The sequence below is a fragment of the Vulpes lagopus genome, chromosome 3, assembly GCF_018345385.1.
Source record: "Vulpes lagopus strain Blue_001 chromosome 3, ASM1834538v1, whole genome shotgun sequence".
Lineage (NCBI taxonomy): Eukaryota > Metazoa > Chordata > Mammalia > Carnivora > Canidae > Vulpes > Vulpes lagopus.
In genome coordinates this window covers 94,628,474-94,767,892 of record NC_054826.1, presented here as the reverse complement: position 1 = coordinate 94,767,892, position 139,419 = coordinate 94,628,474, and the positions used below count along the sequence as shown (strand labels likewise).

The window sequence follows — 139,419 nt, the reverse complement described above, 5'->3', positions numbered from 1 at the left end:
CCCTCATCTCTGTGTTCCACGCAGCAGTAAGAATGAAAGGCAAGGACAAGAAGGGCACACACACTCCTGTTGGCAGTGCCTCCTGAAAAGCAGTTTTCCTGGAAATCCGAACAATCTGGGCTTGCATTTCACTGACTTCAGCACACAGCCATACTTAGGCATGAGGGGGGCTGGAAAATTCAGCCTTTTAGATGGGCCTAAATAAAAATCCGTTTCAGAGGAAGAAGGGGATGCAGGCATGGCTAGGCACCTGGCTGTGTCTGCTAAGCCTTGAGGTTACCTCGCCGGTTACTTGGGAGGAAAGGCTGTGTTCGAACATCTCCAGAGGGGTTGAAGTTACCATCTGGTTGAAGGCTCTGAAGAGCCACCCCACCCTCACCTCAGAATCTGAGGGCCACCCCCCCCAGCCCTGTGCACAGACCCTCAGGACCATCTCCAGGGTTCCTGGGGAGGCCATAGGGGCAGCCGGTTCCAGCCAGGGCCATGTGAGAAGGGCAGCTACCCGGTGGGCAGGGCTGGGAGCAGTCCTGAGAATGGGGGGCATCGGGGAGCCCTGGCTCTGAGGCCCAGAGGGGTGGCGGCTCCTGCTCACGCTCGCCCTGGTCCAGCTCCTCTCCCCTCTGTTCCTGTCCCTGTCTGTCTCTCCATCTCTCTGTCTCATGAGCTGTGGGAAGCCAGGCCCTGGCTCAGCACAGCTCCATGTTTTTCCAGGGAAGAGAACCAACAGAACTTTGCGGTGGCCCGGACCTATTCTTGTGAGTCCCTGAACGGAAGGGTCCAGAGACTGGGCTCTGGGTTGGGGGTGTCCATGTGTGTCCTCATTGTTCTGAGACTGTGGCCAGGCCTGATCTGGGCGAGTGAGGGACTGTGCTGGCAGGCTGGCTGGGGCCCAGCCAATGCCCCTTGTCCTTTGCAGTGGTCAGGCAGGCCTGGCCAGGGCCCCTGCTGGACAAAGACCCTCACGTGGCACCAACAAGGTAGGAATAAGCCCCCATCCCAGGCCTAGAGGGGTCGCAGCCCCATGGGAGGCGTTGGGAAGGAAGGCCCCGGGGTCCCCCCCTGGCCAGGCTCAGGCCAAGACCTTGCTGCCACCTCGGACCTCAGAGCCCCAGAGCTGGATTGTGAGGGCCCCACGAGGGGGCCATGGGGCTGTGGTTTGGAAACCCCAAAGCCTCTTCCCCACCGGGCCCTGCTCGGCCCCTCCCATCCCCCTCTCCTGCAGGAAGGACAAGCTGCTGCGGTTCTCCCCCAGCCTGGAGGGTGAGTGGCCCTCAGACACGGGGGTGGCGGGTGGGGGGGGTGCCAAGACGGGAACACCCGGTGGCACAGGAACTCCCCTGTGCAGGGAAGGCCTGGGGGTGCCGCGGGAGCTGGGCCAGAGGCCCCGGCAGGGCCTAGCAGGGGAAGGGATGGAGAGCAGGTGGGAAGTGGGAAGGCAGGAAACCCGGGGACCTGGAAGGCCCTTCCCTGGGGCTGGAAGGAGGGCAGGGGAGGGAGGAAGCAACAAGCGGGCCTCTCTTCCAGATTCTGAGTCTTCCAGGTACCAGAACTTCAGCAAAGGTGGGTGGGATCCCGGGAGGTGGGAGCTGCGGTGGGGCCCACAGCCCAGCGCTCAGGCCTAATTCTCGCCTCCTCCTGCAGGAAGCAGACACGGATCGGACTCAGCCTACATGTGAGTGGCCTTCTGCGGGCAGCCACCTCCTCCCCCACCTTCCCCGCCGGGCTTCCCCCTTCATGAAGGCTTTCTGCCCTAGAACCACGGGCCCAAGCAGGTGCTCGGTAGCATCACTTCCCCTCAGGTGACCATGGCTTTGTGGGGACAGGGACGATGTGGCCCTGCTCTGAGGAGGGGTTGTCTGGGGGACTCATCCTGCATCACCCAGAGATAAGGGCCTCGGGGATGTCTCTTCATCTCACAGATGGGTGAACCAAGGCCCAGGGAAGAGGGGCAGAGGGACCAGGAAAGAACCTGGAGGGTGATGGCCGGAGCAGCCCTCTCATCCCTGCCCCCCCACAATGCCCCCACCCCAACCACACACCTGTCCAGCCAGTGCTCTGTGTCTGCTTTCTTGCCAGAGACCCCATCACCACAGACTACTACAATTGGGGGCAGTTCCAAAAGCCCAGGGCAGGTGAGGAGGAAGAGGAGGAGGGGAAGAGGGAGGAGGTGGTGAGCTTCCTAAGCTACACTCCCCAGGCCAGAGGCAGTTGGGAGGCTGCGGAGGAGGAGGCTGGCTGGGCCTAGGTTTGGTTGGCTGGGGGAGCTGGAGAAACTGCGGAGGCTGGCAGGGTGGTAGGAGCCCAGGAGCAGAGCAGGGAAGGGGTGTGGGGGGCAGGGAGGGGAGAGGGCAGTGGGCCACAGAGGGGAGCTGGGGCCAGGGGCAGCAGGGGAGGCTGAGCCCCTCGTCACGCAGGCCCCCGTCAGGGCTGGGCAGCAACTGCTGAGAACATGTGGGACCTCAGAGGAAGGCCCTGGGCCCGGCAGCCTTGCTGACAGACGCTGAGCCCTGTGGGTGCTGAGGAGGCTGGGATCTTTCTTAGGCCCTTAAAACCTTTGCTTTACAGAAGAAGAAACTGAGGACCGAGGGTGGGCAGGGCCTGCTGACAGGTGCTCAGGTCTGCTCCTGCACCCTGGCTCCCACCTGGGCTACACTGAGCTGGGGGCTGGGCACATGGAGGGCAGGAAGTGGGGGGGTCCTCTTCTTCCCCCTGCCCCTCCTGACTAGGGGAAGGGCCCTCATCTCTTGGAGCCCCTTTGACACAGACGGACGCTGAGTGGGGCAGTGGTTAGAGCTTGGCTCGCAGGGGCGATATGGGGTGCCGGGCTCCCATAGGCCCATCCAGCCTCAGTTCCCCCTGCCCTGCCCAAAGGTGCTGCTTTCAGAGCAGCCGGGGCCTGGTTCCTGGCTCTCCTCTGCCTCCAGCGGCTCTCACTGGCCCTAGTTGGCCAATAAGAAGAGGCCTCTCTCCCTCCAACTATCCAACTGCCTGAGCAACCCTGTCCCCTAATCTCTGCTCCCCAGTGCATGTGGGGTGACCTCGGAAAACAATGAAGGAGGCCAGGGTGGAGGCCGCTGGAGCCAGGCCAGCATCTGCTAAGAATCTTGTCCAGGAGAATGTTTGGAAGGCCCCGTGGGGAACCCAGAGGGCTGGGGCTTGGCAGGACAGATCTCCTACTGAGGGGAAGGCAGGACAGAGGGAGGGAGGGAGAGCCGGGCCACCGGGCAGGGCCCACGAGCAACCCTCACCCCTTTGCCTGGCAGATGACGATGACGATGCCAACTCGTATGAGAACGTGCTCATCTGCAAGCAGAAGGACCCTGAGTCAGGTGAGGCCGCCCCGGGAGCCAAGCAGGGAGGCAGGCCCGCCTACACCCCGAGTCCAAAGCCCTCACGGCTCAAAGGCACCACCTGCCTGGAAGCCTGAAGGTTCACCGTGAGCTCCAGAGCCTTTGGATAAAGCGTCGCTCTAGTGCCTGGAGGAGGCCCAGGGGACCCGAGCTTTCTGAGGGGATCCCTTCTTCCCTGAGGGGCCGAGCCCGGGCGCCTTGCTGGCCTGAGGACTGGCCGTGGCGGCGCCACCTGTGCCAGCTCCTGTCCTGGTGTCTCCCTGCAGGCGACGAGGGATCCGAGGATTACCAGAACTCGGCATCCATCCGGCAGTGGCGGGAGTCCAGGAGGGTCGTGGGTACGTGGCCGGTCAGCTTCAGCAGCCGGGCCTGGCAGGTTGGGGGTGGGGAAGGGGGAGAGTCGGGGGGCTGGCCTGGGGGCGCCAGGCGGGGTGGCCTCCCCTGTGCAGCCCTTGCAGCTGACTTTACAGTGAAGCCTCTGGCCCATCAGTGGCCTCGGCAGCCTCGTGCCAAGTGAGGACCGGACACCTCAGCCGCCCCCGTGGGCAGATCTCTGGCTAACCTCAGGGCCGGGAGCGGCACCCCATTCCGTGTAGCACTTCCTGCTGGCTGTTTTGTGGCGTCTTGGGGCCGGGGCCGAGCCTCTGGCTGGGGAACAGGCGTGAGTATGTCTGCAAGAACCGACTGACCACATCTGCTCATCTGCCCGCTGGTCCGCAGAGCAAGTCCCGAGGGAAGCGCCTCTGTCCCTGGCAGGAAGCCCGGACGAGGACAACGAGGACCCCGATTACGTGAATGAGAGTGTGGCAGCCAGAGAAGCCTAGGGAGGATCTGGGAGGAAGGTACAGCTGCTTGTCTCCCAGGGGGTGGACCTCACAGGCCCGAGGGGCTCTATCCCAAGGGAAGAACAGGGCTGCAGAAGCCATGCGGGGGCCCCAACAGGGTTCAGGGGGCAGCACCTATGGGTGCTGAAATGGGTGCCTACCCACCCCCCCGGCAGACACCCAGGTCTCAGACTGCTATAGGGGGGTGTCGGGCTGGGGAGGCTGGGGAGTTGTGGGGAGAATGGGTGGGCTCCGGGTGGCTCTCTGCAACCTCGAGCGAGTGATTTAACCTTCCAGGACTATTCCTCACTTGCCAAGCGGAGCAAATGGGGCACAGTACGTGAAGGACATGGGACAGGGGTGAGACGGGGAGATAGAGGATGGTGCCCATGACAGTCATGGCTGAACTGTGTGAAGCAACCCCCCCACCCCCACCCCATGCCAGCGAGCGTGGGACTGATGCTCATGCACACTGGCTCGCAGATCCGCAAACGCAGAGCACTCAGCCACCTGCCCTGGGTCCCACTTGGAGTCAGCCACTGGAGCCCAGGCTGTGCCACTGTGTGGGAGACAGGACTGACCCCAGAGGGCCCTTGAAGGCCACCTGAAGCCCCGATCAGGGCAGGCAGGTGGCTCCTGGGCTGGGAGAGCCCCCACAGCAGGAGAGGCCACTGCAGCGTGAGCCCAGGTGCCCAGCCCACTGCTCATGCACTCCCCCGACATCTAGCAGGCACCTGCCCAGGGTGTTTACTGGGGACCCAGCAATAAACAAAATCCACCCATGGGTGCCCAGCTGGCTCAATCAGCAGAGCCTGTGACTCTTGATCTCAGGGTTGTGAGTTCGAACCCCACACTGGGTGTACAGATTACTTTAAAATCTTAAGAAAAAAATCCATTTGGATCCCCGAACGTTCGGGACTCCACTCTGGTGGGAGAGATGACACAGATGGCATGGCTGTGGCCTGAGACGACAGGAATGACAGGCGGCATGTTAGGAGGTAACAAGCCCTGTGGAGACAAACCCTCAAAGAGGCCGGGTTCCTCAGGGATGGGGTGGCCAGGGCAGCTGTGGTTGCTCCCTTCCCGCCCTGCTGGGCAGCAGAGCACATGCCCAGAGGGTCTGACAGGGGTCTGACAGGGGGCAGGGCAGAGCTCTGGGTGGGGGGGGGGGGGCACAGCCACGTGGCCACACCTGGGTTTTCTGAGACGGGAGAGAGGGGGCGCAGGAACAGGACCTCTGGCTGCCAAGGAGGGAGATGAATTCAGGGGGCAGCAGGGGACACACAGACCAGTGAGCATCCAGGTGAAAGGTGACTTCTTGGCCTGGGCTGTGGACAAACATGAATTTTAGATTTTTTTTCTAAGTTCATTTATTTTTAAGTCATCTCTACACCCAACCTGGGGCTTGAAATTCACGACCCCGAGATCAAGAGTCATGCACTCCGACTGAGCCAGCCAGGCGCCCCATTTCCATGTATTTAAATTTTTTTTTTCTTTGATGGCTTCACTGACCCTTTGGTTGTTTTAGTATCATGTTGTTTAGCCTTGCCGTGTTTGTGTTTTTCCGTTTTTCTTGTGATTTCTAGCTTTGTACCCTTGTGGTCGGAAAAGATGTATGGGGTATGACTTCAATCTTCTTACGTTTATTGAGGCTTGTTTGGTGGCCTACCATGTGGTCTGTTCAGAGGGATGTTCCGTGTGCACTTGGAAAGAATGTGTATTCTGGTGTTCAGGATGGAATGTTCTGTGTTTAACCGTCATGTCCACAACGGGAGTGGGTTTTGAAGGTTGAGCCCGCAGGACTGACTCACTGATGCACAGCGCGGGGGGGCGGGGGGAGGCAGGTAGAGAGGAGCCAAGGGCTGGAGGTTTTAGGCTGAGCAACGAGAGAATGTCACTGTCCCCAGCGGAAGTGTGAGTGGCTGTGGGCAGAGCAGGTCTCGTGGCCGGGTAGACAGCTGAGCCTGGACGGAGGGAGAGGCCAGGCTGGAGACAGAGGCGGGTGTCCTCATTGAAAGCGACAACCGTCAATCCTCAGGGGAACAAGGCAAAGAGGAGCTGGCACTGAGCTCTGGGGACCCTCAGGCCTGAGGCTGGGGGACGAAGCCGCGAAGGGCAGTGTCCTGGGGCTGAGGAAAGCACTTCAGGAGGGCGGGAGTAGGCACGAGGCAGGCGGAGATGTACCGAGCACTGGTGGGCACTGGTGGGGAGAAAGCTTGCTCGCATTCAGAATACAGGAGTCTCAAGACAGGGAGCAGAGAACATTCCAGAAGTCCCACATTGGAATGGAGCAGAGACATGGGGCAGGGGCTGGAGGGGTTATACAGGCTTCTCAGCTGGACGATCTGGAGGCAGAAACCATGCAGTGGGCTCAAGCTTGGGTTCAGCCGTGGCTAGATGGAACCTTCGCATCCTGGCTCCTGTCAGGCTCAGGGATTTGAACTGCACAGGCCAGTGTCTGCGGTGGCCCTGCTGGGGGCCAGAGTGGCCTGATTCCTGGGTTCAGAAAAGTGGAAGGGCTGCCAGGCAAGGCAGAAGCTGGGCTGAGTTACAGCTGACGCTGAGCAGGTCCCTTCTGGGTGGGAAGGGAGAGGATGCGCCTGGAAGGTGTCGGTCACCAGACTTGCGCCACGGAAGGCCACCTGCCGTTCTGCAGAGGGCATTCCGGTACTGATGAACCCCAGCCTTGGCCAGGAGCAATGAGCACAGGGATTTCAGAGAGATGGCGGCGGCCTTCCCAGCCCAGCTGCAGGAAGGAGGCTGAATGCTGACCATCCCCACCCTCTGACTCTGGCCCAGCCACTCCAGTGGCCAAGGAAGAAAGTGCTAGTCCAAGCAACCTTTTCCCTTTTAACAAACCTTTTCATCTTCATCAAGGAGCCGAGGGAACACCAGGCTATTTACTGCCTCCTTCAGGGTCGCTTCTGTCAAGCTGCCGAACCTCTACATCCCCCCAGTTACTCCTGGGAGATGCAGGAGATGTCCGGAGGACCGTCCACCAGGCTGGGGGAGACTGGCCAGGGAAAGGACCATTACACATGGAACCAGCCCCTGGCCTGGCTTCTGGCTTCTGCGGGAACCCAAGGCTGAGGGCAACGTGGCTCCTGCTGTGACCCGATGTCAGATTCAGGGCAGGCTGCATCCCCAACCCCATGTCTGAAAACATTGTGCGTCGCTGGTATTCCTGTGCCTTTTTGCTCTGGATTCTGATTCCAAATTGCTTACTAACGTCAACTGCTGGGATCTTTTCCCTGATCCATAAACTTGTACAGTTAATTTATATAGGTGGAGCCATATTTAATAATATACATCTCCAACTAGAGATTCTCGACCATCCTGCCTCCTATGAGCATTACACATAATTTTAGCAGAGTTAGGGGGGAGCCCTGGTGCTCCATTCTTCAGGCCTTAGTTTACCTGAAAGAGATGAGGCTACAGACATCTTCGTGCTCTTCAGTGGAAACGTCTGCTGTGGACAAAATGCATCATGTTTCTGGAGGAGCAGAGCAGAGTGGCTGAGTGGTGGCCCTCTGTTGCCCCCAAATCCTTCCCTGCCCCAGGACTGGACTTGGCTGAGCTGGCTAAGCAGAAACACAACTGCTTCATGGGAAGTGGGGGGAGCCCAAAGGGAGCTTCTAGGTCAGAAAAGCCATAGCTGGAGAAACAAGATGTTTCCTTTCAACTGAAACACCTCAATAAAGCATTTTAAGACTAGAGATTTTCATGTCTGCTTCCCCTGCTCCATGCAAAACCTTCCAAGGGAGTGGAAGTCAAGCCTCTTGCTTAATCGACCCTGAGGCAGAGAAAGAGAGAGAGAGAGAGATGAAGAGTGTGGGGTGGGGACAGGAACCTGGTCCTGGGGTCTAATCCTTTCCAGGATGCTGCATGATTCTTTCCAAAAGATAATGCCCTCAGGACAGTACCTTGTCCTCAGGAAGTGAGGGAAAAACAGCAGGCCAACTGCTGGCCACTTGTTACTTCACCCCCAGGGGTACTGATCTCAGTCTCAGATACAGAGTGGGGCGCAGTGGGGCTGTGGGGGCAGCTCCAGGCAGGAGTCCTGCCTCCACAGTCACTGCGTGTGAGACACAGACACACACCTCTGGGCCCTGGTCCTCCCCTGCAAACCGCAGGGATCATGAGGCTCCAGATGAATAAGACTGAGAGAAACATGTTCAAAGACTTTGTAAAACACAACTCTGCAGTTTTTGAGGACCTTAATTATTTTTTTCCCCTCTTCATTGAAGCCTTAACCCAAAGAGCCTTTCCTGTGTTGGTCTAGTGTCCCTGTGGCCTGGGCAGAGGACAGAGCCAGCCTGGGAAGGATGGCAGAGTGGGAGGCCAGCAGGCCCTGCCCCTCTCTGCTTCCTACAGCTCCAGAGCTTCAGGCTGGAGCTCTTGAGCCCTATGGCCAACCTTGGGCTGGGAGAGGATTTAAGGAGAGAAAAGCACATGGGCTTGCCTGGCTATTCCAGAACCATATGCAAATCTGTGGTGAGGACACACACAGCACCTTGCTGTGGCCCTTCCTGCAAGAGCTGAGAGGGCAGGAGCCAGCATGGCACACAACTGCTTCTAGACAGGAGGCCACCAATCACAGAAGTGGAGTCACCCCCAACCCCTGTAAAAACACCACTGTAACCTAACATCAGGGATCTGCTTCAGAGCAACCTGGGATGGGGTAGAGTGGTAGGGAACACACCAGACCCAAGAATGGCCAGGTGTTGCTAAAGCTGTGAAGGTGGGTGTAGATACAGAAAGTTCACTGTATCATTTTTTCTACCCTTTTTTTTTTTTAAGATTTACTAATTTCAGACAGCGAGCGAGCACGACAGGGAGAGGGAGAGAGAATCTCAAGCGGACTCTGCACTGAGTGCAGAGCTTGACTCGGGGCTTGATCCCCCTACCCTGAGATCATGTCCTGAGCTGAAATCAAGAGCTGGACGCTCAACCAACTATACTACCCAGGTGCCCCCATTCTTTCTACTTTTTATAATTTAAAAAAATTAGGAAAAAAAACAGTACCTTGTCTGGCAGGAACAATCATACAAAGTAAAACAAAGTTCACTGGGAAATTCCAAAGCACCATGCGCACACGATTGCACAGAAAAGGCCAGCTGACAGTTTTCCCAAGCATCTGTACTGCACCACTAGCCCCTGGGATTCCCGCAAGTCCTCTCTGAAGGGCTCACTGTCCCAGGCTCCTCTGAGATGTCTATCTCTGCCCCTGACCCCAGGGACTGCCCTCCCAGCTTCTAAAAGAACTGAGATTAGCTTGATCAGTCTATTATCTAAATCACCTATTCTACTGATAGGATGCTTGGGGCACTCAGAGACAGAATGCTGGTTTTCCTTGCCACCTGGCGATGCCATTTTAGTGCCAACAAAACTGTCCAGCTCTTTTATTAGCTAAGATGCCACACATGCCCAGATTGGGTGCCAAGCCCTGGAGGTTCTCTAGGGTCTCTCCACCCTGTCATCACACCCGTGAGTCTGAGATTGACTGCAGGCACTCAGGGAAGCAGTGTGATGGCCACGATCGTGTAAAAGGAAGGTGCCAAATCAGAAGGCGCGGACTCCTATCTCTCCCGGATGAGGACTCTCAGGACTCTCATCACTCCGATCAACCAGTTCTCCGCCCTAACTGGCCACCGGGGCCATTGTCTTCTGACACAACCTGGCCAGGAGCCCTGCCATCTGCAGGAGAGAGTTCACACCTTCTGCTATTTTCATATGAGTATATCCAATTTCCTGAAAAACAAAAGCAAATGTAAATCTGGTTAATAAATAAGGGAGGGCTTGATGTTTTTTTTTTCACTTGAACTAATAGTTTACTTAAAATTGATGCAATGAATCAAACTTCAGCTGGAACATGAACTTGAAGTTGTCATGAGTTATGCTTAAAGTTCACTTTATTTTTTTCTAAAAGGATGTTGGTATTTCCCTCTAAGGTATTGTTTAGAAAATACCAAAAGAAAGAAAAAGAAAAAAAAAGCCAGGCTTGGAGAAAATATTAAAGTACTTATAAAACACATATCTGGGCAGCACCGTGGTGCAGCGGTTTAGCGCTGCCTGCAGCCCAGGGTGTGATCCTGGAGACCCGGGATCGAGTCCCACATCGGGCTCTCTGCATGGAGCCTGCTTCTCCTTCTGCCTGTGTCTCTGCCTCTCTCTCTCTCTCTGTATCTCTCATGAATAAATAAATAAAATATTTAAAAAAAAATAAAACAAAACACATATCTGATAAAGGACTTGAAGGCAGAGTACATAAATAAGTCTCAGACCTCAATACCAAGAAAATGACCCAATCAAGAAATCAGTAGATTTGAACAGATGCTTTGTTAGAGATTACAGATGGCAGATCAGCACACGCAAATGTGCTCAACGCCATCAGTTAGTGGAAAATGCACGTTAAAGTCATGTTGAGATACTATGACACACCTATTAGAGATTAGAGTGGCTTTAAGAGAATCAACCAGCACCTGGTTGGTTTAGTTTGTTGAGCATCCAACTCTTGGTTTCTGCTTGGGTCTCTGGGTCCTGAGATCAAGCCCTGAGTCAGGCTCTGTGCTCATGCAGAGTCTACTTGAGACTCTCTCTCCCTCTGCCCTGTGGCCCCAGCCCTGCTTTCTCTCTAAAATAAAATCTTAAAAAAAAAAGAATCAACTGAACATTCCAAGGGTTGTATAGGCTGTGGATCATCTGAAGTGCTCACAGGCTGCTGGGAGAAATGCAAAATACTACAACCACTTTAGAAATCAGTTTGGCAGTTTCTTATAAAGTTAAACATACCCTGACCATCAGAACAAGCAATCCCACCTCCTGGGAAGTTTCCTAAGAAAAATAAAAACTCATGTTCACCTGCACAGTAATTCACAATTGCAAATGTTTACAGTGGCCTTACGGATGGTCACCGGAACCCACACACCCTGGTGTCCTTCAAGCGGTGAACACACACTGTGGTACACTGCTCAGCAACAAGACCACTGACAGATGCAACATGAACAAACCCGAAGTGCATTAAGCTAAGTGGAAGAAGCCAGACTCAAAAGGCTACCTTCTACTGGATTCCATGGTCATTTCCATATAACATTCTGAAAAATTCCATTCCCCCAAAGAGAGAACAGAGCGGGGGTTCCCAGCTGCTAGGGGAGGAGCTGACTGGCTACAAACGGGCACGTGTATCTGCAGGAGGAATTATAAACAACTGTTCAGACCTAGGTTGTGGCCTTTAAATGACAGAACTCTTTGGTCAACAGAAGGCACCGGAGAGGCTGCATTTTAATCTATGCAAACTATGCCTCAATTAACTGAGGGTAAACAAATTGATCTTGAATGAAGAGAGCCCCTTTAAGAAACCCAAGGCCACTGATTGGTACATCAGGCTTAAAGCAACTCCCAGTCCCAGGCATGAGCTGCCTGCCTCTGCTGTGGTTGGGACGCTCACTGAGCATTGTCCAGAGGCCAGACCTGTGCACAAACAGAACAGAGCACAGCGTGGCCCACCTTCCCCAGAAGAGCCACTGCTGTCCTCTCACTGACCTTGATAAACTCCAGTTTCAAGTACTCTGCCATTTGGAAGGTCTTACACACTCGAAAAATGTTGCCAATGATGTCTTCTGGCGAATAGCCCAGATGCCACAGGTGAGCAAGAATCTAGACAGAGAAGAACCGCTGGGTGACAAAGGGTAAGGGGGGTGGGGGGTGCGGAGGGACACACGAGGTTGAAGCCACACCAGTCTTGGGCCTATCCCATGGCAGGGAGAGGACACCATCCTCAGCAACCCAGCCATCTTTTTTTTCTTTTTTTAATATTCATTCATGGGAGACACAGAGAGGCAGAGACATAGACAGAGGGAGAAACAGACTTCCTGCGAGGAGCCCACTGTGGGACTTGATCCAGGACTCCAGGATCAGGACCTGAGCCAAAGGCAGAGGTTCAACCACTGAGCCACCCAGGTGCCCCTCAACCCGGCCAGCTGATGGAGCTGCTGGGAGGCCATGGCCTGCAGACCTCCTGGGGGTCACTGGAGCTTCCCAACAGGTAGAGACAGGATTGCAAATGTCTTATTTTTTACTTATTCAATTTTTTTAACAGTGGGCTTGAACTCAGGATCCTGAGATTAAGAGTCACATGTGCTACCAACTGAGGCGGTCAATAGACTGCACCCCAATGTCACAAATGTTTCAGAATTTATTGCTTGGTATTGCTTGGCGCCTGGGGAGGCTCAGTAGGTTAAGCATCTGACTCTTGGTTTCAGGTCAGGTCCTGACCTCAGGGCCATGGGACCAAGCCCTATGTCAGGCTCCAAGCTCAGCAGAGTCTGCTTGTCCCTCTCCCTCTGCCCCTCCCCCTGCTCACTCACGCCCTCTCTTTCTCTCTCATAAAAAATAAAATAAAATCTTTAAAATGTATTGCATGGTCTACTACGGCACCCATGTGGCATCTTAATCCAAGGCTCCTAAAAAGCTGTATTAATCATCCCAGTGAGTATGAGGGAAGAGGGAGACCATGTGTCTGCTGTGCTCTCTGAGCTGCCAGGCACAAAGCACACCTGCTGCAGGCCTAGCCTCCACCAAATCTTCACTGGGGCTGGAGCAGAGTCCTCTCAGCCCCCACCTGATTTGCCCCAGTTCCAACCCCACCCAGCCCACTCAGACTGCAGGGTATCACCTCTGCTCTGGCATCTCGGGGTGGATGCTGGGGGGCACGGAAGCTGTGTTCATAAATCTGAAGGCTGCCCTCGGGCCAGGTGCCTGGGTCTCTGCCTTGGGCTCCTTGCCCTACCTTTTGGTATCTCATTACATCTCGTCCTGCCCTAAATCCAGTCCACTTCTGGTCTAGTTTGGTGGGAGCAGGGGGGAGGAAAACCTGCTGGGATTAGACCAATGGCCTTAAATCACACCACTGCCACCCTTGTGGACTTGAGGGTCATCTGGACTGTGATGATGGCCCCTGTGATCTGCACATGGTGCCCGGCTCCACGGAGGCTGGAAGCCCTGGGTCCTGCCTCTCCTGGATGACCAGGCACCCCTGTGTCCCAGAAAGTCATTCCCACATTCCTCAGGGGGACAGAGGGCTAAGTCTCCCTCAGCAGGCAGACAGACTGTGTCTCAGAAACGTAAGGAGTTGGGCTGGTCTTTCCTCAGGTCTTGGGGGGACAGAGCTCCCTTGTGGAGGATATAATTATAGGACAGTGATGTGACTCTTAATTGCAGGTTGAGTGCTTGTCAATAGTGTGATTTAGAGTGAGGAATCCGGCTTCCCAGAATCAGCTTCCCCCCGCCCGGAATGCACCCAACTGCTAGTATCATTCTAAGAATCCAGTGGAGCAACCCTTGTGAGGGAAGCCCCAGCACAGAGACAGGCTCCTGCTGCTCTGCTACAGAAGCAAAGGCTCCTCCGGAGTCAGGGGAGGAGGGACGCAAACCTTGTAGGCTTCATCGATGTTGGCATTCACACAGTGCTGGATCATTTCTTTTACCAGCAAGGGGTGGGGCTCATCGCAGACCTGAGCAAATGGGAAAAGAAGGCCAGTGAGGGGCTTCGGGGACCCACCTGAGGAGGAGCCCCGATACACCCAAGTACCCAACTTCTCAGCGGGCTTTTCTCATCAAATTCTCCAGCAAACAGAACCAGGTTTGGAAACGTCCCAGTCACCACCAACTGAGTCACCAGAGTATGGCATCACCTTCCTTACTCCGGGGGCCATGTATGTGAGGGAAGTTCTAACATTGTGGTTACAGATTTCCCAAGCACAAGGGGAGTGAACAGGGCCAACAGGAATCCTTTGCCTTATGAAGAGCCATTAGCTACACACCTTATTAGGTCACTTGGAGGATGGTGCACCCAGAACCACTCAGAATCCACTGAAGACTGGGACCACCTGGAAGCCTCCCACCTGGAATAGAAACTATTCTTCTAGGGACAATGGTCCTCCACCTCAGCATGTCAGGGTGAAGAGGATCCTGGGGGTGTGCAGGCATCCCTGAGCATGAGGCTGCCTCCCTGCCCCTCCCTCCACTGGCCTGGAGTCCACGCTCCACCCTCTACCTCAGGACCCACATTTAAAACTTCTTCCTCTTGGGACCCCTGTGTGGCTCAGTGGTTGGGTGTCTGCCTTCAACTCAGGGCATGAACCGGGATTGAGTCCCACATCGATCGGACTTCCTGCGTGGAACCTGCTTCTCCCTCTGCCTGTGTCTCTGCCTCTCTCTGGGTCTCTCATGAATAAATAAATAAAAAATTAAAAAAAAAATAAAAATAAAACTTCTTCCTCTTCTTTTTTTTTTTAAAGTAGTCTCCATGCTGAGCTTGAACTCACAACCCTGAGATCAAGACCTAAAATCAAGAGTCAGCATTCTACTGACTGAGCCACTCAGGCACCCCCTCTCATTTACTTTTATTTTTTTAAAGATTTTATTTATTTATTCATGAGAGACCAGAGAGAGAGAGAGAGAGAGAGAGAGGAGAAAGAGAGAGAGAGAGAAAGGCAGAGACACAGGTAGAGGGAGAAGCAGGTTCCATGCAGGGAGCCTGACGTGGGACTCAATCCCGGGTCTCCAGGACCACGACCCGGGCCAAAGGCGGTGCTAAACTACTGAGCCACTCGGGCTGCCCTCATTTACTTTTAAAGGAAACCCTTTTGCTCTCTCCCATAGCCCCATGAGCCCTGGAACTTCTCTTCCTAGCTCAGTGAACTTCCCTCAGAAATCTTGCTTTCCAGAGACGCCTGCGTGGCTCAGTGGTTGGGCATCTGTCTTCAGCCCAGGGTGTGATCCTGGAGTCCTGGAATCAAGTCCCACATCGGGCTCCCTGCATGGAGCCTGTTTCTCCCTCTGCCTGTGTCTCTGCCTCTCTCTCTCTCATGAATAAATAAATAAAAATCTATATATTAAAAAAATCCTGTTTTTCATAGCCCTAGAAGGTCTGCTTCAGGATGGCTCAGAACCTGAACTGTCTAGAGACTAAGCAAGTTCCCTGAGTGTCCTTGAAAACACATTCACCACCAGGGGCTAAATGGGCTTTCAACACCTCTCTCTCTCTCTCTCTCTCTCTCTCTCTCTCTCTTTTTAAGATTTTATTTATTTATTCATGAAAGACACACACAGAGAGAGAGAGGCAAAGACACACGCAGAGAGAAAAGCAGGCTCCATGCAGGGAACCCGACACGGGACTCGATCCCGGGACTCCGGGATTACGCCCTGGGCCGAAGTCAGGCACCAAACCGCTGAGCCACCCAGGGATCCCCACAACACCACTCTCATTACCCACAAACTGGCTAAGAAACAGATAGGGTCTGAATGTGTGGACAGCCCTACCCAGTTTTTACTCTCAAAGAAGGGGGAAACTGGGACACCTGGGTGGCTCAGCAGTTTGGCACCTGCCTTTGGCCCAGGGTGTGATCCTAGAGACCCGGGATCGAGTCCCATGTCAGGCTCCCTACATGGAAGCTGGTTCTCCCTGTGCCTATGTCTCTGCCTCTCTCTCTCTCTCTGTGTGTGTCTCTCATGAATAAATAAATAAATAAAATCTTAAAAAAAAAAAGGGGGGGGGGGAACTAACTGATCTCCAAAATAGCCAAGTTGTTAGGATGGGGCAGCCAGTTGTCCACAGTATTCCCTGGAGAATAACCCTTGGGCAATGTGGGGAAAGTGGGAATCTCTGTCCCTCGGGCAACAGGAGCCTTGCACCCTCTCCAGCAGCAGGACAATCTCGGGGGTGGGGGGTGGGGCAGCGGGGTGTTGTGTCCTTGGCCACCAGATCAGAGAACATCAGGATGGGGGGCTGCTCCCGAGACCCTCCTGACTGCACAGGGCACACAAGGGTCCCAGCACAGCTGCAGGTCTGTCCAGGGGTTCCCAGTGCTGCCCACCGACCATCACTAACCCTGCTTTGCAGAACCACCTGGGGCCCATGGGCTCCTGTACCTTGAACACGTTCTCGCTGTTAATAAAGCCGAATCCTGAGAAAGTCGACTGCACGTTGTTGAGTGCCTGTGGACGAGCAAGCGTGCTTTGGGGGCAATGTTCAGTCCTGGCCTCCCCTCACCCCTGGAATCCGAGTAGAGCCTCCTCCTCCCGAGTCCCCAGTGAGCAGGGTCTCTGGTCTCTGCACCAGGACCATGCCCCACTTCCCCCCAGAACCGGGTGCCTGTGGCCTAGGGGGTACGCACCTGCCGCATGTCTCCCTGCGCCGTGAAGATGACGGCCTCCAGGCCATCATCGGTGTAGGGCACTTTTTCCTGCTCCAGGACAGTCAGCAGCCGGGCAAGAACCTGGGCGTCACTCAATTTCGTGTAGCGGAGGACTGCGCAGCGGGACTGAATGGGCTCTGATGGAGACACAAGGGTGGGGGTCCCCACAGAGGCCAGCACATCCCCAAGAGCCCTTCAGGACCCCTTTGGCAGCCCAGTGCTAGGAAGCTGGGGCACAGGACATGCTGGCCCCACGCTCCCTCCCCAGTGGGTGCTCAAGGCTGGTTTCAAAGCAGAAACAAGAGGACCCGCCCAGCACTGCCTCCAGATGGCCTTGGCTAGACACAGCTTCCAGAAGGGGAAGAGACCCTCCAGGATAGAGACACATGCCACAGCCCACAGCTGAGTCAAGGCTAGGCTTCTGCTCACTGTGTATGCTGGGTGTCAATACCCAGCGGGACCAGGATGAGCATGGGACATGTGGGTGGTTTCTGTAAGGCTACAGTCAAGGGCAGAGAGCCACTAGAGAGGCAGATGCAGAATTCTGGAAGCTGCCCCGTCCCTCACTTTAGACTATGACAACAGCTTCTCCAGGATCTCTCAGGCCCCATGTGGTCTCTCTGTGTTCCATCCTTTGTGCTCACACAGGCTTTCAAGGAATGCACTCCTGTAAGTTTATGTGCATCAAAGAAACCTGAGAGTCCTGAGAGTTAGCCCATTTCAATTTATCTGAAATCAGGAACCTCTACTGAGGAACCATAATTACATATTTGGCTTATCAGCTCAGATAAGAGGAAGAGTGATAGGTTTGTATTTAAAAGCAATTAATATTCCAGCTAAAGTAGAAGCATCCTTTAGCTCATTTTTCTCTCATGAGGAGTGTCAAAAGCTGAGTTCACAGAATTTATTATTTTTTAAGTAGTCCCTATACCCAAGGTGGGGTCTGAACTCACCACTCCAAGATCAAGAGCCACATGCTCTTCTGACTGACCCAGTCAGGCGCCCCAGAGTTCACAGAATTTAAATGCATGTCAGAATAAAGCAGCATGGCCTTCCTCAGAACAAGAGTGTCTCTCTCTTCACTGAAATGAGTCCAGGACCCAAACTGATGTTTGAGTTAAAAAATCAACTCTGGGAGCACCTGGGTGGCTCAGTCAGTTGGGTATCTGCCTTCAGCTCAGGTCATGATCCTGGGGTCCTGGGATCAAGCCCTCATCCAGCTCCCTGCTCAGTGGGGGTCTACTTCTCCCTTTCCCTCTGCCTCCCTCCCCTCCCGGTTCATGCTGTCTCACTCTCATTAATTAATTAATTAATTAATTGAAAGAAAGAAAGAAAGAAAGAAAAAGGAAGGAAGGAAGGAAGGAAGGAAGGAAGGAAGGAAGGAAGGAAGGAAGGAAGGAAGGAAGAAAAATCAACTCTACAGCAGAGTACTTGGCTGGCTCGGTCACGAGAGCATGTGACTCTTGATCTCAAGGCTGAGTTTGAGCCATGCTAGGTGTAGAGATTACTCAGAAATAAATTTCTCCAGTGATTTCATTCATATATCTATTGTATCTGTTTAGAAATTAAAAAAAAAACAAAAAAAACCAAAAACGGGATATCTGGGTGGCTCAATGATTTAGCACTTGCCTTCAGCCCAGGGTGTGATCCTGGAGTCCTGGGATCGAGTCCCACATCAGCTCCCTGCATGGAGCCTGCCTCTCTCTCTGCCTGTGTTTCTGCCAATCTTTCTATCTCTTATGAATAAATAAATAAAATTAAAAAAAAAAAAAAGTCATGGGATCCCTGGGTGGCGCAGCGGTTTGGCGCCTGCCTTTGGCCCAGGGCGCGATCCTGGAGACCCGGGATCGAATCCCACGTCGGGCTCCCGGTGCGTGGAGCCTGCTTCTCCCTCTGCCTGTGTCTCTGCCTCTCTCTCTCTCTCTCTCTCTCTGTGTGTGACTATCATAAATAAAAATTAAAAAGAATTAAAGAAAAAGAATTATTAAAAAAAAAAAAAAGTCAGGATGCTGTTTGTATCAGCAAAATTGACAAGGGAGGGCCAGGGCTTTCTCTGCCCACAGCAGTAGGCAGTGTCAAATCAATAACCAAACTTGTGGATGCACAGCCCTATGCGAAATGCATTTGGGGAGGTCTCTAAATATGATGCTACTCCTGGCCTCAGAGTTGTTACCACCCTGGTAGTATCCTGAGGGTCGAGCATGTTCTCCTTCAATGCTGTATGTTCCCCACTAGCACCATACAGAACAGACTAAATGTTTGCTCAATGATGACTGAACAGGTTAATGAAGAGATGATGAGCATCTGACGCAGGTGGAAGGACACCAAAGGAATCCTGGTGACATGGCAAGCCTGCTGAGGCTGGGAATCAGGACCGTGCAGTGTCGCATGGCTAATCACAGGCTTAACTGAAGCTGTGCAGTGGCCTGGGTGAAGGGTAAGTCCGGGGGCTGAGCTTTAGCAGGGCGGGGTGATGTGAGAGAGCGGTGAGAAATGGTGAGGGAAATAAAGCAGACTGGGTTCGCAGTGCGTATCACAAAGGGAAGAAAGTGCAACCAGCAGGAAGCTGAGACGGGTGGGGGACAAATGGGTGAGGAAGCAGAGAGACTTCCAGGAAGGGAGGGACAGGCGCCAGGTCAGAGCAGATTGATGGGGAAGCCTTCACTGGTGAGGCAGTCCCTGGTGATGACAACACACCATGTGCTGATGGGAGTGTGTGCTAAGTGCTCAGAACACACCGGAAGTGCAAGAGCACGTCTGGAGCAAGTGACCATGACAGGATATCGAAATGTCATGTGTGCCTGTGATGGTGCAAAGGTCAGACAGACCTGGGGTTCCAGGCCCAGCCCTTCCACTTGCTTGTGTGACTATGGGCAAACTACTCAACCTCTCTGGGCTCCAGTTTTCTCATCTTGAACATGGAGCCAGTAACACCTTCATGTAGAATAATATAAGATTAAATGAAAGAGTTGATTCTGTAGTGCTCAGCCCATGGGAGGCAATCAAAAAGCCCCTACTCAAAAAAAAAAAAAAAGCCCCTACTCTTCTGTTGCCAAAGGGCCCATGTGAGCACCATGAGGGGACCCCAAGCCACCCAGAGGTGACCCTTACCTATGATTTTATCCGAAGCATTACAAGCAAGAGCAAAGCGAGTCGTTTTGGAGTAGATTTCCATGGTTCTCCTCAAGGCTTGCTGGGCTCCATCAGTCATGCTGAGAAGAAAACAACAGGGGGGCATTTTGCATCTGGGACACAGGGTACACTGGAAACAAATCCCACCCTAGAGAGCCTGGGCACCCTGAAGTCCAGACTGAGCATGCTTAGCTGCTCTCCAGGACCCCAGGTGGGTCTTCCACAGGCAGGCTGCATGCAGGTGGAGCAGAGGGCAGAGACCCTGCAGTCAGGCTGCCCCAGTTCGTCTCACAGAAACTCAACTTGTGAGATCTCAGGAAACTATCTGAGCTTGGAGGTATGGAGGGTGGGCGGGGTGTAGATGGCAAAATGGGTAAAGGGGAGTGGGAAATAGAGGCTTCCAGCTTTGGAATCAATAAGTCACAGGTATGAGAGGTACAGCATAGGGATGCCTGGGTGGCTCAGTCAGTTAAGCATCTGACTTGCTTTCAGCTCACATCATGATCTCCAAGCATCAGGCTCAGCACAGAGTCTGCTTGAGATTCTCCCTCTCCCTCTGCCTCTCCCCCAACTTGTGCATGTGCATTCTCTCTCTCTAAAACAAACAAGTAAAAATCTAAGAAATAAATGTTAGCTGCATAAATGTTAGCTGCAACATCACTATTATGTTCCAGTAAAACACAGTGGGCATACGGATGCCCATAGTGGTTAGTGGGCATCCACACTATAAAATATAATATAGCAATCAAAGACTGTTTGCAACAAGACTATAGTAACTTGGAATGCTTTTTTACATTAAAAGAAAAAATAAGGATACAAAAATTATGTTATGATCTCAAGTATATGAAAATGCAAAGGGTAGAAAACAAGGAGACTAAACCAAGATATGAACAAAATTTTGTGTTTTCTTTTTTTTTTAAGATATCTATTTATTCATTTGTTCATTCATTCATTCATTCATTCATTCATGAGACACACACACAGAGTGAGAAGCAGAGACACACAGGCAGAGGGAGAAGCAGGCTCCTCGCAGCGAGCTGATGTGGGACTCAATCCCAGGACCTCAGGATCATGCCCTGGGCCGAAGGCGGATGCTCAACCACTCAGCCACCCAGGTGTCCCAAGCCACCCAGGCATCCCTGTATTTTCTTCATTTAACATCATCTCAAACTTCTCATTTATACCAGTGATGGTTGTACAACATTGTGGATGTACTAAATACCACCAAACTGAACACTTTGTTATTTAGAGAGAGCTAGCACGACTCGGGGCAGGGGCAGAGGGAGAGTCTTAAGCAGGCTCCACTCCCAGTGTGAAGCTTGGAGGCTGATGGGGGGCTCGCTCTCACAACCCTGAGATCACTTCCTGAGCAGAAATCAAGAGTCGGATGCTTAACCAGTTCTCTGCCACCCGGGTGCCCCTGAACTATACACTTTAAAATGGTTAAAATGGGGGTTGAGGAGTGCGCCTGGGTGGCACAGTCAGTTAAGCGTCAGCCTTTGGCTCAGGTAATCAGAATCCTGGGATCAAGCCCCATGTCCAGGTCCCTGCTCAGTAGGGAGTCTGCTCTTCCTCTGCCCCTCCCCACACTTGTACACATTCTCTCTCTCAAAAAAATAAAATCTTTTTAAAAAAATGGGTTAAGGGCAGCCCCGGTGGCTCAGCGGTTTGGTGCCGCCTTCAGCCCAGGGTGTAATCCTGGAGACCCAGGATCAAGTCCCACATCGGGCTCCTTGCATGGAGCCTGCTTCTGCCTCTGCCTGTGTCTCTGGCCTCTGCCTCTCTCTCTCTCTCTGGTCTCTCATGAATAAATAAATAAAATCTTAAAAAAAAAAAAAGGGTTAAAATGATAAATTTCATGTCATGCGTATTTTGCCAGAGTAAAAAATATATATAATTGAAATTATTCACACGATACTGGAATAGACACAGTAACCAACGTTGTCAGTCATCTTAGACAAATGCTTGTAAATTACTAGGTAAAGATAAGGTTTAAGGCTCAGGTGCTGTTAAATTGCTTTTTGAAGATGTGATAAGCCAGTCTGCCACCAAAGTACAAAGGTGAGAGAGCTTTTCCCTCCTGCTTTAATAAAGCCTGATAAGAGACAGAAATAAAGGTCAGTATGTACTTGGCAAAGCACTCTACCTGTCTGCCTCGTCCAGGATGATGATCTTGTGCCGCCCTTTGGGAAGGGTGACTTTCTGCTGGGCAAACATCTTGATTTTGTTCCTCACAACATCGATGCCCCTGAAACAACAAGGCATAATTGTATGGTCACCTTCTGAGATCCAGGTACCTTCAGGGGGTCTTCTCACCCCCAGGACACCACCACAGATACAATTTTAGTGTTTAAGTTTTCTGGGCAACTCTCACTATTTATAAGGATTAACGTTTCAGGGATCCCTGGGTGGCTCAGCGGTTTAGTGCCTGCCTTTGGCCCAGGGTATGATCCTGGAGACCTGGGATCGAGTCCCACAACAGGCTCCCTGCATGAAGCCTGATTCTCCTTCTCCCTGTGTCTCTGCCTCTCTCTCTCTCTCTCTCTCTGTGTCTCTCATGAATAAATAAATAAAATCTTTAAAAAAAAATGATTAACATTTCATTACTTTTATTCCTTCTTGGAGGTCTTCCAAAACACAAAGATAAAATTTACTTATTCCTTCTGATAGCATGAAAGTTCACCAGATCCCTTTCTGAGATACATCACAGGGTCTCAGTGACCTTATTCTTCCTGTATCTTGAAACAAAATAGCAATGTCATCATCCTAGTGACTATTTCCTTGTTTCTTATCAATTCCTTATCAATTATTCACAACTATGCTAAAAAAATAAGATGAAAGTCATAAGAATACACAACATTGCTGCGCTTGCCTAGGATGGTGTGGTAGAGGGAAAACTGTCCCTATTGCCCCATCCTCCAATGTTTTGTGTCACTAGGGGTCTGCATTCTCTTTCTAGAAGACATAAAAGAAGTTCAAATACACCATCTTTGTTATTTTTTAAAGCATTCACTAACCGCAGCTGAAAATTCAAAACTTTTTCATTTTCCACCCACAAAAGATGGAAACAAATGACAGAAAACATTCCACATTATTGGACACATCAAAAAATAACCATAGAGAGACAAAGAGCAGCACTCTGGACGCTAACAAGGACAGTGAAACTGACCACAGTCAGCCTCAGACTATGTGCTTCTCCAATGCCAAAATCACGGGTGAATTTTCTCAAACTTTAGCATCAAGAAGTGAATAAGACAGATCTAAGGACAAAGAATAAATATGTTTTTATCCAGTTAGTCACTCAACAGGAAGGACTTCATTCCCCAATATATCTTCTGACATGAATGTGGACCATCCTGTTTTGCTAATGCATGTGACTATTCTCTCATCTTTTAAGATGCTTGCTTGCCCACCAACATTTATAGGGTAGCTGGCAGTGATCAAAAGCTAAAGGCAGGTATGTATACAAATGGGATTAGAAGTAAAGAGATGGGGATCCCTGGGTGGCGCAGCGGTTTGGCGCCTGCCTTTGGCCCGGGGCGCGATCCTGGAGACCCAGGATCGAATCCCACGTCAGGCTCCCGGTGCATGGAGCCTGCTTCTCCCTCTGCCTATGTCTCTGCTTCTCTCTCTCTCACTGTGTGCCTATCATAAATAAATAAAATTAAAAAAAAAAAAAAAAAAAGGAAGTAAAGAGATGGAAAAACAAAATTATTGTATTGATCATTATAATGGGTGTTCATCAAATTAAGTTGGAACTATTTTACCATTATGGGCCATTCTCTCAAAATTATGAGCCACTGGTTCTTAGAAGTAGTGAGTTTGGGGGCACTTCGGTGGCTCAGTCAGTTAAGAACTCTGACTCTTGGGACATCTGGGTAGCCCAGTGGTTACCATCTGCCTTCGGCTCAGGGCATGATCCTGGAGTCCCAGGATCAAGTCCCACATCAGGCTCCCACAGGGAGCCTGCTTCTCCCTCTGCCTGTGTCTCTGCCTCTCTCTGTGCCTCTCATGAATAAATAAATAAATCTTTAAAGAAAAAAAAAAAAAACGGAAGAGATTAAAGCACTGAGAACCACATCCTCAAGGAATAATCAAAGGCAGATTGCAGACATTTTATTCAACAGTTCCTTGTTTTCTAATCCTCTACTGTTGTTTTGTGTGTGTGTTTTTTTAAAGATTTTATTTATTTATTCATGAGAGACAAAGAGAGGAGGGGGGCAGAGACACAAGCAGAGGGAGAAGCAGGCTCCATGCAGGGAGCCCGACGTGGGACTTGATCTCGGGTCTCCAGGATCACGTCCTGGGCTAAAGGCGCCACTAAACTGCTGGGCCACCGGGGCTGCCCCCTCTACTGGTTTGTATCTGAAGAGTGAACAGCACACGCCCATCGGGATGACCACCACCACCAGCAACAACAGAAAACAAATGTTGGTGCAGATGTGGGGAAATCACATACTGTCAGGGAGCATGGCAACTGACACAGCTGCCACAGAAAACAGTGTGGCACTTCCACAGAAAATGAAACAGAATTGCCAAAAATAACTCAGCAGTCCCCTTCCTGAGTATGTGTCTGAGATATATGAAGCAGGGTCTCACAGACCTGTCTGTACACCCCTGTTCATGTGAGCATTATTCAGTATTCACAGCAGCCAAAAAATGAAAGCAGTGTCCAAGACACATGAACAGATAAGTAAAATGTGGTGTTCTCTCTACACAGTGGGATACTAGTCAGCCTTAAAAAGGAAGGGAATTCATTTTTTTTTTTTTTTAAGATTTTATTTATTTGAAAGCCAGTGAGCATGAACTGGGGGAGGGTGGGGAAAGGGAGAGGGAGAAGCAGGCTCTCCTTTGAGCAGGGAGCCTGATGTGGGGCTCAATCCCAGGACCTTGAGATCATGACCTGAGCCAAAGGTAGACATTTAACCAACTGAGCCACTGAGGTGCTCCAAAAAGGAAGGGCATTCTGACACCTGCTCCATCATGAAGAACCTTGAGGCCATTATGCAGAATGAAGTAGGCCAGTTACAAAAAGACAAATACTGTATGATTCCACTTAGATGAAGTCCCTAAAAGAGTTAAGTTCATAGAAACAGAAACAAGGATGGTGGTTGCTAGGGCTAGAGAGAGGGGGAAACAGAAAGTTATTTGTTTCATGGATATACAGTTTCAGTTCTGCAAATGGAATGAGTTCTGGAGATGGTTGCACAACAGTGTGAAAGTATGCAACACTGCTGAACTGGGCATTTAAAAATGCTGACGTTTGGGCAGCCCGGAAGGCCCAGCGGTTTAGCGCCACCTTCAGCCCAGGGTGGGATCTTGGAGACCCAGGTTCGAGTCCCACATTGGGCTCCCTGCATGGAGGCTGCTTCTCCCTCTACCCCTCGCCCCCATCTCTCATGAATAAATAAATAAAATAATTTTTTTTAAATGCTGACATTTAATGGAATGTGTATTTTACTCCAATTAAAAATAATTTTTAAAACTTTCATTAAAGGAGCACCTGGGTGGTATAGTCAGTAAGCATCCGACTCTTGGTTTCCACTTACGCTACGGGATTGAGCCCCAAGTTGCCCTCTGTGCTTGATGGGAAGTCAGCTTGAGATTCCCTCTCCCTTCGCCCGTCTCCCACAGGTGTATACGTACACACTCTCTCTCAAATAAATAAGTAAATCTTAAAAAACAAAAAAACTTCATTAAAAAACAAAGTAAACCAGTAACAGTGCTCAGGATGCCACGTGGATAGGCAAGTGATGGCCATTCTTGTTCACAGGGAAGGATCAAAGGAAAACACAAAGCTGGGAAGTAAACCCCAAGGAATAGGTGGTTTCTATGACAACTCAAGACTTCAAACGCTTGCCACGCTTCATGCAGCCCTAACTCCTAGGCATACCTGTCATTTGAGGCATTGAGCTCCAAAACAGCATCCTTGAGCGCTGGGCCCAACAGGGCACGGGCCAAACACAGGATGCTGGTAGTTTTGCCGGTCCCCGGGGGGCCCTAGGGAGGAGATCGAAAGGGCTATAGGCCAGCAGAATGAGCTTGCCTTAGCTCGCCTTAGCTCCCAAGTTACTGCTCCCCAATCTGTTGGGTGTTCACCTTCCCTTCGAACCTCCACCCCAACCCACAGCACACTTCAAATCGACACAGACACCAACCCACAGGCCTCCCGATCCAACAGAGCACAATGCTTCCCTCTGCCAAGGGGAATGGCAAGGGCTCTGGGGGCCAGGGGCCTCTCTGACGAGGAAGCTCTGTGCACTTAAGCTCTTGGAGGGAAAGTGAAACTCTAAGATCACCAACAGGGCCCCAAGGGGGTACTTACAGCGATGATAATATTGGGCACATTCCCTTCCTTTGCAAAGACCTGAAGGAAGAAATATGCATCAGAAGTGGTTAATCTGCGGGGCACCTGGGAAGCTCAGTGGATAAGCATCTGCCTTTGGCTCAGGGTGTAATCCCAGATTTCTGGGTTAGAGTTCCACATCGGGCTCCCCACAGGAAACCTGCTTTTCCCTCTGCCTCTCTCTCAAGAGTAAATAAATAAAAATATATATTTTTAAAAAGTGGTTAATCTGCAGACCTGAGGTGCCAAGCCTCCTCGGCCACACAGACGAGTTTAGGGACATGGCCACAGGGTTCTCCATGTGGATACCCCACAGAACTCTCTCCTCTGCATATTCAGAACCAACGTCCTCATTCCCCCTCATGCCCGAGGCCCTACCCATGCTTCCCCTCACCTAGGCTGTCCATGCCATCAACTCTACTGCCTACACCAGGAACCTAGAGGTCATGGTCATCCTTGACTGGGGCCTCCTCCACTCCCCATGCCCCAAACAGCACCTCAGTTACAGAGGCTTGGCCATTTCCTTTCCTCTATCTCCATGTCCTTTTCTTCAGCCCCACTGCTACTTACTTCACCAATTACCTCTCATCTGGATGGCTTTGAACTGGCCCTTAATTGGTCTCCTGGCTTCTAATCCTGCCCCACGCCCATACACTTTCCCTACTATAAACACAACCAATTTCCTAGGATACCCATCTATTAAAACATTTGCACCTGACTGAAGCCCCTGGCGGATTCCTTCCTGCCCTGTGAGGCCCAACCCTTAAACAGGGCTCAGGAGACCATGCCCACCTCACCAGCTCATTTCTTACACACCCCAATACATAAATTCTACAGCCTTGTTATTCTGTGGGCTCCATGGACCCAGAGCACCCGGATCCCCCAGGAGCCTGTTAGAAAAATGCAGACTCTCTGGCCCCGCTCCAGAAATTTGGGTCCGGATCTGCATTTTTAACAAGATCCCGCAGGCAAATTCATATACCCATTAATGTCTAGAAAGCACTACTCTGTATTCCAATCAGATGGTACCACCCTCCCATAGCTCCCACCCACTGCCAACAAGCTAAGCCCTCTCACCTCTGGGCCTTTGCATATGCTATTCCTGCTGCCTTCCCTCCCTCTGCTCCTGACCCCCAAGTCTGATTAACTTTCACTTACTTAGCTCTGCTGTCCCTTTTTCCATTTGAGAACTAAGACACTGTGAGCAGATCAACTCTTCCCATGTGCATCCAGAGCACCCCGTACCTCCTCTGGCAGAGTGCTCATCACAGTACCTCTTGACTTTAGCCTCTATGAGACTAAATCACACTGGCAGGGGTTGTGTCTATTTTGTTCACTGTTATATCAACAGCTCCTAACGTCATACCATACCTGGCCAGGAAATACTTGTAAAATGAATACATTTGTAGAATAAATATCTTGGCAGCTGTTAAAGTCTAAGGCCCAATTACTGCAGAGACTGCTTCCATCATGTCTCAATTAGCTGGGCTTCTAGATTCTGACTAAAGACCTCTAGTGCTAGGATTTCAAAGCTTGCTATATTGTGAATACTCCTACTTGTTCCTGTCATCCTGAAGTAGGCTGTGTCCTGTCACTTAGGCCTTCTAGGCAGGGGTTGGCAAACTATAATGAAGGAGTGTTGGGGCGAAGTGAGAGGTAATCCAGCCTGAGGTCTGGTTGTTTCTTTAAGATTTATTTACTTGATAATAGTGAAAGGGAATATAAGGGAAGGGAGAAGAAATGTGTGGGAAATATCAGAAAGGGAGACAGAACATAAAGACTCCTAACTCTGAAAAAAAAAAATTAATAAAAAAAAAAAAAAAAAAAAGACTCCTAACTCTGGGAAACGAACTAGGGGTGGTGGAAGGGGAGGAGGGCGGGGGGTGGGGGTGAATGGGTGACGGGCACTGAGGGGGGCACTTGACGGGATGAGCACTGGGTGTTATTCTGTATGTTGGCAAATTGAACACCAATGAAAAATAAACTTATTATTAAAAAAAAAATTTATTTACTTGAGAGAGAAAGAGAAAGAGCACGAGCAGGGTGGGGCAAAGGGAGAGAGAGAGAGAAAATCCCAAGCAAAATTCCCATGACCCGGAGATCATGACCTGAGCCGAAACTAAGAGTCCAACGCTGAACTGACTGTGCCACCCAGGGGCCCCTGGACCTGTTTTTATAAGCCTCCTAGCTAGGAATGATTTTTGTTTCTTTCTGTTTTGTTTTGTTTTTTTAAGATTTTACTTATTTATTTGAGAGAGAACACAAGCAGCGAAGGGGGAAGGGCAGAGGGAGAGGGAGAGCAGATTCCCCGTTGAGCAAGGAGCCAGATGCAGGGCTCAATCCCAGGACCGAGATCGTGACCTGAGCTGAAAGCAGATGCTTAACTGACTGAGCCACCCGGGCGGCCCAATTTTTATGTTTTTAAAGGGTTGTTTAAAAAATTAAGATTATTGGACAAAGGCATTATACAGTTTACAAAGTCTCAGATATCTACCAGTTGGCCTTTACAGAAAAGGTTTGCCATCCCGGCTCTAGAACCATAGGTCAGAGAACCCACCCCAATAACCTAGTGCTTGAAAAATGTGAAGTTAGACACCATGGTTTCCAGTCTTCTCCAAACAGACTATCTCTCAATCCCTCAATCCGGATTCATGGTTCACCCCACCCCACTATCTTGGCAGCCTTCCTCCAAATGCCTCAAGCTTGTCAAAACCATGATGTGACATAAGATCATCTCTTAAAAAAATCACTCACCTCCAGCCTGCTCACTGTGTCTTCATTCCCAACAATTTCATTCAACTTTACTGGCCTGTATTTTTCAACCCTGTTTTTAAGAAAATGCATAAAGATGTTGACATGACTATTTTTACTCTGCGCAAGAACAAGCACTAAAGGGCAATCCTGAGATCTTTGTCAGAAGACTGTATACATTCAATTTAAATACAGTAAATGTTGTAGGTTTTACATTTAAAGAGGTACCCAAGTTGGGATCCCTGGGTGGCGCAGCGGTTTGGCGCCTGCCTTTGGCCCAGGGCGCGATCCTGGAGACCCGGGATCGAATCCCACATCAGGCTCCCGGTGCATGGAGCCTGCTTCTCCTCTGCCTGTGTCTCTGCCTCTCTCTCTCTCTCTCACTGTGTGCCTATCATAAATAAATAAAATAAAATTTAAAAAAAAATAAAAAATAAAGAGGTACCCAAGTGCCCTTTGAAAAGTGCCTAAGGATTGTACACCACAGGGTTCAAACCCGCCACGGCAGAGACACACCTGTTGTTGCTGGAGAAGGGCCAGAGTGGGCCATCTGGAGCAAAGGGACACTGCAGCAGTCCGGTCTGCCCGTCACAACAGAAGCTTAGTACATGCGGCGCTGATATCATCTAATCTGACAGACATGGTGCAACCCAGCCCCCTTCTCATCCCTTACCTGCCAGTTCCTGCACACTTGTGCCAGGTGCACAGCAGGGCTGGCTAGACAAAAATCATAAGCCTATCCTGTGATCCTATGAGGCTATGTGGACAGGCTAGTGGCTTTCTCAGATCAATATTTCTTTCTTTTTAAAGATTTATTTATTTGAAAACACATGCACACAAACAGGCATACGTGCACATGAGTTGGGGGAGGGGCAAAGGGAGAGAATTCCATGCAGACTCCCTGGAGCCCAGAGCCCAAGAAGGGCTGGATCTCATGACCCTGAGATCAGGACCTGAGCAGAAATCAAGAGTCAGATGCTGAACCGACTGCGCCACCCAGGCACCTCAACACTTATCTCTTTTCAAATAAAGCAAGCTATGTTATGACTTTCTCTAGTCTGAGAACAGAAGTGGCATAGATTTGCAATGATTTGACCATCAGCACTTCCGCTGCCCTTTACTGTACTCTCTGATTTACCCTCAGCTTGCAGTCCCTGCAGGTATTGGTTCTGCTCCAGAAGCAGCTAAGTGCAAAGAAGCTTGTTTGTCACATACTATAGTAAATAAAGAGCTCTCCTCCAAGACCAGCAGAAGGAGCATGCTTGTTCCTACTCATTTCTTGTTTATACTCAGTCCTTTCCAGGTGTTGAGCACCATATAAGGAATTTGAGACCTTAAGGGGAGAAAAGAGGAAGGTAGAGAAACAAGCAAGACATCGTTCTTGCTCTAAAGGCTTTTCCTGGGTGCCTGGGTTGCTCAGGTTGGTTAAGTGTCTGCCTTAGGCTCAGGTCATGATTCCTGGGATCAACCCCCACGTCAGGCTCTCTGCTCAGCGGGGAGCCTACTTCTCCCTCTCTTGCCTGCCACTCCCCCTGCTTGTGCTCTGTCAAATAAATAAATAAATAAATAAATAAATAAATAAATAAATGTTTATCTTTAAAATAGACAAAGAAATGAATGAATGAATAAAGGCTTTTCCTATCAGCAAGCACACAGAGCTTAGCAAATCTTACTATAGTGCTAAACCGGTTATATAAACCAAGGGCTGTGGAAGCTCAGAAGAGGGAGAGAGGCAACACTTGGGAATGTCAGGCACTGAAATTTGAACTGGACTATGAACATGGCAAACATGCTCCTCCTTCAGGGCCTTCACAGGGGCTTCTCCTGCCTGAAAGCTTTCTCCACATCACCACATGGCTCACTCCTGAGTTCAGGTCTTTGCTGAAATTAGCTCATTAAAGGCCGTCACTGACCACCACAGTCATTTTACTTTATGCCACCTATCATCATCAAATATACTGCATATCTATTGGGTTTATTCTTTATTCTTTCCCCATGAAATGGAAGCTCATGGCAGCAGTGTTTTGTTTTTTAAAGATTTTATTTATTTATTCATGAGAGACACACAGAGAGAGACAGAGACACAGGCAGAGGGAGAAGCAGGCTCCATGTAGGGAGCCTGATGCAGGACTCGATCCCAGGACCCCAGGATCATGACCTGAGCAGAAGGCAGATGCTCAACCACTGAGCCACCCAGATGCTCCAGCAGAGTGTTTTGTATAATGAAATATCCTAAGCATCTAAAGTAGTGTTGTGCATAAAAAAATATAACTCAAGCCACATGTGTAATTTTACACTTTCTGTGGCCACATTAAAAACTAAAATGAGGGCAGCCCGGGGGGCTCAACGGTTTAGCGCCGCTTTCAGCCCAGGGCCTGATCCTGGGGCCCAGAATCAAGTCTGACATCAGTCTCCCTGCGTGGCGCCTGCTTCTCCCTCTGCCTGTGTCTCTGTCTCTCTGTGTCTCTCATGAATAAATGAAATCTTAGGAAAAAAAAAAAAAAGAAGTAAAATGAGGGGCAGTTGGGTGGCTCAGTTGGTTAGGCCTATGCCTTTGGCTCAGGTCATGATCTTCTGGTCCTGGGATAGAACTTTGCATCCAGGCTCTGGGATCAGTGGGGAGTCTGCTTCTCACCCCCACCTGCGCACTCTCTCTCTCCCTTCCTGAAATAAATTTAAAAAACTGGTTTTGTTTTTAAGTAAAAATGGGTGAAAATTAATTTTATTAACAATTTACTGACCCTAATATATTCAAAAGATTATCATTTTCAACATGTAATCAATGTAATAATTACGAATGAGATTTTTTTTTTATACTAAGTTCTGGAAATCGGGTGTATTTTGTACACCATCAGCCCATCCCCATTCGGACCAGCCTCATTTCCATTGCTCTCAACGGCCTCAAGGGGCCAGTGGCTGGGGGACTGGACAGTGCAGCCGTGGATGGATGGGCCAGTAAGGTGTACTGCTCTCCATTTAGGTATCCGGTCAGGAGAGGGGTGGGTTGGCGGGATGGGCACTCAAGGAGGATGGAGGAGTGGGCCCGAGGGGGATGGCCCACACCACACCTGCGCCCGGGGCAGGTGGCTGTCCAGGTCACCTGCTGCTCCCGGGTGCCCAGGACGCGCCTGCAGCACACCACCCCGAGTTCCGACCCACCCCGCACCCGACGCTTCCCGCCAGGCGCTGAGTGGGCGGCGACGATCACAATCAGCACAATTAGAACCCGCTTCCAGAGTTCAGACCGCCCACCGTGCAGCCCAGGCGGGGCCGAGGACGCGCGTCGCTGGCCTTCTCCAAATCCGCAGCTACTCGGGGCCACCCCGCGGCCTCCCGCCCGGAGTTCCCGCAGGACACGGCCAGCCAACGCGCCCACCCACGCCCAGAGCACCCATCACTTATGGCGGGGCCCTCACCACGGCAGTTCGTAGTGGCCGGTGCTGCCCGGGGCCTTGCTGGAGGCGGGCGGAGGGTCCTGGGGCCCGCGCTCCGCCGCGCCACCGCCGCTCTCCTGCACCTCCATTCTTCCCGCGCCGGAGGACCCGCCCCATGACGCCATCACGTAGGCCCCGCCCCCAGCCCCCGAGGGCCGCCGGGCCGCCGCGGAAGCGGGGGCCAGCGCCTCTCGCGCCTGCGCAGAGCGCCCGGGCCGCGGCCCGGGGTTGGGGGTGCCGGTGGCTATGGGAGGGCCGGCGTCCAGACGGCTAATGAAAGGAAGGTTAGACCCGGTCGCGTCGACTTCCGAGAAGGCAGGTCGCTCCAGGAGGGGACGTTCGGCGGTTTGCGTCTCTGTGCGATTTGTGTGGGAGGCCCCGTCGGCGCTGTGGGTCTGGGGCGGCGGCGGCGCCCGGGCAGCCCGGGGGGCGGGGCGGGGCCCACGCGGACTCGGACCGGGACCCCGACTGACGTGCGGACCGTGCCCTGCGGGCCCCATCGCTCGGGTGTCCCGGTGGAAGCGGCGGTTCCTGTGCGGTGGGCCCCCGCGCCCTGGCGCTTGGCCTTTGTGGTCGGGGCGTTCTCACGGTGCTGCGAGCTGGGACTTGCCCCCGATTGGCGGAGGAGACAGCTGTCCCCTCTGTGGGATGCGACCGCGTTTCCTTCCAGAAACATGGGTACTCCGTATGCCCGAATGCTTTGAGCATTGTTTGCGCCGGGGTTTCGCCCTATTGAAGTAATCTTCGATCGCAAAGCCCAGATCTCCTAATAATGATGAATAATAGGGATCCCTGGGTGGCGCAGCGGTTCAGCGCCTGCCTTCGGCCCAGGGCGCGATCCTGGAGACCCGGGATCCCGTCGGGCTCCCCGCAGGGAGCCTGCTTCTCCCTCTGCCTGTGTCTCTGCCCCTCTCTCTCTCTCTCTGTGACTATCATGAATAAATAAATAAAAATCTTTTTTAAAAATGATGAATAATAAAGATAATGAACAATGACTGTCGTTTACTACGCACTCGCTGTGCACCAGACCCGAGGTGGATACTCCTAATTATCCACAGAAGCAGGCTGGAGAATGATTGGATCATTTGTCCCATGTCATTTAGGCTGTAGGTGGTCCAGCCAGGATTCACTCCCCACCATGCTGCCAAAACAATTGGTATAATATTGTATTGTTTGGATTAGAAAAAAAATGTTTTAAAGATTTTCTTTATTCATGAAAGAGAGAGAGGCAGAGACACAGGCAGAGGGAGAAGCAGAGTCCCTACTGAGCAGGGAGCCCGATTTGGGACTTGATCCCAGGACCCCAGGATCACGACCTGAGCCAAAGGCAGAGGCTCAACCGCTGAGCCACCCAGGCGCCCCTCGTGTAAAATTCTGTTGTATTGATGGGGGTGGCTCAGCGGTTGAGCACCTGCCTTTCATGCCCAGGGCGTGATCCTGGAGTCCTGGGATCCAGTCCCACATCAGGCTCCCTGCATGGAGCCAGGTTCTCTCTCTACCTGTGCCCCTGCCTCTCTCTCATGAATAAATAAATAAAATTTTTAAAAATTCTATTGTGTTGCGTTTACCATATTTCACCATAATTTCGGGTTAAAAACTGGCTTTCATGGCCAAATCGAAGAGAAGAATTGGGACCCATTTATCTCTATCCCTATTTGCTTAGTACAAGGACTGGCACTCGGTAATTGTTCGATTTGAAGGTCTTTAATGAACAGTGAGGATCCATGTTTTCACAACAGTTTGGGTCAGCTGTGAGGAACTGGTTTGCTTTCACCAGAAGGCGATCAGAACTCCATTGGCTGTTTTCCTGCCATCACCAGTTAAAATCTCTATACGTTTTGGTAGAAGACCTTGTCTTCTAGGTGATTGATAAGTCATTCAAATCATCATGGGCTCCAAAATCTAGATCACGTGATTTTGTCCAATTTTTATCCTTACCTTTCAGTTTTCTTTCCCCAATTACAGACATTTATTGGAGAACACAATATTGCTTTTTATATTCATTTTTCACATGTGAATTCTCTGCTCCCTCTTTCTAACCTGAGTGGTCAGCTCCATGAGAAGAAAAGTGCCTGCAGCCTAATGCCTGGTTCCTTCCTTTGCACATAGTAAATGCCGAGTTTCTCTCCGCTAACTGCTCATTCCGGTTCTGCACCCAGGCTAGCGAGTTAGAAGCAGTGGGCACAATTTACAATTGTGTTCTGTGAGATGGATGGGAACACATGATTTCTCATTCTGTTTAACTTCTTGCCAGTTGGGCAGGAACCACAAATGACTCAAATCCTGAAGCAGTTTGTTCTCCTTGGTGGTAATTACTAAAGTTTCCAGGTTCAGAACTTAGTGTTTTTCTTTTTCCCTTTTATATGATTTGGGGGCAGGGGAAGCTTGAAGTTGGCTCTCCTTCTTCCATTCTCCTTTGAACCATCTTGCCTGTTTCAGAAATTGCTGTTCAAAGATCCTTTATTTCTCCAGAGAAGATACAAATTTTCTTGAAATAGAAACTCTTCTTGAAATGTCTTTTTCATGGTTTTCCCTGGGGTGATTTCCACGTGATGAAATTAATATTTTCCTTACTGTCAGCTATTGCACACACACACACACACACACACACCCCTTCCACATATACACAGCTTACAAATAAATCATTTTCAATAAATACAGAAAACGGTATATAATTCTTAACTCTCTCATGGTTCTTTTCCAAAAATCCCACTCTACAGGAGGCCTGTTGGCACCCACAGAACTCTGCATTTGCTGATACACTTAGGATGCCAGGAGAATCAGAGAAGGAGGTGACCTTTGGGGCAGAACTGTATAACGGCTTCTTTATATTGAGCCTTCTGTGACTTGTTGGACTTGATCCCAAATAGAGCTCAGAGCTTAAAAACTCCAGCTATTTCTGTAGGCCATACAGCAGCCACACTGGGGGGGGGGGGGGGGGGGGGCGGGGCAGGGCATGTTGGGGAAACCACAGGTCAAGCAACAAACCAAAGGAAAGGTCAAGGGCAAGCCCAAGTGAATTCCTCCTCTTCTCTCCTAACAAATCTGCAAAATCCCAGGAAATTGAATCTGCACCTAGGCTAAGCTCCCTGACTCTTAACCTCACCAGGGCAGTTAGTTATACAAAAGACGAAGGGCATGGAAAGGAGAAAAAAAGACAGAAAACAAAATTCTTGGTGTGCCTGGGTGGCTCAGCTGGGTAAGCCTCTGAGTCTTGATTTCACCTCAGGTCATGATCTGAGGGTCGTGACATCAAGCCCTGCATCAGGCTCTGTGTTCAGTGTGGAGTCTGCTTGGGATTCTCTCTCTCCCTCTACTCCTCCCGCTGTTCATTCTCTCTCTCCCTCTGTAAAAAAAAAAATCTCCCTCTGTAAAAAAAAAAAAAAAAGAAAGAACAACTCATTTACTGAAAGCCAGAGCATTCTCATAAATTGTTAGATGGGACAGGCAACAAATCTTGGTTAAAATGACACCATGACTTTGATCACTAGAGTATAGCCCAATTCCCCAATGATGACACAGGTCATGGAGTTGAAAATCGGGTGGCATCTCAAGACCAGGACTACCCTATACACCTGCTTTCCACCCACTGGTACCCTCCACTGCCCCAGAATATCGAGCCTACTTGATGCCATTTGCCTTGCTTATCCTGAATTTTTTTTTTTAAATCATGTTTTGTTTTCCACTGGGTTTCTTGATGAATTGTAGCTGGTTTGTTTGTTTTTTAAGTGGTGATGCTGCCACTGAAATAATTGTTAACTCTCAGATGCTGCAGTGTTCCATCATCCTTAGAATTTTTCTAACATTCTCATTACCATTTTCAGTATTAAAAGGCTCATCATGTAGTGAAAAGGTATATATCCTAAACATACCTACAGTGCAAGGATTTGTTGTTTGGGTAACATTTGTCCTCAGGAGTTGCTCTGATTATATTTGTGGAATTTGGAAACCAGTAGAAATCATTTAGCCTCATTCCTGGTTTCTGTCTTTCACAAATATTGACTGAGTGCCTACAGCCACTTGCATGGAGAGGACAAGCTTCCACCCTCAAAGAGCTGACTTTGTACGGAGGGAAACACCAAGCAGCCAAGCAGACGTTTATTTACTTATAATTCTGGTTAAATGTTAGAATAAGGACCTGATTGCAGTGATAGGGTACCACCCCACGTGAGGAGTCCAGAAGGCCTTTGCTGGGAAGGGGGCATTTGACTTGAGATCTGAACTCTGAATCTGAGAGCTGAGTGCCTGTTGGCTTTGCTCTCCTGAGACCCTGTTTATTTCTGTATTGTACTCACAATTATCTGGATTTATTGCTTTGTTTAGTATTTGTTTCCTCCCTAAAATGGCAGCTGTTTGAGAACAGGAGCTCTCTCCATCCTGGTCACCGCCATATTCCCATGGCCTAACAAGACCTGACGGACATAATGACCACACAATGGCTGGAGGATCCAGGGTAAGTACGAATCAGTGTTGGAGAGAGAAGAGGCTTACAGGAGCCAGATTGTGCAGGACGAGAGAAAGGTTAGGTAAAAGAAACAAGGCCCAGTTTTTGTTTTGTTTAAGATTTATTTACTGTAGGGGCACTTGGGTGGCTCAGTGGTTGAGTGTCTGCCTTCGGCTCAGGTCGTGATCCTGGGATCGCGTCTGGCATCGGGCTCCCTGTGGGAATTTGCTTCTCCCTCTGCCTAGGTCTCTGCCACTTTCTCTGTGTCTCTCATGAATAAATAAATAGAATCTTTATTTTTTTTTAAAAAAATGGTTTATTGTAGAGACAGAGTACTAGGAGGGGGAGGGGCAGACAAGGGAGAGAATCTCAAGCAGACTCTTCATTGAGCCCAGAGCCCAATGCAGGGCTCGATCCCAGGACCTTGAGATCATGACCTAAGCCAAAACCAAGAATTGGACAGTCAACCGACCAAGCCATCCAGGTGCCCCAAGAAGGCCCAGTTTATGTTTTAAGTCTCTGGTTGCAATGTGGTAAGTGGCATGAAAGGAGGCAAGGGTGCTTGTAGAGAAAACTATATGTCGCTTTTCATGATGAGTACTGAGTAATGTACAAAATTGTTGAATCACAATATTGTACATGTGACACTAATGTAACACTGTATGTTAACAACATTGTAATTAAAACTAAAAAAGAAAAGTGTACGATGTGTTTGTTTGGTTTTGTGATCTTTTTTAAAAAAAAAAAAATTTTATTTAGGGGCACTTGGGTGGCTCAATGGTTGAACATCTGCCTTCAGCTCACGTCGTGATTCCAGGGTCTTGAGATCAAGTCCTGCATCAGGCTCCCCACAAGGAGCCTGCTTCTCCCTCTGCCTGTGTCTCTGCCTCTGTGTGTCTCTCATGAATAAATAAATAAAATCTTCAAAAAATAATAAAATCATATTTTTTTTAATTTATTTGAGATTGAGAGAGAGAGAGCACGACCAGGGGTAGGGGCAGAGGAGAAACAGACTCCACTGAGCAGGGAGCCTGACTTGGAGCTCAATCCCAGGATCCTGGGATCGTGACCTTAGCCTATGGCAGACACTTAGCCAGTTGAGCCACCCAGGGCCCCTGTTTTGTGATCTTTTTCTTTTTCTTTTTTTTTTTTAAGATTTTATTTATTTATTCATGAGAAACACAGGGAGAGAGAGAGAGAGAGAGGCAGAGACACAGGCAGAGGGAGAAGCAGGCTCCATGCAAGGAGCCCAACATGGGGCTCGATCCTGGGTCTCCAGGATCAGGCCCTGGGCCAAAGGTGGCGCTAAACTGCTGAGCCACCCGGATTGCCCTGTTTTGTGATCTTTTAACCTCTAAATTTAAAACTATAAAACATATGAAATAAATGTACTGAAAATAGTTATCAACATTCATATACTTATTCACCAAGACAGATGTTAAAATATTCCTCTTTTTTTAAAAGAGAAATAAAACATTAGGATACTGCTAAAGTTCTCCACCCCATTCTTTTGTCTTCTCTCTTCTACCTCCACTTTACAGAAGAGGAACCCAAGGCACAGACGGGTCAAGCTTTGTTCCTAAGGTCTCTTGGCAAGTAGCGGGGAGCCTGGATCTACACTGGGTGGTCTGAGCCCTGGAGGGGGAGGGGTAGAAGGAGAGGGAGAGAAAGAATTTTAAGTAGGCTCGGTGCCTGGCACAGGTCTTGATCTCACAACGATCATGACCTGAGCAGAAATCAAGAGTCAGACACTTAACTGACTGAGTCACCCAGGTGCCCCTCCATTGTGCTTCTTAGATAATTTCTCTAGCATAGACAGAAATAGAATTGCTAGGTCCTAAGCAAGAGCATCTTCAATTTAATAAGGGCCATTAGAATATCTTTCTGGGGCAGCCCAGGTGGCTCAGTGGTTTAGCGCTGCCTTGAGCCCAGGGCCTGATCCTGAAGACCTGGGATCGAGTCCCATGTTGGGCTCCATGCATGGAGCCTGCTTCTCCCTCTGCGTTTGTCGCTGCCTCTCTCTCTGTGTCTCCCATGAATAAAAATAAATAAAATATTTTTAAAAACAAATTTCCTATCTTTTTTTTTTTTAGTGTAGTAGTTGATGCACAATGTTACATTAGCTTCAGGTGTCATTGGTAAATATATATATATATTTTTAAGGATTTTATTTATTCATGAGAAACACAGAGAGGAGAGAGAGAGGAGAGAGGCAGAGACACAGGCAGAGGGGGAAGCAGGCTCCATGCAGGGAGCCCAACGTGGGACTCGATCCCAGGTCTCTGGGATCACGTCCTGGGCTGAAGGCGGCGCTAAACTGCTGAGCCACCGGGCTGCCTGGTAAATATTTTTTTTTAATAAATGAATAATCCCAGGGAGTTTCAGAAATACAAACATGGTGACCTAAGTAAAAATTTTGCATTAGTAATTTTCTGTAGCATTCATGTATGATCGTTATATATTTAGTATTTTAAGGATTTGAAATGCTAAAGAGAAGTTGGCATACTAGTGTCTACCAAGGGAACTTTATAATTCTAACTTAAAATGTAAAATTGAAGGGTGCCTGAGTGGCTCAGTTGATTAAACGTCGGACTCTTGGTTTTGGCTCAGGTTGAGATCTCAGGGTTGTGGAATGGAGCCCTGCGTTGGGCTCCATGCTCATCCAATAGTTCTGCTTGTTCCTATCCCTCTGCACTCCCCCACTCTCTCTCTCTCCCTCTTGAATAAGTAAATAAATTTTTTTTACTGAAAATAAATTTTTTTTACTGAAAATGAAATAAAATGTAGGGGCGCCTGGGTGGCTCAGTCAGTTAAATGTTTGCCTTTGGCTCAAGTCATGATCCCAGGGTCCTGGGATCAAGCCCCACATGGGGCTCCCCACTCAGTGGAGAGTCTACTTCTCCTCCTCCCTCTGCCCTTCCCCCTGCTTCTGCTCTCTCTCTCAAATAAATAAATAAAATATTTTTTAAAAATAAAATGTAAAACTGAATTAAATTAAACTTGTGGGAGAGCACCAGGGTGGCTCAGCGGTTGGGCACCTGCCATCAGCTCAGGGCGTGATCCCAGAGTCCCGAGATTGGGTCTCTCATCGGGCTCCCCGCGTGGAGCCTGCTTCTCCCTCTGCCTATGTCTCTGCCTCTCTCTGTGTCTCTCATGAATAAATAAGACCTTTAAAAAAAAAATAAACTTGTGATTTTAGGTTAAAATCTTATTAAATTATAAATAGTATTACAATATTTATTATTTTTTGTATTACAATATTTAAGGGAACTTGAGATTCAACATATTATGTTTAATAAATTTATAGGATATATTTAAGAACTTAGGTTTGTCAGAAAACTAAGAAACTTAAAGGAAATTGAACAATTAAATTTATAAATGTAGTTTAAAACGTTTGAGAGAGGGTAAATTTTTTTTAAAGATTTTATTTATTCATGAGAAACACAGGAGAGAGAGAGAGGCAGAGACACAGGCAGAGGGGGAAGCAGGCTTCAGTAGTTTCTATTCTACTATTCTAATAGTAGAGTTTTAGTTTAGTTAGTTTAGTTTTCTACTAAATAGTAGAGTATTCTAATAGAATAGTTTCTATTCTACTATTTCTAAAATAGTTTCTAAAACTATTTCAGTAGTTTTAAAATATATTCACAAAATTGAGCAGTCATCCACACAAATTCCAAAGTACCTCATCGCTTCAAAAAGCAACCCTAAACCCATCAACGGTCATCATCTGCCCCTTCCTCCAGCCTCTCCAGTAATCTGCTTTCCAACTCTATGGATTTGCCTATTCTGGACATTTTATATAAACAGAATCCAAGGGGGATCCCTGGGTGGGAGAAGCGGGAGCCTGCTTCTCCCTCTGCCTGTGTCTCTGCCTCTTTCTCTCTGTCTCTCATGAATAAATAAATAAAATCTTAGAAAAAAAATAAAATGTTTGAGAGATTTTAATTATGCTATATCTAAAAAGCCTTTAAAAATATCAATCATCAAAAGGCGCCTGGCTCGCTCAGTTGTAAGAGCATGCAACTCTTGATCTCCAGTTTCTTTTTTTTTTTTTTTTAAAGGTATTTTTTATTTATTTATGATAGTCACAGAGAGAGAGAGGCAGAGACACAGGCAGAGGGAGAAGCAGGCTCCATGCACAGGGAGCCCAATGTGGGACTCGATCCCGGGTCTCCAGGATCGCGCCCTGGGCCAAAGGCAGGCGCCAAACCGCTGCGCCACCCAGGGATCCCTTGCTCTCCAGTTTCTAAGTTTGAGCCCCACATTAGGGATAGAGATTAAAATAATAATGCCAATAATGTACAAGTCAATAAATGTCAAAATTCACTAGAGTTATGAAAAGAAAAATAAGATTTGTTGTTTGTTTTTTTAAATATTTATTTATTCATGAGAGACACACACAGAGAGAGGCAGAGACACAGGCAGAGGGAGAAGCAGGCTCGATGCAGGGAAAAGCAGGCTCGATGCAGGGAACCCGACATGGGACTCAATCCCGGGTCTCCAGGATCATGCCCTGGGCTGAAGGTGGCACTAAGCCGCTGAGCCACCCAGGCTGCCCATGTTATTTGTTTTAAGCAGGCTTCACACCCAGCATGGAGCCCAATGCAGGGCTTGAACTCATGACCCTGAGATCAAGACCTGATCTGAGATCAAGAGTCAGATGCTTCACCGACTAAGCCACCGAGGCACTTCAAGAAAAGTAAGATTTGTAAAGTGAACTTGAAAGCATGAATAAGGTTTCTCAAATTTGTAACTTTCTAAATTTTTAAATGCACAAAAGTTGTCTCAGGGCTCACTGGCAAACCCACATCTGTATGAATTGTCACTTGTTGGGACGCCTGGGTGGCTCAGTGGTTGAGCATCTGCCTTTGGCCCAGGGTGTGATCCTGGGGTCAGGATGGAGTCTCACATCAGGCTCCCTGCATGGAGCCTGCTTCTCCCTCTCTCTGTGTCTCTGCCTCTCTCTCTGTGTGTCTAACATGAATAAATAAATAAAATATTTTTAAAAAATGAATTGTCACTTGTTTCCCAATGGGCTATACTAGTGTACAGTAGTATACTACTGTACCAGCAGTACCAGGAGGTAATATTTTAACGTGCTACTCCGGGGGTACCTGGGTACTCAGGGGGTTAAGCGTCTGCATTTGGCTTAGGTCGTGATCCCAGGATCTTGGGGTCGAGGCCTCTTTGTTGGTCTCCCTGCTCAGCGGGGAGTCTGCTTGTCCCTCTCCCTCTGTCCCCCACCTTGCACTCTTTTTATCTCCCTCAAATAAAAAATATTTAAAAGAAGAATAGAGGGGAATCCCTGGGTGGCTCAGCAGTTTAGCGCCTGCCTTCGGCCCAGGGAGTAATCCTGGGGTCCCAGGATCGAGTCCCACGTCGGGCTCCCTGCATGGAGTCTGGTTCTCCCTCTGCCTCTCTCTCTCTCTCTCTCTCTGTCTCTCATAAATAAATAAAAATCTTTAAAAATAAATAGAAGAAAAGAATAGAGAAGAAAGTGCTGCTGCATTGTCAAGTACTATTATTATTACAGAAGGGAAAACCCTGGGCCACTGAGATTCTGTGAGGCTGGCGCACAAATGTACCCTGTGGTGCATTCAACGGTCCCACTCCCCACCGTGGGCCTGCTCCTTCCACCTTGGACAGCTGCCTCTCTGCCGACTGTCTCTGTAGTCCCCGCAGTGAGTGTGGGGCTGGTGACAGCCTTCAGGCCCCACTGAGGTTTACTAACGTAACTAGCAATTGGCCTGGGTAAAGGCCTTTACACTGACTCCCTCTGTGAGGTTGTTGTCATCCCCATTACAGATGTGGAAACTGAGGCATCTGGTACCCCAGATGCCTGTCTCTGCCTCTCCTGGAGTCTCTCCCCAAGTCTGGTGGGTATCTCTGAGCATGTGACTTGCCCTGTCATTCTGGTTAATGAGGTCACAGGGTAATCTCTGGCTGGGCTCTTTTCACAGGCATCCCAGAGAAGGCTGCCCATTTGACAATGACAGTCCTCACTGTGGAGCTGTGATGTGACTCTCGCAAGGCAAGCCCACACAGGACCAGCCCCTTGTAAGCACTGTTCTAGGAACTCTGTTCTGACCATAGCAGGTGATGCCAAGCTAGTTTAACAGGAGCGTCATGGTCCAAGCATCATGGCAGGTGTACAGGTGTCCCACACACTACAAGTGACACCTGGAGAGCACTTCAGCAGAGTGGCCCAGGCCCCACAGGGAGATGCCCTGTGAACTAAATCTTAAAAGGAAGCTTGCTCAAGCTTAAATCCGACACACCTGAGCATACGTGTCCAGAGAGAACTCTTGATTTTTAAATGTTTACACCCCTCAGCAGCAAAGCACTGATCTGATACCCTGGGCTTTGAGGGGCAAGGGGAGATGCCTACACATGACCCTGAGATGCATCTTTTAAGAGACCTTTACTGTTCCTCACAAGAGGGCATTTTAGGGTGGGTAAGGCTGGTGATTTCAAGGAGAGCCTGCCCTGCTTTAAGCAAATTCTAAATAGCAGTGGTTTAATAACCCTCTCAGTAGACAAGCTGTTCTAGGTAAGTACACGTTCTGGTTAAGTGCCCTCTGTATGCAAAGTTTTTCATTTTGACTATTTTGTTAAATTTTAACAGTTGAGAAACTGAAAACTGCTTCACACACTTCCTTGCCTTCTTAGGGGAAAAAAAAGGTACAGAATTTTCCCCAGTGCTTTAGGGTGATCAGTACAGTGGGTGTGGGATTTGTGTGCTGCGATGTGGGCACTACCCCGTGGCTACAGGCAGCATGTGGTGGACTATTTGCCCCACACTGTAGAACCTGGGCCACAAAGAGGTTTGGATTCCTTACTTCTAATTTTGTTCCATTTATTTATTCGTCCAAGCTGTCCCTTCTTCCTGTACTCAGTGTGTCTGCCCTGGCCTTCCTGGGCTGCTTCTCAATCTGCTGAGGGATGGGGGACCAGCACACCACACTCATTCCAGTTCTGTCCAGTTATCCCTCCTCCATCACTGGCTGATGCAGTATAGGAGTGCTGATTTGAAGCAGGCTGCCCACGAGGAGCCGGATGTGGGACTCGATCCTGGATCCCAGGACCAGGACCTGAGCCAAAGCAGACACCCAACTGCTGAGCCATCCAGGCATCCCTCTTTTTTTTTTTTTTAATATTTTTTTTTATTTATTCAAGAGAAACAGAGAGGCAAAGACAGGCAGAGGAGAAGCAGGCTTCCGGCGGGGAGCCCGATGCGGGACTCAATCCCAGGACCCTGGGATCACCATCTGAGGCAAAGGCAGACGCCTAACCACTGAGCTACCCAGGTGTCCCTCTTTTTTTTTTTTTTTTTTTAAGATTTTTTATCATTTTTAAATAATCTCTACACCCAACATGGGGCTCGAACTCACAACCCCAAGATCAAAAGTTGCACGCTCCACCAACTGACCCAGCCAGGCTCCCCAGGAGTATTTCTGTTTGGTTGTTAATGTGGTGTGCAAATGTATATACACATATGCATGTTACATGTAACATACATAGTGTAACATATAACATGCATGTATATATATATCATTGCCACTTTAATTTTTACTTTCTTTTGAAGTTATTTTAAAGATCTTATTTATTTGAGAAAGAGGTAGAGAGCATGAGTGGGGGGAAGGGTCAGAGGGTGAAGGAGAAAGAATCTCCTGCAGACTCCAACCTGAGCTCAGAGCCCAAAGCAGGGCTGACGTCATGACTACGAGACCATGATCTGACCCCAAATCAAGAGTCAGGTGCTCAGGGCACCTGGGTGGCTCAGTGATTGAGCGTCTGCCTTTGGCTCAGGGTGTGATCCCAGGGTCCTAGTATCAAGCCCCACATCGGGCTCCCTGCATGGAGCCTGCTTCTCCCTCTGCCTGTGTCTCTGCCTCTCTCTCTGTGTGTCTCTTGAATAAATACAATCTTTTTTTTTTTTTAAAGGAAGACGCTCAACCAACTGAGCTCCCCAGGTGCCCCTCTAGCAATGCTTTAGAAGGTGTACGTTCTTGGGAGCCTGGGGGGCCCAGTCAATTGAGCATCTGCCTTTGGCTAAGGTCATGGTCTCAGGAGTCCTGCATGGGGCTCCCTGCAGCTAGGAGTCTGCTTCTCCCTATACCTTCCCGCCCCTGAGTTATGATCTCTCTCTCTCTCTTTCTCTCAAATAAATAAATCTTAAAACAAAGAAGAAGTGTATATTGTAGGACCCAGAATTTCCTTCTGGAAACTCATCTTACAGAAATGCTTACACATGCACAGATACATGTCTGACGATATTCACTGTGGTAATTTAGAACAAGGGAGAGCAGGAAATGATAGAGAAATCCATCTGTAGGTGGAAGGGGGAGGTAAATTGTGCTATATTCATACTACATAGTCATTAAAAAATAAAGGTCCTGGGCAGCCCTAGTGGTGTAGCAGTTTAGCGCCGCCTGCAGCTCAGGGTATGATCCTGGAGACCCGGGATCGATTCCCATGTCAGGTTCCCTGCATGGAGCCTGCTTCTCCCTCTGCCTGTGTCTCTGCCCCTCTCTCTCTGTCTCTCATGAATAAATAAAATCTTTAAAAAAAATAAAAATGAAAAAAATAAAGGTCCTTCATGTATGCCGACTAGAAAAAGTCTCCAGGAAAAAAAGTAATAATTCAATGTTGTTGGTTTTTTCCAGATCATTTGTTTATTTGTTTATTTATTTATTTAGTGCAAGCAGTGAGAGGCAGAGGGAGAAAGAGAGAGAGAGAATCTTAAGCAGGCTCCACACCCAGCACAGAGTCCAGCACAGGGCTTGATCTTAGGACCCTGAGATCATGACTCAAGCCAAAGTCAAGAATCAGATGCTTAAAAAAAAAAAAAAAAGAATCAGGTGCTTAACTGAGCCACCCAGGTGCCCCTCAGATTTTAAGTGATCTCTACACCCACCATAGGGCCCGAACTCACAACGCCGAGATCAAGAGTCACACGCTCCACTGACTGAGCCAGCCAGGTGCCCCTGAAGTAAACAATAATTCTATGTAAAAGTCTTGCTACATCAGGTGTGGTACAGTGACATACTAGCTGGGAGCAGGACACAGATGCGGTCTCGGGAAGCTCCAGTCAAGGCTTCTCAAGTGTAGCTGCATAGAATCACCGAGATGGTTTGACACAAATGCCGAGGCCAGGAGGCCACCGTAGAGGTTCTGATGGGGTAGGTCTGGGGGCCTGGGCACACAGCAGGAATGAACTTCTGCTCCAAGAGCTCAATGAACACAGAAAGGCAGGGACCCCTGTGGGAATGGGGGTGTGGAGATTCTCCCAGAAGAAACGTGAGTGCCAGGACAGGCCCTTTAGGCTGCTCCTGTGGGACCTTCTCTTTTCTTTTTCTTTTCTTTTCTTCCTTTCTTTCTTCCCTTTCTTTCCTCCCTTCCTTTCTTTTTTTTCTTTTCTTTCTTTCACTTCCTGTTGGGTTCTCTGTGTGGTGGAATATTCAGACAGCTAGATAGTGAGCCCACTTTAAGCTAAGAAGTCCTATAATTGAGAAAAAACACATGTCTACACAGATCAATTTGGGGTTGACTAACTGCATTTTTAAAACCTCACCTAGGCAGCTTGTTGTTTCTTTCTGCACCAATCTCCCCGGAACATTATTCTCAGCGTGAGGTCACACCCACCATTTCAATACCACCTCCATTGCCAAAGGGGTGCTTCTCTTGGGTCCAGTCTGACCTGCTGGTACTCCAGTTTGGGGTGTATTTTGTTTTTCCTAATCCCAGAAATAGCCAAGCACTGGTCTCATTGCCTGAAGGAGTCACGAAGTGAAGCATAGCCTGAGCATGCCCACTCCTGCGTGCTTGAGCACACACCACATTCTTCAGGAAGCCCCAAGGGCCCCAATTCCAAGAAGGTGCATCTCACAGAAAGAATGTTTGCATCTTGCCAGAGGTTGTGGGGTGCAGGGTATAACTTTGGAAATCCTCGATACCCTGCAAGATTCTACCAAGATTGCAGCTTGTTATGCCCCAGGAAGTGCCCTAGGTGCAGGGACACTGTACACAGGCTGTGGGGTGGGGTGGGGGGAACACATGCTAGAGACAAGCTGGTGCGGTGTGAAAGGCCCCCAAAGAGAAGCTTCGCCATCCATGGTGCAGATGCGCCAGCTGGGGATAGCGGCAAGTCAGAGATGGCCACAGACACAGGCGGTAATTGGACCATGTCTTTATGGGTCCGCCCATCCATCCACCTGTTCATTTATTCAACAAATATTTATTTAGTGAACAGGACGGAAGTCAGGGCCCTGTCCCCAGTATGGGATACAGATGAGGAAGGGCTTGCGCTCAGCACGGCAGATGCCACGGGTGGAGGAGAGCGACTCTGAGCTCAGAGCTGGTGGAGAAGCCTTAGGGACAGTTTCTTCCAGGAAGTGATGCTCAGGCCAGGCCCTGAGAACCGAGCAGGAGTCATTCTCCCGGGAGAGCCCGAGAGGCGGGGCGGCCCGGGTTCCAGAAGAGGGCGTAGTCCGTGCAAACTCGGGGAGGGGGTCTTGGGGACAAGTCGAAGCTCACAGAGGTAAGTTCAGTCCAGGCGAAACAAGCGGTGGAAGCAAGCGAGGGGCAATACCTGTACAGCCTGGGGATGGCGGGAACTCCGCGCAGCCGAGACAAAGGGTGTCCAGGTGCAGGAAGGGCAGGTGAGGCTGGGGAGCTGGCCACGCACCTCGCCGGCGCCAGAAGGCCAGTGCGAAGTCTCAGCAAGGCGGATGGAGGAACCCTGCAGATTAAGAGAATGGGGCGGGGCGGGGGGTGATCAGAAGGTTAGGGGACTCCGTCGGAGGGTACTGGAGTCCCAAACCCGGGCCCCAGTCAGGGGTACAGCCTGCACATGCCCCCCACACCCACCCTATAGAGGGGATGGAGGTGGGCGGGCCCGAGTAAGCGGCGTCCGGAGGTCCCCTGCTTAGGACAGCCCCAGCTCAAAAACCACCTCTCCCCCACCGCCCGCAAATATTTACATCCTGTTTAGGCCGAGGCCTCCCAGGGCCTCAGATTTTCATGAATAAAATATGAGTTTCTAGGCCGAGCCTAGGAGGGAAGAAACCCCCGCCTGCTGGTAGGGACCGGAGGCAGTTTAGAGTTTCGGTTGCTGCCGCCTCCCGCGTGGTATTTGGAGGAAATTTGAATTGGCCGATCAAGGTGACCCGGGGCGGGAGATTTGGCATTTTCTATACCTTCTGGGGATTCTAGGAACTAAACCAGTGGCAGCGCACATCCCCCGAATTTTACTCATAGGGCTGTTTCCTGAGACACTCAGACTTTGACTCTTTTATCTTTCTGAAATGTGGTTATACTAAAGCCCAGGCTTTCATAGGCAGAGGGGGACTTTCGAAGATAATCCAGCCCAATGCCTTCCTTTAAAAAAAAAAAAAAGAAGAAAAAATATTTTTTATTTTATTTATTTAAGAGACAGAGAACAAGGGGATCTCTGGGTGGCTCAGCAGTTTAGCACTGCCTTCTGCCCAGGGCGTGATCCTGGAGACCCGGGATCGAGTCCCACATCAGGCTTCCTGCATGGAGCCTGCTTCTCCCTCTGCCTGTGTCTCTACCTCTCTCTGTGTCTCTCATGAATAAATAAATAAAGTCTTTAAAAAAAATAGTAGGAGCCACTGATGTGCCCCCATTTATTACAATTAATGAGCCAGTATCAACACATTAATTAGGGGCACCTGGGTGGCTCAATTGGTTGAGTATCTGCCTTCAGCTCAGGTCATGATCCCAGGGTCCTGGGACTGAATCCCATGCTGGGCTCCCTCCTCAGTAGGGAAGGTGCTTCTCCCTCTCCCTCTGCCCTCCATCGGCTCATGCTCTCTCGCTCCCTTGTGTGCTCCCTTTCACCATCAAATAAAAAATTTTTTAAATGCTCATAAAAAACTTAGTATTAATTAAAGTTCATAGTTTGCATAAATATTCTCCCTTTATGTTCAAACAGTTTTATGGGACTTGACAAATGAATAATGTCATGTATCCTCTATTTCAATATCTTATAGAATACTTTCACCTTCCTAAAAATCACCTACACTCCACACTACATCCTCCTACCTCCTCCTCCTCCCCATGCAGCCCCAAGCAACCACTAATCTTTGTATGTTCTCCATGGTTTTGTCTTTTCCAGAATGTCATATGGTTAGAATTACCAGTATATGGCCTTTTCAGACTGGCTTCTTTCAACTAGCAATATATATTAAACATTTCTTTCAAGGACCCATAGAAACTTCCATCATGAGTAATGGAGACCTTACAGGTTGGTTGAATATTTCACATTCTTTGTCCAGTCGCACTCCTTCCAAAGATGTGGAAATTCTTTGAAAATGACACAAATTTCTTTTTAATTATAATTAGAGAAGGATTCGGGTTGATGCCTGGACCTGCTTCTTGGACCTTCAGAGAATTTTTCCCCTAGTCCTTCTGATGCTTTCTCCTCAAAAAATTTCTTCACCAACCATTTTTCTCATGAATTTTTGCCTCTCATTTGGTCTTATTTTCTCTTCTGACCACTCTGTAAAACCTCGATTGGAGACAATGTTGGACCAGGTGATGGGGAACCCTTATAGATGCTCACTGATGATTAGCTGAGTGGCCCTGGGTCAGAGAGAGACTTTTGTCTCTCTGGACACTGTTTTTCCTCCGCCGGGCATGTGCTAGAATCCATTTCCTCTGACATTTTATTTAATCTCTACAAGTCATTAGTGAAGAAATCCTTATTCCTTTGTTCAATGCACGAGAGAAACACAGTGAGGCCATGAACCATTTGCTCAAAGCCAGGTGGCCAGCAAGTGCCTGGGGTGGGATGGATTTGAACCCAGGTCACCAGACCAGGCTTTAAACCTCCACTTCTTCCTTGGGCAGGCCTTAATTTTCATTTTGATCCAAATTTTTTAAAATGTCTCAAATTTCCCTGGTTTTCACAGTGGCATAACAGTGTCAGTAACCTGAAGAAATACTTTTCCTGGGAAAGAAAGTTCTGGTTTAGGAACTGCTGACCTAAAACCAAACAGGAAGTTGAGCATTCCTGGCTTAAATGGACCATCTGGGACTCTACTAGAATCAGTCCAGAGTGGGGGTGGGGGGAGTGGCTGGCAGTTCCCTTCAGCCCAGGCTCAGAGGAGAGAGGAGGAGGACTCAAGACTACAAACAGTCATGGGGCCTGCTGCCCTTCTAGGAGCTGGAAATCGAGAGGTGGGGGTGGGGAGCAGTAACTGGAGCACAGAGCACACAAGAGGGAGAAGCTAGGGAGGCAAATGCTGAGGACCCAGCCACTGTGCTAATGGGGAATAGTGCTCTGGGTGGGGGCTGACATCAGGCAAGGGGTGGGTGAATCACCCACGGGGCGTTTGGACAGCCTCCCAGGCTGGGGCTAGTAGGTTCTTGCAATGCGTAATGCAATACTCTGTCTCAGGGAGCCCTGCCCCTTCGTTCCTGGCCTCTGGTGGAAATCCCTGGCAATTCCGAACTCTGAGAGAGCACAGTTACTGCTCCTACAGAGTGCTCACTGCATGCCCTGTGCCCTGTGAACTCTGGAGAAACTGCTACCTCATTTTGCAGCCCCAGAGAGAGAAACTGCCCAGAGCAGCAAAGACTGTTGCCCAAGGTCACAAAGACAGTAAGTGGCACCAGGATTATTCTTCTTTTTTTTAAAAGATTTTTTTAAAAAGATTTTTGTTTATTTATTCACAAGAGACACAGAAAGAGGCAGAGACATAGGCAGAGGGAGAAGCAGGCTCCCTGCAAGAAAGCCCAATCTGAGACTCGATCCCAGGACCCCAGGTTCATGACCTGAGCCAGTCAAGCCCTCAACCACTGAGCCACCAGGGTGCTACATGGCACCAGGATTCTAAGGGTGGCTGATGGTCCCCAGAGGCTGCACAACCCCACACTATGGCTTGTGTCTTGGGAAAGACCCCCTAGACCCCATCTGTATCTGCTTTCCCAGGGAACACCCTAGGACCTGGGCCTGGGGTGTCATCTCTGATGTAGGAAAAGATGTTAGGGTTCAAAGCTAACAGCCAAGAAAAAATTCTTGAGACGTCTTTGGTGCAAAAAAGGTGATTTTATTAAAACATGGGGACAGGACCCATGGGTAGAGAGAGCTGCCCTGGGGTCATGAAAAGTGGCTCATTATGTACTTTCAAGTTGGGAGGGTGTTAGGGAGAGCTTAATTCTCCAAGGAGTTTTGGAAGCAAGGTTCCCAGGACCTTGAGGGGGCTAGCTATTGTTGGGAAAAGGTCATCTATTACTGTCTAATAAAACCTTAGTCATGAGACCCTTCAGATGTATATCGGTGAGCCATATGCTTGGAGAATGATCGCCAATGTGGAAGTAGAGATAAAGGAGATTTCTTTTTTTTTTTTTAAGATTTTATTTATTTATTTATTTATTTATTTATTTATTTATGAGAGACAGAGAGAGAGGCAAAGACATAGAGGGAGAAGCAGGCTCCCTGCAGGGAGCCTGATGTGGAACTTGATCCCTGGACCCTGGGATCACACCTGAGCTAAAGGCAGACGCTCAGCCACTCAACCATCCAGGGGCCCAGAGATAAAGGAAATTTCTAAAGGAATTTTTATATGTTAAAGTAGACTTACAGGGTCCTGGGGGGTCAGGCTAAGATTATCTTTGCCCTTAGCAAAGTGTCAACATCGAGACAGCTGAGTCCCTAGAGGAATGTCACTCTGCCTGTTTCAAGGACTTGTCAGTGGGCTGTAGGTAATAGGAAATTTAATTTTTCCTCTGCCTTTGTTTCCCACATCAATCTCCTCTTCTACCTGAGGCAAAAATGGGGCACCAAGGATGAGGCTTCTCAAATGTCTGGAGCATTTGAGTCCGGTTGGACTCTAGGAAGGAGTACTCTGGGGAACCGGCAGCAGCCATGGGAGGCCAACCTCTGGGAAAACAGGATTCACTGATTTTTTTTTTTTTTTTTAAGATCTTATTTATTTACTCATGAGAGACACAGAGAGGCAGAGGACATAGGCAGAGGGAGAAGCAGACTCCCTGTTGGGAGCCCCGTGTGGGACTCGATCCCAGGACCCAGGATCACGTCTGAACCAAAGGCAGACGCTCAACCACTGAGCCATCCAGGCGTCCCAGGTTCACAGATTTCTGCCCAGGGGTGGCTCCCTGAGCTGGGGCTTCAAGGCTGAAAAGCTGATGGGGCCCAGTGGACCGTGCCCCCGTCCAACTCCCCACCCCCTGGCAAACAGTGCACCGAGACTGAGTCATCCAGCAGGAAGACAAATGGCCAGACCCATGTTTTAGCAGAGAGCTGGAGTGTGACCAGGTGGAAGGATAGTCTAGGCTGGGCTGGCAGGGACCCTCACCTTCCTGCAAGGCGTGGGCCAAAGAGGTGGGGGAGATCAGGCCCAAAGCGCACTTGGCACAGGGGAGGAAGGCAGGCCCCTGCAGGCACTGGCCCCCGGACACAGGCTCCCAGCTGAACTAGCTGCTCCCCTCAAGCAAGGCTGGGGTCTGGTTTTGTTTGTGTTTTTTTTGAGAGGGAGGTCAGTTTTGCAGCCGGCCAACATATGGCCCACGTCTGAGGATCCCATCCAAGTCGAGGGACTTCACTTTTTACCAACGCACCCCCCTTACTTCCAGGCAACTCTTTTTCTTTTTCTTTTTCTTTTTTTAAGTTTTTTAAGTTTTTAAATTTATTTTTTAGTTATCTCTACACCCAACATGAGGCTCAAACTCACAACCCTGACATCAGGAATCACATGCTCTTCTGACTGAGACAATCAGGCACCCCCCAGGCAACTCTTCATCGAGGTTTCTGACCTTTCAAGATCTTCAGAAGATGAATTTTAGTCCCCAGTTTCTTTCTTTCTTTCTTTCTTTCTTTTTTTTTTTAAAGATTTTATTTATTCATTCATGAGAGACACAGAGAGAAGCAGAGGGAGAAGCAGGCTCCACACAGGAAGCCTGATGCCAGACTCGATCCTGGGAGCCCAGGATTACGCCCTGGGCCGAAGGCAGGCACTAAACTGCTGAGCCACCCAGGATCCCCCCAGTTTCATAAAATAAGGAAATCAGTTCAAAATATTCCAAGGTCTTAGAACATTCCCAAAGAGTATGATTTTGTGTCATTTATACGTTTGTCATTTTTTAAATAAGGATTATAGAGTCTTTCTTTTCTTTTTTTTTTTTTTAAGATTTTATCTATTTATAGAGACACAGAGAGAGAGAGGCAGAGACACAGGCAGAGGGAGAAGCAGGTTCCACACAGGGAGCCCGACATGAGACTTGGTCCAGGGTCTCCAGGATCATGCCCTGGGCTGCAGGCAGCACCAAACCGCTGCGCCAACATGGGCTGCCCACGTTTGTCATTTAAAAGCAAGTGCTAAGAGGCTCCTGGGTGATTCCGTTTGTTGAGCACCTGATTTCAGCTTGGGTCATGATCCCCGGGTCCTGGGATGAGCCCCTCTTCAGGAATCCCTGCTCAGCGGGGAGCCTGCTTCTCCCTTTCCCCCTGCTGTTGCCCTTCCTGTGCTCTCTCGTTCTCTCTGTCAAAAAAAATAAAATCTTAAAAAAAAAAAAAATAGGGTCGCCTGGGTGGCTTAGTGGTTGAGCGTCTGCCTTCAGCTCAGGGAGTGATCCTGGGATCCAGGGATTGAGTCCAGCATCAGGTTCCCTACAGGGAGCCTGCTTCTCCTTCTGCCTGTGTCTCTGCCTCTCTCTCTCTCTCTCTCTCTCTCTCTGTGTGTGTGTGTGTGTGTCTCTCTCATAAATAAATAAAATCTTTTTTTAAATTTTTTTTTAATTTTTTATTTATTTATGATAGTCACAGAGAGAGAGAGAGAGGCAGAGACACAGGCAGAGGGAGAAGCAGGCTCCATGCACCGGGAGCCTGATGTGGGATTCGATTCCGGGTGTCCAGGATCGCGCCCTGGGCCAAGGCAGGCGCTAAACCGCTGCGCCACCCAGGGATCCCAATAAATAAAATCTTAAAAAAAAAAAAAAACACCTGAAAATAATTTACCCCCCATATCCTGCCCTCCATCTTAGGAACCAAAGACCAGGATGATGGGGTGAGAAACCTGCTCAAAGTCACACAGAGATTTGGGGGGAGAGCCCAGGATTCTCCCTCCAGCCCCATCCTCATCTAAAGACCCCCTCATACTACCACTACCCTGATCTAAAGACTGTCACCTCATACCCACCCTGATCTAGGGACCCCCACCCCGCCCCCACGCTGACCTACAGATTCCCAGCCCCACCCTGATCTAGGGACCCCCACCCTGCCCCCACGCTGACCTACAGATTCCCAGCCCCACCCTGACCTAGGGACCCCCAACCCTAGCTGCACCCTGACTTAGGGACCCCCCACTTCATCCCTATCCTGATGGAGGAGGGACTCTACCCCACCGCTACCCTGATCTAGAGGCTCCACTGTGACTCTGGTCTCAAATGTTTCCAGGAGGCTCCAGTGAGGAGACCAGGGTCAATGCGCTGACCCCAAACCCAGGGTGAAAAGGCCAGAGGGCAAATCAGACTCTAGCTGATGAACCGTCCCTTACTTGTGGCTATTGTTGGGCACAACAGCAGGGGGAGGCCACCTGGCTTTCTTCTCTGGGCCTCAGGTAGAGATCCCGGTGGACAAGAAACCTGGCTGCAGGTTGGGGGTGGGCAGGCAGGCACCCCATGACCCAATAGGTGGGGGTCCTTTGGTAGATAAGGTTGGATGGCCTGGGTGGGTAATACCCTCCAGATTGATGGCAGCCCCTCTGACTTGCTCCAGGGCCTCTGGAAATTTCAGTTCAGCGTCGGTTGGCCAGAGGGGAGGTCTAAGGTACAGAGAAGAAGAGGGGTGTGTGGGGGAGCTGTGGGTCCTTGACCCCACATCAGCATCCCTTCCCCCTGCACAAGGCTGAAGCCCCCTGGGCCATACAGGTCACCAGCCCTGGGATCCTATGGAGCTTGACAGGAAAGAGGAAAAGGAGACACAGTGCCTCAATGGGGAAACTGAGGCAGGGGCAGTTTTGTGTCTTGCATAGAGCCCCAGGGAAGCTTCATGCAGGGGCTGCTCCCAGCTTCCCAGGCTGGGGAGGCAAGGAGGCAGCTTGCTGATGACATACACACCCTCCCTCCTGCCGAAGACCAGGAGGTGGGTTTTGGCCTCTTCCCTTCCCCTTCCCCTGGCCTCTTTCCTTGCCCTTGCCCTGATCAGAGCTGACGGCTTCAGACTATCATCTCTGCTCCTGCTGCCCCAGCCCCACCAACATGAAAGGACAGGAGTGACTGCTCGGCAGGGAAACAACCCCTTTCCCTGCCTTTCCCAACCCCTTTCACTGCCCCTCCTGGCACCTATGGGGTGGAGGGTCAGGCCCAAGCACTGGGCTGTGTCTCCATCAGAGCCCTCATGATTTGGGACTGTCTGTCTGTCTGCATGGAGGAGGAGCCAGTCATTCCCATTTTGCAGACAAGGAGACTGAGCCTGGGCCATGTGTGCCTCGTCTAGGGTCACCCAGCTAGTGCACTGCCCGAAGTTCAAGGTGGCTCAGGTCCTGCTGATTCCTGATTCCCCACCTGGTCTCTGCCCTCCACCGCACACCCCGCCCCAGTGCTGCCTCTCAAAGTGAAGGATGTATCGGCATCGCTGTTATCACAACCCCAGAGGGACACCCAGCCAGGTGCTCCCCACCCTGATCACCCTGATCGGGACCCCCTGGAAGTGTCCCTGTTTGGGGCACCACTTTTCCTCAGGTCCAACTCTGGTTCTGAGGCCACAGGGAGCTCTGTCCCTGGAGAGTGGGATTCAACACAATGTCCCTTCAGGAGCTGGCAAGAATGCAGATTGTCACGGCAGGGCAGCAGGCTTGGAAAACAAGCGTGCCTTGTCCCTGCCCTGCCAGGCTGGACTAATTAGTGTCCAGGCCACCAGGAGCTTTGTTAGGCAGGCCCTGGGGCCCACCCTGCACCCCACTGCAGGAAACAAAACCCTCCCCTGCTCAGAGGCATCAGGGGCTGGGGAGCCTCCTCTGGCTGGGAGGAGCCAGGAGCCCAGAGTATGGGGGTCCCATCCTTGATGATGTGCTTCCTCAGCCCAGTCCCAGCCAGAGCTTGAGGCCCTGGGTTGCTGAGAGGCCATGCCTTTCTGTCTACACAGCTGGGGCCCACCCCTTGTCCCTGACTGCCCTGCTTCTCCTCCCTGTCTGTCACTGCACTAGCCCTGTGTGGTCTAGGGAGTCAGGCTTCAGGTCTAAAATTCATGCCCCTGGGGCAGCCCTGGTGGCTCAGCACCACCTTCAGCCCAGGGCCTGATCCTGGAGACCAGAATAGAATCCCATGATGGGCTCCCTGCAGGGAACCTGCTTCTCCCTCTGCCTGTGTCTCTGCGCCTCTCTCTCTCATGAATAAAACTTTAAAAAATATTTAAAATTCATGTCCTTCCCCTGCTTAGAACCCTTCAGGACTCCCTGTTGTCGTTAGGAAAAAACCCACCTCCACAGCCCTGCCCTGTGAGACAGGAGGCACTCGCTGACCAGGCCAGCCACCTCCTCCACCCTCACCTAAGTGAGCCCTAGTTCCCTTATGTTCCTGCCACATGAGCTCAGGACCCCTCCCCACATCCCCTGCAGGCTGCTCCCTCAGCCTGCCACACACTTATCCTTCAAGATGCCTCTGGGCTATCACCTCCTCTAGGAAGCTGCTATTAAGAATTAGATGTGGTCCAAAGCATGCTTCCCTACCTCCATCAGAGCTCTTCTTGGTTTATACTATGTATGCACTAGCAAAGCAATTTTGTAGCCACACACTGGGCAGAAGAGGGGCTGAAGGATTGAAAGCAGTAAAAGGGGTTTTGTTGCTAGGACAACAGTAGTTTGAATATGAGCTCTAGCTTTCTTTTTTTTTAAGTTTTTTTTTTTTTTTTAAAGATCTTATTAATTCATGAGAGACACAGAGAGAGGAAGAGGCAGAGATACAGGCAGAGGGAGAAGCAGGCTCCATGAAGGGAGCCCGATGTGGGACTCGATCCTGGGTCTCCAGAATCAGGCCCTGGGCTGCAGGCGGCACTAAACCACTGAGCCACCCGGCCTGCCCTTAAGATTTTATTTATTGATGAGAGACACACAGAGAGGCAGAGACATAGGCAGAGGGACAAGCAGCCTCCCTGCGGGGAGCCCAAAGTGGGACTCGACCCCAGGACCTGGGATCACAACCTGAGCCAAAGGCAGTTGCTCAACCACTGAGCCACCAAGGCATCCCTAGCTTTTGTATATTATGCACACGTGGACCACATCTGTGGGATGCAGGGGCGGTTTATGAAATTTGAAACCACAGGGTAAGCTGTAGAGAAAGAGACTGCCAGTTTTAGAGGGCTGGTAGTTCTCCTGATGGTGCTGTGCCTCGTGGCACTTTATCTTTGTTGCTGAAAAGCAACAGGGTTTGGACAAATGACCTCTCTCCAAACATCTGGCTCACAGACCCTGGGAACATGATGACATTGAGGGTTCAGAGGGCCCCAGAAGGCAGGGGGGAACGGAAGGATGTGTGAGCTGGTCCAAGAAAAGCCAGACTGGGCAGTGTAACTCTTAAGAAACCAAGGTGGCTTTAGGACACCAGGACTGGGGTGGGACCAGGAAAGTCACTGCCCTGGGCCTCAAAGCCAGAGTGAGCCTCCACAAGACACTGGTCCCAAAGGTTCCAGGAACAGCTGCCAACACTGACCAATGTTTCCCCATCAGCGGGAAAGTGAACAAAGCAAGAGCTTTACAGAAAGCCAGAGGCACTTAATTTAAAGGGCTGGTCATTGACTCCAAGGGAGGCGCTTACCTTTTCCTGGTGCCAAAACATCCTTTCTCATAGGAATCGGTGAAGGCACAGTTGTTTTTTTCCAGCAACTTTTCATGATAAAATAACAGACTGGGAATGTATCTGCCAGCCTCTAGTTGTGTTTCTGGTGGGAGCACTGGGTGACCTGTATGATATCTCCGAAGAACTCGAGATGTCCCTGTGGACTCAGGCCACCTATGCAGGGAGTGGGCAGCCCTAGAGGAGGAATGGCCAGTGGGTGGTGTCCCTGGCAGTCTGTCTCCCTGGGCAAGAGGCTCGCAGACACACAGAACAGCCATGCTCGCCAGGGTGTGTCTCCACTCTGGCCCGAGTGACTCAATGCACAGATGTGCAAACTGGGGTACGAGGAGAGAGGAATATGGAATAGTAGCTGTGAAGGTCGGAAGCCAAGGGACAGCCTGGGAGGAGGCCCTGCAGCTGGCACCTTCTAGAGACTTCCTTTGGCAAGAGGAGACCAGGTGTCTGGCCCAGCTCACTCGGGACCCAACGAGGAAGTAGCTCCAGAAGGAGTGGAGTCCATGAGCACCTAAGGCCTCCTCCCAGAGAGGGGGGTCTCCCCCTCAGCAGCAAACCCCTAAGACAGGAGCCCCTGCTGCCCCTTCACTGTCTCTACTTGGTTCGAGGCCCAGGAGGTGTAATCACTAACACACCAACTCTGGCCCTGGGGTGGTCTGGGTGCCACTCCCTACCTGCCCGGAGATCATGTGTCGGACCCCCTCCCACAAACAGGACCAGAAACAGATCCCGTTCCTGGGGCATCCTGAGGTTTACATGAGTTTATAGACTCTCGGTTGCTTAGAACCAAGGCTGGCATACAGAAAAGAATAAATGCAGCACACGTAGGCACTCAGTAGGTGCAGGTAGAACTGGAACTGGCACGTTGCATGCTGAGGCTCCTCTCAGCATGGCTCTGGCGGTCCCCCATGGAGGGAGCTGGTCTCCCACGTTACCTGCTCGAAGCTGGAAGCTTCGGGACCTCAGATTGGAGCTCAAGGTGGCATCTCCCTGCCCTCTCTACACCCAGCACTGAAGCACAGAGGCCTGGCTGATCTTGCCCTCGTGAGCTGTGTGAGCTTGAGGGTGTCCTTAACCCCTCCATGACTCAGTTTCCTCCTCTCTAAAATGCAAGGGCCAGACCGCATATAAAAAGAACTGGCCCACAATCCGCAGCCTGCGGTCCAGGAAGACAAATGATACCCTCCCCTACTAGTGATCGGCCCCAGATGGCAGGGACTCCATCAGTAGCCGCCAGCTTCCTGAATTCTTGCCTTCACTTCCAACTCAGGACCAACCAGAAAAAAACAGATATATTGCCCAGCTCCATCGCAGAGGTGATATCCACCCTGATTCTAGTTATCCTGCCTCCATTTTCCCTGTGCCAACAGCCTCCGACCCAGACATAGCTACACCTTCCCTTTTGCCCGCCCTCAGGCTCTCTGGCTCCCTGGCCAGCCGGGAGTGTCTGCAAAACACAAGCCATGTGGCCGACTCCCTTGCGATACAGCCAGCTCTGGATCAACCCCCTTTGCTTGTCCTCATCTAAGTGGTCCTCATTTATTCCTGCAACCCATACGCAGTTCTTAGCTCGAGACCTACCCTGTAATAAGTACTCAGCAATGCCAGCTTTGGGTTCACTTGGCCAGCCTTGGTTTACCATCTGTCCTTAGGAAATGGTGGAGGCCACACGGACAAAGTCCCCAGGACCTTGAAAACCCTGGACAGAGAGAAGTGGTAGCAGAGACCTTCCCTCACCGCTGGGGCTCATAACACTGTGGGCTGTGTCAACCCAGAGGGAGGTGCCAGGATCCTCTGGCCCGGAAGGCAGAGTCCACGTGTTTGCAAGTAAGGGTGTGGCCTTCAGAGTGATGGCCTCAGCTGATATCTCCATGGTGATGTCACTCCCAGCCCCAGCCAGGGACCACATCTGAACAATCATTTTTTTGTGTTTTGAACAGAAACACAACATCCAAACAATCACCTTAACAGAAATGGGTTTAAATTCCTTTTGTTAGTTAAGTAACACATATATCGACTGTGGAAAAATGCAGAAAAAGGGAGAGAAAAATCCTAGAGATTCCCTTCACCCGAAGCCCACCACCATTGCCAGTTTTCTCCCCCCATCTGTGGCTTACAAGATTGAGAGTTTAGCATACACACAGTTTTACCACATGCATTTTTTAAACTGAAGCATAATTAACATAACACATTATTTTCAGATGTATGTTACATGCATGTTTCAATTGACATAAAAATGGGACCGCTGGGATCCCTGGGTGGCTCAGCGGTTAAGCACCTGCCTTCAACCCAAGGCATGATTCCAGAGTGCGGGGATCGAGACCCACGTTGGGCTCCCTGCATGGAGCCTGCTTCTCCCTCTGCCTGTGTCTCTGCCTCTCTCTCTCTGTGTGTCTCTCATGAATAAATAAATAAAATCTTAAAAAAAAAATGGGACTGTTTTCCCCATGTTATTACAAATTCCTTGTAAAGAGCAAGGCTATAAAATATTCCATCATGCCAATGTCCTTTGGGTCCTAAAAGATAAAATAAAACAATAAAAAGTCCACCAGAGCGGTGGCAACCTGCAGGGCAGCCAGGCCTCTCCTGTGGTCTCTGCCTCCAAGAGCTCTGCCCCGGCACCCCTGTTATTCCCAGGGCGCTCTTCCCATGAAAGCCCCCCCGCCCCCCGCCACCATCTCGTGGGGCTGCTAGTCAGGGCCAGTGTCAGCAAGAAAATGGCCCGATCAGCGCTTTCTGTGGAGACAAAAGTCCTGGGTGAGAGGTCAGCTGGGAGGGCTCTCCTCCCCTGGTCCGCACTGCCACCGCCCCCCCAGGCCTGATGTCCAGGGGCAGGCATCATGCCCAGCTCCACTCTCTACCTCTGCAACATTCACTTAGCTACAGGAAGCAGCAAACCCCAATCTGAGCTTCCACAAAGTAGAAACTCTCTTTTCTTACCTAGAACAAGCGTGACAGGTGAGTTGCCCCTTTGCAGCTCCGCCCATGGTTTCCAGGAAGGGGAAGCTAGTGCCCTGCCTGCATGTTAGTATGAAGAATGCTGGGGGCTGTCAGGGAGGGAGGGGGCTGGTGAGGGGCCAGGGTTGGGTGGAAGGCAGGAGGGGGTGTCTGAACCTGGTCAGGCATCACTGAGCTCAGGTGCATCACAGCAGGCCAGACCCTGCCCTGGATAGATCCCTGCTTTTCTTTATTTTCTAATTTTTATTATTTTTAGCCCTGCCTCTCTTTGGGCCTCGGTTTACCCATCTTTGAAAGGAGGGGTCAGGACTAAACTCTGGTTTAGTTTCCAACTGAGAAACTTCTTAGCCTATTTCCTATGGGCTGATGTCCTGGGAACCTTGGCCATTTTCCTGCTTCCAGAAGCCTTAGGTGCCAAAGGAGGGAGAAGTGACCCCAGGACCCAGGTGCCACTTCATCTGGGTCAGAAACCCATCCATTTGGGCAAATCATACTCTCTGCTATGCCCTGTTCCCCTCTAATGAGCCTACACCCATCTTTTCTGAGCTCTCTGCCCTAAAACCTTGGATATATAAACTAGGTAGAGCTTCAAAAGGTCCAAGAATTGTCTGAACCTGTCTGCAAAACTCTGCGTGTGTATACGTGTGCATGGGTACGTGTATGTGCACACACGTGTACATGCATCAGCATATTGTATGTTTCTGGGAGAGTCCACAGGTCTCAAGTTTCAAGGGCACCAATGCCCCTAAAATCTTAAGAACCTCTGGCAGGGCCTGGGCCCCTCCCCTGTTTTCTTTTTCTTTTTTTCTTTTCTTTTTTAAAAAATATTTTATTTATTTATTCATGAGAGACACGGAGAGAGAGAGAGGCAGAGACACAGGCAGAGGGAGAAGTAGGCGCCATGCAGGGAGCCCCATGTGGGACTTGATCCCAGGACTCCAGGGTCACGCCCTGAGCCAATGGCAGGCGCTAAACCGCTGAGCCACCCAGAGATCCTCCCCCTGCCCTGTTTTCTTTGCTGCACACCCCCACACACAGCGTCCCAGCCCCTAAGGTCTAGCCTGGACTCCCAAAGCCTTCTAGCTGGTCTCTCTCGGCGTCTCAGCCTGCCTCTGAGGCTGCTCATCCCTCAGCAACTCAGCTGAGTTGCTTCTTCTTCTTTTTTTTAAATAGTTATTTATTTATTTATATTTATTTTGAGGGTGGAGAGGCAGAGAAAGAGTCTTAAGCAGATTCTGCGCTGAGCCCAGGGCCCCATGTGAAGCTCCATCCCATGACCCTGAGATCATGACCTGAGCTGAAAGCAGGAGTCAGATGCTCAACCAGCTGAGCCTAGCAGGGGCCCACTTCTGATTGGCTCTCACCTGGTTTGCATCTTCAGGGCCCCCAGGGTCTTTGCAGTCATCCTGGGCTCCCTTCCCACAGGGAGGGAGGGAGGCCTGTGGCCGAATCTAGGAGACCAGGACCCAAAAGAGCCCAGCCCTTCACTGTGCGCTTCCTCCTCTCTCTGGTTAGAGAGGACTGTGTTTGAAATCTACCCCCTCGCCCCCGCTCACAGGAGGAAATCCAAACTCTTTAACACATCCTCCAATGACCTTGCTCTTTGAGAGAAATTCACATTTCTTTTCTTTTTTTAAAAAATTATTTATTTATTTATTTATTTATTTATTTATTTATTTGAGACACACAGAGAGAAGCAGAGACATAGGCAGAGAGAGAAGCAGGCTCCCTGCAGGGAGCCCAATGAGGGACTCGATTACAGGACCACGGGATCACAACCTGGGCTGAGGGCAGAATGCTCAACCACTGAGCCACCCAGGAGCCCCTCACATTTTTTTCTTTTCTTTTAAATATTTTATTTATTTATTCATGACAGACAGAGAGAGACAGAGAGGCAGACACACACAGGCAGAGGGAGAAGCAGACTCCATACATGCAGGGAGCCCGACATGGGACTCAATCCCGGGTCTCCAGGATCACACCCCAAGCGGAAGGCAGTGCTAAACCACTGAGCCACCAGGGCTGCCCTCACATTTCTTTTCTTAAAAAACAAAACCCAGCGTGGGGTTTGAGCTCACCACCCCAAGATCAAGAGTTGCACACTCTACAGACTGAGCTGGTCAGGCGCCCTGAAGTGCACACCTGTGGAATGCTAACTGTAGACTAGACACTGACTGCTCTTAGCACTTCATGCAGAGTAATGTACTCAACCTTGACAACAACCCTAGGAGGTAGTCTATCACTACCTCCACTTTATAGATGGGAAAACTGAGGCCCAGAGAGGATTGCCCATCAGCTAGCTGCTAGCTGCTAGGTGATGGAACTGGATTCTTGTTTTTTTTTTTTTTAAGATTTTATTTATTTATTCATGAGAGACACACACACAGAGAGAGGCAGAGACACAGGCAGAGGGAGAAGCAGGCTCTGTGCAGGCGAGCCTGATATGGGACTCGATCCCAGGTCCCCGGGATCATGACCTGAGTCAAAGGCAGACACTCAACCATTGAGCCACCCAGGTGCCCTGGAGCTGGATTTTTACCTCTGCACTGTGCCTTGTGGCTTATCTCCTAATTTTTAGACCGTCCAACCTGGCCACATGGGCACATTAGCTCCCTGGTTCCTGAACACAGCCCTCTCCACCTGTAATTCCATCTCCTCCCATCAGGTTGACACCTCCTCCAGACTGTTCTTCTCTGGGCCCACTCTACACCCTCCTCTCCTCTTGGTCTCCAGGTCTGGTTCTACCCATCAGCTGGAGACCTCCTCCTCAGGGCTGGCCAGCGCCCAGCCTCCATCATCATACCTTTACCCTTTAGCTAAAGTAACTGAAACACTACCCTCAGTTTGTAGGCGGGGAAACTGAGTTCAAGAGGTTAACTCATTCCTTAAAGATTATGGATACCAGAGGAGTGGAGGGATGGTGGTGGTAATTAAGCCAATACATTCATTCAAGTGTCATTGAGTGTCTACCCTTGGCCAGGCACTGAACTGGGTGCCTTGGGGGGATATGAAGCCTGCCTGATGCCTGCTCTCCTTGATGTGTCACTGTGTGGACCACAGTGTCCCCCAACACATCCATATTTCCATATTCAAGGGACTGGAGATGAATTTGAGCTGGGCTTTGAAAGGGAAGGACGATTTCTCAAACGGAGAAAAGGCACTACTCCGGGTAGAAAAAGACTGTAAGGGCAAAGGCTCAGAGGTTAGCTTATCAAGGGGGCGGGGGGTGCAGGTAGAACGAAGGCAGGAAGGCCAATCCCAGTGCAGGCACCTATGGGTGTTAGGATTCCCTTACTTCTCGCTCCTGGGCTGCCGCTTAACCTCTGGCTCCCCATGGGGGACGGGGTCATGGAGGGGTGGGCTGGCAGCTGTGCGGACTCCTCTGATACCACAGGAGACAGATGTTACTGCAGGGAGGAGGGATGCAATATTCCTCTGGCACTTGGGTACCACTTTTTCCAAAGACGTGTTGGGAGCGTTATCAGCCAGACACCCGTGCCATTTCCCGCCCTCCGCTCTGGCCTCAGGACAGCTCAGGAAGACCTGGAGTTCTCAGCTCGGCTGCAGCATCCCTTCCTCATCCCTTCCTGTCCTGTCCAAACGTCACCTCCTCTGTGGAGCCTTCCCGGAAACTCCGGGAGCCTCCGCATCCCTCCCCGCCCTGCATCCCGAGCCCCCACCTCTCCCAGGGGCGTGGGACGGCCTCGCGCGTGGCGGGTGCGCGCCCCCGGCCGCGTGTTTCCCTCGCCACCACCACCAGCGCCCCCCAGCCCCCGGGCTGACGGCGCGCGCGGAGGTCGAGGCGCGGCCGCGTTTTCCGCGTTTTCCGCCCGCCCGCCCGCTGGCAGCGCGGCGCGGCGGCCCGAGGACCGCGAGGCCAAGCGAGCGCGCGCCTGCCCCGCGCCGCGCCAGGCCCCGCCCCCCGCGCCCGCCCCAGCGCCGGCCCCTTTTGTTCCCTCCCGGAGCCGGGCCGCTCGCTCCGCTCCCGCTCGGCTCGGCTCGGCTCGGCTCGGCCGCGGGGCGCGCCGGCGGCGGCTGGGGCTGCTCGGTCCGCGCCGCCCGCCTTCCCGCCGCCGCCCGGACGCCAGGCCCGGGCCCGGAGCGCGAGCGCGGAGCCCCGGCGCCGGGAGGGGCAGCGGCCGGGGGCGGCGGCGCCGGGAGGGGCCGCAGCATCGTGTCCCCCGCGGCGCCCGGCCGGGCCCGGAGCGGAGGAGGAGGAGGAGGAGGAGGAGGAGGAGGAGGAGGAGGCCGGGCTGCGAGCCGCCCGCCGCCGGGGCCCAGGTAGGAGCCGCCGGAGGCCCGGGAGGCGGCTGGCCGGGCAACAAAGGAGCGGGGGCCGCGGGCGGCGGCGGGGCCTGGGCTGCAGCGGGGCGGCCGCCCGCGGGCACTGTCGGGGGCGGGGGCGGGGGCGGGGGCGGGGGCAAGGGCGCGGGCGAGGGCCGCCCGGCCGCACCCCCACTGCCCCGGCGCCCGCGGGCGAGGAGGGGACGCGCCTGGCGTGGGGGCCCCGGGCAGCGGGTCCCTCCGCGGGGGCGCGGGGGCGCGGGGGCAGCCTGGGCTCGGCTCTCGGGGGCTGCGCGGGGCGGCCGCAGGCGCCGCGGGGGGGGCGGGGGGCGGGGGGCGCGCGGCCGCGCAGCAGCCCCTGCAGCCCCGGGCCTGGGGGAGCACGGAGCCCGCGCCCCGCGGCTGGGGTCGCCCGCCCGGTCGCCTTTGCAAAACTTGGTTGAAGTGCCCGGTGGAGGCGGTGAGGGGGGACTGGGGCAGGGCGGCTTCGCGCAGGGGGTGCACCCCGAGGCTGGCGCTTGGAGCTGGTGAGGCAGCAGATTTCCTGCCCTCCCCACAGGGAGGGGCCTTCGCCGCCGAGATGCTTTGCTGGGCCTCCAGGGCGCGCCCGTTTGGGCCCTTCAGGCGGGGCCTGGGCGGGGCGGGTGCCCACTGGGCACTGCCACGCAGGCCCCAACCCCACCCTAGGAAGGATGGACAGAGGGGGCACCTTGGGGAGGGTCACACACCCAGCAGCGCATCCCCCGCCGATGATACCCCGCCGCTCCCACCTGGGAGACAAGTAGGAGTCCAGTAGGAGGGGCGATGTCCTCACCCTTGTAAGATGCCCAGGGGAGGTCACTGGGGGTCGCACTGGCCTAGGGCTGCTGGCAGAGGAGGAGGAGAGTGCAGGGAACACCACGTGGGGCAAGACTCCCCGCCGGTGGTAATGTAAACAATGAGCCCTTCATTCATCCCGCTGCTGTCACCTGGCCTCAGCTCCTCCCAAGGAGAACAGCCCAGCAGCCCTTGAGTGCAGTGGTCCTGGTGGGGGAGCTGGGAATACAGAGGGGGGGACCCCTGGAAGTTGGGGCGGAGCAGGGAGTTTGCTGCTAAGATTCCAGAAGGGGCTTCAGGCAGGCGAAGCGGCATGGGCGCTTGGAGTCCAAAAGGTGGCTCTTGGGTTGGAGGAGCAGTAGAGGATCTAGGTGACTGCGTATGGGGCTTAAGTCAGGGGAAGTTGTTGAGGGAAGGGATTGTTCTGTCCCCCCTACTTTTGCAGATGCCCCACCCCCCAGGCTGTATTGGCATCTACAGCTCCTGGCCCAGGAGAGATGTTGGGGTACCCGCTCCAGGTTGGGGGAAGCAGGGAGAGACGGAGCAGAGCTTCAAAGGCAGAGGACACCTGGCAGAGGGAGTCTGAGGGAGCCTCTGCACACACGAGCGTGTACCAGCGAGATTCTAGGTGTACCCTGCAGGCTGCGAAGGTGGTGTGTGCAGTTCTGCACACAGAGCTTGAAATCCCAAGGAGGGGATCCACCCCCAGAGGCACCAGTCCCTTTTCAGTATCTGCTACTTGCTTTGGTGGTTGAGAGTTTGGATGCTGGCGCCTGACAGCCTGGGTTCTGGCTCTGTTACTTACCAGCTGTGTGACCTCAGATGAATCACTGTGCCCCTCTGCCTCGGTTTCCCTATCTATAAAATGGAGGTGCTTATGGTATCTGTCTCTTGGGGTTGGTGTGGGAGTCGGATGGATGGGGTATGGGTGAAGGGTGTGCGCTGTGACAGGGAGAGTGCCCAGTGTTTGTCTTGCTGCTGTGCTTGGTGTCGCCTCCTTGGGCACACGTGTGCTCATCCCCTCCCCAGCTGTCCACCGTGGGGCAGTCCTGCCTGTTAGCCGCTCCCTGTGCCCTCCTCCCCGGGCTGCTCCCTCTGCTGTGTTCTGTGATGTAGGGGACACTTTCTTCCTGGCCTCCCCTCCCCAGCTCTGCCACCCTGAAGACTGACCCGGGTCCCCTTGATGCCATCTCTTCCACCTCTGCCTCTATGCCCAGAGGAGCGGGGGCAGCATTCCTGACCCAGCTGGTCCCCTGCCTTCTTCGTCTGAGCTACTGAAACAAAATACCACAGACTGGGTGGTTTATGCCCAACAGAAATTGATTTCTCACGGTTCCAGAGGCCGGAAGCCCAAGATCAGGTTGCCGGCATGGATGGGGGAGGCCCTCTTCCGGGGTGCAGACTTCTTATGTTCCCACGTGGCAGAAGGGACCTGGGAGCTGTCTGGGGTCCCTTTTATGAGGCTACTAATCCCTTTCAGGGGGGCTCCTCCCCCACGACCCTATCACCTCCCAAAGACCCCACCTCCTGATACCATCACGTTGGGGATTAGGACACAGGCACATTTAGCACCTGCCCAGTGGTTGTCGGGAGAGAACGGCAGCTTTTGTGTAGGCTTGAAAAAAACAACACATACCGAGTGCCTGCTCTGTGCCAGGAACTGTTTCGAGCTCGCCAAGCGCATGCATTCATTTGTGGAGATCTTTACAATGCTGCCCACATTTTACCGATGAGGGAATCAGGGCATAGAGAGGTTTCCCTGTTTGCCTTTCCGCTACCGTGTGCCTGGGAGACATGCTACCATGTGCATTTCAGTAAAGCTTGGTTTGTGCCGTACCTTCCTCAGACACCACCCTGTTCGTTCTCTCAAGTACAAAGTCCGCACACTGTCTGGCTCCCAGGGCCCACCCGTAGCTGGCTGTGCCTTGGCTTCCCGGCCAGGCTCTCCTGCTCTCCACCGCCGTCTTGTGCTGGCTCGGCCCAGGCGAACCTCAGCTTTGATGAACTGGGAGTGGTGGGCATGGCATGCCTTGGTGAGCAGGAAGGCAGGGAGGGCCCTGACCATGTCTCCGGGATGATTTTCTTGCAGGGCACAGGAAGCTCCTCCAATTAGGTTAAGTGAGAGGGGAGTTAGGAGGGAATAGGAGCTTACACAGCCAACAGTTGCAGGAGGCCTGGCTCCCCGAGGAGCCAGGATGCTGGCAGCACCCCCCCCCCCTTCTGGCTTTCCTCTTTCTGGACTATGGTTTCATTTTCTCTGCCTCTCTAGATGCATCTGTCCCTTCTCCTCTCCCTGTAGACTGGCTCTCTGGGTTGTTGGCATGGCTGCTCTGAGTGGTGGCTTTAGCTTGAGGCCACGGGACCTCCTGTGGGCTCTCCTCTCAGTCTTGGGGTGCTAGGGAGACCAACTGGCCCGGCTTGGGTGGGGGTACCCACCGTGTCACTCAGGTGGTGGGGGGCCAGGCCACGTGGTCTCTGGGGCCAGGGGCTGGGAATACTGCTACAGTGTTGGTGTTGCCTGCTGTATGATACATGGTATGTGCTGGAGGAGGACTAGGGGAGGGCGGGTGAATTGGGACATTGCTGTCTTTGGATACTCAGGATCTGGTAGGAGAGGCAGACCCAGGGCCAGTTAACTGTGGTCTCCACTATTAGTCAGTGCGATTTCCTGGGAGTAGCTGGAGTACATCAGACTGGCCTGTGTGGGGAGGGAGAGTGGGGGATGCTAGGGAGTGGGGGAGTGTGAACCACAGCTCCTTCCCCCCACCCCCAGCCTTGGTTCAGAAGCTGATGAGGTTCTACCCTTTAGGATCTGGAGACTGGAGATCTGGTTGCCAGCCAGGCACGCGGGTCACCCCACTGCCCACCCTGCCCCACCACTCCCTTGCAGGGCTGCCAGGGTCAGTGTGCAGAAACAGTAATACAAAGCTCATGTTTTCAGAGGAAGTGATTCAAAATGGTAATGAAACATTTCCCTCCTGAATAGAAAGCAGAGCATGCCAGGTGGTTTTTATTAACAAGGCATAAATTTGGGGCTTTGTCCACTTAACACTTCTGTCTTCGCTGGGCAGCTCTTGATGCATCCCTAGAATCTAGTCTTTGGCTCTGTCTGCCCAGGAAAACACCTGCTCCGGGTTCACATCCTTCTTCGCCCTCGTGGTCTCTTTGCCACGACAGGGTGGAATTTCAGGCCCACACAGGGTGCCTGTTTTGCTGGCTGGGGGCTCAGCGTACGGCCCACCATTCTTCCAAGTGCAGTCTGAAGCTGGACGCTGCCATGAGGGAGGGAGCGATGTTTGGGGTCTCTGGATGTTTTGCTGCCTCGTATCCTGATTCTGCTCTGGCTGTTACCTTTTCTGCTATAGACTGTTCCTTGCATAAATTCGTTGGTTCCTTGACACAGCTCACAGTTTAGCTGCTTTTGGACTTGGGGCTAAGCCCAGCACGAGGAGGAGCGGTGATTTGCAAAGATAAACACAGTATAACGGAATGGAAATGGGGTGAGAAGGTTGAGCAAGAGGGAAGTTGAAAATCAAATGAAGCCAGAGGGGGCTGCTGTCCCTTCTACTGGAGGTAATTTGACTCTGAGCTTTCCAGCAGCCAGATCTGAGGGGGAAGTGGGAGTTTGGAGGGGCTGTACTGTCCCCTCACCTTGTGTGAGCCCCACTATATATACTGCTAAAGCCTAAGGGACGCAGTGCAACTGTAGGGAGGGGTGGGGCAGTGTGGTCCCCGGTCCAGAATGCAGGGGGGCGGGGGAGCAGCCACCTCCTGGAGGGTCCCTGTGAACAGCTTAGAGCTGGGGCTCGTGTGCACAGCTGGCCCCCTCCACCGAGGTGTGACTAGTCCCAGGCGAGAGTGAGAGCCAGTGAACCAGGAGGCACACTGGTCTCTGCCCAAGAATTTCCATCTCACGAGGAGGCACTGGGGCCATGATACTGGGTATGCACCCAGTCGGCCCCAGTAGTTAGCTGAGGGATAGAAGAGGGACATAGGCATTCTGGCAGGATGAGTGATGGGGGTGAGGTGTCTTTAGGAGCAATGAGAAGTTCAGGGAAACTGGAACAAAGGGTGCTGGGTGGGGAGGGGCCAGAGTCAGGCAGTGCCTGGGCTGGTGGGCAGACATGCTACAGACCATGTGGCCTTGGTGCCCAGGGCCATGGGGTGCCCTCCTGACCTCTTGCTTAAACCTCTGCCCTTGTGCCCCTGACTCAGGTGCCTGGAGGATAGCTGGTCTTGGTTCTGAGAAAGTCAGGAAGGTGGCTAAAAGTTCAGGCTCCGTGTCCAAGAGGGCCTGAGTTCAAATTCCACACCTGCTGTTGGTTGGTCCTATCACCCTAGGCAAACGATTGAGTCCTTCAGACCGTCAGTTTCCCTACTAGTAAAATGAGTGGAGATCATAACAGGGCTGTTGTGAAGGTTAAATGAGTTGGTATTTATAAAGCACTGGGACTGGTGTCTGGAGCAAAACAGATCGTGCATGTCTGTGGCTCCTGAGGCTGGAGCAGTTCAGCAGAAGACGGGGCTCATCCCACCTGAGCCCCCTACCCTAGTGGATCCCCACACCCACACAGGATCTGAGTCCAGCACAGTGCAGAAGCAAGCTCTCTCTGTGATGGGGGGGGGGAATGTGGACACGGGATCATCCTTCCCCCTGTGGTGGACCGGCCCTGAGGGGATGGGGGTGCTCAGCACGGTCCATTAATGGTTAATGTTGTTATTGACAGTAACAGTAGCTGTGTGAGTTTGGGAGAGCCTCTCAGGGCAGCTGTACCAAGGGGAGCAGAAACGAGCTCTGAGAAGAGGCCTCATTTTCAGCTTGATTCCCTCCAGTGAAGGGAGGCTCACTGCCTGCTTTTTTTGTTTCATTGGACCCACAGATGGTTAGCATCCACTCTGTGTGCTAGATGCTTTGGAATGTGCTGCTCTTCCCAGAGATTGCTCAAGCCAGCCAGTGAGTGTAGCGATGGTTTGTGAACAAGCTGCCATGGGCCTCCAGCTGAGTGTCGGCAGGAAGAGGATGGTTGAGGAGGGCACTTCCGTTCATTCATGTTTCTTTCATTCATTCCTGGATTCATTAAACATTTTGAGCTGCTGTGTGTGCTGGGCGCTGTCCTAGGTACCGAGAGCTCAGCAAAGAACAAGAGAGGCAAAGTACCTGTCCTCTTAAAGCTGCTTTCAGTGAGAGGTGAGGGAGTTTGCCAGTTGGGGAGAGGAGAGGCATTCCATTTTGTTTTTAAATGTATTTATTCATGAGAGAGACACACAGAGAGGCAGAGACACACACACAAAGGCAGAGGGAGAAGCAGACTCCCTGCGGGGAGCTCAGTGTGGGGCTCAGCCCCAGGATCCTGGGATCACGACCTGAGCTGAAGGCAGATGCTCAACCACTGAGCCACTCAGGCATCCCAAGGAAAGGCATTCTAGGCAGAGGAACAGCATGTGCAGAGGCCTGGGGATGTGACCGAATACGTATGGGTGTGGATGGGCATCTGCGGCATTTCGGCAGCATTTGGTGGCTGGGGGTGGTGGTTGCCTTCCAGGAAGCACTAAAAGAAAACACTGAGTATAAGGGCTTGCTAGTGACTGACCTTATCCCTGAGGCCACTAGGTTTTGCCCCTCCTCCACCCATCCCGCCTCCAACCTTCGCCAACAGCTCTGGGTTGCCGTTCAGAGGTGTTGATGGTGCCCATCGGCCCCAGAGCTGGTCCATCCCTTCTCTAGGCTGCTGCGTGGGCCCTGTCACGGCAGTGAGGGGCAGGCCCAAATCTCAGTGGATTCAGCCTCTTCCCTGCGCCTTGCCTGCAGGGGAAGGCTCAAGAGAGGATCCTGGGTGCTGACGTGCGTGTCTTATGTTGGAAGAAGGTTGGTGTGCTGGAAGGTTGTCCAGTGAGCACAGCACTGCTGCGTGTCAGGGCCTAGATGCTTGAACTCCCTGGGGCCTGGGCCTGGCCTCAGGGAGCTTGGAGGACGGTGGAGAGACAGGTGCTCCAGTGGGTCCCCATGGTTAGGCACCACTGCCTGGGGCTATCTGATGAGTGGGAAGGCCCCAGGGGGGCAGGGATCACACCTGTTTCCTACACTTCTGCTGCCACCCACCCTTAGTCCAGGTAACTAAAAAAATCCAGGATCCCTGGGTGGCTCAGCGGTTTAGTGCCGCCTTCGGCCTGGGGTGTGATCCTGGAGACCCGGGATCGAGTCCCACGTCGGGCTCTCTGCATGGAGCCTGCTTCTCTCTCTGCCTGTGTCTCTGCACCCCTCCCCCCGTATCTCTCATGAATAAATAAATAAAATCTTAAAAAAATTAAAAAAGCAAAAACCCCCAAATATATATATATTTTTCAAAGGTTTTTTTTTTTTTTAAATTAAAATACAACTGAAATGCCTGTATAACAGAACCCAGACCAGGAATGTGAGAGACTGCTGGCTCCCCAAAGCTCCTCTTACTTGTCCTTCTAGTCAATAACCCTGACCCAAGGAAACCCCTTCCCTGATTTCTTTTTTTTTTTTTTTTTTTAATTTTTATTTATTTATGATAGTAACACACACACACAGAGAGAGAGAGAGGCAGAGACACAGGCAGAGGGAGAAGCAGGCTCCATGCACCGGGAGCCTGACGTGGGATTCAATCCCGGGTCTCCAGGATCACACCCTGGGCCAAAGGCAGGCGCCAAACCTCTGCGCCACCCAGGGATCCCCCTTCCCTGATTTCTGATGCCATCAATAAAGGTGGTCTGGCAACTTTGTTTTTATTTATTTGCTTGTTTATTTTTAAGTAGGCTCCATGCCCAGCATGAAGTCCAGCTCCCAGCTTGAACTCACATCGCTGGGATCATGACCTGAGCCAAGATCAAGAGTCGGATATTTAACTGACTGAGCCTCCTAGGCACTCCTATATTTTTATTTTTAATTGTGCTGTAGTTGACACAGACTATTATCAGTTTCAGACATACAGCATAGTGACTCGACGAGTCTGTGCATTGTTCAGTGCTCCTCACAACTGTCACCACACCAAAGTTATGACAATATCTTTCACTGCATTTTCTTCTTTTTTTTTTTTAACTTTTTTTTTTTTAATTTTTATTTATTTATGATAGTCATCAGAGAGAGAGAGAGAGAGAGAGAGAGAGGCAGAGACAGAGGGAGAAGCAGGCTCCATGCACCGGGAGCCTGACATGGGATTTGATCCCGGGTCTCCAGGATCACGCCCTGGGCCAAAGGCAGGCGCTAAACCGCTGCGCCACCCAGGGATCCCTCACTGCATTTTCTATGTTGTACTGATCATCCCTGTGACTTATTTATTTTATAACTGCAGGTTTATACCTTTTAATCTCCTTCACTTATTTTGCCCATCCTCCCACCCTCTTCCCCTCTGGCATCCACCAGTCTGTTTCCCTGCATTTATGAATCTGTTTGTTAGAACTTCATTTTATGTATTTATTTTTATTATTTTTAAAGATTTTGTTTATTTATTCATGAGAGACACAGAGAGAGAGGCACAGATGCAGGCAGAGGGAGAAGCAGGCTCCATTCAGGGAGCCTGACATGGGACTCAATCCTAGGTCTCCAGGACCGCACCCTGGGCTGAAGGCGGCGCGAAACCACTGAGCCACCTGGGCTGCCCTATTTTAATTTTTTTTTAAAGATTTTATTTATTTATTTGAGAGAGAAAGAGAGCAGTTGCCTGCACACATGCATGAGTAGGGGAGGGGCAGAGGGAGAAGCAGACCCCATTCCCACCCCACTGAGCAGGGGAGCCTGAAGATGTGGCACTGGATCCCAGGACTCTGGGATCATGACCTGAGTTTGAAGGCAGACGCTTAACTGACTGAGTCCCCTAGGCGCCCCTAGTCTGCCCAAGCACCCCAACATGCTGTATGCCCCCTTACACCTGGCTTCTTTCATTCAATCAGAACCACAGAACTCACATTGTTGCATAGAGTTATAGTTGCTACTTCTTCACTGCTGTAGTTTATTCTTTGCTGAAGAAACCACAACTTAATTACTATTTCTAATTGTGATGGCTAACTGGGTTAATTCAGTGTGGGAGTATTAGAAACCGCACATCTTCTGGGGCACCGATGGCCCCCGTCTGCCTTCTTGTTGGGGGGGGCGTGCCTAGGGGTGGCCTCACTGGGTCACGTTCAGGTTTAGTCTGTGAGGCCAAACCCGCTTCCAAATCGCTAACCAGTTTGCGCTGGTCCGGCAGTGCACAGGCGCTCTGGGTCTTCCTCGCCCTCAGGACACCCGGGGTGGCCGGTCTGCTTCACTTTAAACCTTCTGGTCAATGGACGGAGTCAGCCAGGTGACCAGCAAAGGTGAGCATCTTTCCTTATGCCTGCTGGTCTTTTTTTTTTTTTAAGACTTTATTTATTCATAGAGACAGACAGAGAGAGAGAGAGAGAGAGAGAAAGGCGCAGACACAGGTAGAGAGAGAAGCAGGCACTATGCAGAGAGCCTGACATGGGACTCATCCAGGGTCTCCAGGATCACGCCCTGGGCTGCAGGCGGCGCTAAACCGCTGCGCCACCGGGGCTGCCCCCTGCTGGTCTTTTGAATGCCCTCTTTTTGTGTGGTGCTCACTCAGTTGTTTTGCTTGTCTTTCTAACTTGATTTACTGGACTTCTTTCTATATTCTGGATATGAATCCTCCGTCGAATGTAGGAATTGCAGATACCTTCTTTCCCTTCTGTGGCGAGCTCTTGACATGCACTCTGTCCCTCAGCGGTACCATGTGATGTACAGAAGCTCTTAATCTTAATTTTGTCCAATTTATCCAGCCTTTACCTGCTTTCCAGTGCTTCCTGTGTCCTAGTTAAGGAATCTTTGCCTGTCCTAGTGTCATGAAGATCTTTTTTTGTCTTCTGCTAAAAACTGTAGTTAGATCTTTCACAGTTAGATCTGCGTCCATCTGGAATTAATTTTTGTGTATGATGTGAAGTCAACGTATTAGTTTCCTTTTGCTGCTCAGACTAGTGACCAAAAATGTGGTGGCTCCCCAAACAACACAAATTCTTATAATTCTGGAGGCTGGGAGTCTGAAATGGATCACTCCAGGCTAAAATCAGGGTGCTAGCAGGGCTGTATTCCTTCTAGAAGTTCAGAGAAGGATCTGTCTCTTGACTTTCCCAGCTTCTAGAGGCCACCCACATTCTTTGGCTGATGCACGCCCCCCCCCACATTGTTGCACTCAGTTTTTGGCACACTGCCTTCTCTCTGATTCTATCTGTCCTGTCTCCCTCTTGCGCTTAGAAGGATCCTTGTGATCACATTAGGTCCGCCTGGGTAATCCAGAATAATCTTTCTTTTTTTTTTTAAAGATTTATTTTTATTTATTTATTTATGATAGACATAGAGAGAGAGAGAGGCAGAGACACAGGCAGAGGGAGAAGCAGGCTCCATGCCGGGAGCCTGACACAGGACTCGATCCCGGGACTCCAGGATCGCGCCCTGGGCCAAAGGCAGGCGTGAAACCGCTGAGCCACCCAGGGATCCCCCAGTATAATCTTTCTATCTGCAGGTCAGCTGACTAAAATCCTTGATTCCATTTACAACCTTAATTCCCCATTGCCAAATGTGAGCTAACGTGTTAACAGGTTCCAGGAATGGGGACATAAACACTGTTAGGAGGCCATATTTCTATCCACTATAGCCGGGATCATGATTTTTCCCTGCCTGTAGTTATCCAGTTGACTCAGCATTACTTACTGTAAAAACCGTCCTTTGCTCAGGGATATATATATATTTTTTTGAGATTTTATTTATTTACTTGAGAGAGAGAGCATGAGTGGGTGGGGGGAGGGCAGAGGGAGAAGGAGAAGCAGACCACCACTGAGCAGGGAGCCCAATGTGGACCTCAATCCCAGAACCCTGGGATCATGACCTGGGTATTTTTAGCTTCTTGTACAAATTCTGACCCTAGAGAGGAGGTCCAGCTGGCTAGGGTGGGAAGGGGAACCCAGGTGATGGGGTGCTTTCCTGAGGCTCCCTGGCCTGTATATGTTGGATGGAGCTACAATAGTAAAAGGAGAATAGATCCTCCCAGGCCAGGACACAAGAGCCCTTTCCTTCCTGTTCTACCCAGATCACTAAGTGACCTCAGGAGGCCCCTTCCCTCCATTGGCCTCTGACTCCATCTGGGGACCCCCTTGCCCAGTACCAGTTTCTGTCACCTGAATCTCACTGTCCTGTTCACTTGCTCTGTGGCCGTCAGCCTGGGCCTCAGTTTCCAATTCTGTGAAATGGGAATAAAGGTAGGTCAGGGGGCCACTTGAGTCAGCCAGTGCCTGCCCAGCATCCTGGGCCAGTGCCAGGAGGGCCCTGGCTGTCCATTCGCTGGGGCTGTGGGTGGTGACACAGCCTGGAGTTGGCTCTGGAGCCCTGGCTGTCCCCTGGTTCTGAGCATGCCACATCTGTGTGTGGGGGGGGGGGTGGGGGGGGTGCACGCACACATGTGCACATGAGGCAAGGAAGTATATTGACATGGACTTTCCTTCCTCTTCCTAGACCTGACACAGCCCTGGCCCTGATTCCCTTTGCTGCTCCAAGAGACAGACTCTGAACCACCTCCAGGCCTGAGAGAAGATGACCCTGCTCCAGTGTGTCCAGCTCAGGTGAGACAGGCATGCCAGCCTTTTCCAGGGGCTCTGCTGTCACCCCAGGCCATGGGGTGGCAGGATGGGGACAATGGCAACTTTACAAATTGGGATCTCCAGCCCTGAGCATAGAGGCTGTGAGGATGGTGAGCACACCAGATTGGGCCCCTCTTGTCTTCCAGACTTGGGTGTCAGAGAAGCTGGGGTCCAGTGGGGCCCCCATATTGTCCCCTGCTCAGCCCCTGGGTGCCCTGCCCTCTGTGTCTATGCTGCTGGCACGGCATGCCATCTTCCTTGCTTCAGCCCACATCTCCTTGCAGCCACATGGGCTAGTGGAGCCTGGGTTCCGGCCCTAGCCCTGCTGTGAGGCTCAGGCTAGTCCCTTCCCCATCCTGGTCCTGGGTGGCTCCTGGGCCCTTTGGTACTCCCAGGGTGACTCTGGACCCCGAGCAAGGCCCATTACCTCCCTGTCCTTTTTGGGGCCACTATCTCCTTCCCTTGGCTGGCAGCAATATGTGTAGCAAAGTTGTACAGCCTGGGCTGGCTCCCTGGGGCCTCACTGATGGTATGAGAGCAAAGGGTGGACACAGGCAGATCTGCACCATCTCCCTGGACGTCCTGGGCCCAGGGGGCAGCTGGTGTGAGGCTCCAGGTTTTGGCTTTCCCCTCCAGCTGGCAGGACTCACAGGGAGGGGGCCTGTCTCAGCCCTGCCATGCTCTGTGCTCCCACATGGGGATTTTAGCTTCACTACCAAGTGAAAGTCCCCAAGCCTTGGTCAAATGGAGGCAAGATGAGCCTCTCTTCTAAGCAGGATGGGACAAGCAGTGAGTGGCAGCGGGGAGCAGGTGGGGAGGGTGGTGGTCACACCCGCTGGCTAGATTAAGGGGTTGGGCTGGCACCAGGTTTCTAGTGCAGGGGGGAGTGTTGAGGTGCCTGGTAGGGCAGGGCCAGGGGACCCCACCCTACATTAACATAACGGGGAGCCTTGGGGTGGCAGTCAACACCTGTGGGGTCCACTCTGTTTGGGGTCTGCCCCCCCCATTTTTCTGGGTAGGTGTGTACAGGGAGGAGAGGAACTCTTAGCTTTTCCCCTCCCCTGTGTCTATCTTTACATTTTTAAGAATTCAATTTAATTTAATTTAAACTCAATTAATTAACATATATAAGTTTCAGAAGTAGAGTTCTACATTTTTTTTTATTGAAAAAATGGTCGTGAATATTTCAGACACTCAAGAAAAGAAATAGACAATATGATCAACACCCCTGTACATCCTGCAGGACTTAAGAAATGAATCTTAGAGGGCACCTGGGTGGCTCGGCAGTTGAGTGGCTGCCTTTGGCTCAGGGTGTGATCCTGGGGTCCTGGGATCGAGCCCCACATCGGGCTCCCGGCAGGGAGCCTGCTTCTTCCTCTGTCTGTATCTCTGACTCTCTCCTGAATAAATAAATAAAATCTTAAAAAAAAAAAAATGTAAGTAAGAAATCAATCTTAGAACTAGGAATCGAGCCCCCAGTTACCCGGCCCCAGCCCTGTTCCCACCCCATTCCCACCCTCGTTCCCCAGCTGGTTCATGGAGCACTGTGTTAGGGCTGCGCAGGGAGGTTCAGGCTCCGTGGCCACCGGCCCCTGCTGCATGGCCTTGCCAACTCTTGTTGTCACCTGGCTTTTTGACTTTGTGCCCATCTGATTGGGTGGGAAATGGGATCTCCTTGTGGCTTGCATTTGCATTTCCCTGCTGACTGAGAGACTCAGCGGCTGTCCCTGCTGTCCCGTGGCACCCTCTCCTCGAAAGCTGCCTAATCTTACCTGTCTGGTTCTTACCTGCCTATCTGGGGTGCCTTCAGATCTTCCCTCATGTCACATATGGGGATGCACCCAGCCTCTGATTCTCCCGCCCTGGCCATCCCCAGTGACTCTCCTAAGGGCTCCATCCCTTGGCCTCCTACCCCCCCACTTGGTGTCCCTTGGGGACCTCATACCTGATGTCCCAAAAGGACACCTTCTCCGAGGTCCCTCCCAGCATGGAGAGGTTCCCCCTCTTGCTGGGACCCTGGGTGCTCCCTCCACACCCACACCATTTGCCATCAAATGCGGCTCAATACCTCTCCCCCGCTCTGGCCCCTCCAGCCCCTGCCTCTGTTGTGGCTCAGGCTGCATGGTCGTGTCCCTTGTCTGTCAAACGTCCCCCAGGACAGTGGCCTCCCTGCCCTCATTCCCCCCAGCGCCCTCATCAGCTCCCTGGTGGTTTTGCCAACAGGCACATTTGATCTGTCACACCCTTTGCTTGACATCCTTCGAGGCCCCTTATCCACTCAGGCTGATGCCAATGTGTGACTGGGAAATCCCCACCCCTCCCTCTCTGCCTCTGGATTACCCCCCGACACACATTTTATTTTATTTTTTAAGATTTTATTTATTTATTCATGAGACCCACAGAGAGAGGCAGAGACACAGACAGAGGGAGAAGCAGGCTCCTCGCAGGGAGCCTGAGGCAGGACTCAATCCCAGGACCCCAGGATCATGCCCTGAGCCAAAAGCAGATGCTCAACCGCTGAGCCACCCAGATACGCCTCCTCCCCACATTTTAACCACTAAATCCTCAACTGTTTGGTTGACCTAGCAGAACACGGTCTCTGCCTGAAGTTCCCCTCCCCGCCCCCCCGCACCCCACTCCCTCCTCTCATGGGACTGCTGTGGCCTGAGCCTCAGGGCTCGTGGGGAGTGCTCAGGGGCCACACTGAGTTCACCTCTGGGTGCCATATCACCTGGCACTAAGGTCATAGGGTTGAGGGGGTATGTGGGCCCCCTGGCTGCTGACCCCTGAGGGAGGAGGAGGACGAGTAAGCCAGGAGAGCCCCTGGGGTTGGTGGAGGTAGTGGGCCTAGGTTTAAAGGCTGGGCTTGTCCCCGCAGTGGTCCTGGCCCAGTGTCTATCCAGCCGAGGGTGCGGTGTGAGTGGTGGCCGGGCCTCCACAGTGGGATTCCCACCGCCCGCCTCCCTCGCCCTCTGGGTGATGCCAGTGCCCCGGATGTGGGCTTTCCACTGCCCTAGTTGGCACCTTTCCGCCCATTCCGTCGAGGCCACACCCTGAGCCTCCTATTGGTGGATCATTCTTGGGCCTCGTCCCCGCCACGACTGCAGCAGCCACCCCCAGCGCAGCTGAAATGGAAACCCTGAAATGCAGCCCGGGTTTGTCTTTGGTAAATGGCCATTGAGGGCAGCACAAAAGGGGGCCTGTTGGTCTGAATGCTGCCGGCCCTCCTCTCCCCTCCCGTGCCCGCCTTGCCTGGCACCCCAGGCCTCCCGACATCAGAGTAGACACCGATCGGAGTGGCGGCTGCTGCATGCTAGGCGTGGAGGGCCGCCCGTGGGCCTGTGTTCGGACTCACTCGTCCATGCTCCCTGCCCTGTCCTGCAGGCGATGCAGCAGGCTCACACCAGCTGAAGACCCATAGCCACTTGCGGTGGGTGGGCTTTGGACCCACATTGCCTTAAGTCTCCTCCCTCCTGGTCTCCCAGGCCTGCCCCACCCCCTACAGGGTGGCCGGAGGCCAATTTATCACCCTGTCCTGGCTTTTCCCAAGAAAGCCTTTCCTTCCTCAATCCCACATGCAGGGCTGAGTCACAAAGGGGTGATTGGCCCCGGGTTCCTCCCCCTCTTCCTGCTCACCACTTCTTCTCTCCTCCCCTCTCCCCTTCACAGGCTCTCCCAGCTTCGGAGACCCTGGGGGTGGGAGTGGCTGCTGGCCTCTCCTGCCTGGTCCTCCCCCCCGGCCGGCATTGGTGGTGGGACTAGCGAATGCAGCCAACTCCTCTGGTCTCCTTTGTCAGTGAGGCACCCAGGCGCTCTCCGCGGAGGCCAGGGGTCTCACAAATGTTAGTCCAGGCTGGGGGACGCCAGCCTAGGGAGGCAGGGGAGGGCCAGTCCCGGGGCCGAGTCCAGCATGGCCACTGAGCAGCCTGTGACTTTGGGTGAGTCCCTCAACTTTTCTGAGCTTTCTGTGTTCCTCCCTTGAGATGGCTTCTGGCTCATTGGGGTTTGGGAGGAATAATAAGGCCACATTCCTATAAGGAAGGAGAAGCTGCTGGGATCTTCAGGGTCTAGGAGGGAGGAGGGCAACTCTGGGAGCCTCCGGAAGCTTCCCCTGGGAGGAGTGTCCTAGAGATTTGTGGCTTTGGAGGCCTTTGTCCTCTGGGCAGTGGCAGGTGTACCCTCACACAGGGTTTCCGGAACACGGGCTCTGTGCCAGGCTCTGTGCTGGGGCTGGGTTCTCAGAGAAGCTGGGGCCCCGCCTGGGGTTGCCCGTGAGCTCCCAGGAGGCGAGATGAAGATAAATGAGAACGGTGTCATCTTTCTTTGGCTCAGCGTGCAATACTGAGGCCTCTGTGGGCCAAAGGTTCGGGGAGACTCTACAGAGGAGGAAGCATTGGGCTAGGTGTCTCATAGGGGATTGGAACAGGTGAAGTGAAGCAGGTAGGAGAAAAAGCACAAGTGGGGTCTGGGGAAGTGGGAAGGTGTCAGGTGCGTAGTGAGGGAATGCAGGGTCATTAGTAGCAGTGTGGTTGAGAAGCCTCCGATGCTAGGGACACTGTTAGAGTGCCTGGTCCCTGCCTCAGAGGACATGCTGGCTAGCCGGAAGGTCGCCATGCCACCAGACTGCCTGCTGGGCTGGTCATCATAAGCTACTTAGTCCTATGTGCTGAGGATGTGAAGGGGGGCTTCCTAGGTCCCTTGTCAGGACAAAGGATACCACAGCAAACAAAATAGACCCTAGTCCCTTTCCTTGAGCAGTAGCGAAAGCCAAAGCAAGATGGAGAGGGAGGGGGCAGACTGAGTAGGGGTTGTAATCTTAGAAGGGGACATTGGAACAGATACTTGAAGGTGATGACCAATGAACCTCCATATTTGAGGTAGAGGGAACAGCATGTGCAAAGGCCCTGAGGCTGGAGGATGCTTAGTGTGGTCCAGGAGTGGCTGGAGGCCAGCATGGCCAGTGTAAGTGGGCAAGGGCCATAGTGCTTGGAGGAAGGAGATGAGGAGGGCTTTGAAGGCTGGCACACTACTATGGAGAACCTTCAAGGATTTTATTTTTTTTATATAATTTTTAGAAGTTAAGATTTAACTTATATACCATAAGATTCACCCATTTTAAATGTATAACTTGGTGACAAATTGATATTTAGTATAAATACAAGTTGTGTGGTCATCACAATCCACTTTTGGAACACTTCTGCCTTCTGGAAAGTTCTCTCATGCCTATTTGTGGTTAGTTCCAGCTCCCACCCCCAGGCAACCCCAGATCTGCTTTCTGTGTCTATAGTTTTGAAACTTCCTCTAAATAAGAATCATGCAATATGTAGTCTTTTGTGTCTGGCTTCTTATTGCTGCACCTTGTAGAGGGTGGTCAATATCGTTGCATATGTTATAGTCACTTATTATTGCCAAGGAATGTTCTATTATATAGATATGCTGCTTACCATTTACCAGGTGATGGGTATTTGATTGTTTCCATTGTTTGACTATTGTGAATAAAGTTACTATGAACATTTTTTACAGATTTCTATATGAACATGTGTTTTTATTTCTCTTGGGCAGTTGGATCATATGGTAGATAAATATTTAATTTTTTTTTTTAGATTTTATTTATTTATTTATTTTTAAAAGATTTTATTTATTTATTCATGAGACACACAGAGAGAGGCAGAGAAACAGGCAGAGGGAGAAGCAGGTTCCCTGTGGGGACTCTGATGCAGTACTTGATCTCAGGACCCTGGAGTCATGACCTGAGCAAAAGGCAGATGCTCAACCACCGAGCCACCCAGGGGTCTCTAACTTATTTTGACTTTGTTGTTTTTAAGTTTATTTATTTTTTAAGTAATCTCTGCCCCCAGTGTGGGGCTTGAACTCAGAACCCCCAAGGTCAAGCATCATATGTTCTCTCCCTACTGAGCCAGCCAGGCACCCTAGGTATTCAAATCTTTTATTCCTTTTCCATTAGGTTGTTTGTCTTCTGATGAGTGAGTGATCAGAGTTCCCCATGTGTTCTGAATAGAAGTCTTTTATTAGATGTATGATTTGTAACATTTTTCCCTGGTTGGGGAGGTTTCATCAGAGAAGGGCCCAAAAGGCATGGGGAAGGGATTCCTTGCATCTCATTCTGTTCCCAGCAAGAGGTCTTCCTCTGCCCCCACACACATGGGGCCCTACCTCAGGATTTCCTAGGTCAGAGGGCCTCCCCTGCTAAGTCGCTGGAGCAGAAGGCCAGTTAGCTACCCAGAGGTGGGATATTCCCTGTCACCAGAGAGCAGGCTCCCTCGCCCCTGCTGACTCAGTGAGTCATTGGGGTTTGGGTCATTCAGGCTTGGGCTCAAGCTTGTGCTGGGGGGATGCCAATGGAGCCTAACTGAACCAGAGAGAGATGTCTGCAACCCACAGGTACTTCCCTAGGGCATGTGCTTCCTGGAGGGCCAGGTTCTGGAGAGCAAGGGAGCAGCCTCATACTCCCACTGATCCAGCAACTCCCAGGCCCCAGAATTCCTGGGGTGTCAGAGTCATCCAGCAGAGGGTTAGAATGTTGGATTTGGAAGGCTCTAGGACCAAGCTAAGGCTGACAGCCATGTTCCATATTCCTGTTGGCTCACCTGGGTATGTGGGTGTCATCACTGTGTGCCTTGGGGGAGCTTATTTGTCTCTGCTCTCAGGACTGGCAGCCCTGCATAAGGAGCCGTCTGTCCCATGCTCAGGTCATAGTGTTGCTGGCTCAACTTGCTGACCTGAGAGGTGTTCTGAGGCCACTTTGCAGATTCCTGCTGTGAGCATTGTGGGTTGGCCTCTACAGTAGTCAGAACTTTTTTGGTTGCAAGTGACAGTGTCCCTCAAATATGGTTAGGCGAAAAGAGAAAATGATGCACAGGTATAAGGATTTGTTGACTAGTATAAGTGAAGAGCTCAAGTGATCAACTTCAGGCTCAGCTGCATCCAGGCCATCCAAATCCAGCAATTCAGCTCTGCTCTCTCCATGTTGGCCTCATTCCCTGGCAGACTCCTCCATGTAGTAACTGGGATGGCCCTGTAGTTCCTGGCGTCCAACCCACACCCAGGCAGCCCCAGAGAAATGAAATAACCTTCCTGAAAGGTACCAGCCAGAGTCCAGGCCCTGGTGCTCTTTGGGTCATGTGATTTTTCCTTCACTAACCACGCGGACTCTGGCCAGGCCTGGGTCATGTGCCCACTCCCCATGTGTGTGGTGGGTCAGCCCATATAAATCTTACGGATCGAGAAAGGAGCAAAGGGTTGGGGTAAGGATGTGGAGTGTGGCTGGCCTGACAGAAGGGGCATCTCCTACTGCATCAGAGCCGAGCACCCAGAGAGCACTGTTCCCGAGGTCCCCAGGTGATACCCTTGCCCAGAAACCTCTGCACCTCCGGTGGTGCTCTGTATCCTCTTTCCCAGCTGGACTGTGTTCTCCCCAGATAGAGCACTCCAGGGCAGGATGGGGCCTGGTCGTAGTGAGCCCTTCACCAATGTCTGGTGCAGAAGAGGGTGTGTGCCAGGACAGCAGAGGAGAGGCCAGGGCACCACGGCGGGGGAGAGGCCATGGCAGAGGAGAGGCCAGGGCGCGGTGGTGGGGGAGAAGCCAGGGTGCGGCAGGCCTGTCTTGTCTGCCTCTCCCGCGGTCCCCCTGCAACTGGCCTCGTCTTGCTGCCATGTGGCTCCCTGAGCTGACCACCTGGAAGACGAGGCTTTCCTGTCTCAGGAGCCACCTTTGTCAAGCACTACTGCCCTATAGGGCTGGGCGTCGTCCCCCTCGGCCTTCTCAGAAGGGCAGGGGCTGTAATGGTGCAGGGCAGGCAGAGAACGTGGCAGATCCATCCTGGCAGGGGACCGAGGCAGGTGTTGGCCTCCATGTGTGCACGGATCCCCACCCTTGGTGTGGGGTGGCAGGTGCTGGGACGGTGAGCAGAGCTGGCAAGGTGGGACAGTGTGCCAGTTGTTGGAACTAGGTGTTGCTCTGTCCCGCCTGTGTCAGGAGCCATGAGTGGTTCCCTGGTCCCACAGGGCCTGGGGGCCATTGCACAGCGACCCCCAGGCTACCCACGTGTGTCAGAATCCACACCAGCCTGTGTTGTGTGAGAGTCACGCTCGGCTGTTGGTGGCTGTGCTGAGCTGCGTGGTCCTGGTGGAGGGCTGTATCACTGCAGACCCCCAAACCCAGGAGGTGGGCAGAGAGCATGCACCTGGCCTCAGAGTCCAGCAGCCAGGACACATGTCAGGCCACACCATTGCCACACCAGGCCCATGCGTGCTGCCACTGCTCTGTGCCTCGGTTTCCCTATCGAGGAAAGAGGGTGGGCATGGTGGCCCCTGCCCCCCTGGGCGGGGTGTGTGTGTAGGAATCCTGCCGTGTCACTGTTGGGGTGCCCTGGCAAGTGGTGACATCATGATGTGATCACTCTCATCTACCCGCAGGTGAGTGACGATGGCAGAGAGGACGTGATCCACGCGGACCCCTCAAACACCGAGTGGCACCACCATGCAGAAGCCCAGCGGCCTGAAGCCCCCCGGCCGTGGGGGGAAGCACTCGAGCCCTATGGGCCGGACATCCACCGGCTCGGCCTCCATGTCTGCTGCGGCGGTGGCCACCGGCTCCAAGGAAGGTGCGCGGGGCTGCAGGGCCGGGGTGGGGAGTGCTTCCCCTGGAAGACCCCCCTGGTGACCAGCCTGGGGCTAGCAGTACACGGAAGTCCTTCTTTCTGTCTGGCTGTCCTCCCTTTCACATTTGACTCGGCATGCTTTATGCATGTTGTTCTTTTTTACACTCCCCTGACTTGGGAGGCACGTCCTACTGTTGGCTCTGCTCGGGATGAGAAAGTGGGGATCCAGGTGGGCATGGCACTGTGCCTCAGTCACTCAGCCAGGATTCAGACTCCAGCCTCCACTGGCCTCTCTGCCTCCACTCATTCCCTTCTGGGGTCAGGGCTTATCCTTGGAGCCAGCCCCATTTCCCGTCATCCTTCTTGTCTGCCACCCAGAACCATGCCCGTTAGCCTTTCGGTATCTGACCTTTCCTTCATCTTCCTGCTACTGGGCAGGCGTGAGGGCCGGGTGCCCGGGCTGTGGGTGCAGCTTGGACAGCAGAGGGGCGGAGGACAGCTGTCAGCTATGTGCTTCTCTGAAGATGAAAGAAAGGTAGCCCATGCTGGAATATTTAGGAAGTTAGGTGCAGAGGTAAAATTGCCTGTAATCTCACCCCCTAGAGGCAACTGTTATTTCGGTTTATGTCCTACTTTTTTTTCTTCTTCTTACCTATTTGCAATCATGCTGCATATACAACTTAAGAATCTGGTTTTTCCTTCTAAGATGATCAAGTGGATTTTTCCACATCGTTTTTAATGGCTGTAAAATATCCTATCCATGCAACAAATATAAATCAATGACTTGCTTTGTTGACACAGTCTTAACCGCCAGAGTTCTTGTTCTGAGCAAAACCGGATGTGAGCTCGGCCCTCGGGGCTGCCGTTCTGGTGGGGAGCAGGGGGGTTGAGGGTTGTGAGATCCTAGAACTAGGACCTGACCAGGTCTGGGAGGTCAGCCCTGAGGATAGACATGTGAGCTGAGGTCCAGAGGGTGACAGTATAGTAGTTGAAGAGGGGAGGGTGTTCTGGGGAGAGGGAATAGCTTGTGCAAAGGCCCAGTGGCAGAAGAGCACGTGGCAAATATGAGAGAGGGAAAGAGAGTGACTGGCACGTGGCCAGTGACAAGTGTGCCAGTAAGAGAGGGTGGGCCAAAGTGGGGACAGCTTCGGGCTGTCCAGGGCATTTCACTTCTGTTGTAATAACACTGGAAAACCTTTGGAAAGCTTTAAATCAAAAGGAATATGATAAAAAAGAATTGGAAGCATATTCTTAGCTCATTCTCTGCAGTTGGGGATGACTGTTTCCTATTTTTCACTTTGATAAATGACGCTGTGATGAATGTCTTTGGGCAACAAATCCTGGTTTTGATTACAATCCAGCTAGCAGGGTAAGACGCTGTCGGTCTCATCTGTTTACTACATAAGTTTAGAGAGACAAAAAAAAAAAAAAAAAATATTACCAGGGGCCAGATTAGGCAATCTGGGCCCTGGGTGGAGTCAAGGAAAGTTTGAACCAGAGGTATGGACAGCTGGCAGAGCCAGGGCCCCAGCAGAGCTAGGGTGGGAGGGTAAAGAAGCTGTGTGGCACAGCTCCTGGGCAGACCTCTGTAGCTGGGCTTGCCCAGAACAGCCCCATAGGAGGCCCAGACTTCATTATAACGTGGCAGATCCTCTACTCATGAGAGACATTCCTGAGTAACAGGAAGAAGCCAAAGAGAGAAAACAAAGGGGAAAGGATGTTCCAGGTGGATGGAATGAGTGATGCAAAGGCCCTGCAGCAGAAAAGGACCTGGTTTGTTAGAGAGGGAAGGCGGACAAGTCTGGATGGAGAGGAGTTGGAAAGAAGGTTGGGGAGGGTAGCAGAGGGCAGATGGTGAAGGGCAGGGATTCGAGTAGGTGTTCAGAGTGACCAGAGCTGTTGGAGGGTATTAGAGGAATGACTGGGTGCTCACATCCCTCAGCCCACTGTGTGGAGATTGGGTAATGGGGTGAGGAGAAATGTGGCCACACAGGCCAGGAGGCCCGCACTCACTGCCGGGGCTGGGGGAGGTCAGGGGTGGCCACCAAGAGTGGGGCATCAGGGGAATGGGAATGAGCTCAGCCTTCAGGATGTGTGGAGGCGAGAAGGACCTGCTTACAGTGGAGGAAGAGCATGAGCAAAGGCATCAAGCTGAGCCTGGTCCAGTGGGGTGGTAGGGGCGGGGGCCTGTAGCCACTCTCTGGGAGAAGGTCAGCAGCCTGACCTGATCCTCTTGTCTCCTGGAGACAGCTCCATGGCACCTTCTGGGTTTTTCCCTCATTGCTCTCTCCCTGACCAAGAGGGGCCTGAATTCTGGCTCTGATCCAGCCCTTCATACCCCTTCTAATGGCCCCTGCTGTGTGACCCTCTAAGAGTGACTTAACCTCTCTGAGCCACAAATGGGATCACATCATTTCTCCGATTAGATCAAGAGTTAATGAGTGTGAAGTGCCTGCAGGTACAAAACTCATTAAAGACTCTTTTTTTTTTCCTTTCCCCATCCATCCATAGTCCCGTCACAGAAAAATTTGGAAGTGTGATAGGAGAAGCACCCATCAGCCTCCTTCTTAAGCTAATAATCAGAGCCACTACTGTGATAGAGTTCCTTCTAGTCTTTTTGCCTATTTTTTTTTTAAGATTTTATTTATTTATTCATGAAAGACACAGAGAGAGGCAGAGACACAGGCAGAGGGAGAAGCAGGCTCCATGCAGGGAGCCCGATGCAGGACTCGCTCCCAGGACCCCAGGGTCACCACCTGAGCCAAAGGCAGATGCTTAACCATTGAGCCACCCAGGCGCCCCTAATCTTTTCACCTATGGATGTATTGTTTTAAGCAGTTAGATCGTGGGCCATGCCCAGGTCTCCACCTCACTATTCCACGTCTTCCTGCCTTTGGGGGGATGTGCCCCGGGTGCTACTGTACTCTTTGCTGTCATCTTGAATGGGCTACACTGTGTGGCCTGCTGCTTGCTTCCTAGTTACCCTGCCCGGGGCAGAGCCTCTGAGGGTGGGGCTGGTGGTCTAACTCCCCCCAACTCCCCTCTGCATCCCCTGCAGCGACTGTTCCAGAGAGAGGAGGTGCTGCTTAGTGAAGGCCTGATTGATTACAGAGCCACACCCCTGTGCCCACCGCTGGGCATGCAGGCGGCCTCAGCTGCAGCTGGGCTTGGTGTCATCATCCCCCTCTGGCACTGCTGCTGCTGCTGCTGCAGCTCCCCACCCCAGCAAGTCTCCCAGGTGGTGGGGACAGAACAGAGAGCCTGGAGCAATGGGCCTGGTGAGAGGGGAAGGCAGATTTCTTTCTTTCTTTCTTTCTTTCTTTCTTTCTTTCTTTCTTTCTTTCTTTCTTTCTTTCTTTCTTTCTTTCAACTTTAAATAAATATATTTATTTATTTATGAGAGACATAGAGAGAGGCAGAGACACAGGCAGAGGGAGAAGCAGGCTCTCATGTGGGGAGCCCGATGTGGAAGTCGATCCCAGGGCCCCGGGATCATGCCCTGAACTAAAGGCAGACACCCAACTGCTGAGCCACCCAGGCGTCCCGGAAGGTAGTTTTCTGAGGCCCACAGCTGCTCTTGTCTCTGCTCTGGCTCTCGACTCTCGGAGCAAGAGCCTCTGGAGAGGAGGAGGGGCAGGTGGAAGCCCCAGAGGACAGGGTTGGCCCCTCCCCCACCCCCTGGCACTGGCCATCTGTGAGGGGCCCCGGGGCCCCAGGGGTGGGTCTGGTGGAGGCTGGAGTCTGGGGGTGATGGGAGGGGGCCAGCAATAAGCTGGACTCTGCTCTGGGAATCAGGGCAGTGGCTGTCACCCAAAGTATGAGCTCAGCCTCTGGGCAGAGGGCTGAGCCTGGACCTGGACTGATGCCCCTGCCTCCTCAGCCTGTGCTGTCAGTCCCCAGAGCTATAACATACAGGAAGTGGCAGGAACCAGGGGCTGTTTGGGGGGGGGGGGGGACTGTCACACTAGGAGGTGGCCTCAAGGTGGTCAGAGCAGCAGGTAGGGTGGTCTGGGAACCCCAGTGGGGGCAGGGGCAGCCCAGCCAGGCAGGATAGAGCACCCCTGGGGGCTGCTTCAGATCAGGCTGCCAGGGAGGTCTTGCTGAGGGGGTGACACTGGTATAAAGATCTGAGGGAAAAGTAGGAACCAGCCCAGCCAAGTGGGAAGAGCAAGCAGGCAGACAGAATAGTGGCTGCAAAGGCTCTGAGTCTTGAGATGTCTGGGAGCCGGAGAGCAGCTCAAGTGGGCAAGGGGGAGTTTTGGGAATGGGCCAGGGCAGGCGCCAGGAGCCCCATCGGGGAGCTGGGAGCTGACACCAGGGCTGCCTGGGGCTTTGGAATCCATCCTGAGGGTCCAGGCTTCCAGGCTGGTGGCCAGGGCTTCTGCTGGGGTACAGCAGGGGGTACAGCCCTCCTTTTGAGTCTGGAGGGGTACAGCCCTCCTTTTGAGTCTGGAGCACCCTGCAGGGGTGGGGCACGGCCGCCACTGCCTTGCAATGGTGGGCAAGAGGGGATGACAGGAGGCTGTGACCAGAAGCCCACAGCCCTTCCCTGGAGTCTGCTTCTGGGCCTCAGGTGGAGGCAGGCCAGGCCAGGTTGTGGGCGTCCCTCCTGTCCCCAACCAGAACGGCTGCAGTGACATGGGGAGGACCCAGGGCTGCTGGACCAAGGGACAGACCGCAAGCAGCTCCTTGAGGAGCCTCTCCTGTCCCCGGAGCTGTGGTCAGGCCCCAGAGGTGTGTCCCATTCAGGAAGGGTGGTGCTTGACACTCTACTTCACCATGACATCTTACCATGCCGCTTCTCACTCATAGCCCAGGGCGAGAACTATTGAAAGAATAGAGATGACAAAACTGAGGCTTGAGCTGTCATCTGAGTTGCCCAGAACAATAGGGCCAGAGAGTGGTGGGGCTGCTGTGGAGACTCAGACTGGGCCAGGTCTTTTTTTTTCTTTTTTTTTTTGGGGGGGGGGGCCAGGTCTAACGCTGGCTCAGGCAGCTGGCACCTGCTGCCCTGTTGCGGGGGAGAGGGGTGGTGGCTGGCCCCCCAGTTTAGTCCCAGCACCACACTCTCGCCTCCTGTCGTGGGCTCCCATCCTGGGCAGGTGGCAAGCAGGAAGCAGGAATTGGTTCTCCTTAGGTCAGTCATAACTGTGCTCCAAACTGCCTATGGGCCTTTCTTCATGCTGGGGACCCAGGATATGGGAGGTCAAGGGTGAGTGTGCATGGGTGTTCCCCCTCAGGCATGGAGCAGACCCCATGGGACATGATCCACCTCTTATTTTTAAGATTTTATTTTTTTATTCATGAGAGACACAGGCAGAGGGAGGAGCAGAAGTCCCTGCCTGATGTGGGACTCGATCCCAGGACTCCGGGATCATGACCTGAGCCAAAGGCAGACAAACTCAACCATTGAGCCACCCAGACGTCCCCAGGGTCCACCTTCTATATTGTGATCCCCCCAAGGGGTCCACACAGGGCTGATCCCAGAGCTTTTCAGTTCTGGCTTCCGGAGCTGGGGCTCAGATGCCCTCATACCTTGTGGGTACTCCAGACATGGGCACCAGCCTCCTGTGCCCCCACGTGGGGCCCTCAGACCTTGGAGTTGGCCTGTAGTCTTGGACACTGGCTCTACCCTGGTGCACCCTGGAGGATTATGTCTTTCACCTTGGTTCTCTGCTCCTTGGGAGGGCAGACGACATCATCCCCATCTTAAGTGACTTGTCCCAGCTGCTGTGCAAACGTGGGCAGAACCAACACAGACTTCCAGCCTTTGCTCCTGCAAAGCCTGCACAAGCCCTGGGCTGCCTCCCACTCCCTTCAAGGTCAACTTCTCCGGTCCTCCTCCCCTAACCACATCCTAAACTTTTTAATGGCATCAGGATGAGGAAAGCCACACTGAGCATTTCTGCGGCTGGGCTGCAGAGCAGGTGGGGGGCAGGGCAGCCTCCTAACGTTCCTGACGTTGCCCATTATCGATCTGGGGGGCAGGGGCCCATCTGCCAGCGCCTGCCTGCTGTGGTGTGGCCGAAGCAGGGCTTCTCCATGGGGAGCTGGCTCTGCTCTTTCCAGGGTAAGCATCCCACGTCTTTCTTCCCCTCTGTCCCCACCTGAGTCTGCTGGGTGGGGACTCTGTCCTCTTGGTTTAGGAGTAGGGGGAATGAAAGGGGACTTCTGGGTTCCATTTGGTTCAAGGATGCTGAGCTACCCTTGGGACGGGGCCCATCTCAGAGTGGATTGATAGAGGGTTCCTTCTTCAGGGGTGGCCGGCCAGAGGCCGTGTGGCAGGGGGATGCCGGGCCTGTTGTGGCTGCGAGGGGTGGGCCCTGCCTTGGTCACAGTGGGCCGAGGGGGTGGAATCAGCCCTCGCTATGCTATCAGAAGGACTGCTGGAGAGTGGGCCAGGCTGGGGGACGCACTGTGGGAAATCTGGCTCCCTTGAGAAATGCTACGGAGACCCTCTCCTTTTCTTCATGACCTCTGCCCTGAGCACCTGCTGGGGCCCGGAGAGGGCTTAGAGCAGCAGGGCTGCTTTGGGGTTTGTGGCACATTTACGTTGTTGCTTTGGGGTCAGGATTGTGGCCAATCTGCATTTTAGCTTTTGTCATGGGCTCCGAGGATAGAAAGGAGGGGGTGTTGGTGTGGGTCCCGCCTCCCAGGCCTGCATTCTGAGATACATCCGTCCAACGGAGGTGGTTGGGAAAATGGGGTTCTGCAGAGTGGCTGTGCCAGGGAGAGGTGTTGGATCTGGTCTGATAGACAGACAGGGTTTCCCTAGAAGACACAGAGAGGGAAAGGCCAGGGTGACCATTCTGTCTGGGACAGCCCTGGATTATGTCTGTGGTCTTGGTGTGACGCTATATTAGTAGCACATCCATTCTCTTTAGGGTGTCTGGTTTGGGATGACAAATCATGTGGTCACCTTCTTTATAGCCCCGTGGTGCTCATTAGCATGTTAAAGGCTCAGACAAGTCCTGCAGCAAAGTAACCATAGCCTTGTTTAAGCTACTATTTCTCAGACTTGTTTGAATTTGGAGATTACTAATTTTTGTAATATCTATTAATCCCACGTGGAACTGTGTTCTATGGAACATTTAAAATACTGCTTGCAAAAAAACAAAACAAAACAAAAAAATAAATAAATAAAATACTGCTTGCTTCCTTGAGGGACTGGGTCTTAGCATAGGCACACTTTTTTCCCTCTGGCCTTCAGGGACAAGGGCAGACTTTATTACTACTACTCAGTTCATAGCATATTGTCACTGTGAGTCCCTGCAAGGCCCCTCTTGTGTTTTTGTAAAATTGATAACTTTTTATCATGTTCCCACATCCAGGCATCTGTGTCCATGTTGGGACACTCTTGAGCCTTGCTTTCTGACCAAGTATCACATCAGAATCACCTTTCTGTATAACCTGGAAGAATTATTTTAAAAGTTGCTTAGGGGCCAACTGGGTGGCTCAGTGGGTAGAACACGAGACTGTTGATCTTGGAGTTGTGAGTTCAAACCCCATGTGGGGTATAGAGATTAGTTAAAAAAAAATAAAATCTTTTAAAAAAAAAAGTTGCTTAAGAATCTGAAAGACTTGACCATAATTTGTATAATACTCCCCTATTTTGGGGACACTTAGATTCAGGGTTTTGCTTTTTTTTTTTTTAAGATTTAAAAAATTTTAAGTAAATTTTAAACCCAGTGTGGGGCTTAAACTAACAACCCCAAGATCAAGAGTCACATGCTTCACTGACTGAGCCAGCCAGGCACCCCTGGAGTTTTTTTTGTTGTTTGTTTTGTGAATGATAAGACATGGAGTCAGGTTTTTTTCTTTCTGAATTATTTCTTTGGGAAATGGACCAAAGATTACATTCCCTATTTAATGTTTTCTAATTAAAAATATATTTCTTTTTTTAAAGGTTTTATTTATTTATTTAAGAGAGAGCCAGCACAAGCAGTGGGACGGGCAGAGGGAGAAGCAGACTCCCCACTGAGCAGGGAGCCGGATAATGTGATGATGTGGGGCCAGATCCCAGGACCCTGGGATCATGACTTGAGCAGAAGGCAGACGCCTAACCCAGTGAGCCACCCAGATGTCCCTGTTGTATTTCATTTTTATGATATTTTTAACCAAAGTAATACAGGCTTGTTCTAAAAGTCCTAGGTTAACCTAGAAAGTGTTTGCTGTCTAGCATTGAAATGACCTGGGTGGGGAGTGATGATGTGAGTGGGTTTGTGTTTAGGGGGGGTCTCCCCAGTGTCTCTGGGGGCAGGTGAAGCAGGACAAGGGGTGCTGGAGGTTGAGAGAGACCCTTCTGGAGGCTGCTGTGTCAGATGGTGTGAAGTCTCATGGGCCTGATCTTTAGAGGGGCCTCTGAGACTCTAGAAGGAGGTGGAGTTATTTCTTCTGTGGAATTACTAGATATGATGAATAACTGGATTAGGGGCCACGGTGAGGGGGAAGGGGCAATGAGGACTTGTGCTCTGAATAAATGGGCGTTGGGGGATACACTCTCTGTACAATTGGGGTGTACAGAGGAGGAGCTCCTGCAAGGGGTCACTGTGATCTAGAATGTCAAGTGTGAAGTCCTAGGGGACTTCCAGGCAGGGGCAGCTGTTAGAAGGGCACGTCTGGTAGCCAGGGAAGGGATCTGGACTGGAGAGAGCAGTTGGGGCCCAACTTCTAAGTCTTCTCTTTTACAAGGAGAATGATTAGCAGGGACAAGGCAGCATGTAAGCAGTAGCTAAAGGTGCAGGAGTGGGTTAGGTTGTAGGGGGAGCGCTCCCAGGGCTCCCCAGGTCCCGACCACGGAAGGGGGACATTCCTCCTGCCTCTCGCCCTCTCGCCCCTCCCCTCCTGCTCCCTGCTTTAGAGACAGAGCAGAGACTTGGTGCATCTTGGTCTTCTATCCTGTCCATCATTCAGGGAGTCTATAGAGAGAACTAGGATTTTATCCTATCTGTGTTTTTGAGGTTATTGCTCTATGGTGGAAACACTATATAATCTCTTTTCAACTCTGTATTCAGCGACACCATGCTGGTAGCTTGAAATTGACCACGGAAATTGGCAAATGCTACAAATTGGGGTTATTAATTTTCTCCTGGAGACCTCATTGGTAAGCCTTTCCCAGCACCCCACCGGCTGGAACACAGGTGGACAGAGGACCACCAGGGGGGCAGGCATGGGCAGAGGAGGCAGAGAGGAGTCCAGAAGAGCAGAGAACCAAGTAATGTAAATACAGCCCCACTTGGTGTTTTGTTTTGCTTTGTTTTGTTTTTTTAAAGATTTTATTTATTTAATCATGAGAGATACACAGAGAGAGAGGCAGAGGCACAGGCAGAGGGAGAAGCAGGCTCCATGCAGGGAGCCCGACGTGGGAATCGATCCCGGGTCTCCAGGATCACGCCTTGGGCCAAAGGTGGCGCTAAACCGCTGAGCCACCTGGGCTGCCCTGTTTTGTTTTTTAATAAAATTTATTTATTTATTTGAGAGAGAGAGAATATCCAAGCAGACTCCCACTGAGCACAGAGCCTGGCCTAGGGCTCAATCTCATGAGTCTTGAGGTCACGACCTGAGCCGAATCCAAGAGTCCAGTGCTTAACCGGCTGCGCCCCCCAGGTGCCCTGAAATACGGCCCCACTTTGTGTGTTTTTTAAGGTATGCAGTATATGTATGCACGTATGTGCACAGGATGAAGTCCGGAGAAACGTGTTCCAAGATACTAACTGTAATTGTGTTTGTATGGTAGAGCTATAGATGCTTTCCTTTTTTCAAAAAAAGTCAGTAACTGTATTTTTTTCTGCAGTGGACATGAATGATCTTATGTAGCATGAACATTTAAATAGAAGGAGAAAAGCTAGTTTGTGGGAAGGACAGTGGGTGACCGCAGGTGGGGTGTCAGTGGGGGAAGCTGTTATTTTATGGGCTGGGGGTGGTGTTTGTGGCTCACAGGGAGAGCCACTGAGGGGGGAGAGGCGAGAGATAGTGGGGAGACCAAAGGGGGATAGAGGTTGGCTTCTAAAAGGAGGAGAGCGTTCATAGCTTTCCTGTAGAAACGAAGGGCAAATGGTGGGCTCAGGGAGGTGCAGAGGTGGGAGGGAGAACCCGTGAACCAAGAGCTGCGTGGAGTAAGCCTCTGTCCTTAGTGGAAGGAATGGGATGGGAAGAACCATGGCGGCCCCTCCTTCTGGGAACGGGACCAGCTCTGAGCAGGGAGCTTGCATTGAGGGGCTGCTGGCCTGGGCACTAGAGTGTAAGCAGAGCCCCTTGAGCTCCTGTTTAAGTACTGGAGGCAAGCATACAGGTGGAACACAGGTAGATCTCTGGAAGGATGAAGCGGGTAGAGGGCGATGCAGGTGGACTGGCTTTTAGGAGAAGCAGTCAGGGAGGGCTTCTCTGAGGAGGTGAGGAGTGAGCTGTGTGACTGTCAGGGCAGAGGTTCTGAAAGGCACTCCTGCCTCCATTCACAGTGAGCCTTCTCTCTCCAGCCCCAGGCCCCCATGAATCTAGCTTGTTGTTATCTGCACCCCATTTGTCAGTGCTTGTAGTCCCTAGCATCTGACCTTGGGGCTCTGGGAATGGGGTCCCTGGCAGCTGAGATTCGGCAGGTGTGGGCAAAGTCTCTCCCCTCTTCCCCAGGCAGGGTGGGACCCAAGCTGCAGCAGGAGGTGGGGGAATGTGTTCTCGCCTGGGCATCCCCTCCACTGCAGCAGGCCACCAGCTGCTGCCACCCCCCCACCCTACCCCCACACACACCAGGCCCCTCAGCCTTTTTCCTCAAAGTCCTGCTTTGAACTTGAAACCAGCAGTAAATTCCCTTGTGCCTGGGGTCTGGGAAAAGGACCAAGTGTTACACAGAGGGTTAAGTTTCTTGCTACCCTTTGCTTTCTTGGGGGCTTGCTGGGCGTGGGGGCCAGGCTGCTCCATGCTGGGGGGGCTCGGAGGGAGGGAGGCCCAGGCCCTACCCTCAGGGAGCTTCAGGAACCTGCCTCAGAGCCCCAGGGGGTGTGCCAGGGGAGCCAGCCAGGTCTGATAGCTCTGGGACAACAGGTGGGACAGGAAACCATGAGGTCCTGGCTGTCTCTGCTCAGCCCTTGGTTGGCCCTGTGCGGAAACAGGCCCAGATAGGGAAAGGGGCTTGGCCAGGCCTCGCCCGTGGGTTGCCGATGACTCCCTGGAGGGAAGGGGGCTCTCTCCGGGTTTTCATTACCTTCTCAAGCCTAGGCCTCCGGAGGCTTTCCAGTGCGAGTCAGGGATTGGACGGGGGTTTGTCCCCGCCAGGCTGGGGCAGCCCAGGGCACCGGAGAGGAAAAATGATGTGAAACCCCCAAGCATGGTCATCGCCACAGGCCTGGGACCTGGATTTTAGCAGCTGCTGGAACAGCTGGTCTCTGGCCTATGACCCTGGAAGGGGCAAGGGTGGGGAAGAAAGATTACCTGAGGGCCTGCCTGGCTCGGGACAGCTGGGGAGGGCGACAGCTGGGCGGGCAGCTTCTCGCCAAGAATAGCCACACTCGATCCCCCTCGACCTGGGACCCTCCTCTGTGCTCTAAGCATCAAGGCCAGGTAGGCACAGCTGTCCAGATCAGTTAGCGGGCATCATAGAGCCCCAGGGCACGGGGAAGCATTCTAGAAACGGATAAGGGAAGGGTGCGTGCCATACACACGAGCACATGGGGGCCTGGCAAGGGGGAGGGCTTTGAGCCAGACCAGCTGGGCTTGACTCCTGCCTGGGCAGCTCTGGACAAGAGTCACGACCTCTACTTCCTAATCTGCACAATAAGAATATAACATAAAGTATCCAGTCTGTCGAGCGGCGTGCCATCGGCACTTCATAGGCGGTAGCTGCTATCTTAATAACCATGGCGTTGGCTCCGTGTTGACGGACCCCATGGCTCCTTGGGCAGTGTCACGAGGAGGGGAGGGCCAGGCCATATTCCAGTGTGTGGCTTCCTCCACCTACAGCTGCTTTTCAGAGCAGCTTTTCCTCAGGAAGTTGCTCACTGGATCTGTAGGGGGTTGGGAGGGTGGACAGAGTTCCCAGATCCCTGCAGAGTTCCTTATAATATGGGGTTGCCCTAGATCAGGACTGGGGGCCCCCAGGAGCTCAGCCCCGGGCACAGGGAACCAGCAGGACAAGGTCCAAGCTGATGATACTCTGTATGTTTTATGCCAGCTGCAGAGGGCTCAGCACCTGCCTCATTTTTCTCAGGGGAGAGCCACTCGCTCAAGGTCACCAAAACCTGTCTGGAAGCCCTTCTTCTGCCTCCTGGGGCCCTTTGTGGGTTTTTATTTTTATTTTTTTAATCCTTTAGTCTTCGTATAAGTTATTCTCATCAAAATAACACTTGTATGGGCCAGGCACTGAGAACAGCCTCCCTGGGGTTCCAGGGCCTGCTTCTCAGCCACTGTGGTCTCGGCCTGGTGGGGCCTGGGTGGTGGAAGAGAGCCTTGGGTCCCCCACCCCCACACAGGGGTTTTCTCTAAACAAAGTGGAAGGGAACATCCCTACATGGGATGGAGTAAAAGACAAGTTGGGGTTTGGCCAGATTCTAGAAAATGCGCCCATTTTCAAGCAAGTCCAAGGGATTTGGGGTGATTATAGTTTGAGGCTTGGCACGGTAGGTGCTTTAGTGCATATTTTTTGGTTTGACGTGTATCTGGGCCCTACATCAAGAGCCAGAAGCCTGTGGCCAGTAGGCTCTGCTGCCTTTTGCCTGGGAGCCTAGATAAAATACCTGATCTCCCCAAGTCTGTTTCTTCATCTGCAAATCAGAGATAACAAAAATCACCTCACAGGATTAACCATGAGGGTCAGATGAGCTGCTGTATGTCCGCCTCTTAGCACAGAGCATCAGTGAATGGGAGTGATTACTATGGTTGTCAGTGAAGTTCAGCAGTGAAGCCCATTGATCTCATAAGCACCTAGGTCACAGTTCAGATATCCCCTTGGTCAGGACCCCCCATCTGGCTGCCAAGGCCCTGGGTGCCACGTGCTCCCCATTACCCCTGCCAGTGACCCTCAGAGAGAACCTGTGGGGCTGGTCTTGTATGTCCAGCTTGACCTTGGACTTGTGTGGCTCCCCGCAGCCCCCAGAAGCTCTGGCTTCCAGTCTTAATACAGCATCCTGCCAGGCCTAGTGCCCAGGGCTTCTTGGCCTTGGCTGAGAGGAAGAGTGTGGTGGGAGCCACTGCCCTGCGGCCCCTCCACTGGCTGCCTCGGAAAGGACTAAAAACATAGGCAGCTCTGTTGGGGGTGTGGCAGCATGTGCTTGCCTCCTATTCCCATCTCTGTTTCACAAAAGCATCAGTGTCTGGAGCAGAGAAGGAGTCCTCCTCCTCTGTTTGATGCTATGTCTGGTGGAAAGTAAAAGGCAGCCTCCCAACCTTGTGGTGCAAACAGGCCGGCTTCCTGAGCCCCATTGCACAGGAGGCCCTCCGTGAGGCCCAAGGGCCAGATACACACAAAGCACGTGGGGTGGGCCCTGCTTTGTCTTTCACGAGTAACCTTGAGCTAGTTGCTTGCCTTCCCTCCCATCTTTTCAGCGGGCTGTAGAACATCACGGCCCAGGCTGGGGAGACAGGCCTCTCCCTGGGTTTCAGTCCCATTTCTGCCTCTCTGAGCCTCAGGGTCATTTCTCCTCTAAAGAGGGGCTAGGCCAGGGCATCCCTGAGCCCAGAGAGCCAGAGTTCAGCCCCAGGAATGTGGGCTTGAAGGGCTTGCCTCCCACGCACTCCCCCCCTTACTTTCCCTGCTCTTTGCAGCCCTGACCCTTTGGGCTGCAGCTCAGGTAGGGGAGGTGAGACTCAGGAGTGGAGCAAGACAGTGTTCTGGCCCCTTCCTGCCCGGAGGTGTCTGGTTGTCACCAGCTGTCAAAGAACAGTCTGAGATTGTTTCGTGGGGCCCCCAGCTGACTGGGGCAGAGGTGGAGGGATACAGAGAGCACCCTCAGGATCTGAGTCCAGCCTGAGGCCGTAGGCGGGGCCTCAGTTTAACAGCCAGGGGCTGGCACCCACTAGGATGGGCAGGTGGCTGCGAGTAACCCTTGAGAATGGGTTCATTTGTGGGTGCCCCTGAGTGGTGAAGGGTGTTACTTCCCAAGGAAGCACTCCGCTGAGCTTTGAATCCCGGGAACCCGCTGCCAGGGTTAGGAGATGGGGTGAGACCTCGGGCTGCCCAAGGCCCTGTGGCCAGCCACGCCTGCCTCAGTTTCCCCACCAGTTAGCAGGTGCTCAGGGCCCTGACCGCTGCCTCTCTCCCGCCCCGCAGGCTCCCCCCTGCACAAGCAGGCCTCAGGCCCTGTGGCCCCCGCCGCTGCTGCCGCCGCCACCACCACTGAGAAGCCAGGCCCCAAGGCGGGCGAGGTGGGCGATGACTTCCTGGGGGACTTCGCGGTGGGCGAGCGGGTGTGGGTGAACGGCGTGAAGCCGGGCGTGGTGCAGTACCTGGGCGAGACGCAGTTCGCGCCGGGCCAGTGGGCCGGTGTGGTGCTGGACGAGCCGGTGGGCAAGAACGACGGCGCGGTGGGTGGTGTGCGCTACTTCGAGTGCCCGGCCCTGCAGGGCATCTTCACGCGGCCCTCCAAGCTCACGCGGCAGCCCACGGCCGAGGGCTCGGGCAGCGATGCGCACTCGGTGGAGTCGCTCACTGCCCAGAACCTGTCGCTGCACTCGGGCACGGCCACACCGCCGCTCAGCAGCAGGGTCATCCCGCTGCGGGAGAGTGTCCTCAACAGCTCGGTCAAGACGGGCAACGAGTCGGGCTCCAACCTCTCGGACAGCGGCTCCGTGAAGCGTGGCGACAAGGACCTGCGCCTGGGAGACCGTGTGCTGGTGAGTCTCTTACCCCTCCCCCCCTCCCCACCCCCAGCCCTGCACACGGGACCTCTGGGGTGGGGGTGGGGAGAGAGGGATATTTGGAGGGGGTTGTGGCAGGATCCAGGTTGGGGTGCCCAGTCCTCATCATTATCACAGAGTGACCAGGGGTAAGTGACCAGTAAAGTGAGTTCTGGAGACTGTTGCTACGTGACCCTGGGCAAGTGTCTTAGCCTTTCTGGGCCTCAGCTTTCCACTTATAAAATGGGTTGAAATGCCTCCAGCTGGTACCGGATACTTAGGGAAGTGTGCCTTGGGTATTAGCTCTGCTAATCATCCATTGATCCAGCCTACCAGCGTCCATGAGCCAGGTCTGTATTGGAAAAAGCTGAGGACTGCAGTGCTCAAGAGCTCTGGCCCAGGGTCAGGTGGTTGAGACACCTAATCAGCTGTGACATGATGATCACTATTGCCGTGGGGCCTGGGGTGGAGGGGGTTTGTTCTGTTTGCAGAGGGAATTATGAGAGGCTGGTGCAGTAGCATGAGCAGATCCATGCTGTTAGCACATCTTGCTTGCTACTTCGAGGGGACAGGATAGGAGGGGTCAGGAGTGGAACAGGGGAGTGTCCCTGGGGGCTGCTATGGGACCGGGAGGCTGGACTCTCAGTGTCCTGTCCAGGGTGCTTGTGTTAGGGCTCTTGCTCTACTGTTCCTACCATGGCTCCCAGAGAAGCCATCCCTGCCTGGCCAGCGGGACCCAGGCACGCTGCCTTACAGCCTCATTGAGCTGTCTCTGGGGATGCCCAGGGCCCCTGCTGGCCATGACCACAACGGGGAAATCAGGTGCAGGTTTGTGCCCTTTCTGCTACTGCCCAACTGTGTGATGTTGGGCAGGTCACTTAACTGACCTTCATCCCCATTCGTTCATTCATCATCTGTCCATTCAGCAAAATGAGCAGAGAGTATCCTGCTGCTATAGTTGAGAGCATTAAAAAGGTTGGTGGAAGACGTGAAGTCTTCACAGTTATTAAGGGCTCTGTCCTGGCAGGGCCTGGTTAGTGTCACGTGAGTGCCCTCGGTGTGGTCTGCAACCTCTTTGGGGTAAGAAATGGAGGCTCAGGGTGTTGGCCAGCTCTGGTTGGTCCCCATGCTGGGGGAGCAGGGAGGTTGAGCCCCAGTTTGATCCTGTCTGGAATTCCCCCTTGCATCTGCTCCCCCCTCAGGGAGTGGAAATGGGATGTGCAGGGCAGGGGGCATACAAACCTGCGCGGTGTGGGCATTGCTCTAGACGTGTCCACCAGGTCCTAGCCTACCAACAGGGCCAGCAGCAGCCAGCACAGATGGGCCTTGTGGGCTTTCCACTGCTTTCTTGGGGGCATACCTCACCCTGTACCTTGGGCCCAGCACTTTTTGTACCAAGTCTTTTTTTGCATCCTGCCCACTGCCTTAGAAGGTGGGAGTCATCCTTCCATTTTACAGATGAGAAAACTTGAGCTCAGCCCTGGATCACGCAGCCTGCGCAGGATCATAGAGCCATGAGGTGATAGACCATTCATTCCTCTATTTACACTCATCACCTGTGACTGCCCTAGAAACAGCCTTGGAATCTGGGGGGGGGGGGAGAAGAATTTGGAAACGGGATTTGTTTCTGCTGAGGGGATGGAGCCCCTTGTGCCCCCATCCCACCCTCATCTGCAGCTTTGCCAGGGTTAGTCCTGTAGCCCGGTGCACTGCTCACTGCCAGGATCCAGCTGGCTTGACCGACCCCAGAACTTGCTGCTTCTCCTCTGTGCCTGCTATAAACACCTGGCATGTCACCTTCCTGTCCCTACCCCAACCTTTAAAAAAAATTATATGTTGGATGCAGGTGACTATGGAGGCCAGAACTTATTTGAGGACAGGGACTCTAGGAAAATGCCCCCAAAATACTGCTTTGCAGATTTTCTAAATCGTGTAATCCTATAAATGCATTATCAGGGCCCTTCCCAGGGACGTGGAAGCAGCCGTTGTAGAACTCTGTCAGCTTCACCAGCTATACAAAACCTGCTTCTGAACTGGGTCCAAGGCATGAGCAGTGTTTGTGTCCATTACATTATGCTGCTCTTCAGAGATACCTGTGGTTCCTGGTTTCACTGGGGCTTCTCCGCTACCCTCTGGGGTCCATGCATGTACTGGCTAAATACTCATGGCTGGGTTATTGATGCTCTCTGTGTCTCAGCTTCCTCACCTGTAAGATGGGATAATAGTTCACCTACCCTGTGCACAGTGTTTAGAAGGGTGTGGCTCCGAGTGAGCTCCCGGAATTGTTAGCTATTGTCTGCATTAAAGTCCATGAAGGGCAGTCCATGCGGCCATGGGGGTCCCAGGTGCAGTGAGGTACTCAGGGCTCAGAGAGCCTCCCTGAGGTCGCACAGCGGCTCGTGATGACCTGATGGCCTTGGCTGTCATTGGTCAAGCACTTGCTGGGGCCCACAGGCCGATTGCCCTGCCTCTGTCCTTTCCTGCCTCTCCCCTGCCCTAGGACACACAGAAAACCTTTCCGACCAGAGCCTGGACATCCTCCAGCCATGAGCCATGCTTTTCTGACCTCCGCCTCGGCACCCCCCACCCTCAGCTCTCCGTCTGGGGCCCCAGCTGCCGGCTCCTACCCACCCCTGCGCAGGACCTCTTTCCCCGCCATGGTTCCTCTTTCCCTGCACAGCTCCACTCACTTGCCCCAGCTTCACCCACCTTAAAAACCAAACGATCGCTGACCCTGTGTTTTCCTTCAACTATGCCCACTTCTCTGTCCTCCGTCTCGCCAAACCCCTTGAAAGGCCTGCCTGTGCACAGGGTCTCTACTCCTGGTCTCCCGCACCCTCGGTTCTGAGGACACCGTTTCCCCCAAGGCTGCCAGGGATCTTCACGTTGCAAATACAGCAGCCTCTTCTCTGTCCGGCTTTGTTTCACCCCCAGGCCTAGCAGAATCAGCCACTGTGTGTCTCCCTGCCTCCTTTTAGAAGCACTTTCTTCCCTCCACTTCTAGGATTCCACACGTTCTCCTGGTTTCCCCTGCCTCCCTGGCCACCACTCCCTGCTATTCCCCTTCTCAGGTCAGCTCCGGTCAGAGCTCTGGCCTCAGCTTGTCTCTCCCCAGTGTTCTTCTGTCCGGGCCTGGGACTTAAGATAGTCACACTCAGGCTTGGATCTCCAGTGTTGGCTGGTCTGTCCCATCAGGCTCTTATTCAGCATCCCCACTGAGTGTGTATGATTTTCCTGTGGCTGCTGTAACAAGTGCCACCAACTAGGTCCTTAACAGAAATTGGCACTCTTGCAGTCCTGGAGGTTAGAAATCTGAGGTCAGAGGTGTCCACAGGGCCACCGGCTTTCCAAAAGGTCAAGAGAAGAATCTGTCCCCTGCCTTTCTCTTTAGTTTTGGAGGCTGCTGGTATCCCTTAGCCAGCAGCCACATCATCCCAGCTTCCACCTGTGCCTTCATGCTTCTTACAAGACACCAGTCATATCCCATTAGGGCCACCTTGATGACATCACCTTCACTCAATCCCATCCAAAGGACCTTACTTTTATTCTCTTTATTTTTTAAAGATCTTCTTTATTTAAGAGAGAGAAAGAAAGAGAGAGATCACGAGGAGGGAGGAGGGGTAGAGGGAAAAGCAGACTCCCCACTGAATAGGGAGCCCGACACAGGGCTTGATCACAGGATCCTGGGATCATGACCTGAGCCAAAGGCAGATGTGTAACTAACTAAATCCCCCAGGTGCTCCAGGACCTTAGTTTTAAATAAGGTCACATGTATAAGTATGGGGACCAGCACTTTAGTGTATCTTTTAGGGGACACAACTCAACCTGTCACACATGTCCAAAACAGAACTCAGTTGTTTATCCCCCTACACCTGTCCCTGACCTGCTCCTCCCTGTCGTCCCTATCCTTCTGAACACACACCTGTGTCTCCAGCTGACCAGGCCAGGAACTTGGGACTCGGCCTCGTGCCCTAGTTGATTCTCCTCCCTGACCCTGGGACCCCTCAGGAGGGCTCTGCTGCTATCTCTAAGACACCCCCAAATCCATCCCTAGCCCACCGTGTCCCCCCCAGCAACTCCTCTCTCTTGGACAACGGATCTGCCTCCTCCTTGGTCTCCCTGCTCCCACCCAGGTCCCAGCACCCCAGAGGCTTCCATCTCATCTGGGAGGCAACCCATCTGCCTTCCTGTGGCCCACCATCGGCTGACTCAGAGCCCCTCCCTCCATCCTGGCCAGGCCTGACTGCAACTGCCTACTTTCCTTTCCTACAGTGTCTTGAGCTGTTTCCAGCTCCAGGGACACTGTCCCCAATGGCTTCCCACTTCCTATTGGCTTCTCACCATGGGCTCTCCACAGAGATAGAGGCCTCTGATGTCACACTGCCCAGCACCTGCCAACCACCTGGATTAATAGCATTTATTCACTTCCTCCCCTACTGCCTGTTTCCTGCCATGGCTGGGAGCCCCACGAGCAGAGGTCTTGGCCCTTATGTTCACGTGGCTATGCCCTGAGTGCCTACAACAGAGCCTGGTGCCAGGAAGGTGTTGGCACATACCTGCTGGATGCAGGACTCAGGGCCCTGTGGGTGGTCCTGAGCCAGTAAGACCCCGCTGGCACCATGTCCCTGTTCCACAGGCCAGCTGAGCCCCAGTGTCCCCTCGCTGGCTGTCGTTCAGGTCAGCAGCTGTGGACACCTTCAGAGAGGACCTCCAAGGGGCTGCCCACTGCTGTCCCCTCCATTCCCTGAGAGCGATCCATCTCCCCGACCAGCCTGCTTCCTGCCAACACCCCCATCCCTGCTTCTGTACCTTCCCTCCCCAGCACCCTGGCACCCCTGCTCCAGCCTCAGACAAGAGCCCCGAGCTAGCTGTACCCTCAGCAGCCCTGTGAGAGGGGGCTGGTTTGCTCCCCCTACTGATGGCAGAGCCAGGCAGCTCTGGAACCCCTTTCTCTCATCCTGTGGGCGACATCCTGATTGGCGGCTGAGGTGGGCTAAGTGAATCACCAGTTTTGACTTTCCCAGAGGAAAGTCCCCCAGAGACAGATGAACTGAGCCTGCTCACTACCATTGCTCCCTGAGAGCCGGGACCTAGCTGGTAGTTGGCCCAGCCAGGAGAGACTTGGGCCGAGAAAACCCACAGGTGGTGGAGAAGGGAGGGGTGGGACCCATCCCCAGGGAGGCGGAGGCCTGGTGCACAGTGGGATATTTTCTTAGCAGGCATCAGGGGCTCTCACGCACTGCTGGTGGGGATGCAGAATTGCACGGCCACTTCACAAAGCAGTTCAGCCATTTCATACAAAACCAAATGTTCTCTTACCATCCAGATTCTGCAGTCATGCTCCTTAGTATAAACATAAATGAATTAAAGATATACCTACACAGAATCAGGCACACAAATATTTATAGCAGCTTTCTTCATACCTGTTGAAAATTGGAAGCAACCAAGACATCCTTCAGTAGGTGAGTGGATAACAGAAACCATGCTCCATCCAGACCGTGGAAGGTTCTTCAAGACTGTCAGGCTATGAAAAGACATGCAGGAACCTTAAGTGCACATTGGTTAGTGACAGAAGCCCATCTGAAAAGGCTCCATACGGTGCTTTGATGCCAACCCTTGACATTCTGGAAAAGCCAAGCTTTGGGGATGGTAAAAAGATCAGTGGTTGCTAGGGGTTGAGGGAAAGGCGGTATGAACGGGGGCAGCACGGAGGACTTTAGAGCAGAAAAACTACTTTTTTTGATCCTGTGATGGTAGATACTTGTCATTATACATTCGTCAAAACCCCCAGAATGTCCACCACCACGAATGAACCCTGATGTTAACCATGGACTTTAGTTCTTAATCATGTGTCAGTAGTGGCTCCTCATTGTGACAAATGTATCACACTAACCCAAGGTGTTAACAAGAGGGGACTGTGCTGGGAAGGAGGCGAGTGGCTATTACTGGAATGCTTTGTACTTTCTGCTCGCGTTTTCTATAAACCTAAAATTGTTCCCCAGAAGTCTATTAATTTTTTAGGAAATTAAATACTAAATGAATTAAGAAAATATTAAAATATAATACATAAAAGAGGCAGATCCTTAGTCTGGAGGCAGGGCCTGCCACACCCAGAATTGGGGGGGGGGGGATGAGTGTCCCAAGGTGGTGCTGACCTGGCGGGGGGTCAGCGCCACATCCATCCCCTTCGGAAGCCTTTCCACTGTTACTGCCTTGCTCCCATTTCTGAGGGGAGGGAGTGACAAGGCAAAGACTGGGGTCTGGGGGCAGCTGAGGATCAAGGGTGAAGCAGTGACTCCCTGGGGCAGCCAGGGGTTAGTAGTGCCACAGACCCCCCACCTGGGGGAGAGGGGATCCGGGACGGTGGGGCCTGGTTGTTGTGCTCAGCTAGGATTGAAGAAACAGCAGAGTGAAGCCCACCAGGCTCTGCCACTCACTCACTACTCTGAACCTCAGGCTCTTTCTCTAGGAGTGGGGTAATGCTGCCCACTTCATAGAGTTGTGAGGTTTATATTTTTTAAGATTTTATTTATTTATTCATGAGAGACATAGAGAGGCAGAGACACAGGCAGTGGGAGAAGCAGGCTCCATGCAGGGAGCTCAATGTGGAACTCGATCCTGGGATCACGACCTGAGCCAAAGGCAGACGCTCAACCACTGAGCCACCCAGGTGTCCCCCCATATAACTCTTGACTCTCCAAAACCCTAACTACTAATAGCCTACAGGTGATGGAAAGCCTTATTAATAATGTAAGTAATTGATTAATATATATTTTGTATGTTACATATGTTAAGTGTGGTATTTTTACAATAAAGTAAGTGAGAGGGCAGCCCGGGTGGCTCAGTGGTTTAGCAACGCCTTCCGCCCAGGGTGTGATCCTGGAGACCCGGGATCGAGTCCCGCGTCAGGCTCCCTGTGTAGAGCCTGCTTCTCCCTCTCTCTGTGTCTCTGCCTCTCTCTCTCTCTCTCTCTTTCTCTCATGAATCAAGCAAGCAAGCTAGAAAAAAATGTAAGAAAGTCATAAGGAAAAGACATTCAAGGTACTGTATCATATTTATCAAAAAAATCCACGTGTAAGCGGACCTGTGTTGCTCAAGGGTTGGTCAACTATATAGAAAAGTGTAATTTTTAAAAAATTTAAGCTTTTTAAAAGTAATAGTCACACTTACTGGCTTGTCTTTTGAGTTTTTTTAAATTACGGCAAAATACACATAAAATCAAGCTTCATAACCATTCTTAAATGTACAGTTCAGTAATATCAAGTATATTCACATTGCTGGGCACCCAATCTACAGGTCTTTTGCATCTTGCAAAACTGAAACTCAGTTCCCATTAAACAACTCCGCATTTCCCCCTCCCCCCAGCTCCTGGCCACCACCATTTAACCATTTTTAAGGATGGTGTTTATTGACACTCTAGTGTGTGCCAGATACTGCACATAAGTACTTAATCCTCAGGGAGAAATTTTGTTTAATATTTTCATTTAGTTATTCATGAGAGACACAGAGAGAGAGGCAGAGACACAGGCAAAGGGAGAATCAGGCTCCCCGTGGGAAGTGTGATGCGGGATAGATCCCAGGATCCCTTCCTGTTTGCAAGATGAATGTTTCTCTCAGGATCACACCCTGAGCTGAAGGCAGACGCTCAACCACAGAGCCACCCAGGTGTCCCTCCTCAGGGAGAAAAATTAAGGAAAACAAATGCTTTTTATAGATGAAGATGCTGAAGCTCAGAGAGGTCAGGTGACTCAGCCAGGTTCACACAGCTGGTACATGGCAGAGTTCAATGCAGATCTGTCTGTCTGTCTCCAGAGGGCTTGTATGGGACTGCCCTGGGAAGCCCTGGTTCTACCTGAATCCCTCCCCACTGTCCTATGGCCGCTCCTCTTCCTCCTCCATTTTTCCTGTCCCCTGCACACTGGAAGGGAGAGATGGGATGAGCCTGGGCTCCTGGATGCCCATGCCGTCTCCACCTGTGCCCACCGCATCCTCCAGACCCGACTCTCTCTGTGTGCCAACAGGTTGGCGGGACGAAGACCGGTGTGGTGCGGTACGTGGGGGAAACAGACTTTGCCAAGGGTGAGTGGTGTGGCGTGGAGCTGGATGAGCCCCTTGGGAAGAACGATGGGGCAGTGGCAGGCACCAGGTATGTTGGACTTTACCCCAGGGTGTCTGGGAGGGGGCTCCTCTTCACCTGGGACAGGAGCTGGGGCATCTGAGGAAGCCGGTGTTGAGGCTCTGGGTGGCTGTGCTAGGCACCACGGTGTAGTTGCTGTCCAAAGCAGGTGGTGGGAATAGCATCCCCATTTTACAGATGAGAGAACAGAGGCCAGAGAGGTCATCGCTCAAGGTCACAGACCCGGGCAAGTGCTAGGGGAGTCATTGATTCTGTGTTCCCTCTTCCCTGCCACATGTGGCTATGTGGGAAAAGAATGAGGGAATGGTCCCCTGCCTCCCAGGAGTCCCCCTGGGTGACACAGGAAATAATCCCACACTATCCAGTGCCCTGGAGCCATGGGTGGGTTCCAGGTCTCACACCCTCTCTGATTAGAGAGAACTGACTGCCAGGAATGCTGGGTAGGGTCTGGGGCTGGGGGTGTGATGTTCTGGGTGAGCAGGGTCTGGCAGGGGTGTGGGGCTAAGGCCTGGTGGCCCCATTGCCTGTGCTGGCTGTCCCTGGGCTGGGTTGTGTGGCCCAGGTGAGGCCATGACAGTTCTGGAAAAGAATGGTCACCTCAGTGCAGGCCAAGCCACCAGGGGAGGAGCGATGCTTCAACCAGCTCTTGCAGGAGAGTAGGGTTTTTGCTTCTGAAGTAGGCTTGAGAAAGGTCTGCTGTGCAGGGGAGATGGCCCCAGTGAAGACCCACCTGCAGGGAGAGGTGGGATGGGGAGGCACTTTCAAGGAGAGGCAGAAGCTGGCCTGGCCCGGCTCCCCGGTCTGTGTAGGATTTGTGCCCAGAGAGCTTTGAGAAAAGATAGTCCCGAGTTTCCATGACAACACTTCGCCTTCCTGTTTGCAAGATGAATGTTTCTCTCAACTCCCTCTTGCTTTCAGAATTCGGGTGGTAGGTTGGGCAGCAGCCCCTACTCCCCTCCCCAGATATCTCCTTTAGGCTTTTGTTGCTCCAAACTGGGAGCTCCATGGGCCAAGGGTCATGGGGTTCCTTGGGTCTGGGGTGGCTCAGGGGCAGTCAGAAGAGTGGGGACTGCAGATATGGCTGGGGTGGGGGCCTCTGAGTGGTGTGTGGGAGCCAAGCCCAGAAGACCAGAAGGGTTCAGTCCTGGTATTGCCACTTAACCACCTGTGTGACCACAGGCAAGCTCCTCAACCTCTCTGAGCCTAAATCTCTGCATCTGTGGAATGTGGATAAGAGTAGAGTGGCTGGGGATAGAGATGAGCACTCATGTAAGGGGACGGGCACAGAGTGGGTGCTGGGTCATTGTTGTACCCCTGCTAAATATGCCTGGTGGCTATTTATGTCTGTGGGGAATCTCAGGCCCTACTTACCTCTGTTCGTTTTCTGGGAGTCCTGCCTATTGGTCATGGGGTGAGGGTGTTAGGGCCCTAAGGACAAGCCCCCATCTCTGCTGGGGGAGGCTAGGGGTGGCTCCGGGCTGTGGGGCTGTGATGGCAGTGTGGGTCTCTCCTGCCTCCCCCAGGTACTTCCAGTGCCCACCCAAGTTTGGTCTCTTCGCGCCCATCCACAAGGTAATCCGCATCGGCTTCCCGTCCACCAGTCCGGCCAAGGCCAAGAAGACCAAGCGCATGGCAATGGGTGTCTCAGCACTGACCCACAGCCCCAGCAGTTCCTCCATCAGCTCTGTCAGTTCTGTGGCCTCCTCTGTTGGGGGCCGGCCCAGCCGCAGTGGACTGGTGAGGGTGGAGCTGGGGAGGGGGACCCTGGGGTGTGTGTGTGCATGCAGGGTGGAGGGGAGGGGAGGGGAGGGACAGAAAGATCCAGGTGTTCCAGTCTCCCCTGACTTGCTGGTGGGATTTTTGAACAAAGGTGAAAGCTTAGTAGCCCCCATCTGGCTCAGTTGGTAGAGCATGCGATTCTTGATCTCAGGGTTGTGAGTTCAAGCCCCATGTTGAGTGTAGAGCTTACTTAAAAAAAAAAAAATAAGATGAAAGTTTGTATCTTTTATTTTTATTTTAGGATTTTATTTATTTAAGAGACAGAGTGAACAAGAGAGACAGAGCACAAACAGCAGGAGGGGCAGAGGCAGAGGGAGAAGCAAACTCTCCGCTGAGTAGAGAGTCTGATGTGGGGTTCGATCTCAGGACCCTGGGATCATGACCTGAGCCAAAGGCAGACACTTAACCAACTTAGCACCCAAGCGCCCCAAGTTTATATCTTTTAATAGGAAAGATTGATCCACTTATATTTGTTGAAATTTTTGTATTACTGATGTATCAGTAGCTTAACTCCTTTCCTGGGAGTTAAGGAGGGTCATACAGATACTGGACAGGTAGTATTGGTGGAGGGCAGGTGCAGGGCAGAGAGTTAGGGGTTGCTACAATCACCCTGAGCGAGGGGGGCTGAGTGAGGCTGCCCTGCTGGGCACAGGGCCTTCTGTGCACACTGCATCTAGGTTGGGAGTCTAGGATGTATGAGGAAATCCACCATGAGCCCAGAGGCTGTGACTCTCCTGAGAGCCAGGAGTTCCCTTGATCTCAAACATCATGATCCCCCCACCCCCTGTGTAGTGCATCTAGGAGCAGGACCCTGGGAGATGAGGCACTGGAGCTGTTGCCCGGATGGTGCTGCCAATCCCTGAGACCTGTCTGCCCCCATGCCTCCCCACAGCTCACAGAGACCTCCTCGCGCTATGCCCGCAAGATATCCGGCACAACTGCCTTGCAAGAGGCATTAAAGGAGAAGCAGCAGCACATTGAGCAGCTGCTGGCTGAGCGGGACCTGGAGCGGGCCGAGGTGGCCAAGGCCACAAGCCACATCTGCGAAGTGGAGAAGGAGATCGCCCTGCTCAAGGCGCAGCACGAGCAGGTGGCTGGGCACGAGGGGTTTGGGGGGGGTTGCCCAGAGGGTACTGACAGCCTCCCCGGGTCAGCCTTGTGGGCCACCCTCATGCAGAGAACTGGGTGTGTACGGGGAATCCTAAGAGGATAATGACAACGATGATGACTCCTCCTCCTCCTCCTGATGATGGATCCAGAACCTGGATATATCTTGCTTTTTCCTACTTACAATAGGAGCATTTTCTAGGTCATGGAAAATTCTTCCATTTTTGCAGCCACGTTGCCATCTATTGCGGTCTGTGTCCTCACCAACATGGCCAGTCGCCTGCAGTGGTTCCAGTTACTCACTTTGTCTAAATATACTCATGTACACATTTTTTGCTGTACAGCTGTCCACATTTCAGATCGTTCTTTCGAGTAGACCTGTGTGCTGGGCTTCTGGGAAGGGAGCCCTCGCCCGTAGACTTGGTCTGCTACTGTCACTTGCTTACTCTTTCCTGACATAGACATTCATTTCCTACATGAGAGATCCCTCCTGGGTCCCCATCCCCATTTGGAGTCTGGCTTGGCCCGCCCTCAAGTGCTGGACTGATTAAGGCCAGGCTTCCGTGTGCTGCCTTCACAAGACAGCAGGTCATCAGCCCCTGAGTATTGAGGGATGTGGTAGGTGCTGGGGTGCTGGCTATTGGGGGCAGGTGGACCTGAGGTGCCCGCTCACGGTCTGTGCCCAACCAGCCGGTAGGGGTGTGCAGGTGGTCGCAGCGGCCGACCTGGCTCCTTGCATCACTCCGCCTCTCTTGCGGCCCTTCCCCACCTGGACCCCAGTCCCAGGAGGAGACTGACACTGCCCTGGCCCTTACTTGGGGCCCAGTATGTTACAGAAGCCGAGGAGAAGCTGCAGCGGGCTCGGCTGCTGGTGGAGAGTGTGCGGAAGGAGAAGGTAGATCTGTCCAACCAGCTGGAGGAGGAGCGGAGGTATGCGCCACCCCTGCCCTGGTCCTGGGGGGCATTGGACCTCTGCAGGCCTGCCCTTCATCTGCAAAGTGGGGTGACGATCCCTATCCCTGCAGGCTTGAGAAAAGCACCCCACATGGTGCTAAACATACAGGAGTCACCACATTCCTCCGCTGCACTCCTTCCTTCCTGCCTGAGGTGGGGAGGGGCTTTGGGGCTCCTGCCTTCCTAGCTTGTGGAGTGCATCCTGAGGGGAACACACGAGGGGGGGCGGCCCTCTCATGCCTGCTACATCTGCAGAGCACCCTGCTGGGCTGGGTGCCGTGCATGGAGCTCCCAACTTGGCTGTTTCAGAAGACCGAGGCTCCAAGAAGCAGCTACAGAAGGCCCCTGGAAATCCCTTGCTTCTGGATGTCAGTCAGCCCCTGCTGAGGCCTTCCCTGTGTTGGCTGTTACAGTCTTACCATGAGCCCGGGACTGGGGTGTTGCTTCCATGTGACAGATGAAGCAGCTGAGGCTCACAACAGGCGAGGGGTTTGCCTGAGGCCACGGGCCAGTTGGCGATGACACCCGTTCTTTCTGTCCTGCCTGCAGCCGGTGGAGCTGTTTCCCACGTGTGGGGCCTCTGGCCTGACTTGGTCCTGGGTCCTCTGGTGAGACAGAGCCTATGGGAGACAGGGCCTCTCCTGGCCCAGGGCCTCTCCCTGGCCCCTAGCTGACACCCAGATTTCTGGGGCCCCCTATGCCCCCCCACACTGCCTCACGCAGCCCCCACCCTTTGCCCCCACCTTGGGGTTGTTTGGGGGCTTCCAGCCGAGGCCTGTGAGCCACAGGCTGTTGTTACCGTCTGAGTTGAAGAGAGAAGGGCTTATTTATATCTGCCTGAGACTGTTTTTGGGGCCCACACATCTGGTTCCCATGGCGACATGCAGGATGCTGACAAGCAAAAGACTTGAAGATGTCCTGGGGTTTGCGTTCCAGAGGGGCCTGCGTCCAGGCCCCTGGACATGCTGGGTGGCCTTGGGCAGGTCCCTGGGCCTCCGGGTCCCCATCTATGTGCTGGGAGCTGTCAGGAGGCCCCAGAAAGAGCAGCTTTGTGAGCCATAAGGCGCCTGTGTCTCCCTTATGCTGTCTTGGCGCTCAGGAGGGTGAACATGTCTCCCTGAGGGTGGCTTCCACACCTGCAGCAGGGCTGTGGGGGGGCCTTGATCGGGGAGCAGCCCCAGGACCCTGGCTTCTGATTTTGAGGGGCGGGGATGAGAATGAGGTTGGCAGGGGAAGAGCGCACCCCCCACCCCTCTCTCCCTGCCGCACAGTGGCTAGCACCCCGATCTTCCCCTGTCCTCCCACCCAGTCCCACAGCGGCCCCAGGGAGGAGGGATGTTGCCTGACACACCCCCATTTAGAGAGGCTGAGGGTCTCAGAGTAGAGGTCGGGAGGTGTGGAGGTGCTGGGAGGCTCTGTCCCCATCAGCCGGGGCTCCTGGACGGTGCCTTCTGCTCAGTCTCAGCATGGCCTTGGGGCCACTTGGTGGCCTTGCCGGTCTCTGCCTCTGCCAGTCTCTGCCGCTGGGAGGTGAGGCCCACTGCTCTGGGCCCAGCCCGCTCAGCCCCCTCTCCCCCTGCAGGAAGGTGGAGGACCTGCAGTTCCGAGTGGAGGAGGAGTCCATCACCAAGGGAGACTTGGAGGTAATGGTCAGAGAACCGCCTCTCCCCTGCCCCTCGCTCTACTCTGCTTCCCGCGCCCCGCCCTGCAGGGCAAATGGTCCCAAGGGCCAGGCAGCAGCTCTGGCCTCCCTGGGAGGGGGCTGGAGACATTTCAAGGGAGAAAACCAGAAGGGGCCCTTGGGAAAAGTCATGAGAGACTGGGGTGTCAGAGGTGGGGATGGCTCAGCTCCCAGAGCCCCGGAGGGGCCATGGTTCCTTTGGTTTGGCAGCCATATGGGATGGACCAAGGGAAGCCAGAGGACCAGGCCTGAGGACATAGTGGCTGGACTCCCCTGTCCCTTCCCTCTTTGTTGGACAGTAGCCCTAAAGGTATCCCTTGGGTCCTTCATTTGTCTTGGATTCTAGGAGAAATTTTGGCTAGAAGTAGCTTGTTGTTGGGTCTCAGAACTCAAAGATGGCAAAACAGTCCTGGGACCAGGCCCCAGGACTCCTGGCTCCTGAGCTCAGCCCGTGAGGATGAGCCCTTATGGCGCCTCCTCCATTACCATACCTGGATAGGTGGACAGGTGATCTGGTAAAGGTGAACCTTTCACTCTCTATTCCACCCCACCCTCTCTGCGCCGAGGGACTGGGGTTGCCCCCGTCAGTTAGTGAAAGCTCCCCACCACCCCCAGCTGTCCTCACCACACCACATATTTCAGGGCTCTCAAGGCCACAGTTGGGTGGACAGGAATGCCTCACTGTCATTGTCCTCCAGTTCCCTGGGAGGTGACAAAGGATGAGGATGCCTTGCTGCCAGCTGGGGCAGAGGACAGTGATTTCAGCCCTCTATACATTGGCCTGACCCACACTGGCCCAACTGGGTCAGTGATTCTCAGACTTGAGAATTCATCACCTAGAGGGCGTGTTCAGACAGGGTGCTGAGCCCAGCCCCAGAGTGGCTGTTTAGAGGGTCTAGGTGGGACCCTGAGAATTTGCATTTCTAGCAAGTTCCGAGGGGATGCTGCTCTAGGGGCCATACTTTGGGGATCCCTGCACTAGACCATTTTTTTAAGATTTTATTTTTAAGAAATCTCTGCACCCCACATGGGTCTCAAACTTACAACCCCAAGATCAAGAGTCACACGCTCCACTGACTGAGCCAGCCAAGTGCCCCTGACTAGATCATTACCGAGCTCAAATTGGAAATTATGGTTTCTGATTTTGTGAAGGAGCTGCCTTAGGAGCCCATGACTTCACTGCCCAGCAAAAGTGTGCCTCTGGTTGTCCTGTCCCTGGATGACCCCGGCTAGGGGAGGGACATGTGTGATCTGCATAGGGTCACTGCCAGCTGCCCCTCATGGGGCAGTTTTTGCCATCTGCGCTTACAGGATGGATGTCGGGGTACAGCCCCGATGTAGAAGCTTCAGCCCAGCATAGGACGTTCTCTTGTACGTTTGCAGGGGTTGCTGTGGGCTTTTGGGAAAAAAAACACCTGTGGCTGCAAGGGACAGAGACCCCTGCTCCATTCCACAGGGGGTTTATCTGAAAGTCTATCTGGACCTATCACCAGCAGTTCAAGGACCCAAAGCAAGAAATAGCATCAGAAGCCAAACCCATTCTTTCTCTGCTCAGAGGCATCCCTCTTCTCTTGACTCATGGTCAGGCTGCAGTCTGTCTGTCTCTCTCCTTGTGTCTCCTGGGCTCCTGGCACACTTGCTCCCTTCTCCTGGCCACGCACCCACCAGCCTCCTGGCCCCGCCCAGGCTCCAGCACCCACCTCCTGTAGCACTCATTTTTGTCCCCTGGAGAGAATCTGATTGGTTCCACAGGCTAGCCAGTGGGCTGGCTGGCTTTGGATCAGGTCTACATCCCAGCACCTTCAGCCCCAACTGGGAGAGACAATGACAGACAGTGACAGTCTGTCAAGGGGCACTGGGGTCCCCTTGCTGCTGTTTTTACTGTGACCATATTCATAATGACCAGAATACAAATGATCCCAAAGTTCCAGTCATCCCCACCCATCTTGAGAGTCAAAAATAAAACCCAGAACATTCCTGTGAGCTCCTGGTGTCCCTCCAGCTGTCACTCCATCTCTCTGCTTGTCCTCCTCCTGGCCTCACTCCCCAGTTCCAGCCTCATAGTCTCCTTCTTGATTTCCAAATGTTGGCCTGTCCCAGGGCCCATGTGCCCCTCCGTCTACGGTGTCCCCCAGAGCTTCCCGTCTGTGTCATTTGGGGTCCTCTGTGAGCTCACGATTCCCTCAGTCTCCCCCTGAGCACCCCACTGGTGTGCCTACTGGACATCTCCCCCAGGAGGAGGAAGGGACGGGCACCTGTGGCAGTTTCCAGAGGCTGCTGTAACAAATGACCACAATTTGGTGGCTTAAAACAATGCAAACTTATTCTCTCACTGTTCTGGAAGCCGAAGTCTGAAATCAAAGGATGGGCAGGCTTGGCTCCCTTTGGAGGCTCTGGGAGATAATCTGCTCTGTGCCTCTCTCCTAGCTCTGCTCAGGACTCCTTGGCTTATAACTGAGTCACTGGCTGTCCCCACATGGCCTTTGTCCCTAGGTGTCCCTGAGTCTCTGACTGGGCCTTCAGATAAGGACACCAGTCACTGGGTCTGAGGTCTACCTTAATTCAATATGACTTCATCTTAACCCATCACATGTGCAAAGACTCCCTCTTCCAAAACAAAGTCCCATTTGGAGGCTCCAGGTCACTGTGAGGTCTAAGGGGGGACACCACTGAGCATCCCAAATGTAACATGTACAGAACACCCGCACCCTGCCCCCCATCTCAGCAGTTGGCCCCACAATCCCACAGATGGTTGCTCAGCTGACTCCTCCCTCATCTCTCCATCAGAAATGCTCCTGACCTTGCCCTAGCCTCTGAAACCCTCTTCCTCCCCATGGCCACCTTTCTGGGCCAGGCCCCAACACCTTGCCCTGGACACCCGCACCAGCCCCTCCTTGGCACCTCCCGTGTCCTTCCACTGGCCATTCTCTGCACTGAAGCCAGATAGCCTTGAAAAATATAGCTTTGTAATTTTCAATGCTGGGAAATTTTGAGCCTATGCATAAGTAGGGAAGAAGGCATGATGTGTGAGCCCTCATCCTTTGCCCATCAGCCGGCTTCAGTGATCATGTCAACCCTGGCCAGTCTTGTTCCCGTCATCCCCACACCCACAGCCCCCTCTTAATGTTTGTTTAAAGCAAACTGCTGACCAAATCTCTTAAAAAGATAAACCAGACCCTGCCCCTTCCCTGCTCATACATCTGGTGCCAGGACCCCAGGTAAAAGTAGGCTCTTCCAAGGTGTCCCAGAGGAGACCGTGGGGGGACCCAGCCCTGCACACCCGTGTTCTGAGCATGTGGAGCTTGTCTGTCCCTGGACACCCCAAGCTCTGTATGCCTCTGAGCGGTTCCTGTGCTAATTCCTGCTTCTCCTTCAGGGCTTACCTTCAACTGTATTTTTCAGAGAGGCCACTTTTTTTTTTCTTTTTTAAAGATTTTATTTATTTGATGGAGAGAGAGAGAGAGAGAGCTTGAGCACATAAGCAGGGGGAGCTGCAGACAGAGGCAGAGGGAGAAGCAGACTCACCCTAAGCAGGGAGCCTGACTCAGGGCCAGATCCCAGGACCCCAGGATCATGACCTAAGCTGAAGGCAGATGCTTAACCAACCGAGCCACTCAAGTGCCCCAGGGAGGGCACCTCTGCCTCTTCATTTTGTGTCCATCTATTGCACCCCACCCCCAGCTCTGTTCTCAGCTCCAACCCTCCTTGCAGTGTACGCCCCTGGGGGATAGGGACCCTGTCTCTTTCCTGCACCTTTATGTCCTCCCTGCCTGAACAGGGCAAGAGCACAGGGAAGGTGCTTCTCCTGGAGTGGGAATCCCAGGTCACAGGCTGGGTACAGGCTGTCTGGTTCTTGAACAGATGTTTGCCACGTTGCACCCTGAGAATGTGTGTGCTCCTTCCCGATGATGCCCGAGCGGGACGTCAGGTCACCGCCTTAGGCTCGACCTTACTGGTGCTCGGTGGTTGTTGATGAATCGATCATCCAGGAGTTCTGTGTATCAGTGTTGCTAATTAAATACCACATGTTAGTCTTCACTTGCATGGGAGTGCTCACGGTAACAGGGAGGGCTGGGCGTGATGCAGAATCAGCTCTGTTGATTTGTGTGGTATGAGAACTAAAGAGAGGTCAAGAGCAGTGACGTGTGCCTCTGACCTTCAGGAGCCCCTGGTGCTACTGTGGAATCTCCTCCCCCAGTTAACGATTCCAGCCTTTGCCTTCAGTTACCCAGAGGGTATCCCGAGGTGGGAGCTCTGCTTCGCAGGGGTGTGGACACAGTGTCTCTGAAGAGAGGCAGGGCTGCAGGTGTGGAGCGTAGGCAAGGCTTGGCCAAGCTCCTGGATTTGAGCTGCAGCAGGGAAATGGGGATCCCTCCCAACAGGAGCCTCCTTCGATGATCCATGTTGCTGCTGAAAATCTGTGGCCCGCCTCCATGGAGTCCAGCTGGCTCAGGGGACGGTGGTCTGAGTGCCAGGCCTGGCGCTGCCCTGAGTTGCTGAAGCTTTGTCTCTCCGGAGTAGTCGCTTCCTCCTGTGAAATGGGGAGACGACTGAGACACCCTTCATGCGTGGGTTAGGTTCTAAAGTTAGCGCATGAGACAGAAGTTGCATCCACCCTTATGCTGCCTCCAGCACCTTGACCGTGGGCAAGGGTTTATGAATGTCAACTCCAGGGAGCTTGAGAGCGAGAAGCAGGAACAACATGATGGCCCCACTGCTGGCACCCTGGGCAGTGTCCCAGGAGCAGATGGGTAGCCAGATCATACACCCCACCTAAAATGTAGCCTTAGGGGTGGTTTTCCATCCCGGATTCCCGTGGTTGAATTTATCTTCATTAAGCAAGCATCTGAAGCAACTCCACTGGATTCCACCATGGAGACCCCAACCCGCAGACCAGGAGGCTAGAAGTTTGGAAAGGGGTTGATATGGCGCGGGTAGGTGGGGTATTCTTTTGGGAGACCCAAATGAAGCTGTCTTGGAATTGGGAAGCTGGGGGGGTGGGGGGCGGTGTTTTTTTTTTTTGCCGCAGGGCCAGCAGCACATCATATATGATCCTGCGCCCCCTAGCGTGGGTCCTGGGCTGAGCTGAGCTGCGGAGCCCACCCTCTATGGGGGAGAAGGGTGGAGAGCACCCCCCCCCCGACCCCTCCCACCCCGGGGCTGACATCCAGACACCATTGTCAGTCTGTAATTTCCTGGAATAGCCTGCGCATGGCTGCTTGTTAGCACTGTGGCATGCTGCCCTCTTGAGAGAGAGAAACAGAGAACTTTTGTAGTTGTTCTGTTAGGAAAATTCGCAGAGATAAGATCATAGGCCAAAGCACATAAACATCTCTCTAGCTTTGTAGGAATCGCAAGTGTTCCTCAGATGGGTTTACATGTCCCCATCACCCGTGCTAGTGACGGGTACGCGTTCTTGTTTTTATGCCCGTGTGCCATGTGGCTAAGCCCTGCCTCTTCAGACTGGCAGTACAGATTTGCTTTATTTTTTTTTAAAGATTTTATTTTTATTTATTAGAGAGAGAGAGGCAGAGACACAGGCAGAGGGAGAAGCAGGCCCCATGCAGGGAGCCCAACTTGGGACTCCAACCCGGGTCTCCAGGATCACACCCCAGGCTGCAGGCGGCGCTAAACTGCTGCGCCACGGGGACCGCCCCAGATTTGCTTTAAACTACTTCTGCTGGAGGCTGAGGAGGACCCTCTGGCTTCTCCTTATGATGAACTCGGGCTCCAGATTGCCTCGGGTGCCCTGGAGCCAGCTCCCTTGGCCCCTGCCACCCTTGGAAATCTGTTATGAGAAACCCAAATGCCAGCCTGGATGTCCTGAGAACGTCTGGCTTCATGAACGTGGGCAGTTAGAACAAAAGTGTTCTTATGGTTTGGGGAGACCAGGCATCCTCCACGGGGGGGCCTTGAGGGCTCTGGGGACACGCCGGGCTCAGCCAGAGCACCAGGGAGGCCAGGCTGGGAGAATCAATGGGGTAGAGATATTTTTTCAAACCTTCCCATTCGATTGGTTCTTGAACCTTCAGCTCAGGCCTGGGGGCTGGAGTCCTGGGTTCATTTACTGACCCATCCATCTGGGGAGCTCTGGTGTGCAGGACCCTATGCCTAAAATGAACAGCAGCCTAATGGGGAGCAGAAGTAGGCTGGGGCCCCTCTCCGGAGCTGCAAGGGGAAGAACCCCCTGCGGGTGACTGAAGGGAACCAGGCCCTGTTGCTACCCTCTCGCAGGTGGGGTGGCTTGGGCCGGGTTGCTTTGGCCCCTCCTCTGCCATTAAACAAACCTAGCTGGGGACCCAGCAAGGGGCAGCGGCAGGGCTGGGCCTGCCCTTCCCACCTCCCCAGATCATCTTTCCCCAAGCCGCCTCCTGTCCTTGACCTGCTCTCCTGTCTTGTTCACGGAAGATGACGCCTCCTCTTTCTCTCTCTCTTTCTCTCTCTCTCTTTCTCCCTCTCTCTCTCCCCCTCTCCCCCTCTCCCTCTCCCTCTCTCTCTCCCTCCGGCTTCCTCTGCCCTGTACTTCTCTCCCCTGGCCCGCCTCCCACCCGCCCCGGGTGGACCAGACCCAGACGCAGCTGGAGCACGCACGCATTGGGGAGCTGGAGCAGAGCCTGCTACTGGAGAAGGCGCAGGCCGAGCGGCTGCTCCGCGAATTAGCCGACAACAGGGTAACGCCGCCTGCGTCCCCCCACTGCCCCCTGCGGCGCCTTGGCTCCTTCTCGGCTCCTTCGGCTTCTCTGTTTTATTATTTTCCCTGTCTTTGGCTGCTATCCTCATTGTGTTTCGCCTTTTGCGCCCCTCCTAGAAGGAAAGTCGCGGTTTAGGGACGATTTTCCACTGAGGAGGAGGGGGTCGGGGCTCTCCCGGACCGGACCGTGTGCTCCAGCTTGTGGTCCCCTGGCTGGGAATGTCCTGTGAGGCCCTCCCCCTCCCTCCCTCCCCATGCATTGCCTCGACAAGGCTTTGTCAAGTTCAGAAATGGGATGGGGGTGGGGCTCTTGGGAATGGTCTGCCCCTTAGATGGGCAGGTGCAGTGACAACCTGTCCACACATGCCTTCCTTCTTCCCCAGCTGGGAGGCTGAGGAAGGTGGAAAGTCCGGGGGACTGCAGATCCAGGTTTCTGTATCCTAGGGAGGGGTGTTAATTATGGTGGTGGGAGGGGCTAGCCTGAAGGGCCTGGGGCTTTGGCGGGGGGGGGGGGGGGGGGTATCCCTAGGGCATGAGACTCTGTGTCAGACCCAGGGTTGGGGCTGCTGAGATACAGGAGATCAAGGAGAGCTCTGTTGGGAGTGAGGTCCTGCCAAGTCCCAAGGCTGGGTCTGGGTCCTGGGGCTGGCCTCCTGTGCAGGCAGACACGTCCAAACAGCTGGCCAGCCCAGCCTGTCTGCAGTCCTGGCCATGGAGCTGAATGGCTTGCGGTGATTGGTTTAAACCACCTGAGTGGGGTGTGTGTGGGATGAGCAATGGTCTGTTTCTGCAGGTCGGCCTCAGCACATGAGTGAGTGTGTGCATGTCTGGAGACACACAGCGGTCCCTTTGCACATGCTGGCCTTTGTAGGGTGACCCTGTGTGCTTGTGCAGTATGCGCACATACACGTGTGGATGCTGCTCTGCAGAAACCCACCCAGGCACCATTGATGGACTGGAGCCCCCCTACCCCAAGGCACCTTGATCTAAGGTTCAACCTGATTATAAAAACAAAAACAGATTTACTAAACTACAGGTCACCTTGAGAAACAGACGTCTTTTTTTCAAGTTAGTAAAAGATTTAAAACATATCGTTTCCAAATCTGTGACCCTCATCATGACCCGGATGGGTTTTTGGAGGATGAAGCCTCTGTTCTCAGTTATGCAGCAGGAGGCGGGTCTGGAAGCACTGATTTTGTTCTGCCTTTGGCCTTAAACCAGACTCTTCTTTGGCCACCTGCTCCAGACAGGCCCTCTGTGAATCGACCCATTCCAGCCGCAGACCCGCCCAGAGCAAGATAATGCCAAATTCCCTCCTAAAGAAAGCTAGAACCCCAAATGGGTGCTTTCTTTTAACCACAGATTTGTCCTGAGCCACATAGGGCCACAGGGACAGTCAGGTCCTCGAGTCACCAGGCTCCAAGACAAGGGAGTGTCTCTGGAGGCTGTGGTGGGCAAGGCTGCTGAGGACAGCTGGTACTCTGAGGGGGGTGGAGGGTAGGGAGGTGGCGCCCTTCCCTTCCATGAACCCCACCCCACCCCTACTCCCCATCAGGGCTGGGGGCCGGCCAGCTGACCTCCATCTCCCTTTCTCCCCGGCAGCTCACCACGGTGGCCGAGAAGTCGCGGGTGCTGCAGCTGGAGGAGGAACTGAACCTCCGGCGCGGCGAGATCGAGGAGCTGCAGCAGTGCCTGCTGCACTCAGGCCCACCGCCTGCTGACCACCCCGAGGCCGCCGAGACCCTGCGGCTGCGCGAGCGGCTGCTGTCCGCCAGCAAGGAGCACCAGAGGGAGAGCGGCGTGCTGCGGGACAAGTACGAGAAGGCGCTGAGGGCCTACCAGGCAGAGGTGGAGAAGCTCCGGGCGGCCAACGAGAAGTACGCGCAGGAAGTGGTGGACCTCAAGGCCAAGGTCCAGCAGGCCACCAGCGAGAATATGGGGCTCATGGACAACTGGAAGTCCAAGCTGGACTCGCTGGCCTCGGACCACCAGAAGTCCCTGGAGGACCTCAAGGCCACCCTGAACTCGGGCCCGGGTGCCCAGCAGAAGGAGATCGGGGAGCTGAAGGCTGTGATGGAGGGCATCAAGATGGAGCACCAGCTGGAGCTGGGCAACCTGCAGGCCAAGCATGACCTGGAGACGGCCGTGCATGTCAAGGAGAAGGAGGGGCTGCGGCAGAAGCTGCAGGAGGCCCAGGAGGAGCTGGAGGGGCTGCGGCAGCACTGGCGCACACAGCTGGAGGCGCAGGCCAGCCAGCATCGGCTGGAGCTGCAGGAGGCCCAGGACCAGCGCCGCGATGCCGAGCTGCGGGTGCACGAGCTGGAGAAGCTGGATGTGGAGTATCGGGGCCAGGCGCAGGCCATTGAGTTTCTCAAGGAGCAGATCTCCCTGGCAGAGAAGAAGATGCTAGACCACGAGCTGCTGCAGCGGTCAGAAGCCCAGAGCAAACAGGAGGCCGAGAGGCTGCGGGAGAGGCTTCTGGTCGCTGAGAACAGACTACAGGCCGTTGAGTCCCTATGCTCTTCCCAGCACAGCAATGTAGGCAGCTGCTTCTGCTGGGCTGGGGGTGGGGGTGGGGGCGGGAGCAGGGGTGGGGGGGCAGGGTGGAGGGGGAGGGGGGCACAGGCATGGGGACCCCAGCATTGGCTGCCACCTTCTTCCCAGCCAGGCACATGTGAGAACAGAGGGTCCCTCTCATCCCTCCTCAGCAGAGCAGCATGACCGTGGGGATCCAAAGTAGCCAGAGCTGACCTGGCTGCATCTCCACCCGGGGCCTAGAGAGATGGCGTATCTCGCTCAGCACAGGGCGTAGGCTTCCTCCCTATTCTCTGCTTCTTCCAGATGTGTCCCATTGTGCAGGCTCCTGGACACCCCCCAAGGTGCCAGCACCAGGAGTTCCATGGGGGTCATATGGTGTGGAGGGTAAGCCCTGCCCACCCCGGGTGATGGCAGGGGTGGGGGTGTCCCATCTCCAACATGAGTGCCAACCTAGGTGACCTGAGGACAGCCCCCTTTTGCCAGTCCTTTTTTTTAAAGATTTTTTAAATTTACTTAACTTTTAAATTTACTTAAATTTACTTAACTTGAGAGAGAGAGAACATAAGCAAGGTGAGGGGCAAAGGAAGAAGCAGACCCCATGCGGAGCAGGGAGCCCAACGTGGGGCTTGACCCTGGGGCCCCTGGCATCATAACCTGAGCCAAAGGCAGATGCTTGACTGAGCCACCCAGGTGCCTATCGCTTTTGCCAGTCCTGATGAGACTGAGCAACAGTCCAATGGCCCAAGTGTGGAGGGTCCCCTGAGTGGGTGCTGGGAGGCTAGAGGGGCATAGCTCTAGAGAGGCTGTTGCCACCAGTATCGGTTCTGCTCCAAATCTAGAAGTCCTCCAAACAAAGTCCTCCAAATGGCTCAGCATGCTGGGGAGGCCAAGGCTTGGGTGGCTGTGTCCCCACCAGCCTAGAAGGGCCTTTTGAGTAGCTCTGACCAAACGTTGTACCAAGACCTGCCTCACCTTTTCTTACCTTAACTCTTACAAGGTCGGTGTTGGCTCAGTTTCATAGGTGAGCAAAGCAAGACTGAGACAGAAACTTTGCCAGGGTTCAAGTCTAGCTCCACTGCTGGAGGGCCGACAGAGGGTGCTCAGGGTGACATGAGGCAAATCCTATATGAAGAACAGCAAGCAGTATGATCGTTGCAAGCAGTATGATCAAGGCCCCAGGGCTTCTTGACCTTCCCATTTCCCTTGTGCATTTGCACTAGGATAACTTCTAGCAGTAAGTGTTCAGGAGCCTCAAGTACAGATGCCTTTTTTCCAAAAGCTCTCCCTGTGTCCTGCCATGCTGTCCCATTGTGGCAGCCGTCCCATTGTGGCAGCCATCTCTTCTGCCCTCTTCTCCCAGGGAGGGACCATTTTTAACAAGTGCTCTCCCAGGATCCTGGGCAGAAGGTAAAGGAACAGCCCCAGAGCAGCTTGTGTGCACATGGCCTGGTTGGCTGCTCAGAGCAGAGAGGGTCCCTTAGCAGAGGAAGTTTTGGACTGCTGTGGTTCCCTTGGACAGCCCCCTTCCCCTCAGTCGCCTCACAGACCTTAGGCCAAGGAGTGGGCGATGACCTCAGGAAGGCCCATCTCTGGATTTCCACACACATGGAGCTTCGCTCTGGACCCACATGACTCTCAGATGCAGAGGTTTAAGTGCAGGGACAACTGGCTGAGACTTAAAAAGGGGGTTGGGATGTATGAACAGAAGTATGAGGGGCGGTTGATGGAGGTGACTGCCTACTCAGCTCTGTGCCACCCTGATCTGCTAACTGCAGGCCCAGAGGACAGCCAGCTTGGGTGGGAGGCTGGACACTTGGTCCCAGGAGCCATCAGGAGCCTGTTGATATTTGCCATCCAGATTTTTTTTCTTAATTGATCTTTTTCTGTGGCTTTTGGGTTTATTATTAAAAAGAAGTCTTGGAGGAAAAGGAAGTGGCATTTCTTAAAGTCCCACTGGGAGCTGGCCCAGGGCATGCTCTGTATACACTGCCTTGTGGCAGCCAATGCTTGCTTTATGGATGGGAAACGAAGGCTGGGATTTTGCCTCTGGATGATGACGGAAACAGATTTCCAGGACTAATCTCCACGGGCGTCCCAGGGAAGGAGACATGTGTTTAATATAATAGATGTTTTCAACAAAGGAAGGGGTGGGAGACATTCACGTGGAAGTCGCACAAACAGCCATGGGGGACACTGGGAGCAGGAGGCGGGTCCTCTGTTGTCAGGAAGGCAGGGTGGAGAACATCTGTGCTCCTTGCCACTGTATCCAGTCCCTGAGAGCCAATCTGTAGAGGGGTGAGGTGTGCTGGCTAGGTGGGCAGGGGCAGGGGGCAAGAGTGGGCACTGAGCATCCTCCTTACCAGGCTCTTCTTTCAGATGATTGAGTCCAACGACATTTCAGGGGAGAAGGTCAGGATGAAAGAGACCATAGAGGGTGAGTGGCTGCGGGCCGGGTGGGACCCTGGGCTTTCAGTTTATGAAGTGCTGGGCATTGTGCTAAGACTCTTGTTACTTGTTTGGGTTTTTTTTTTTTAGATTTTATTTATTTATTCATGAGAGACACAGAGAGAGAGGCAGAGACACAGGCTGAGGGAGAAGCGGGCTCCCTGTGGGGAGCATCCCGTTATGGGACTCAATCCCAGGACCCCAGGATCATGCCCTGAGCCAAAGGCAGATGCTTAACCACTGAGCCACCCAGGCATCCCTAAGCTTTTATAAATAAAGTGATTTTAATCACTGTAGGACAAGTCCTTCCTGCTCTGCTTTTTCAAAATTCTTTTGGTTCTTTTTTTTTAATTGATGAAACATTAACATAAAATTAGCTGTTTTAGGGGTTCCTGGGTGGCTTAGTCAGTTCGGCGTCTGCTTTCAGCTCAGGTCATGATCGCAGACACTCCTCTGCTCAGCAGGGAGTCTGCTCCCTCTCCCTCTTCTTGCTGTCAAATAAATAAAATCTTTTAAAAAATAATTAACTGTTTTAAAGTGAATAATTTGGTGGGCATTTAGTATGTTCAGTGTCATGCAATCACTACCTCTATCTAGTTCCAAAACATTTTCATTTCCCCAGAAGGAAACCGCATGTCCATTATCAGTCCCTCTACCAGCCACTGATGACCACTGGTCTGCTTTCTGTCTATGGATTTGCTTATTCTAGACATTGAATATAAATGGCATCATACAGTCCGTGGCCTTTTATGTCTGGCTCTCTTCGCTTAGCATACTACATTCGAGGTTCAATGACATAGCATATGTCAGTGCCCCGTTCCTGTTTATGGCTGAGTAATATTCCATCACATGCATCCATCACATTTTGTTATCCATCCACCTGTTGGTGGATATTGGGTCTGTTTCCACCTTTTGGCTGTTGTGAGTAGTGTTGCCATAAACACACACGTAGACGTCTTTGGCAAGTGTCTGTTCCAGTTCTTTGGGATGTGCTCCTAGGAGTTGCTAGGTCATATGGTAATTGTGTTTAACTCATTTAAGAAGTGTCTGCCAAACTCTCTTGGCTAGTCTTGCTCTTTTTCCAAGTGAGCTTAGAACCCGCAAATTTGGTTTCCCAAGAGCTGAAATTTTGTTGGTATTTTTATTGGTATTCTGGTAAATTTATAAAGTACTTTCAGAAATATGCATTTCTAGCACTTTCCATAGATTATCTTGTTTAGGACTGTTCTAAGGCTCTTGGACACACACTGGGTGACACGGGCACCATTATGATCCCCATTTTTCACTCAGGGAAACTGAGACTAAGAGAGTTAAATGGCCTGAGACCACAAAGTGTTGGAGTTTCTTATTCAGAATGGGTCACCCAGAGAGAGGGGGCTGATGTGGGGAGGACTTTGGATCCTAGAGGCCAAGCGTGGCCTTGTTTTCAAGTTCCTGTGGGAGGGCCACCCCCTCACCTACTGCACCCCTTGTCTCTCCCTTCTTCCCCAGGCCTACAGGATAAGCTGAACAAGAAGGATAAGGAGGTGACAGCCTTGAGGTCCCAGACCGAGGTGCTCAGGACCCAAGTAAGTGGTAAGTCTCCCTCCCACCGGGCAGATGCGGGGGGCCGTCATGCCAGTGGGGCATGGAGTGGGTGGTCTCCTGGGTCAGGGTGCTCTGCCTCGAGAAGGCGACGTGGGCCAGTCCCCCTGCACTGGACTTGCACCTAAGCAGCAGCGAGCAGGAAGGTGGAGCCCCCACGTCCTCCACGAGATGATCGAGGACCCTAGCTGGCTTCTTCCTCCCGAGCCAGCTCTGTGCTGTCTGTGTTCTGCATTTCTATCTACTTTCTCTCTCTCGTCTTGACTTCTTCATAGATCATACAGATCTCGCCTAGGTGCCCCCAGCCCCTTTCTGGAGGAAATGAGGAAATGCCAGGATTTTAGACTTGGGGCCTGGGTGGGGGGATGCCAGCCACAACAGGGAGCAAGACACAGAGGACACCAGGATGGGGTGGGGGATACGGGGTGGGCAGGGAGCCTGGGGAGAAGCATGGGTCTGAATTTGTGATTTTGTGAACTGGCGCTGCTTCTTGTCTGCCAGAATGCCAGTGGTGGTGTCCATGAGATTGCCCCCCGTCCTGCGAAATGGTCCCCACCCCCACTTCTATCCATGTGGCCTAATTGGTCCTGGCAAAGGTCAGTTGACCTCAAACCCCTCCAAGGCTCAGTTGAAGATTTAGCTTTCCCCTGCCCAGGACACCACATAAACGCTTGGGTCCTGTCTCTGGAATGGTGGCCTGCTTCCCCAACATCAGAGGGCCCGCGTTGCTGTGCTTGGGGTTGTGGCCTGCTTTGTGTAGCTGTTCTCTTGGCCCCTTGCTGTCTGGCTCTGCAGGACTAGAGAGACCACACAGTAGACTGTGTCCCTATAGTCTCCAAGAAAGCCAGCTCCCAGCCCAGGCCTTGGGCCCCTGCCCCAGTGGGACAGATTTCCACGGAGGTCTTGACTTCTCTGCTCTCTGTTCTCCCTGCTGCCTAACCCTCAGCACTGGAGACAAAGTGCAAGTCGGGAGAGAAGAAGGTGGATGCCCTCCAGAAGGAGAAGCGGCGCTTGGAGGCAGAGCTGGAAGCTGTGTCCCGCAAGACCCACGACGCCTCAGGCCAGCTGGTCCTCATCAGCCAGGAGCTGCTCAGAAAGGAGCGGTGAGTCGGCCATGGGTGGTGTGGGCAGCCTGCCTGACCCTAACCCTGCCCCCGACACTGACCCCACTCCACCTGACATTAACCGTTGTCCTTGGAGATAGGGCAGGGGTAGGGCAGGTGGGATAGGTGGCTGGCCTCACCAGTGATCGCCGTGCTCCTCTGCTGAGCTCAGATGAAGCCTCAGAATCCTTCTCAACACAGATCTCCAAGCAGAGCTTGTAAAGAAAGACTAGTGGTTCCCAAAAGTCTTAGTCTCTGGGACCCTTTTAAACTCTTCAAACTTATGGAAGATTCACAAATAGCTCTCAAAAACTGTAAGAAGCCTGGGGCAGCCCGGGTGGCTCAGTGGTTTGGCGCTGCCTTGGGCCCAGGGCGTGATCCTGGGGTCCTGGGATCGAGTCCCACGTTGGGCTCCCTGCATGGAGCCTGCTTCTCCCTCTTCCTGTGTCTCTGCCTCTCTTTCTCTCTTTGTCTTTCATGAATAAATAAATAAAATCTTTTTTTTAATGTTTTTTTTCCTTTTTTTTTTAAAATTTTTATTTATTTATGATAGTCACAGAGAGAGAGAGAGAGAGAGAGAGAGGCAGAGACATAGGCAGAGGGAGAAGCAGGCTCCATGCACCAGGAGCCCGACGTGGGATTCGATCCTGGGTCTCCAGGATCGCGCCCTGGGCCAAAGGCAGGCGCTAAACCGCTGCGCCACCCAGGGATCCCAATAAATAAAATCTTAAAAACAAACAAACAAAAAAAACTGTAGGGCAGCCCGGGTGGCTCAGTGGTTTAGCGCCGCCTTCAGCCCAGGGCCTGATCCTGGAGACCCGGGATCAAGTCCCACGTTGGGCTCCCTGCATGGAGCCTGCTTCTCCCTCTGCCTGTGTGTCTACCTCTCTCTCTCTCTCTCTCTCTCTCTCATTAATAAATAAATAAAATCTTTTTAAAAAAATAGAAAAAAGAAAAAAAACTGTAACAAGTCAGTTGCAGGTCACATAAATAATATTCTTTTGATAAAAAGTAACCATTTTCCGGGATCCCTGGGTGGCGCAGCGGTTTGACGCCCGCCTTTGGCCCAGGGCGCGATCCTGGAGACCCGGGATCGAATCCCACATCAGGCTCCCAGTGCATGGAGCCTGCTTCTCCCTCTGCCTGTGTCTCTGCCTCTCTCTCTCTCTCTCTCTGTATGACTATCATAAATAAATAAATAAAAATTAAAAAAAAAAAAAAAAAAAAGTAACCATTTTCCAAAACAAAAACTGTTTCAGTTTTCAGTTTCTTTCTTTCAGAAAAGAATGGCATTGTGTTACATTTGTGCAAATTTCTTTTGAATGTCCAACTTGATAGAGGACAGCAAGATTCTCGCATCTTCCTCTGCATTCAATTTGAATGATTTGAAGTATATAAAGAAAATCTGGGCTTACATAGTTATTTAGTTGGAAAAGAGAAGAGTATCTTAATATCCTTTTCATACTTTTTTTTTTAAGATTTTATTTATTTATTCATGAGAGACAGAGAGGCAGAGACACAGGTAGAAGGAGAAGCTCCCTGTGGGGAGCCTGATGCAGGACTCTATCTGAGGACCCTGGGACCACAACCTGTACCGAAGGCAGATGCTCAACCTCTGAGCCACCCAGGCATCCCTTAAAAATAAAATGTTAAGGACACTTGGGTGGCTTAGTTGGTTAAGTGTCAGATTCAGTTTCGGCTCAGGTCCTGATCTCATGGCTTGTGGGATCCAGCCCCACATTGGGCTCCACACTCAGTGGGAGTCTGCTTGGATATTCTCTCCCTTCCCCCACTCCCCCACTTGTGTTTGCACACGTGCACTCTAAATGAATAAATAAATAAATCTTTTTTAAAAAATCTTATTAAAATTTTTTTTAAAAATAGAATATCTTGCTACACAAGGGCTCTTGGGTAAATGGATTTTTTTAAACAATTTTTAAAAACATACTCTATTTTTTTTTAATCTTTTTGAGAGAATGAGTGAACATGTGCATGAGGGAAGAGGCAGAGGGAGAGGGAGAGAATCTTAAGCAGACTCTACGCTGAGTGCAGAGCCTGATTTGGGGCTCTGTCTCATGACCTTGAGATCATGACCTGAGCTGAAATCAAGAGTTGGATGCTTAACCGGCTGAGCCACCCAGGCACTCACATTTTATTTAATTTTTAATTAAAGGCTCTGTTGTCTCTTTTTAAAAACTTAAAAAAACATTCTAGAAAAGGCCCAGTCCCCTTAACCATGATCCCATCCCAAAATCCCGGCCCCTCTCAGGCTGTCACCAAATGGTTGCATGCTCCATGTTTCCACTGCAGCCCCTTCTGGCACAGGTACTGTTTTGATAGCCAGTGCCCCCCTCAGGGTGGTCAGCCTGTAGGCACCTGGCAAATCTCTGGAACATGGGAGCAGAGGGTCAGGGCTAACTAGGTTTTATGTGTGCCGTCTGTTGATCCCCGCCAGGAGCCTGAACGAACTTCGAGTGTTGCTACTGGAGGCCAATCGCCACTCCCCAGGGCCGGAGAGGGACCTCAGCCGTGAGCTCCACAAGGCTGAGTGGAGAATCAAGGAGCAGAAACTCAAGGATGACATCCGGGGCCTGCGAGAAAAGCTGACTGGGCTGGTGCGTAGGCAAGGGGTAGCCTGGGGGAGGGGGAATGCCAGGGTGGGCGAAGGCCACTCTGGCCATGGAGACTGGAGACCTCTTGGGGCCATCCCAGGGACAGTCAAATCCCAGGACAGGTGCACGATACTGTAGAATCACAGGCACGGTCAGTGATGTAGCTGGTGGAGGGGCCGTGGGTGACCCCTTTGCAGACATCGTGGCTGACCGTGTGGAAGACTTCTGAAGACCCAGTGTCCAGAGCTAGGATGGGCTCCTGCAGGGTGGTGAGCTCCCCATCTAGGGTAGTAATTAACCAGAAACCAGCTCCTTCCTCAGGGTTTTGCAGTGAGGATTCATGCATCAGTTTCAGGAAGGAGATGAGACCTATTGGAGCTCCTTCTAACACTGAGCTTCTAGAGCTGAGGCTCCTCCATCAGGAACAAAAGGTGGGAAATGATGGGAGCACAGGATAGAACCATCCCCACCCATCCCCCTGTGGTCAGCATGGAGGACAACCTTGTGGCCAGCGACCAGGCCTCGTCAATCCAGAGTGTGGACAGGACAGGTTCCGGAAGACAGCTCTGCTGCCATGGGAAGCTGCTCCAAAGCCCCTCATTGCCCTCCCAGGCAGCTGGTGGGTTCAGCCACCGCAGGAGACGGGAGAAGGGAGGCCTCATGGGCAGGAGGGAGGCACCAGACTCCTGTAGGGTCAGGGGGTCGGGGTCACTCACTGCACACCCTTCCCGTCCTGGCAGGCCTAGCCAGCAGGCAAGATTCCAGGGCCATTTGCTGTCCCTGTGGCTCTGAGTCTGGGCATAACTCTGGAGAAGACAAGGTCCTGGGGCCCGCAAGGACTTTCAGGTCTTGATTCTCTGAGACTTTCCCAGAGCCTCCTGGGATGGGGGGCAGTGCCTTTCTGGGTAATCTCCACAGGGCCCAGGCTGGTCGAGTTCATACGGGAAGCTTTCCCAGGCAGCCTGTCCTGTGCCCCCCTGCACTGTCCCCAGAGCCACAGGAGAACTAGGGAAGGGCTTGGTGGTTAGACACTCCCTGGAGTGAGGGAGTTTTGGGTGGAAGAACAGAGTAGAGCAGAAGGATCTGGAAGCACTGGTGCAGGGGCAGAGCAGAGTAGCTTTGTGTGGGAGCAGGGAGGCTGGCAGGTGCATCTCCAGGGCCGGGGTGAGCAGGGAGCAGCTCCAGAAGGAGAGGGGAGGAGGGCTCTGAGGAGGACTTCAGATGTGCTGGAAGGCAAGGGGTGATGAAGCTGTGGGTCTGGGGGTGAAGGGACACACATGGACGCAGTGTGGAGGGAGTGGGGCCACAGGAAGGAAAGACGGGAGGTGCTTCTGGATCTCAGGACCTGGAGAATGGGAAGCATCTGCCAGCTGGGATTTCAGGGCAAGGGACCTTTCTGGACACTTCAGTGAGGACCCTCGAGTGAGGGAGGAAGGCCTGACCCGGGGATGAAATGGGCCAGAGGGTGGGCCTAGAGGAGAACGCGCGCTCTCCAGGCACACACGTGCACACATCTGTACATGCGTGCACACACACGCTCACGCGCATCCTCTTCCTCTCCCCCACCGCTTCCAGGACAAAGAGAAGTCCCTGTCGGACCAGAGGCGCTACTCTCTCATTGACCCATCCTCGGCCCCCGAGCTCCTGCGGCTGCAGCACCAGCTCATGAGCACAGAAGACGCGCTGCGGGACGCGCTGGACCAGGCTCAGCAGGTGGAGAAGCTCATGGAGGCCATGAGGAGCTGCCCCGACAAGTCCCAGGTGAGCCGTGGGCCAGGGCTGGGCTGGCCAGGGGGCAAGCCACGGGGTGCTCGCTGTTCTCTGGAAGTGTGGCCCTGTCCTGGGAACCCTGGTCTGGATGGGGAGGTTCAGCCCCGTCCTCTGGGGGTCCCAGCCCAGGGGGGCACATGGCTTGATCCTGAACCGCTCAGATTCAGCTGGGGATGCAGCCTTGCCCTGAGAGCCCTGGGGCCCTGGAACCCCTATTCTGAAGAGCCTCTGATGGTTCCACGGGGGAGGCCCGGCCCTCTAGTGGCCACACCGGGAACTGCCGCCTGGTGACCCTCGCTCAGCCCCTGCCCGGGACTCTTTAACAGGCCATCAGCAATTCCAGTTCTGCAAACGGCATCCACCAGCAAGACAAGGGCCATAAGCAAGAGGTAAGGGATGCCCTGGCCCCCCGGGGGACACCCTGCCACACCCACGGCCCTCCCACACCCTGGGACCACAGCTGACCTCCCCATAGAAAAAAATCCTGAAAAGCCACCTAAATCACAGAGGTGCATTGTGCCAGAGGCTCTGCAGTCGGGTCTCACATGCTGGGAGCCCAGGGAGGTCACACTCAATTCAGCCATCATCTGCTCTTTTAGCCTTGTTTCTTTTTCTTTCTTTTCTTTTTTCTTTTCTTTCTTTTCTTTTCTTTTCTTTTCTTTTCTTTTCTTTTCTTTTCTTTTCTTTCTTTCTTTCTTTAAGATTTTATTTATTTATTCATGAGAGACACAGAGAGCAAGAGAGGCGGAGACACAGGCAGAGGGAAAAGCAGGCCCCATGCAGGGAGCCCGATGTGGGACTTGATCCTGGGACTCCAGGACCACCACCTGGGCCGAAGGCAGGCGCTAAACCGCTGAGCCACCCAGGGATCCCTGTCTTTTAGCCTTGTTTCTTTTTCAAAACCTTTTATAATAAAAGTTTTTAGGTTTCCTATTAGGAAACTTTTGGGGGAAAAACCCAAAATAGAAGATACTCAAAGAGATGACCAAGATTGACATTTTTTTTTTTAAAGATTTTATTTATTTGACAGAGTGGGAGAGCACAAGCAGGGGGATGAGGCAGGCAGAGGGAGAGGTAGAAGCAGACTCCCTGCTGATCCAGAAGCCCAATGTGGGGCTCGATCCCAGGACCCCGGGATTGTGACCTGAGCTGAAGGCAGACACTCAACCACTGAGCCACCCAGGCGCTCCCCATGCTCCTTTTTTTTAAAGCGAAGATTCCTCATTTGGGGTTTGGCTAATGGTTCCTTGTGATTTGAGCCAGGTTATGCATTTCAGGCTAGAATACATCCTCAGTGTTGTGTCCTTCTCTGGGCCTCACAGCTTGAGGGACATGATGTCCACCTGCCCTCACTCCTAATGTGAATTTTGATCACCTGGTCAAGATGTTGTCTGATTTCTCCACTGTACAGTGACTGGTTTTTTCCTAACAAGCAGTCTGTGGAGAGAGACTGTATGATCCTATGAATACCCTGCGCCTCCCCGAAGCACGCCCTGGATTGAGCATCTTTTGATGACTCTTGCCTGAGCAGTCTTCACTGTGATGACTGTGATTACTGTAAAGTAGCACCTCCTGCAGCATCTTGATGGAATAGGTGGCATAGTCCATATTCAAGATTCCCTTCTAGTTGTTTTACAGAATATATTTTTTAAAGATTTTATTTATTTATTCATGAGAGACACAGAAAGAGAGAAAGAGAGAGGCAGAGACACAGGCAGAGGGAGAAGCAGGCTCCATGCAGGGAGCCCGATGTGGGACTCGATCCTGGGTCTCCAGGATCAGGCTCTGGGCTGAAGGTGGTGCTAAACCGCTGAGCCACCTGGGCTGCCCAGAATATTTTATTTTTATCCTATTTTATTTTTTATTTTTATTTTTAAGGTTTTATTTATTTATTTGAGAGAGAGTGAGAGAGCACAAGCAAGGGGAGTGGCAGAGGGGGAGGAGAAGCAGACTCCCTGCTGAGCAGGGAGCCCAATGCAGGACTCGATCCCATGACCCCGGGATCATAACCTGAGCTAAGGCAATCATTTAACCAACTGAGCCACCCAGCACCCCAAATTTTAATTTATTTAAGTTGGCCCCATGCCAGGGGCACCTGGGTGGCTCAGCGGTTGAGCATCTGCCTGCAGCTCAGGTTGTGATCCTGGGGTCCTGGAATAGAGTCCCACATCGAGCTCCCTGCATGGAGCCTGCTTCTCCCTCTGCCTATGTCTCTGTTTCTCTCTGTGTCTCTCATGAAATGAATAAATAAAATCTTTAAAAAAAAAAAATTAGGCCCCATGGCCAGTGTGTAGTCCAGCTTGGGGCTTGAACTCAGGACCCTGAGATCATGACCTAAGCTGAAATCAAGAGTCAGAGGTTTCACTGACTGCGCCCCCCCAGGTGCCCCTTGACTGTCATGTTCTAACACGCCCCACCCCACAGTTAACCCCAGGAGTCCCCCACAGTGTGACAGGCACCCACTTGACTCCCAGTACCAGCCTGATGAAGTGGCAGGAACCCAGCACCGGCTCTGTCCCTGGCTGGCCATATGACCTGCATGAGTGAGGCTGGAACATGGGAAGGCACGCAGGTCCTTCCATCTGGGACAGTGGAGCCCCCGGCCCCCACGCTCCCTTAGAGGCGGGAGAACCTTGGCTGCCAACTCTGCCAGGAGCCAGGCCTGTGAGTAAGGGGCAGAGAGACAGAGTTGGGGGGGGGGGGACCCTACACCAGACCTGCCAACAGGGGAGATGGGTGATGTTCATACTTTGTGTGGCTCTGTCCCTCCAATAACCCTGCAAGGCGCATCGGCTCATCCGAGTTTACAGACATGAAAACTGAGGCCAGGAGTCTCCACTCCAGTTTTCATTGCCTCGGATCCGGCCTCCACACAGGCGCCCCGTGTTCTTTGTAAAACCCATCTGCTCTCGCCTCTTCCCTTCACCTGCTCCCACCCCGCCTCTTGTCTCACCAGGCCCCCCAAACATGGCAAGAGAAACTTTTCTGCCCCAAGACCTTTGCACATGCTGTTTCAGCTACCTGGCACAGGCATACAGCCCAGCCACCCCCTTTCCTATGACACCCCCATCCCCACCCCTCCTGGAGACACCTGCTAATCAAGCTCTTCCTCTCTCCAGGAGAAGCACTGACCCTGAGGGATCCCATGGAGCGCCCCGTCCACACCAGAGCCCCTGCAGCCTGCCCCGGCGGCGCCCCCTCCAGGCAGGGGCCAGGACTGTCACTTTGGAGACAAGAACAGTGTTTGTAACAATAACGTGCCCACTGCCTCGGACAATCCCCCATCCCCGACCCACCTGCCGGACCAGGAGGCTTCCTCAAGCACGACCTTCCACAGAGAGCGGTACAGTCCTGGCCTGGCCCCTGGGACCTTCGGCCTGGACACCCCGGATACCCCAGCAGTTTCCAGAGTTTGTTGAGGGGGAGGCCGAGGTGATCTGGCCAGGCCCCCTCTCCCCAGAAGGAGCTGCCTTGCGGACCATCTTGGCACCCCGGGCATGTCCCTGCCTCCCTTTCTTCTCTTTCTTCTCCCGGGTTCCCCTTAGACCCCAGAGAGCCATGTCCCGGGAAAGGGTCCAAGGAGGCCCAGCTAGGCACCAGGGAGGGGATTCCAGTCCTCGGGAGCCAGGTAGGGCCCCCTTTTCTGCAGCTACTTCCAGGCTAGGTGGTGTCCAGGCTTCCTGTCCCCACAGACAGTGGTACAAGCCCCCCACCCCCAGCCCATCTACCTAGTAAGGCCCAGATTCAAGTTGTTGGGGGGCAAGGTCCTTCCCCTCCTCGACCCCCCAGCACCAACTCATATGCATAGCTCCAAGCTGCAGGCCAGAGGGTCACCACCAAGGCCAGGAGCCACAGTATTAGGAGAGTTTGGAAGCCCCTCCCCTCGCCCCTGCCATGGGCCTGGCTCGAAGCTGGGGCAGGGCGGCTGCCAGGGAGCCCAGGGCTCTAGGCAGGTCTTGACTGGGCAGTAACGTGGTGTCCCCTGGGCTGACCAGATGTTCCAAAACTGGGCCTCTTGTTTGTCCACACACCCTCGCAAGCTCTGACACAGACACCCACTGACTTTGGCATCCGCACAGTGGGTCACACACGCACACGGGGCCCTGTGGGTGGGGTGTTTGCGGCCAGCCATGCTCAGGCCACATAAGATGCACAGGCCTGGGTGCCCAGAACACATGCTCTTAGGACCGAGCCCCCAGCCTAGCAGTGCCGTGCCCACACACACTGCTCACATTCCTGTGTACACCCCCAGGTACACGTGGGCAAGTGTTCAGGACGTGTGTGCCATGCACATCCATCAGAACGCACATGTACCAACAGCCCCCTTGCTTCCCAGGCACCTGCCCAGAACTCTGTAAGCCTTGTCCCCCTGTAGCCAAGAAAAGAGCCCAAGGGACATTGGTGATAAGAAACATCTAACCACCTCTCCCCTCTGCCCCTTGAGCCCGGCTGAGTTCCTCCAGGCCTGTGTGTGGTGGGAAAAGCCAATACAAAAGCCTCTAGAGCTGGAGGACCCATAGGTCATTGTCTTGTGCCTCAGCGTCCCCACGGAGGGCCTGCCTCCACCTCCCCCAGCTCAGGGAGAGTTTTCACTCGGGGCCCTCCCCTGCCAGGGCCTCAAGGGGGAAGCCTGTTGTCCCACGGAGGCGTTCCAGAAGCACGTCGGAAAGGGTATGGCATCTGTGCCCTGGGTGGCTCTTGGGTGCTCCTCGGCACAGGTGTGTATGGTTCCCATCCTTGCCCAAACGCAGCCCATCCTGGAGGGGCAGCCAGTTCGTCCCATCAGTCCCCACTCCCCACTGGCTTCTGGTAGCTCTCGCATGCGGTTTTATTAACAACAGTCTAGAAGCGATGCTTTAGTGGCCTAACCCGGAGTTAAATACTACTCTTTCCAGCAAAATCCGGCAGCTCACTCCGCCTACAGGAGGCACTGATTAGTCTACTAACAGCCAAAGGCCCACACCAGGAGGGGCTGAGCCCCCCAGGGCGGCTGGCAGGTGTCAGGTGGAAAGAAACCATTTGCTTGTGAGCGTCTCCACCTGCCGGTGTAGGCTCAGCCATGCCCCATCCCCAAGCCCTCCCGCACCCTTGTTCTCCCTAAAGTGGAATTGTTGAAGTGTGGCGAGTCCGTGCTCGAGACAATAAAGCTTGTGACTGACGTCCAGGACCCGTGCTGTCTGCTTTTCTCTGTGGGCGTGCCAGGAGTGAGTCTCATCCTATTAGTTGCCAGCTAATTCCTACTCAGTTGTGAATGGCTGATGCTCAGAGAGCCTGGCATTAAGAGGTCCAGGAGATTGGGACCTGGCCTTGTCCAAGGAGCAGGAACCCAGCAGGGATGGGCTGAGGACCAGAGACAGTGGGCAGCTGGGGGCAGGCTCGGCAAGGCTGCCAGAGAGCGCTGGGGATTTGGACTCAACTCTGTTAGAAGTATGAGGGAGCCCCTAGGAAAAGGTAAAAATCTCCCTGATGGGCAGAAGAACTAACATGAGTTCCCTGAGTTCAGCTAGAACACAGAGAACCTCAGAGAGCGAATTCTATCTCCTGCAGCCAGCTTTCCAGAGATCGAGTGAACAGTCAAGGTTTGGGGAGCTCCAAGGTCATTTTATAGGCCTTGCACTTGACGCTGCCGCCCTGGGAGACTATGCAAACCTCTCGAGGTTAACAGCTGAACGTGTCTGGAAGCTTTGCGCTGGCTCCCAGGCGCTGCGTCAGCAGAGAAGGAGGAAGCAGGGGGAACTGTCCTTGGGTGAAGAGTTTGAGGCAAGGGCTGTGCGCACAGGTGCGGCCAGGGCTAAGGGACGCCCCCCAGGGGACTCCATGGAAACCATCGCAAAGCAGCTGTGGCTGGAACTGCAGCTGTCCAGAGGATCCCACCCCAGGTGGGAAGATGCTGGAAAGGATGCCCCCAGCTCTCCGGCCTTCCTCCGGCTGCCCCTCCCCAAGCCTGAACCCAACCGGAGTCCGAGCATAGCAGCCTATTGCAGGGCGAGAGGCCGGCCCCTGGGCACACACAGCCCCGATGGAGGGGGTGCAGAATGGGCCTGGAGGTGGCAACAAATAGGAAGCAATCGGCAGTATCCATCACAATAATGTGCTGGGATAGATTTCTACAGCCCCCTGGTTTTGGCTTCGGCTGCCTCGAGTGTTCTTGGGCTCTGTCCTTCCAGAACTGACCTTACCCACCCAGCATTTTGAAATTCAAAGAGCTTCTGCAAACAAGATGCTTTCCTCTCCAGGCTTATCAAACACCACTGTGATTTCTGATTTCTTTTCAATGCCCCCCCCCAGGCCCAGTCACAGAAATGGGGTGGTGGCTGCGGGCGCTAAATGTATCACCCTGCCCCGGGGAGGGTGTGGAGCCGCGGGAGCATTTCTTTGACTGGTTTAGCCTTCAGTGGGAACTGCACACTGGGGGTTTGTGGTCAGAAAAAAGGGAACACCTCCCGCCATGGCTCCCACGCCAGCAGGCAGGGACCGTCACGGGGAGAGTGGGGGGCCTGGCCTCAGGCAGAGGCCTGCAGCACACAGCTTACTGTCACCAGCACTGACAGTGTGGGGGACACGAGGTCAGCTGCCAAAGGGCCTGAATCTTGAGGAAGGAGCTTCCCGAGTCTGTCTGCCCAGGGGTCGGCATCCAGGAGGTGTCAGAAGGAAGGAAGACCCCTGAACTAGCATGAGATACCCTCCTTGAGTGTGGGAGGGGCACAGAGTGTCCTGTCCTCAGGGGTTCATGTGCTGGTGCTCAGAAGTGGGAAGCTCCAGGGATGGGGGTGGGGGCTTTAGGAAGGCAGGAGGGCTTTAGAAGGGCTGGAGGGGTGGCCTTGACCCTGTGTGTGTGTGTGTTTGGGGTGGAATGTGGGGTCTGTGTGGAAAGACCTCAGAGACTGGACATCCTTGACATCCAGCCCAGCCGCCACCCTCCTTGACATCCACCCTGCATGCCAACCGCGCAGACCAAGCCCTTGGCTCCACCTCCCTGACCCTCAGCCTCCTTCTCAGCAAGCTACAGAAAATAAAGCTCAATCTCTGTAGGGTCTAAATGAGACCCCTGAAGAAGCCCTTAGATTAAAAAGCTCTACTGATTGTTTCTCGCCATCTCCTAGCTTAGAGGGGGAGGTTCCCTTGCTCCACCTGCAGGCCCGTGGGAGCCCCAGCTGCCCTCTGGGTGTGCCCCTCCACGATTCAGCTTAGGGTCAGCAGATCAGATCACTTCCACGGTAGGGGAGGAGCCCTCCTAGAGGAGGAGCCCTCGAGCTCAGCACAATCTCAGGCTGGAGGTTACGTGGGACCGGACAGAGTGCAAGAGGCATTGTCTACACCAGAGACTGTTGTTGGATTGGTGGTGTTTTGTTTTGTTTTGTTTTTTACATTTTTAAAAAAGATTTTATTTATCTAATTGACATACAGAAGGAGCACAAGCAGGAGGAGCAGCAGAAGCAGGCCAAAAGGCCTGAATCTTGCAAAGCATGGAGCCTGACCCAGGGCTCGATCCCAGGACCCCGGGATCACGCCCTGAGCTGAAGGCAGCCGCTCAACCGCTTAGCCACCCAGGTCCTCCCACTCAATCCCTCTTG

At 52.7% G+C, this 139,419-nt stretch overlaps 3 protein-coding genes and 1 long non-coding RNA gene across 13 annotated transcripts in view; 2 read left to right on the top strand and 2 right to left on the bottom strand.

Moving 5' to 3' along the window:
- LAT2 (linker for activation of T cells family member 2) overlaps positions 1-7,451 on the top strand; it is a 13,422-nt gene extending 5,971 nt beyond the window's left edge. For 3 of the 4 annotated variants that reach the window (XM_041750010.1, XM_041750012.1, XM_041750011.1), the window contains exons 4-13: positions 712-755; positions 917-977; positions 1,223-1,260; positions 1,525-1,560; positions 1,642-1,672; positions 2,077-2,132; positions 3,264-3,329; positions 3,617-3,688; positions 4,071-4,192; positions 7,052-7,451. In XM_041750010.1, coding sequence (XP_041605944.1) covers positions 712-755; positions 917-977; positions 1,223-1,260; positions 1,525-1,560; positions 1,642-1,672; positions 2,077-2,132; positions 3,264-3,329; positions 3,617-3,688; positions 4,071-4,174 — 508 coding nt within the window. In that variant the 3' untranslated portion in view covers positions 4,175-4,192; positions 7,052-7,451. The remainder of the gene's footprint in view (positions 1-711; positions 756-916; positions 978-1,222; positions 1,261-1,524; positions 1,561-1,641; positions 1,673-2,076; positions 2,133-3,263; positions 3,330-3,616; positions 3,689-4,070; positions 4,193-7,051) is intronic. The other variant, XM_041750013.1, reaches the window with a different exon arrangement.
- A 2,110-nt stretch (positions 7,452-9,561) lies between these two features.
- RFC2 (replication factor C subunit 2) lies at positions 9,562-32,168 on the bottom strand. Of its 2 annotated transcripts, XM_041750008.1 has the most exons (12): positions 32,017-32,168; positions 28,604-28,673; positions 25,829-25,870; positions 25,397-25,503; positions 21,650-21,751; positions 19,483-19,583; positions 16,351-16,508; positions 16,106-16,171; positions 13,606-13,686; positions 11,717-11,830; positions 11,232-11,359; positions 9,562-9,925 (listed from the first exon to the last, which is right to left on the bottom strand). In XM_041750008.1, exons 1-12 carry the CDS (start codon positions 32,157-32,159, stop codon positions 9,904-9,906), a joined length of 1,134 nt encoding a protein of 377 aa, XP_041605942.1. In that variant the 5' UTR covers positions 32,160-32,168; the 3' UTR covers positions 9,562-9,903. The 2 variants fall into 2 exon arrangements, with proteins under 2 accessions (XP_041605942.1, XP_041605943.1); XM_041750009.1 differs by lacking the exon at positions 11,232-11,359.
- A 13,158-nt stretch (positions 32,169-45,326) lies between these two features.
- On the bottom strand, positions 45,327-47,538 carry LOC121487628. Its single transcript, XR_005986880.1, has 3 exons — positions 47,348-47,538; positions 47,070-47,219; positions 45,327-45,980 (listed from the first exon to the last, which is right to left on the bottom strand). It is a non-coding gene; the product is annotated as an uncharacterized LOC121487628 (long non-coding RNA).
- A 16,757-nt stretch (positions 47,539-64,295) lies between these two features.
- Positions 64,296-137,012, top strand: CLIP2 (CAP-Gly domain containing linker protein 2). 6 transcript variants are annotated; one of them, XM_041748933.1, is made up of 20 exons: positions 64,296-64,549; positions 75,876-75,982; positions 84,437-84,624; positions 98,879-99,441; positions 107,466-107,590; positions 109,105-109,318; positions 110,253-110,450; positions 111,294-111,397; positions 113,004-113,064; positions 119,669-119,773; positions 121,396-122,331; positions 122,635-122,715; positions 124,708-124,765; positions 126,268-126,351; positions 127,307-127,463; positions 129,919-130,078; positions 131,651-131,836; positions 132,172-132,234; positions 134,270-134,509; positions 134,965-137,012. In XM_041748933.1, exons 3-19 carry the CDS (start codon positions 84,501-84,503, stop codon positions 134,390-134,392), a joined length of 3,342 nt encoding a protein of 1,113 aa, XP_041604867.1. In that variant the 5' UTR covers positions 64,296-64,549; positions 75,876-75,982; positions 84,437-84,500; the 3' UTR covers positions 134,393-134,509; positions 134,965-137,012. The 6 variants fall into 6 exon arrangements, with proteins under 6 accessions (XP_041604867.1, XP_041604870.1, XP_041604869.1 ...); XM_041748936.1 differs by lacking the exon at positions 119,669-119,773; XM_041748935.1 differs by lacking the exon at positions 122,635-122,715.
- The last annotated feature ends 2,407 nt before the right edge of the window (positions 137,013-139,419 follow it).

Coding starts and splice junctions, on each gene's coding strand:
- RFC2 (XM_041750008.1), bottom strand. CDS start 32,159: ATGGCGTCATGGGGCGGGTCCTCCGGCGCGGGAAGAATGGAGGTGCAG. Junction 25,504..25,828: donor TGCCCAATATTATCATCGCT/GTAAGTACCCCC, acceptor TCTCCTCCCTAG/GGCCCCCCGGGGACCGGCAA. Junction 11,831..13,605: donor ACATCGATGAAGCCTACAAG/GTTTGCGTCCCT, acceptor TTCTCTGTCTAG/ATTCTTGCTCACCTGTGGCA.
- CLIP2 (XM_041748933.1), top strand. CDS start 84,501: ATGCAGAAGCCCAGCGGCCTGAAGCCCCCCGGCCGTGGGGGGAAGCAC. Junction 99,442..107,465: donor GCCTGGGAGACCGTGTGCTG/GTGAGTCTCTTA, acceptor GTGTGCCAACAG/GTTGGCGGGACGAAGACCGG. Junction 124,766..126,267: donor GATGAAAGAGACCATAGAGG/GTGAGTGGCTGC, acceptor CTTCTTCCCCAG/GCCTACAGGATAAGCTGAAC.